This window comes from Carassius carassius, chromosome 45, assembly GCF_963082965.1.
Source record: "Carassius carassius chromosome 45, fCarCar2.1, whole genome shotgun sequence".
NCBI classification, from domain to species: domain Eukaryota; kingdom Metazoa; phylum Chordata; class Actinopteri; order Cypriniformes; family Cyprinidae; genus Carassius; species Carassius carassius.
The window spans coordinates 11,468,466-11,612,644 of record NC_081799.1 but is presented as its reverse complement, the minus strand read 5'-3'; the positions used below and the strand labels follow the sequence as shown (position 1 = coordinate 11,612,644).

The following is a 144,179-nucleotide window of genomic DNA, read 5'->3' as shown; positions in this document are numbered from 1 at the left end:
GGGGAGCAGTTGGGGGTTCGGTGCCTTGCTCAAGGGCACCTAAGTCGTGGTATTGGAGGTGGAGAGAGAACTGTACATGCACTCCCCCCACCCACAATTCCTGCCGGCCCGGGACTCGAACTCACAACCTTTCGATTGGGAGTCCGACTCTCTAACCATTAGGCCACGACTTCCCGACTTGAAATTATATTAATTTCAGGTTCAATGATGCAAGTTGTATTTGTAGGAAAATCATGGTAATCACGACACTTACAATAGTAATAAATGAAATTTGAAGTTTAAACACAGTAAACGGTACATTTACCATGTTTTTACCACAGTAACTGTAGTTTTACTATGGTATATTAATAATCAATACAATAAATCACCAAACCAGCTATGTTTGTATAAGTGACGCTAGAGGCGCTTGACCACGCTTCGGTTTTTGACGCCTTTGGAGTGAGAATGGGTTGGTTACTGGGTCTGTCCTTAATATATCACATTTTTCATGAGTGAAAGGCACTTATGGGAAATGTTTGATGGATGCTACTGCTAACAGGATTTCTTTACCTTAGCAGAGAATGTTCAGGAGAAAAATAATTAACAGCTTTCATCTGTCAAAAACGGAACATGAATCTCAGTGAGGAAGTCTTCTGATTTTGTTCAGTAGCTCAGCTATTTTCTTCCAGTGACAGGTTTTGAATTTAATATTTTGAACATTGAAAATACTTTTAGAGATCCTTTGGAATCTGAATATTTATAACTTGCTCTCTGAGGCAGTTTTATTGTGAGGTTTCCAATGATTCTAGAATCTTAAAAAGGTGCAAAAGTGGCCAGCAGCCATATCACCCTGGAGCCAAAGACAGGAAGCTAAGCAGGGCTGAGCCTGGTCAGTACCTGGATGGGAGACCTCCTGTTGCTGCTGGAAGAGGTGCTAGTGGGGCCAGCATGGGGTCCTCACCCTGTGGTCTATGTGGGTCCTAGCACCCCACTGTAGCGACAGGTACATTATACTGTCAACCGTCCTTCTGATGAGATGTTAAACCGAGGTCCTGACTCTCTGTGGTCAGTAAAAATCTCAGGATGTCTTTTGAAAAGAGTAGAGGTGTGAACTCGGCATCCTGGCCAAATTCGCCCATTGGCCTCTGACCATCATGGCCTCTTAACAATCCCCATATCTGCTGATTGGCTTCCTCACTTTGTCTCCTTTTCACCAATAAGCTGGTGTGTGGTGAGTGTTTCTGGCACACTATGACTGCCGTCACATCCTAAGTATTAAATTAACACTGCTCAGATCATATATGGTCCCACTCAACAAGAGTGTTAAAGTAACACTAAGCGGAGTTAAAGTTAATGAGATAATTAAGTGCTGTTTGAGCATTAGGGATGAACACCTGCTGTTGAATCACTGAAGAAACTTCCAGCAACAGCCTTAGATAAAATCAGCTCGGTCAAATAAAAGAAGACATTAAATCTCTCAAGATCTCAGCAGAGGATGATTGAACAACTACACAAACAGCATCACCAGCTTAATTTATAACTAAACAGTCTTAACTTTATTCCTAGCTTATCTCATACATAAGTTGTTAAAGAGAATTATGTATGACATATATTTTTTTATTTACCATTTTGGTGAAATAGTTTACTTTATTTGCCTCTTGACCCATGACTTTTTAAATGTTAGTTTTTCTCTAGCTGCAATTGTTTGTATGAAACACACTTGTTATGGCAAGAAACTTGTTAATGTTAAAATTATGTGCAGTCTGAGTTACTGATTAAGTTACTGAGCTAAACCTGTAAAACTTCTATAATTTTTGCATTATTGTAATCCTATGAAATGAGTATAAAAAGAACTGTGACAATGTGATAAATTTTATAAGCATGGTGCACAAACAGGGTTTCAATTCTGGAACTCGTAGACAATGGTGACAAAACAATATTCTCATAATTTTATATGATTTTTGAAAGTCACAAAACAAGTTCATAAAAAGTCACAACAAAAAGTAATCAAGCAAATAGGAAGAATAAAAGAAAATACTAAGACAATGCAGCTGCATAATTTATTTATGTCGCAATGCATCCTGGGAGCCATGAGTTTTGATCGGTGCACCCAAAATGCAATCCAACATGAATCAGTCTAATGGTCGTCATCATTGTTTAGATTTTTGATGTCTGTCTGAACAGTACAGATATTTAAAACTGGTGTGCTAAGTGTTTTTAAGTTTATTCATATCACTGCATTAAAACACAGCTGTGATCAATAGTAGAAAATAAGTTACACATCACCACTGATGACATCAGTGAATCAAACTATTATTTGATAATTTTGACTTTATCAATAATTGCCCAATATAACCTGCATTCAAAGAAAAACTAATGTTAAAGTAGTAAAGGGTCAAGAGCCCAACTACAGCAAACGGTTATTTCCACAAGGGTGACTTCAAACTTTATTATTTTCAATAAACATCAACATCTAAACCTCTGTTGATTCTCAGTAAGGACTTTTTTAGACACATGACAAAAAAAACTCAAACTGGTTAGAGTTTGGTGTGAAACTGGTAAAGCTGTTTGTGGAGTTGTTTAATCAGAGATATTGAGAGATTTAATGTATTTTATTTCAGTTGATTTAATCTAAGGCGGCGGTTGGAAGTCAGTTGTAGTTCTTTTCTCTTCAGCGATTGTTTGTTAACAGCAGGTGTTCATCACTAATGCTCAATCACCGCTTAATACATCAGGTAATTATCTAATTAACTTTAAATCTGCTTCAGTGTTACTTTAACAGTCTTGTGGATGGGACCATATGTTCTGAGTGGTGTTAATTGTGATCACAGGTTTAGAAACAACAGATACTTTGTATTACCTTGGATCTGTCAACACAGTGGTAAGTGCAGATTCCCTACAGAGTTATGCAGGATCAGAAGTTTATTTTTCAGTATTCTTATCTGTATTTGTAAAATTATTGTTTAATCTTTTGTATTAAAACTAAGTAGTTTTTACTGTGATACTTGAGTTTTGAATGCCGTATAAAGATGTAAATGCTTATGTTTCAAAATGTAATGTCTTATGAAAACTGCTTTTAAAAAAGGAAAAACTTATCAACTGTTTATTATATCATAGGCTGCCAGTTAAAAATTTTGAATTAAGGAAGCCTCTTGTGCTTAACAAGGCTGTGTTTACTTTATGCTTCCACCTGCTCATCCATCAAAACTTATTAATCATCGGAAATATTCAAGTTTTGAGATACAGGATTTTTGGCTTTCATGAGCTGTAAGCTCTAATAAAAATTAAAGTTTTTTTTTTTTTTTTATACATGTAATCTAGAATATTTCACTTTGAAATGTTACAAAAACCCCATCACCATATTCTAATTTTGAAACCCATAAGAAGTCATCAAAGAGACCCCTAATTAGCATGTTCTTGACAATCATCAAATTCTTCTGCCTGTTGTACTTTTTTATTTTTTTTTTATGTATATATAAAGGTTTAAGTATGTTGCATGAAATGGTAGTCATGCAGCCACAGCCTGCTCCGCTCTTTCGTGATTCTGGTCAGTGGGGGTCTGGTATCTGTGACTGTTGTGATGACGTGCCTGAATGTAAGTAAAGTTTGGTATAAAATGAAAAGAAGTGGAATTAAATTGTCACCATTTACTAACCCTCTGGAGCAGTGGTTCCCAACCATTTTCAACTCTTGGCCCACACAACCAGACACGTATGTTTGAAAAAAATGAACTGACCCCGCTATTGTTGGGTTAATAACTTAGTACTCAGAAGCTAGATTGTTAACTGTCTTTATTGAATGAACTGGTAATGAACCGAAAATAACTCTGGCTGGCACCGCTTTGCACAACTGCTGTTGTTCTGTAGCATATGCAGCAAAAATATAATAATAAATCAGTGAGCTCGAATAGTGGAAGCATAGTTTATTTTTTCTTATTTAATTCTATATATGAAGTGACATTTTTACATATGAACAATATTTCTTTTAACAGTAATTTGCGACCCACTAGGGGACCACTGCTCTGGAGTAAGATCTGTTGAGTAGGATTTCCTACTCCGTTCTGTTATCGCTCCGAACCATCTTAAAGTTAAAGAGACAATTACTGAATCCATTTAACCCCTGGCTGGGTTTTAACTTACACCCTATGCTTTGACTTACCAGCTCAACTTTTAACATCCAGACTACTATACTTCCAAAGCATTTAAGTGTTATGAAGCCATGTAAAACACATTTATTATGATTGTGTCCCTCTCTATGAACAGGCTGCTTGGCTTTTTGGTGTTTCTGCTGTTTCACGTGCATAAAAGCAAAGAAATACGGTGAATGTTTATGTCTCCCCCTGCTGGATTTCGGTGTTTTAGCCCCTCCCATAACCATGTCCATAAGGGTCTCAATGCGCCAGCGTTATGGCATTAAGGTAAGCATCAACCAAAAACAGAATTTACAGCACTCTTTAGGGGTGACTAGGGCTAGTTGCTATTTCTCAACGGTTTTGAGCCGAAAGTGAATTTACTCCTGTTTATTCCTTCAAGCACAGTGGTTTTCATGTCATATTCAAACTTGTGTGAACCGTTCAATTCACATACTTTTATTTTAACTGTAGCAATCTGTCAAATTTAACTACAAAATGGGTTTCATACTGCTATAAGCTGATGTATAATAGCCAATATATTTTGTTGATTTGCAGGGAGACATGTGTAATGACTGCTTAGTGGCCACATTCTGCAGAGCTTGTGTTTGGTGTCAGATGTCACGAGAGATGAAAGCACGAGATCTACAGGTCACTCTTGTTGGTGCCAGGAATTTGTAATGTGTTTTGAAGCAGTTATGCTGTTGTGTAAATAGTCCTGACACACTGGCTGATATTTAAACGGTCCTTTTTATAGCATTAAGATGCTTATGACAATTTTCAGTCAAATTCTTAATGGAATTTGTGGTAACACAAGGATGTTTAAGTTCTTCTACGGGTATGTTTATTGTTGTATCTTTAATGTCACTTCAGTTTTTAATGCGCATCACTAATCGCATGACCAGTGCGATCCGTTAAACTAGATGTGATGTTGTAGATTTATGATGAGTGAATATTCTCCACATAATTTGTAAAAACATCTAAAACGCTTCTGTTTTTGGCTTCAAGCATATTAAACCATTCAGAAATAAATACTAATTTCCAAAATGGCTTTGTGGAAAACTTCAGTCTTTATGAATTTCGCAATACTTCGCATTTGAATCTTGAGTAAGCGGTCGTCTTCTTCATCATGTATAATATTCCTTTTTTTTTTTTTTTTTTTAATTTAACCCAAATAAGGTCTCTGAGAATCTGACACCTTATAATTCTGGAAACTCCAGGTTGCAGTTCTGGAAAATTGTAGCGCTGGTCCCCTTATGCTTTTACACCTAATTATTCACATTATTTCTTAATACTTTTGCAGTTAATGTCTTATTTTCTCCACTTTTTTTTTTTTTTTTTTTTTTAAATCCGTAAATGAAAACATGCCAAATAATTCTGCACACTTCCAGCCCTCATGGACAATAATATATCACTCATAAAAAAGATTAAATACTAAATCAATGGTCGTTATTAAGATTGGTGAGGTTTGGAAATGGTAAATTGTGCTTTTGGGGGGGACTATCAACGTGCCTAATAATTATGCACGTGGTGTACTATTATGGTTAGGGTTTGGTTAGTTGCTTGTATGCCTAATTTTCTGTAAGTACATGCTACATATATATGCACAGTATATTTACAATACAAAATATACTTTGGGGACATTTGATTGTATTTAGAACTAGTTTGAAAGACCTACTTGTTCTGTGTTTAATGTTGGAATTGTATGAGGGGAAAAACACATTAGGATCCTTTGTTGGATTCCTAATTTTAATAGGAATTCCAATAGAACTTTCATACTAGGCGTGTTGTCTCTGTCAAACATTTCAACAAAGAAAGGACGAGGATTTTGTGACTCAAGGATATCCCCATCCTACTCTGGCTTATGTGAAGACTATTGTATGCTGTACTCAATCTTACAATTTAATCCTTGAACCAAACTAATAAGTCCATAGAAAAAGCTGTAACTCTGCTCTTCAATCACAGTATGTCTCGGAGATTACTGAAGGGGACACAGCTCATCCTGTGCATCTTGAAATCATGCTTTCAGAAAATATATAAAGTGAAACAACTAAAGATGCTGCGTCATATGAGTCAGAATGAAAAAGACCATAGGAAGAGGATCGAATCCAAACTGATTAGGAAGAAAGATGGGACTTATTAGTTGACACACCTTAGCAAATGTCCATGTGAACCTACATAACCTGCAAAATGCTTCAGATATTTCCTTTGATTCTGTGGCAACTGTTAAAACACAGAAAACAAAAGCCTCAAGTTGTGCAATGACTCCCATCATCATTTTAATAATTCTGCATGATGTCAAGATATGAGTTTCAGTATGTTACTGGGTCCTGTCCTTAATATATTGCATTTTTCATGAGTGAGAGGCACTAATGGGAAATGTTTAATGGATGCTACTGCTAACAGGATTTCTTTACCTCAGCAGGGAATGTTCAGAAGTCCTTCTAATAAAAGATCTAACACAGCTTTCATCTGACAAAAACTGTTAAAGATGTAGCTATCTAATAAAGATTTTGTTTCTGTTAAGGATGGCTATATTCTCCCAATTACTGCTTTTGAATTTAACAATCATTTGAAAATATTTTCAAACTTTCTGTATATATTTCTGGTTTGTTCTCCTGAACTTGTTTTTATTATGCGGATTTGAATGATTGCTTTCATATAAAAGCTGTCAGTGGGGATTGTGTTTTAATGTATTCAAATTAATTACTAATATGTTTCTAAGTACTAATATGAATGCTTTGGGTACTAATATGTACCTTTAAGGTAGTAATAATAAGGTAGGTAATAATATTCTTTTGAAAAGTTACCGCCCAAGTGACAGCTATGGCACCTTTAATCTGAGAGTGCAGGCATTCATGTCAACAGTTTCATGAATACCAAAATTTGCATACTATAAGCATGTCTGGATTACTCAAGCATGGAGGAATGCAATCTAGTTTTCTACCATGTTGTGTGCTTTTGTTTTAAAGTGTAATGCTTAAAAGATGCTGCCATGAACAGGTCTAACAGGTTAAGGAGGTTTCCTTAAGAGCCAATGTGATGTTCTTTTTTTTCATTTGGCGTGGTCTTGCACTCAGTAAAGGCAATTTTGTGATCACAGATTTAGAAACGGCAGGTACTTTGCATTACATTGGATCCGTCAAGACAGAGGTGAGTGAAGATTTCCTACACAGATATCAGGATCAGAAGATATTTTCATTATACTTACCTGTATGTTTAAGATTATTATTTAACCTTTTGGACTTCAATAGTTTTTACTGTGACACATGTGAGTTCTGTATGCCATATAAATCTGTAAACACTTTAAGCTGCATGCAATCTTTTATATGAAGAAATCATCTTATTAAAAATTATTAATTAATAATTATGATATTTATTACACATCATCATTTTTAATTTTTTCAATGTATATGCTTCCAGTCAAAACTTTGGAATAATTTTTGAAAGAAGTCTCTCATGCTCAACAAGGTTGCATTTATTTGATAAAAAAAATACAGTAAAAACAGTTTGGGGTAACATTTGGGAAACCTTTTTAAGCAGCATGGACACATTAAATTGACAGAACGTGACAAAGACATTTAAAATGTCACAAAATAGGTCTATTTCAAACCTTTTGAAATATATATCAATATTAAGCAGTAGTAGCCCATATATGCTAGTGCATGAATATAAGAAATCATTTGAATGTTTGTGATGCTGAAATCATATTCTCTGTTGTGTAGGTGTAAACATGTCGAAGTCAATGGTAGTCATGCAGCCCCAGCCTGTTATGGTCTCCAGAGATTCAGATCAGTGGGGGTCTGGTATCTGTGACTGTTGCAATGACGTTCCTGAATGTAAGTAAAGTTTGTATAAAATGAAAAATACAAGTGAGGAAGAAAAAAAAATTGACTCATCCTCATTCCATTCCAAACCTGTATGACTTATTTCTTCAGTGAAACTCAAAAGAAATTTTGAGTGGTATTTGCTACTCAGTGCTGTCATAGATCAGAACCAGAGACAGCTCCCCCTGAAGCGTCCTGCACTTCACCCCTGGATGATTTGAACTTATGACCTATGCTTTGACTTACCTGCTCAGTGCTCACATCTTTAACATCCAGACTACTGCAGCACTTAAGAGTGTAAATTTGTCATAAATCCCTGAAAAGCATTATATTAATATTATTATTACGTCCCTCTCTGTGAACAGGTTGCTTTGCTTACTGGTGTTTCTCGTGTTTCACATGCATAAAAGCAAAGAAATACGGTGAGTGCTTATGTCTCCCCCTGTTGGATGTCTGTGGCATCGTCCCACCCATAACCATGTCCATAAGGGTCTCTATGCGCCAGCGTTATGGCATTGAGGTAAGAATCATTAATTAAAAATATTATTTACTTTAGTAGTTGTCACATGTATGCTACTGTGTAACAAGAAAGAATGTGGAACAATAAAATAATAATAATAATATTAACAATAATTCACATTGCTATTTTAATTGTGGCAATGTCATACATGTTTTAAATGTGACTATGAGTAGGCTGATGTGTATAGCTAATATATTATTGTGTTGATTTGCAGGGAGACATGTGTAATGACTGCTTGGTGGCCACATTCTGCAGAGCTTGTGTTTGGTGTCAGATGTCACGAGAGATGAACGCACGAGATCTACAGGTCACTCTTGTTGGTGCCAGGAATTTGTAATGTGTTTTGAAGCAGTTATGCGGTTGGGTAAAAATCTGACATACTGAACGGCAGATATATATTATTAATATATCTCATTAACTGAATATATTTCAATGAACTGACTAATTGTTATATTGCATTTAAATTGTTATATGTTTATTGTAATAATGATGATTTCTGTAAATGCTTGGTGTAATTTGTGATGAAACGCAATGACATTTAAATTTGTTTGTTTGTTTGAACTGCTAAATGTAACGTCTATATTGTTGTGTATCTCTATTGTTATTACTCGGTTTCTAATCAGCATCATCAATATCATGACTAGTGTGATCAGTGAAATTAGTGTTTGCCATGTTAGTGTTTTTGTGACCGCAGTGAATGTTCTCAACATAATTGGTAAAAACATACCACTAAGCTAATGTCTTATAAAGCTAAATAAAACAACACAGAAATGAATATATTTCAGTATGTGACTATAACTTTTTTTGAGTTTTACTTTAAGCTTAAAGCAAGAAATGTGTATTGCTTCCCAGCATGTTTGCTTTTATATGACTGCCTTTATTTTAAGACTCAAAATCTTTTTTTGTGTGTTCTTACACAAATTATTGATCGTTTTCTTAGAAACTTTCCTGTTCCTGTCTCTGGAGGTGTGTTTGCACGTTGCATAGACACATATAGTAAAATTCCTGCAGTCTATATTTTCCTGTTTACTTGTAACTTTGTTGACTTTCTTTGAAATTGCTTCCTATGACTCTCATTACATTATTATTATTAGTAGTAGTGGATATAAATTTTATTATATATATATGTATGACAAATAAATCAGGACATAATTAGCAGGGTTTTTTTTATTTTTTTTTTACCTTTCATTATTAATATGATATTTCTAATAGGATATCTTTTGAGGTTTTTTTTGCAACTATAACACATGTTGGCTTCTATTGACTTCTATGGGAATCCGTCATTGAGATATCATCTATTCAGTTTTGACTAGTATGTATTTTTTAGATACTAGTACTCATTCATTAGATACTAATACTTATTAAATAGACACTAGTACTTATTCATTAGATACTAGTACTTATTATTAGATACTAGTACTTATCCATTGGGTACTAGTACTTATTTATTAGATACTAGTACTTATTTATTAAAAACTAGTTATCATTCATTAGATATTTATTGTTTTTACTGGAGGAAAAATAGGAAAATAACAGCTAATAAAATTGGTGTCTTACCTCCATCCTGCCAGCAGAGGTCACTCAAAGACCAACAAACACATTAGGCTACTATATTTATGAAATTACAATTAAAAAACTGACAAAAATACGTTTTCTATGTGCTTGTGTACAAATAATTGTTTATTTTCTATTTGGTTTTCTTAAAAAGTACATCCATCTCCTTGTTTCAGTTTACTGTTTAATCTCTCTCCTATATGTTACTTGCTCATTATATTCAACATACAATTACCATACTGGGCAGAAATGCAAATTTAAAAAGTACTAGGATCTATTAAGTCCAGGATATCTCTGGTCTAAAAAGTTACTATTCACTAAAAAATAAGTACTAGTTCTATTTTTTGTTAACAAGAAGAGTTTAATTAAATACTAGTCACTATTGGAATAAGTACTAGTATCTAATTAATAAGTACTAGTAACTTTACAAAAGACACTACTACCTAAAGAATAAACACTAGTACCTAATGAATAAGTACTAGAACTTAATGGAAAAGATACTAGAATCTAAAAAAAGTACTAGTAACATGAAAAAAGATACTAGTACGGCTTATAGATTAAATGTTACCTCGGCTTGCCATATGTTACACATAAAACACATATTTCGTTATAAACACAAGACATTATGATGTTAAAATTGTCACAGTTGTATTTAACCAAAAGAGTACTGAAGAAACATTTATTATAATGCCATTTTTGCACTTTATATTTTTAATTAAATCATCAGTTGATGCTAAATGCTGAGGCAAACCAATCAAACCTTAATCCCACGACTGTAAAGACTCTTTCATTGAACGATCGATGCTTACGTATACAAGTAGCATGAAATTTGATAGTAATACTATGGCTTATAGATTAAATGTTAAAATGGCTTTCCATAAACTGTAGGTCTGATGACTGTGTTTTTGTGAGGTGCCAGTATAAACAGTCAAACTGGAATCTGGTATCGTTTCATAAGAAGTAGCCAACTGTTTTCTTAACAAGAATAGTTCAAGTGTAAATCTTACTTTGAAATTCACTGTGAGAGGCGGGTAACAAATTGGTACATTTTTGTTCTCTTACGAGAGTTCTCTCGTACTGCGTCTTAGCTAAGATGCTACGGGAAAAGTCTCTTTTAACGATACACTGAAGCAAAAAATTATCCTTAATTTTGAATTATTGTAAAGCGCATTTGCAGCAGCACACAGCCATAGGCGAGACGGCTCGCTCGCTCATTGACTGCTCTGCGGCAACTGCATAAGCCTATCGAGCGCAGGCTGATGCAACATCAGACCAATGAGGGCGCTTCGCGCCCTCCATGCCACTTCCCGCCGAAACGGGTGTGGCCTAGCCCTATAAAGGGAGCTCGAAAAGGCGCCGCGGGGACCACGGCAGAGGATTACGGTGAGGCCGGAAGCCCCGAAGCCATCCTAGCACTCCTAGGAAAGCTCCGGTGTACGAGTCCATGGATTCTGTCTCAGTTCCATGGATTGTGACTGTCTCAGCGTCTTTTGCAATGCGCAAGCCTGTACAGTTGCCCGCTTGCCTGCACACAAAAACCGTTATCACGGCTACCCAGATATTTCCCGAAAAAGGTGTAATTTCTGGTGTCCCGGACACGGCCGATGGTGCTATAAATGTAGTGACGATGCCCACTGCTCAGTGCCCATCTCCACATATAAGCACAACCCTTCACACAGGGCTCGCGCCCATAAAAGAGACTCAGGTCGATCGCGCGCACTATATAGTAAACGTGCCCACTCCTCAGTGCCCACAAACACTATGTCACACACGTCATGTGGTTTCTGTAAAAACGAAACCCGTGCACGTTCGTTCTGCCCAGGCAGACAGCGATTCAAAAGCAGTAAATGTGCACGCTTACAGCCCACAATTACTCACAAACAGCACGAGTCCCACGGGACCCGCTCAGCCCTCCCTCACTCGGTTAAGCACCGTGGAGGGGTCGTGGAGGGGTCGAGGACGAGCGATCTGCCCGCTGTGATCAGCGCGCTCCCCGCCTCAAATGTCACAGGCTTAACGCCCATGTTGCAGCACATCAAAGCGTTGCCGTTGCCCAGCCAACAGAGCGCGCTTCACATCCAACCCTTAGCCATTCATGCAGACGCATGGTCAGCGCTTCCAGGGGTTTCGGATTGGGTGCTAGACATTATAAAGAGAGGCTACTCGCTACAGTTTTTTCGAAGCCCTCCGCGCTTTTTAGCACGCGTCGAAACTACGGTCAAAACAGAAGTAGCACACCTACTTCGAGCCGAAATATCAAAACTGTTGAGCAAAGGGGCTGTGGAGCCTGTATCTCAAGCTCAAAGCGAAGGGGGGCTGTACAGCAGATACTTTCTAGTGCCCAAGAAAGACGGAGGTTTCAGACCCATACTGGATCTAAGACAGCTGAACAAAGCATTGGCAAAACGCAGTTTCAAAATGCTTACAACCAGGAGACTCCTCGCGCATATTCGCAGAGGAGACTGGTTCATGTCGATAGATCTGAAGGACGCGTATTTTCAAATACAGATAGCGTCACGTCACAGGCGATATTTGAGATTCGCCTTCGAGGGCCAGACATACCAGTATACAGTCCTGCCGTTCGGCTTGTCTATGGCTCCTTGTACGTTTACGAAGTGCATGGACGCAGCGCTCGCTCCTCTCAGACTCAGAGGCATGCGAGTGCTGAACTATTTGGACGACTGGCTGATTCTGGCTCAATCACGATCAGAGCTCGTGGAACACAGGGCCATTTTACTTGGCCTCAGTGTCAACTGGACGAAGAGTTCGCTGAACCCCAGTCAGACGATACTGTTTTTGGGTATAGCTCTGGACTCACGCTCCATGACGGCGCAGCTGTCGCCACAGCGCGCGTTGGGCATTCAGCGCGCAGCGAGCTCTCTCTCCTTCTCGCTCAGAGAATTTCAGAAGATGCTAGGTCTCATGGCCTCAGCATCACCAGTTCTTCAGTTGGGCCTGCTCCGCATGCGCCCCTTGCAGTTCTGGCTGAAAGCGCGAGTACCGCGCAGAGCGTGGATATCCGGTCAGTTGTGTCTCAAGGTCAATCAGAGCTGTGTTACAGCCTTGAAACCCTGGACAGCGAACAACTGGTACCAATCAGGTGTAAGCCTGGGGACTTCCTCGAAAGTGAAAATGGTGTCGACGGACGCCTCCACTTCGGGATGGGGAGCGCTGCTCGGGGGCAGACCGTTCTTTGGCCTGTGGTCAGAACGGGAAAAGCTCCAACATATCAGCTGTCTGGAAATGCTGGCAGTAGAGAACGGGCTGACGCGCTTTTGTCCCCGAATCAAGGGCCACCACGTCTTAGTCCGTTCGGACAACATGTCTGTGGTGTCCTACATAAATCGCCAGGGCGGTCTCAGGTCCCGAAACCTGTACAGGTTGGCGGAAAGCCTCCTGGTTTGGGCTCAGCGCAACTTGCGCTCGCTGAGAGCAGTTCATGTGCCTGGGCTACAGAATCTGGGTCCAGACAGACTGTCCAGAAACAACATTCCCACGGGCGAATGGTCTCTACACCCACAGACAGTCCAGCTGCTGTGGGATAGATTTGGCATGGCGGAAGTGGACCTCTTCGCGTCCCACGAAAACGCTCACTGCCCCGCGTTCTTTTTCCAAGAACGAAAGCGCGCTGTCACAAAGCTGGCCGCGCTGCCCGCTCTATGCTTTTCCCCCCGTCTCCCTCCTTCCTCATGTGATAGAGCAGGTGAGGGAAACGAGATGCTCAGTACTGCTTGTAGCACCACTTTGGAAGAACCAACCATGGTTTCCAGATTTGATGCAGTTAGCAGACACTGCCCCGTGGCCAGTGCCGTTGAGGAGGGACCGCCTCTCGCAGGCCAGGGGCTCGATTTGGCACCCTCAACCGGAGTGGTGGTCCCTCCATGTGTGGGCGCTCAACGGTTACCCGCTGATCTCTCAGTGGGAGTGCTAAATACTATCACTCAGGCTAGAGCTCCGTCGACTCGACGGCTATATGCCTCGAAGTGGTCAGTATTCTCCAGCTGGTGCACAGCTCGGGGACGTTCACCCCTTAGTTGTGAGGTGACGGAGGTTCTCTCCTTCCTACAGGAGCTGTTGGATAAGGGCAGAGCCCCCTCCACGCTCAAAGTTTACGTGGCGGCTATCGCAGCGTTTTCTGAGACAACGCTCGGTCAGTCAATAGGAAGGAACGATTTGGTCATCCGCTTCCTTAGAGGAGCTAGGAGGCTGAATCCTCCCAGACCGCCGTCAGTCCCTGTATGGGACCTCTGGACGGTTTTGAAGGCCATGAAAGGTTCCCCTTTCGAGCCTATCCAAACGATTAGCCTCAAATATCTGTCATTCAAGACAGTGTTCTTGTTGGCTCTCGCTTCAGTGAAGCGTGTGGGCATCTGCACACGCTCTTGGTGAGCCCGACGTGCTTGGAGTTTGGGCCTAATGACTCAAGGGTCATACTCAAACCTAGGCACGGTTATGTGCCGAAATCCCTCAACACACCGTTTCAGGCTCAGGTTATTTCCCTGTCTGCCTTGTCGGTGTCAGAAGAGGATGGAGACTCGAGTCTTTGCCCCGTTAGGGTTTTAAGAACATATGTGTCTCGCTCTGCTGTCTTTAGACAGACTGAGCAGCTGTTTGTCTCGTTCAGTGGACGTTCCAAGGGAATGGCTGTTTCGAGACAGAGCCTATCCAGATGGATTGTTGACGCTATAGCGTTAGCTTACGCTTCCAGGGGCCTTCAGTGCCCACTGGGCGTCAGAGCACACTCCACAAGAGGCGTCGCCTCGTCGTGGGCGTGGTCTAGTGGGATCTCCTTTCAGGATATATGTATGGTGGCAGGATGGGCCTCGCCGTCTACATTTATCAGGTTCTATAACCTAGAGGTTCCCGCCCTGCAAGCAAAGCTGTTGTCGGTATAGTTGGATCAGGGTCCTGATTGGAACTCTGAGATCGCAAGCGCTATGCGCTGCCGACTGTTATATGGGCAGTATTGCGTAAGACCCACATGACCACATTGGTCAGGCCTTGCCTTGATTATGTGATGTCATATTGCCGCGTCTACGGACGCTGCTAGATATGGGATGGAGGGTCTCCCCCCTCCTGTTCTAGGACTCTCTGTGAGTCCCTCGGGTGATTGTGCACTGTAAATCCTGGGCGTCGCTTCCAGGTTTATTGGTGTGTGATCTCTGCACGCACGGCGCTTTACATTGGGTTCCCGTAGCGTCTTAGCTAAGACGCAGTACGAGAGAACTATCGTAAGAGAACGTACTTGGTTACTAACGTAACCTCGGTTCTCTCTAGAAGAGGGAACGAGTACTGCATTCTCTGCCGTGCATACGATTCACTCTGGTTCGCTCTGGCGATGAAATAAATCAGGTGAGTCAGCCTTTTCGAGCTCCCTTTATAGGGCTAGGCCACACCCGTTTCGGCGGGAAGTGGCATGGAGGCCCTCGTTAGTCTGATGTTGCATCAGCCTGCGCTCGATAGGCTTATGCAGTTGCCGCAGAGCAGCCAATGAGCGAGCGAGCCGTCTCGCCTATGGCTGTGTGCTGCTGCAAATGCGCTTTACAATAATTCAAAATTAAGGATAATTTTTGGCTTCAGTGTATCGTGAAAAGAGACTTTTTTCCGTAGCGTCTTAGCTAAGACGCAGTACTCGTTCCCTCTTTAGAGAGAACCCAGGTTACGTTAGTAACCGAGTACGTTTTGCTTCACACATTAACTGCAAAATAAGAGTGCAGGCAGTTTTAATTTAAAAATAAAAATAATTATAATAGCCTTGAAAAATATTGTTAGCTGATGCTAACTGGCTAGCTAACTAGCTACCTGATGCTAACTTGAGGTATTTTTTTAATATGAAGATCACATATTTTCATTCAACCAACTAGTTAGAATACAACTGATGGAAAAACAAAGGATCTGATGTTCAGAACAGAGTAAATACAGTAGTTGACCATTGCTCTCTGGGGGCTTTTTACCCCACATACTAGTTTTGAATTTTTTTTTGTTTTTGCTCCCTATCTTCATGCCTTACTATTCTCATGTCATATAACTGTTATTTTCTACAAAACAATAATCTTTAAAATACTTTGTTTCTTACTGCAGAAAATAAGACCACTTACTGTAAAACTGGTTTTCTCTCAGGTTCATCACCAGTCTAAGCTTGAATACCACTTGTCAACGTAGTATATAGTTACAACAAAAATGTATATTGATTTTATCTATTATTTTGGGGGGCATTTCCCCCCTCTCTGCCCACATAGATATCATGCACTTTTATTGTGAGTATTTCTCATTTTTATCAGCTCTACTTATCAGAATTCTCACCTTGTCAGCATTCATCTTCATTCACAACATCAACGAGCCAAATGGCTAAACTAATCTAGGTCACTTCATCTACTGCTGGCTAAACTGCAGCTATACATCCATGTTTCAATCTGCTGAATAGCCTACAACTCTTCTGATGTGATGCAGTCTATGACCCACACCATGTTTCTTCGTTTAGGCCAGAGGAGAACTGATCCTCTGACTGAGCCATTTTTCATGAGCTGAACTCAAAGATCTAAGACTTTTTTAATGTACACAAAAGGCCTATTTCTCTCAAATATTGTTCACAAATCTGTCTAAATCTGTGTTAGTGAGCACTTCTCCTTTGCCGAGATAATCCATCCACCTCAGAGATGAGGCATATCAAGATGCTAATTAGAAAGACAGCATGATTATTGCACAGGTGTGCCTTAGACTTGCCACAATAAAAGGCCACTCTAAAACGTGCAGTTTTATCACACAGGACAATGCCACAAATGTTGCAATTTTTTTTGTCAGCGTGCAATTGGCATGCTGACTGCAGGAATGTCCACCAGAGCTGTTGACCGTGAATTAAATGTTAATTTCGCTACCATAAGCCATCTCCAAAGACATTTTAGAGAATTTAGCAGGACATCCAACCGGCCTTACAACCGCAGACGTGTAACTACACCAGCCCAGGACCTCCACATCCAGCATCTTCACCTCCAAGATCGTCTGAGACCAGCCACCTGGACAGCTGCTGCAACAATTGGTTTGCATAACCAAATCATTACTGCACAAACTGTCAGAAACCGTCTCAGGGAATCTGCATGCTTGTCATCCTCATTGGGGTCCCGACCTGATTGCAGTTCGTCATCGTCACCGACTTGAGTGGGCAAATGCTCACATTCGATGGCGTTTGACACTTTGGAGAGGTGTTTTCTTCATGGATGAATCCCGGTTTTCACCGTACAGGGCAGACAGCAGACAGTGTGTATGGCATCGTGTGGGTGAGCGGTTTGCTGATGTCAACATTGTGGATCCAGTGGCCCGTGGTGGCAGTGGGGTTATGGTATGGGCAGTCGTATGTTATGGACAATGAACACAGGTGCATTTTATTGATGGCATTTTGAATGCACAGAGATACCATGATGAGATCCTGAGGCCCACTGTTGTATCATTCATCCAAGACCATCACCTCATGTTGCAGCCTGATTATGCACGGCCCCATGTTGTAAGGATCTGTACACAATTCCTGGAAACATCCCAGTTCTTTTATGGCCAGGATACTCACTAGACATGTTACCCATTGAGCATGTTTGGGATGCTCTGGATTGGCGTGTACTATACACAGAGCTCTGTGAACAGCCAGCCTCTTTTGCAATGACCTTTTGTGTCTTGCTCTCCTTGTGCAAGGTGTCAGTGGTCGTCTTTTGGACAACTGTCAAGTCAACAAGTCTTACCCATGGTTGTGTAGCCTAAAGAACTTGACTGAGAGACCATTTAAAGGCTTTGCAGGTGTTTTGAGTTAATTAACTGATTAGAGTGTGGCACCAGGTGTCTTCAATATCGAACCTTCAATATTCTAATTTTCTGAGATACTTAATTTGGGATTCTCCTTAGTTGTCAGTTATAATCATCAAAATTCAGTTATAATCATCAAAATTAAAAGAAATAACATTTGAAATATATCAGTCTGTGTGTAATGAATGGATATAATATACAAGTTTCGCTTTTTGAATGGAATTAGTGAAATAAAACAACTTTTTGATGATATTCTAATTATATTACCAGCACCTGTATATATAATTTTATTACATGTTGTGCTCTTTCTGTTGATATTACAGTTAAAGGCTTTTCATGTTATCTGGTATCTCACAAATCCATATGTCAGTTGACAAACTCAGCTGCCTCCAGTTTACATGTACATTTTTGTATGTTAATTAACATTTTATTCATTGATCTTGGATTGTTTTTATTTATTTATTTTTACTTTGTTTTATTTTGTTTCACATGGGGCCCTATCATTTAATATTATTTGTAATTGAAGTAAATGAAAGTAAATGTAGAACATAAGTTTGCTTTTACTTCCTTTTGACAAAAGGCTGGAGCAGTTGCACTAGAAGAGTAAGTAAGCCATTTATTATTGCTTCTCTCTTTTTTTCAGCAGTTAAACCAAATGTGTAAGTTACATTCTGTCTTTTTAAAATTTGACAAGGGTTGCAAAAACTGTGAGAAAGTTTTGTTTGTTTTTAGAAACTTCCTGATTTTTTTTTCAAAACATTCGAAAACATTTTTGAAATGTTTGCCTACTGCTCGGATGCTTAATGCTCTATTTGTAAATTAATTTGCAAACTTGAACACAAAATGATGTCATGCTGTTGCTATTATCGTATGCACTCTAAACATGAAATATGGGTGAAATACGATAACCATCACAACAAACAGTAAATCGTCTGTAAGTGTAATGAATATGAAAGAAGTTTTAGTTTAAGAACACAGACAACATAGTACATAAAATATGGAATAATTACAAACAAATTATTTTCAATTTTTTGATTGTAGGGTTACAATTAAAAAAAATAATAATTTATGCAGCATTTTTAATGCTGGAGTGTAAGATTCTTTGGAATAAAAATAATCAATTAAAGATTATTCTGGGTATTACAAAGAATAATGAATTACAATGAATTCATTTGGAAATTTGAAGATAAATAGATTACAGTTATATAATTTGTGGTTATTATCTTTGCAGTACATACACTGTCCTCACGAGCCTAACCTTTTTTTATGCAGCGTAGTCAGTTTGTAGGCATCATTGCAACTATACATCAGGCTAAGGGTATTATTATTATTTTGTATTGTTTTTTAACAATTAAAAATGTAAGTGCATAAAATATTTTGGTTAGCTAGTGGAAACCGTTTTGAACACATTGCAAGCAACTAAAGATTTCTGGATCTTAGTTGATTTACTTCAACTTCGTAAAACATGCTCCATCAACAGTATTTCCTGAAATGTTGTCCAACACTGAACTTCACAAACAAGGTCGTTAGAACAACAGTTTCATTCTAAACAATGTTGCAACGTGTGACTGCAATGCATGCATGCTTTTGAATTATAGCTAGAAATGAATTTGCCTGACTTTAGAATTTCATATATCGGATAACAAATCACCAGGATCAGTGAAACTTTAACATTTCTGTCATATTTGCGTATCAGTAAGATCAAATCATTATGGCGACTGTAGTTGTTCAGCAGCCTCTTGGCAAGGCTGGGACAGAAGCGTGGAATTCAGGAAGATGTGACTGTTGCGAGGACTTGAGTTCTTGTAAGTATATTTAAAGGCCTTTCCATATTTACAAAATTACATGCAAATAATATCACATTATGTGCATTTTTGGTCCTCAGGCTGCTATGCATACTGGTGCTTTCCTTGCTTTACCTGCACCACCACTGGAGAATTTGGGGAGAGCACCTGTCTGCCTCTGCTTGACATATTCGGCCCAGCTCTAATGGCTGCGTTTGAAATTGGAGTATGCGTTCCACCTGTGGGTCTGGCAATGAGGGTGGCAGTTCGCTACAAGTATCAAATCGGGGTGAGTTTTTATTTCTGTCCCTCTACCGATACAAGAAAGAGGGCCGCAAAACAATCATTTGTTTGTATGTGTTGCTACAGGGCAGTCTGTGTGAGGACATCATGGTGTCTTGCTGTTGTATCTGGTGTTCTTGGTGTCAGATGAGTAGAGAAATTAAAGAACGCAAAAAAAAGTCATCAAAGTAGTGCAAAGAAATCCCATGATGCAACCGGTTCCAATGGCAGTTAATCCACAAGCTGTCGTTATGCAGCACCCAACAGTGATTGGTGCCGCACCGGTAGGAGCTGGTCCTGCAGTCCAGATGGCACCAATTAAGACAGTTGATATGTAGAAGTTCACCACAGTTCTGCCACATGTATATAATATCATAAGGTATTCACTTTAGCATTTAATTGTAACTGAAGTGGTTGTATGGAGTATACAGACAAAATACATTACAATTAAAATGTGTTTATGTTTCCAGATCAAAATTTAATAACTTCATAGAACAGTTCATTTAGCATATTATGGTACGCTGGCAGACTTTGGCTTAAGAAATGTTTTATAATAAAATTATTTAGCCAAATAGAAGAGTTATGTTCAAGACGGAAGCTAATCTCTCTTTGTTCAGAGTTGACATACAATGCTCATTAAATGTTAATTAAAAATAATTTATTGTTATCAGATTATTATTATTGTTACGGTCCCTGGTCTAGGTCAGGGAAGTAACAAACAACACAACACTGCTTCTCAGTTAAGTCTTTTTATTAGACTTTTCTTGCTCTCTTGATTGTTTTCAGAATATTGCAATTCAGATTTGACAAAGTATCCTGAGTAAATTAGAAAAATCGAAGAGGAAAAGTATTATGTCCTTAGTAAGAAGGAATGAAAGGCTTTCTCAAATAAGAACTTATTTAATGAACAATAGGAATAGCAAATAGAACAGCATAGATAGCAGCTGATGCCATACCTCAGACTCTCCTGTTCTCAGTCTCACATATTACAAACCTCTACCGCCACCTACTGGCCAATATGCACAGAAGAACACAACATATTCCCCCATCACTTAAAGCAAACTGTCTACCCAGATTTTTAAGAGCAAAAGGAACACAATAACAAAGTTACAAAATTACCAAAGCATTCACTTGGTTATGTAACATAACTACTTATCTCAATCAGACTAAAGAACAAAATAAGTTTCACGATAATCACAAGAATGTAGTATTCATATTAAAATAAACAACAAGGTGACTTAATGAATTACTCATCCTTTATATTCTCGCAATGCAAGTGACTAAGTAACACAGTCTTCCAGCCAACGAGGAGGTCGTCTCACACGGGTAGAACCCCTTTGAAGAGCTTCAGCAGCTTGAGGAGCCTGAGGAGCTTGAGGCGCCGGAGGAGGAGGAGGACGAAACTGAAATGACAAGTCCACAGCATCCATATCGGTAGTCTCCGAAACAGGTGCAACAGAACGAGCCAGGTGAGAAGCATGCCAGTTCTTCCCGTCTGATAACAGGTAAGTACACGCACCCAGTTTACGCACAATTTGACGTGGGTTGGTAAATCTTGGATGCACTTTCGGAACGTGAGTTGGAATGCGCACACGCACCCAATCTCCCACTTTGAAATCAGGAGTGCGAGCCACACGTCTGGAGTCAGTGTATGCGTTGTTTCAAAGAAACTCGCTGAAGAAGCGCAGGAGCATCCTGACGTGTGGTGAGAGAAGGAAGAACATTAAGACGCGTTCGCATCCTTCTGCCATGAAGCAACTCAAACGGGGATAGTCCTGTGGCAGAATGCGGTGTAGCACGATACACTTGAAGAAATTCCGTGACTGTAGATTTCCACGGCTTCGTTCCCAGAACAGCAGACTGAATGCAGCCTTTCAGCACGCGATGAAAGCGTTCCACAGCTCCATTCGCGGAAGGGTGGTAGACAGAAGTATGTATGTGTTGAATGTTTCTCTCTTTTAGGAATGTAGCAAATTCCACTGACGTGAATTGGGTTCCATTATCAGACACGATAGAACATGGATTGCCGTATCTACTAAACACAGATGACAAGAAGGCGATAACATTTTGAGTAGTGATGGAAGCGGTGAAAGCGACTTCAGGCCACTTACTGTGATAATCAACCAATGTCAGCGCATAACGACAGTCCCACACAGCGGTTTCAAATGGACCCACCACATCTACAGCTACCTTGTCCCACGGTACAGACGGAAAAGGCACTGGCTGCAGCGGTGCAGCAGAAGTGTTGGCAGTTTTGTCAGAGGACAGACACATTTGACAGGTCTGTATGTGCTCTTTAACCAGACAATCTATGCCTGGCCACCAGTACAGTTCACGAAGACGTTGTTTTGTGCGCACAATTCCCTGGTGGCCTTCATGAGCTAACTTCACTATCGTGTGCCTTAGCGCAACAGGCACAACCAGACGTGATCCTCTGAACACATAATCGTGCTGCACACTCAATTCGTCACGTAGTTTGAAGTATGGACGTAGAATATTATCCACAGAAGTTGACGAGGAAGGCCAACCGCGAGCTATTTGTGTGCGTAATGCACTCAGTTCAGAGCACGTCGCGGAGGCAGAAGCAAACTCTGCTGGTGACAGAGCTGACATTACAGGAGACATAAACGCCACAAACTCAGGTTCAGCGTCCATGCAGTCTTCATCCGAAGCAGGCAAAGGCAGACGAGAAAGACAGTCGGCAGTGCAATTTTGAGCCCCAGGCCGGTAAATCACATCATAGTTAAAGCACAGTAACCGTGCTGCCCAGCGCGCAATGCGCATTCCGGCGCGATCAGTACCTTTGGATGAGAGGAGCACAGTTAATGCCTGGTGGTCCGTCCGCAGGAGGAATTTACGACCCCACAAGTAGGTTCGCCACTTTTCAACTGCCCAGACACACGCAAGTGCTTCCTTTTCAATGGTTGAGTACTTGCGTTCAGCAGGCGACAATGTCCGGGATGCAAAAGCGACGACGCGCTCAGTCTTATTCTCATGAACTTGAGCGAGAACAGCGCCCAGACCATAATCAGAGGCATCTGTAGATACCACCGTAGGCAAATTGGGGTCGAACAATGAAAGTGCAGGACTGTCAATGAGCAACTTTTTTACAGCATCAAAGCATTGCTGAGCTTCCTCCGACCAGACGAAATCTGAGCCCTGTCTGATGCATGCACGCAGAGGTTCAACTACCGTGGCAAAGTTGGGAATAAACTTATTGTACCATGATAGTAGCCCGATGAAAGAGCGGAGTTGAGGTGCATCTTTTGGAGCGGGTGCATGAAGAATGGCAGAAAGGTGATCCTCATCAGGTTGAATTCCTTGCGCATTCACCAGATGGCCCAGGAAGCGCAGACTGGTTTTGTTGAACTGACATTTCGATTGATTCAGCTTCAGTCCAGCATCCTGTAAGCGCTGAACAACGGCTTTGAGCGTGTGATCATGTTCAGTTTGCGTACGTCCCCAGAGAATGATATCATCAAGGTAATTGGCAACATTCGGAAGTCCCTGCAAAACTGTTACCAACATTCTCTGAAAAGCAGAAGGTGCTGAAGCAAGTCCGTACGGTACGCGACAAAATCTGAAAAGTCCTTCGTGAGTAATGAAGGCGGTCAGATCGCGGCTCTCCTCATGTAAGGGCAACTGAAAATAAGCACTCTCCAAATCGATAGTGGAAAATACAGTCGCTCCCCTTAACAAAGACAGAAGTTCCTCAATATGTGGTAGTGGGTAGCTATCCATAACTACAGCCTTGTTGGGTTCTCGCAGATCCACGCACATTCGAATGGCACCCGACTTTTTCTGTACTACTACTATCGGGGAGACCCACGGCGAAGCGTCCTCTCTCTCTATAATGTCAGACTCGAGAAGGCGATGAATTTCCTCACTGACTGCGGCTCTAACAGACAACGGTAAGCGGCGGAGTTTCTGGCGCACAGGAGCCACAGCTGGAGAAGTCTTTACTCTGTCCACAAAGCCTTTTGCACATCCCAAAGCAGCTGAAGGCGTCAACGCAGACAATCGCAGCACAGGTGTTGATGACTGCGCTGGCAAAATTGAATTGCCTTCAAAACGAAGATGTAAGCCATTAATAAGATCCATCCCAAGCAGAGCTGTGCCAGATTCCACCACAAAGAATGATGTGGAGCAGGTGATGTCATCCATAGAGACAGTGGCAGGTAAGCAGCCAAGCACAGGAATCGGAGCACGAGAATACGTCACCAGTTTCAATGAAGGAGGCAGCAGAGCATCTTTCTGGAAGTGTGTATCATACACAATTTTAGGCAATATAGAAACAGATGACCCAGAATCCACGGTAAGCTCGATAGGCACAGACGTAGTTGCGGTCGCAATGAGAGCAGTGCACCGAATTTTATCAGTTAGTGAGTCATGCATATAAAGGATCTGAACTTCACAAACACAAACTGAACTTCAGTCAATTTCACGCACTGAGCAAGCTGGTCCTGAACGACACACCCGCGAATAATGTCCCATCTTTTGACAGTTATTACACTGTGCCGATGCAGCAGGACAACTACGATCATTCGCGAGGTGTTTCTTAGATCCACAATGATAGCATTCACGAGAGGACGAAGCAGGTGCAGTAGTTGACGAAGGCTTTGAAGAACGCATTGTAGACGGTGGTTTTAAAGGTGGTCTACGACGGAAACGTCCAGCTGCAGGTGGAGGCTTTGCATGTATCACTTGCACAGGAACTGAACGAGTATTCGATAATAATTTGGCTTGTTCACCAGCAGCTTCTGTTTGGGTGGCTATAGTAATGGCTTTTTCCAGAGTCAATTCAGATTCTAAAAGCAGTCTCTCACGAATCCGATGACTGGACACATTCTCCACGAGCTGATCACGCAACATGTCGTCCAAAGTAGCTGCAAAGTCACAAGTAACTGCTAAATCCCGTAGAGCAGCTACGTACTGAATTATAGTTTCTCCTGGTGCCTGAACACGTTTCCTGAAAGCATGGCGCTCAGCCACTATGTTCCGTCGAGGGGTAAAATGCGCTTTTAAGGCCGCAATCGCATCTTCCATCGTATCACCTTGATTCGGCAAGGAATAGAATAATCTTTGTCCTTCAGTCCCCAGACAATGTAGCAGTAGTGCTCGTTTGCGCTCAACTGGCCATGCATCTCCAAAAGCACCAACAACAAGCAAATAATTCTGAAACATCCGTAGCCACGTGTCAAAAGGAATAGTTGGTTCACCAGGACATGGCAAAAATGGCGTGGAAAAAGTAGAAACAGCTGCCATCTCCAAAAAAAAGTACCTCGTCGCCAATTTATTATGTCCTTAGTAAGAAGGAATGAAAGGCTTTCTCAAATAAGAACTTATTTAATGAACAATAGGAATAGCAAATAGAACAGCATAGATAGCAGCTGATGCCATACCTCAGACTCTCCTGTTCTCAGTCTCACATATTACAAACCTCTACCGCCACCTACTGGCCAATATGCACAGAAGAACACAACAAAAAGGGAAAAAAATAGTTGAAGAGAAATCTTCAGGGGTGAGCTAATGCCAAAATAACAAACAAAAAGGAAACTAACTTTCCCACAAGAACTAACTTCACAAATAAAGAAAACAAAATATACAATAACATGCCCTATCTCCTTAACTATCCAATAAACAGGAGAAAAGTATAAGGCCGTTTGGCCTAAAGAAAAAAAAAACACTCACCCCCTAGAGCTTCTCGAATTCATTTCACTTTGACAGAGGTGATCACAAAGTCACTGAGGTTTCTAAGAGCATGTCACAAACAGTTACCAGTGGCTAACAGCACTCTGTTACCACTACACTGTTATGCTTTAGGCACCATCTTTTAATATAATTTGTCATTGAAGTACATTATGGTAAATTTTTAATTTGATAGAATTCAAAAAGAAGTGGAGAGATTCTATCACATCCATTCATGTAGACATTCATCAGACAAATAATTGTTCTTGTTTTTTTTTTTTGTTTTTTTTGTGCCTGATTAATCATACCTTGCTTTGTTTTCTTTGAAATCAAACAAGTATAAATACGCCCTCTTTTACTTTCGTATCACAGAAACAGGAGGCTAGAAAGAGTAAGCAAGCCATTTATTTACTTCTCTATTTTTTTTTTTCTTTTTTTTTTTTCAACAAATGTATATTTACACCCTGTCTATCTTTTTAAGATATGATGCAACATGTTAAAATAGGCAGAGAACAATTGTTTTTAAATTTGTAATGCTTTTTTTTATATAAATGCTTGTCTACTACATTTATTCCATTTGTGTATATTGGTAATCATATATATCATAAGGAGAATGAAATAAATTATTTTATTTTTGTTATTATAATTGTTAAATTATTTTGTTTTTAGAATGTACACAGAGTTGCAGGCTGCATTCTTTTCTTCTTTCTATTAAAATTAAAATACAAGTTCTTTTTATATATTTTTTTCAATTCCATATTCTTTTGAATTAAAAATTCTTCAAGGAAATTATCTTTGAATGAAAGGTTTAGTGATTAAATTGTGAATAATTGAGAAGTTACTAATAAGTACATTTTAAAATGAACTGTAACCATGTCAGTTTTTTGTTTTTTTAATTGTCAGTTTTGTACATACTTTTTGTTCTATATTCATGTACATTCATTGTCCTCAGCTGTAAATAAAAAAAGAAAAGAGGAACCGGTTTAGGCATTATTGGAAACGACATCAGAGTGAAGGTACATTAACTGGTTTTGACCTGAAAGTAAAAGCAAAGTATTCTAGTCTTTAAATAAATTGGTAAGCTAATGGAATAATGTTGCTAACAAAGATTTTTGGATTGAATTTGACATTTTTATTTTTACAGTAGAGACTGTGTTTGCTAAGGTTTGCTTTTTTACTATCACATAAGTATGCAGAGAGTTTGTATTTACACTAAGTGCAAATAATCCACCTTGTTGACAGAGACTATTTACAATAACCCTACCCATCAATGTGTCATGGGATAGACAACAAAAAAACAGAGGCCTATCAAATAACATCGGTATGGGCGTAGGCAGTTTTCAGGATTATGGCTTAATTGGTATCGATGTTCTCAGCAAGATCCAAGGAATCCATCTTATGATTTTTAATTTTTAACCTTCGGTGCTTGTTCCCTAATCACCTTCGAGAGCAAGGGGGCTCCCTGGTGTTTCAGGGGCCCTACCCAAAGACATTATAAAATGCTTAAAGTGCCTTATGCAATAAAACTGTGTTTTTAAGAAACAAACTCAGTAAACACTTTATTAATAAAGCATATCTACAGACAAGCAGATGAGTCCAGAATAAGGACGCAACGCTTTTAATTACATGTTAAGTGTTTTCCTCTCAGTAAAACATTTAATGTGGCTTAGTGCATTACAACAGTGTTTTTCAAAATACCAAACTCAATAAACATTAATAAATCATACGATGTACAGACAATGTTGATTTATTTATAATGTTTATATAGTTTGGTATTTTTAATAACACAGTTTTAATGCATTAAGCCATGTTAAGCAGTTTCCTTATGAGAGGATCCTGGTTTTCTCTGTTGATGGCAGTCACTGGGTGAACATGAAGGTACTGATTTAAATACACAGGGACACTGGTTATTATATAAATTTTGCATTATTTCAGCAAAGTTCACTATTTCTGGTGTTGAAGCCTGTTTTCACCTCAAAGAAGAACAAAAAGGTAATTTAAAGGAATAGTTCACCTAATTCACCCATTATTCACACTCAGGTCATCCAAGATAGATGAATTTAAAATTTTGAACTATTGCTTTAAAATAAATAGTTGCAATACTAAAAAATAAACTTACAATCAACTGCAAAATTTGTCACAACTGCGAGACGTAATGTCCCAACTAAAAAATGTAAGGTGAAAACTGGCTTTCATGTACCGGAGCTCCTCTGGAGATACATAAATAAAAAAGCAATCCAAAAAGCAGAAAAGCAATCCAGCTTAGTGTGATTAAAACCTAAGTGCCATGTATTACTGCCCCCTATGTGCTGGTGAAGAAGCTACACTCTCATGGACATGAGCTGAGTGTGATTCGCGCGACCATCATTAATATTTCTTAAAAAAGAAATACATAGACCTAGACCTGTTTGAGAACACAGTACAAAGGATTCTTGAGGCCCGCAGGAAGGGCTCAGTGATGGACGTGCTGGCCCAGATGTCAGAATTTATTGACATCATAAAGGTGGCTCACACTGCAAACTGTGCCATGGTCACCACCATGCTGGAGAACAAAGATGTGATGACACAAATAAAGACTGCAAACTATGACTTGATGCTCACTGACCCTGACTTTCGGAGAAGGCCACTTCTCCATCGCAACTTCTCCCATATCATACGTGCCTGTTCCCAGCTCAGGTCTGACGGCCCAGATGTGTTTGTACCTGTGATCTTCTACATTATGTGTTGAACTTCATTCTAGAGCGCTGGCTGGTGATTCCCATGTATTCTAGCTTGTTGCTCAAATACTTCCCTCCTGGCAACAATCATGCAACAATCAGCGGAGCTGTGGCTTGTCCGTGTAGACTTCGTGTTTGAGTTCCCACGTCCCTCCATGCCAAACCTCATCTACATTAGTGGCTTCCAGTGTCGTCCGGCCAAGCCTTTCCCTGCAGAGCTGGAGGAGTTCATGCAGAGCTCAATAGACCATGGGGTGGTCGTGATGTCTCTGGGAACTCTGATTGCAGGATTGCCCCGAGAAGTCATGGAGGCCATTGCCACAGCTTTCGCCCGCATGCCACAGAAGGTAATCTGGAGGTTTATTGGCGAGCGACCTTCATCATTAGGCAATAACACCCTACTGCTTAAATGGATACCTCAGAATGACTTCCTGGGCCATCCGAAGACCTCTGCTTTTGTGGCTCATGGGGGCACCAATGGTATACGAAGCCATCTATCATGGGGTTCCAGTGTTGGGACTCCCTTTGCTATTTGATCAGCTAGATAACATTGTACGTCTTCAGGCAAGAGGGCGGCATGGATGCTGGATGCAGCTACTTGCACCACAGAAGAGTTCCTTAGAGATCTCAGAGAACCCAACGTATAGTCAGAACAAGCAGAAGCTCTCCAGTTTACATTGAGACCAGCCTTTGCATCCTCTCGACGAAGCAGTGTACTGGATTGAGTTTGTCCTGCGCAATAAATGGGCACGCCATCTGCATGCTGAGGCTTACAACATGTCCATGTACTCCTACTGTCTAGATGTGGCTACATTGGTTCTCCTTATACTTCTGCTTACTCTGGGAGGTATCTACACAGTATGGATACTGTAAAGGAAGGCAGTGAGAGACTGAAAGAAACCATTAATGCTCTGAAAGACAGAAACAATATTCCTATTTTAAAATTAAGAGCAACCAAAAGAACTTAGTGAATAGGCAAAGAATCTTGCTGAAAAAATAGATTTTTTTTTTCTCTCTCAAATTTCACATTTTCTTTCAATTGTTTTTTCTTCTTCTTCAAAATCATACCCCAAGTGTTATGGTTAACTATTTTGTTTTTGGTAACTGAAATATTAGGCTAGATGAAAAGCTTAACTGAAATAAAAGTACTAAAGTTCATAAAACTAAAAAAAATAATTAAAGCTATTTAGAAATATTAAAAAAGTTAAGTGTGTAACAAAAAGACTAAAGCTTAAATTTAATTCATATTATTGAAAATATAAAATAAAAGCTAATTCAAAATATGAATAAATGCTAAAGTATATAAATAATATGAAAGCAACCCTGCCTTCCAATTCTTTATCAGGTGTTTTTCAGTTACTTTGATAGGACAGTTAAGAGGTGACAGGAAAGTAGTGAGAGAGAGAGAGAGAGAGAGAGAGAAAGAGAGAGAGGAGAACAGAAATGGGACATGACACAGGTTAGACACGAACCCAGGTCCTCATGAGCACAACTGACATGGTAATATTTCCTCTCTCTTACTTTTTTCTTTCTTTCCTTCTTTCTTTGCCTTTAATTCTCTCCCCCCATTTCTTGTGCTCTTGCAATTCCCTGCTAACTAGACTGTATGTTGGAGATTAGTGGCAGATCCCTTAGAATCCTTGAAGTAATCCCCCTTCTCGCACACAATGCATTTAAGGGCATTTGCAAAAAGAAAGAAAAGAAGTGAATCACCAAGGACAAACAGCTGCTGGTCAATATTCTGCCATGATGTAACTTTTTGCAAGATGTGAATAATTTGTATAATCTTTAGTCAGCCTGTTTAGTCAACTCAGTGCTGTGTTGAAAGCTTACAGGACATCTAATTATTTGTGGCTCCATCAATGAAACAATTTGATTGTAACTATTCGTTAATTAACAATGTTATGCATAACAAATGCTCAAAATAAAGCTCTTGTCAGAGTCCAACACAGCAGGTTTCATTTTAACACGCATTTATACGCCAGATCACCAGCAGATGGCGCAATGGATATGTTCAAATATTGCTTGGAATCATTCTTCAATCCAAAATCAGATTATAGCCTATATCCTTTTACATCACCCTGATGCTTTTTATAAACCATACATCATAATGCCATGGTTTCATTAAAGCAAAAATGATCTAAAAGTTAGATGATTACAAACCTGCCCAAAATGCTGCGCGGCACAGCATTTTCTCTTCACCAACCAGAAGAGGACATCCTTTTCTCCAGATATGAGACAGGAGATGGCTGGAAGCACATGCAGGGACAGAATGATAAAAAGAAGACAGGCAAGGATGAGAGAGGTCTAACTGATTGAGGGGACATTAGCCAGGGCTGTATTCGCTAATGTATGCTTCTAATGACTCGTTGTCTCATTATCAATCTTATTCTCGCTCATCTTTTCTTTCCTCACTCTCTCCCCTTCCTCTATCTCTCTATCTCCTCCCAATCGACCAGCAATGATGGGAATAGCAATTAGGACGCTAGGCTGCCAAATGGCTATTTTAATTAGCCTTTCTTAGCAAAAGAGAGAGAGAGAGAGAGGTGGGACGAGAGATCGAGTGAAAGAGAGAGAAAGAGACTAATGTTCTTCATAAATGCTACAGATTAGAAGGTCATTAGGCTTTTGCTTGAATTAATGATTAGGAATTCCTGCAGGTCATAGAAACTTATTACACAAGCCTACTTAACATTAATAGAACCATCCTATTTGTGTTAAACACAAAGAAATTAAAACTAAAAACCAATTACAAAGAAATGACATTGTCTTTCGTGCTCCCCCTGGTCACCCGTAACGGAGAAGCGGTGTAAAACTCTCTGGACATACTTTAGTCGCATGAGGACAAAAGTATCGCGGTTCGGTCGCTCATATAGTTTCATTTTACTCCATGGTCATGGTTTTTCCCCTCAGCTTTCAATATCTTCTGCTTTTTTCCACTATGTGTCCCGTCACCCTCAGTAAACCGCGTTGTTACTCCACAGCTTCCCGCTCATTGTGGTACGTCATTTTCTTCAAACGCACAATGCCACATTCTTGTGTGTTATTTGTTCATTTGTGGCTTGTTTCGGACACGGGCTCGTCTGGCAAAAATCTCTTCAGAGGCACTTTCCATCCCTAAAGAGATAGACTACTCATTCCAACCCTCTCTTAGACTTATCCCCCTGACACATAAAAACGGCAAAAACAAGCACACGCAAGGCCTCGTGCATAACGCATACACAGAACAAAAACATGTAGCCTACATCACATAGCAAAAATAATATACGAACAGTATACAACATAAAATCATGTTTAAAAAATTGTCTCTTGAAGCCATACCCGAAATTTAAGTCACTGATAATCTTCCCCTCCAGTGAGCTGTTAACGATGCAATGAATCAATGAGTCAGTGAGTTGAACTTGAACCGAATGAATTCGATTCATTAACAGATCATTCAGTCAGTGTTTGTGAAAGGAATCTGAAATGATTCAATGAAAAGATCAGACTCAAAAATGGTTCTAAACACTACCAGTACAAAGTCATGGGATTGCACACTTACAATATTTTTCTTATTATACTCAAGAACTGAAAACTCTAACAATATATGGATCATAAATTCAGCATATCTGTCACTAGCCTTCTTAGTTTAGAAGAAGAGAGAAGTATCCTCAACTGAACAGAGCTGGCCACAAATACCCTCTTAAAAATAAAAGTTCTTTATTGGGAACCTTTCCATTGCACGAAAGTTTCTTTATCGTAGTCCTTCAGTGTATGAGCGTTTGCTTACAATTTGTACGTTAAAAGAAGAATATCAAGTGTCTGTTGAGAGTGTGTTGACAGTCTGAGTAGTTGGGTGTTGATATATGAGCTGCAAAAAATCAATAAAGTGGCACTGAATAAATTTTTTGACAGTTACAGATTAAAAAAAAAAGAGGTGGGAATAAAAAACCCTACACTCTGACACAAATAACCATTTCATCATGCAAGGGTTCTTCAGCATAATATGGTTATAAACAGAACTAGTAAACAACCTCTAAAAAGCATATTTTTAGAATAATTGATTCATTTATGAATTTTAAAAAAAAGTATCTAATGAACTCTTAAGATGGATATCATTTATTTTTGTAAATAATGACATAAATTGTGGTTTGTTTTTCATGCAAAGTGAATTAAAAAGACTTACATATAGCATGTTGAGTATACAAATGGGATACTTTTATGATATTTTTGGTACTTTTGCATCCTTCTTGAATGCTCCAGTCCTGCATCCTGTTTGCATGAAAAAAAAGACATTTCCTTCCATCCACACATTTAGGCCTTCACAATTAATATATGTACTGTAGACAACCTTAACAATAATCATAATGTACAAACCCTCATATTTTAACATAAACATCACAACAATTCCTATGGCATTACATTGTGCTTGTATTTGTATAGTGTCCCTCACTTTTCTTTCTTTCGCTCTGTCTATTCCCTTCTCTTCTTTATCATGACATGCCCTGAGGTTATGATTGTTATGATTTATATCGGACTGTTTTGAGATCTCTCTCTTTCTCTGCCCTCTGTCTTCATCTCTCTTTAGCTTTCTCATTCCTCCTCTCTCCTTTCTAATCAGTTCTCCTTGCATCCCCCCAGGTCGATTTGGGGAGTAATAATGAAAGAGATTTAACCCTTTAATGTTCAACCGCTTTGACCCCGAACACCTTCCCTCCATCGTGTTTCTCACATACACACCCAATCACACACATAAATAAATACACACACATTTGACTGTGGCTCACAGCACTGATGACAGAAAATTTAGAAAATTGTTGACTTCACTAATGTGTGTCACGCTTGTGTGTTTTTCTCCCACACATGTCCCCTGCATACAGTCTTGATTTTCACCTGTTTTTATCCTTTGCTGTCTGTTTTTCTTTTTTTTCATCCGTCTGCGATTCCGTCTACCGGCCCATCTGTCTGTCAGATTCTCGTTCTGTGCATTTAAACCCCTGATGACGTCATTCATAAACAGGATATCTTCCCACCTAATTATGCGCTGTTAATTACAAATTTGGACTAATGTGCTTAATTAGACGAACAGCATTTGCTCTCAGATCTAGGACATCTTTTTTTGATTTAGAAAATTATCTCTTTAACAAACAATATGACTTAATTGCAGACATTTGCATAAACAAATGAGCTAATTAATTACAACCAAGCACTTCCTGATGAGTCGAAGGACAATGAGACTCCAAATGTTTTCCTCGGGGATACGGACGGAAGGAGGGAGAGAGGGAGGGAGCGAGAGAGAGAGAGTTTAAATGAAAGTTTATGAGCTTGTGAGCATGCTAATATGACTCTCTGAGCATGAGGAATTATGTATGTGTGAGAATTTGCTATAAATGTCCAGATAAATAAGTTTAAGTAGCTTACTTATCGGCTGTGGTGGTTTGGCTCTGGCAATATATCTCCGGATGGTATCGGTGTAACACTTAAAATCCCTTATTCCCTCTCTACATTCATCTCTCTCGTTTTCCCCTCTATTTCTTTTTCTGGAGGGTTTGTAGATAGAAGGGCCTCTCCCCTCCTTTTCTGTGTTGGAATTTAATATGCAACTTTTTATTGGAAAACAATCGTGCGTGCCTGCGTGAATCCTGACCGCAATATATCTGTTAGTGGAACTAATCCGATCAGGCCAGAGAGGGCTATTTATCACTGCAAATCCAGGGCATTTCAGCCCACATTTTATTATTTTAATATATTTCTCAGCTATTAAATCACCAAAATGATGAATTAGAACTGTCTGCCACGCTTTCAGCTGCATGACAGAAAATGATGCACTACCCAATTTGAGTGGTCATTTGGACTTTTTAAAGACAAAAAATGATACAGGAAAAAGTCCAATATTTTTGTGTTGTTACGTCTCTGCCGCCCCATCCCTCCGTCTCCCCCCTCTCGCTGGCTGTTTTTAATAAAACACTCTAAGTGAGCTTTATTGCTGTGTTAGAGAGGGCAGGATCACAACTATCTTTAATATACAGCCAATTACCAAACACACACAAACATACGCACTCACACACATACTTATGTGCACACAAAGACAGGTACAACGACACACAACTTTGTCTCTTAATCACAGCGGGCAAACATTAACAAATATTCAATCTGTATACACCCACACTTCAAACGGTTGAAGATGAAAATTTATGGTAGCTTGCCAGTTACCTGGGAGAAGTGAAAATATGAATGGAAACACATATTTTAACTTTCTTTAGATCTCATACAAGAACATTTACACTTATTCAGCTCTTCATTTACAATTTATCTTCCTTTCTTCTCTTCTCTTTTCTTTCCATTCCTTTTTTTTTTTTTTCTCTCAAATAATGGGTTTATGCTAAATATACCAACATGTACCTCATATGTCTGGACAAAAAATAAAAAAGTAATCTTAAAATATTAAAGTGTATATTAAAGTCATTTTATATCATCTTAAAGTATTAAAGTGTATTTTTACTGATATTGATTTATCATATAGTAAGAATTCTCTGCTGCCCAGCCTGCATTTATTTGATCCAAAATACAGCAAAAGCAGTAATGTTGTGAAATGTTTTTACTATTTAAAATAACTGCTTTCTATTGGAATTTTAAAAATGTAATTTAGTGATGTAGGCCTACTAAATGTCGTTATCCAAAAGACACTTAAAGGTGCCATATAATGCATTGATACAATATTTTAAATTGTTCTCTGATGTCCCCAGAGTATGTGAAGTTTTATCTCAAAATACCCCACAGATAATGTTTTATAGCTTGTTGAAATTGCCACTTTTAGGGTATGAGGCAATATACGCAGTTTTTGTGTTTGTCTCCTTTAAATAAAAAAGGGCTGATGCTCCCTCCTCCCTGATGGTGACCGTGTTACTGACCTCACATTGCTTTCAAATGCAATTTTTAACTACCACATTCCTATTTACGATCATTCTGGTAGCACGTGAAAGCAGCATCAGTGAAATAGGCAGAAACAATGGTAGTTTTAGCAACATTAGCCTTACAGAGAGCCAAGAAGCTCTTTTGGAAAACAAAATATGACACATGAGTCTGGATGTTTGCGATAGAAGCGTTGGCATTGATCCCTCCTTCAGAAGCAGTCTTTGCACAACTCCAGCGCTGAACTGAACCTCGTTTGTGAGGCAGTAGGTCATAAAATGTTAGCACAAATGTATAGGACTTTTCCGTTTTTTTCCAGGACATTTCCTTGGAAAATTAAATTGGTAACCACCATGTCCTCAGCGGTCTTTGGAGTCTCCTATGTTCGTTTGTGTATACCAACACATGACACTTTTAATGTCTCTTTGGTGCTGATATTGTACCTCCAGCAGCTACAGCAAGAAAACAGTAATGGCGGACCGCAGCTTCTCACTCATGGCTGTGTATATGCTAATAGGGCAGAGAGTGTTACAAATGGACGGGACTTTCCCTGAGTATGATGTCATAGTAATGAGAAATCTGGAACTGCTCGTGTGGAGAGACTGTTTATAATATATTGGCATTATAAAACAATGAGTGGGTGGATTTTTACCATTATAGGCTGGTTGTTTTCACACACTGCGGCCACAGAAATGTGTTCAAACACCTTATAAAAGTTTTTTTTTTGCATTCTATGGCATCTTTAAGATTCTGTCAGGCCCAGGCCCAGCTCCAGAATCAAATCACTGTGGCTGCTTCTTAAATTAGTGAGATTGCTCTAACCTTGAATGTGGCATGAAACAGAAGTAGTGATTGTCTTTTTTTAATCTATGTGACGTCTATCCGAGTTAAACAGCATCTGAAATGAGAGGCGGGACTTGATTTCATCCTTTGGGAAATGATTGGATCATTGGGCGTTGCTAACAAGATGAAAGTAGATCTGAATGCCAGTTTGCAGTTAGTTGTGGGGGGATTTCTCTCCATTGGATTCACCACCAACACCCTATAGCATAAAGAAATGTTCATGTGTGCACGTGAGAGAGAGAGAGAGAGAGAGACTGCCTGAATGACTGCGCCCATCCTCCATCAGGTTACATTAAGTCATTTTGCAGACGCGTTTATCCAAAGTGACTTACATTAATTAGTTTTGTGGTAATATCCTAATATCCTTTCAATTTTTTATGGTAGTGTACTCCCCCATTGTTTGTGTCAGCACTGGTCAATGCATTGATTTCTATAAAGTGAAGCATCAGCTTCAGCTTTTCCCCCTGTCATTTATCCCAGCGTTTACACCGCATGTCACTAGCTCTGCCCTTGTGCCACAGCTCGTGACCAGAAGAGAAGATGAGTCGCTTTGAGGGGGAGGGGAGGTCAAGGTTTTTGATCAAATATTATGAGGGCACATGAATAAAAAAAAATAATAATAAAAATAATAATAATGAAGTGCATGGATAAATTATTTATAATGAACAGAGTATTCCATTGAAAATAAGAATTTTCCATTTTGATTGCATGCCGACTTTAATATATATATATATATACAGTACAGACCAAAAGTTTGGAAACATTACTATTTTTAATGTTTTTGAAAGAAGTTTCTTCTGCTCATCAAGCCTGCATTTATTTGATCAAAAATACAGAAAAAACAGTTATATTGTGAAATATTATTACAACTTAAAATAATAGTTTTCTATTTGATTATACTTTTAAAAAAAAATTTATTCCTGTGATGCAAAGCTGAATTTTCAGCATCATTACTCCAGCCTTCATTGTCACATGTAACATCCAGTCTATCACATGATCGTTTAGAAATCATTCTAATATTCTGATTTATTATGAGTGTTGGAAACGGTTCTGCTGTCTAATATATTTGATGAATATAAGGTTAAAAAGAACTGCATTTATTCAAAATAAAAAAAAAATATTCTAATAATATATATTCTAATAATATTTTTTCTTTACTATCACTTTTTATCAATTTAACACATCCTTGCTGAATAAAAGTATTGATTTTTTTTTAAAAAGAAAGAAAAAAAAATTACTGACCCCAAATTACTGACCAGTAGTGTATATTGTTATTACAAAATATTTATATTTTAAAAACATAGCTTCTTCTTTTTTTTTTTTTTTACTTTTTATTCATCAAAGTATCCTAAAAAAGTATCACATGTTCTGAAAAAATATTAAGCAGCAGAACTGTTTCCAATTTTGATAATGAATCATCATATTAGAATGATTTCTAAAGGATCATGTGATAATGATCCTAAAAATTCAGCTTTGCATCACAGAAATAAATGATAATTTAAAGTATAATAAATTTAAAAACAATTATTTTAAATTGTAATAATACATCACAATATTAATTTTTTTTCAGTTTTTTTGATCAAATAAATGCAGGCTTGATGAGCAGAAGAAACTTCTTTCAAAAACATTTAAAATAGTAATGTTTCCAAGCTTTTGGTCTGTACTGTATATATATATATAAATAAAGGTTTTATGCCGTCCATTGATTTGTGCAAAGAGCACTCCATTTATAATCACTTAAAGCTGTCACTCATCTTTGTTCATCGTGATCTCACAAAGTTATGTTATAATCAGCGAAGTTCTCTACACTGCACAACTAATCTCTTACTTACATTGCATCAACACTTTGTTATAATGAGATGATTTGTGTCAAATACAACACCTGAACAAAAACTCGATTTATAACAGTGGATCTTTACTTAAAGGGGTCATCGGATGCTTAATTCACTTTTATATGTTGTTTGAACATAAATATGTGTTGGCAGTGTGTGTACACAATCTACCCTATAATGATAAAAATCCACCCAGTGGTTTTTATTTAATCCCTAAAAATAATATCCCCTTTTTCAAATCAGGCCTTTCTCAGTTTCTGGTCTGTGTGATGTCACACGGACAAAGGCCCCTCCCATGATTGTTGATTTGGCACAGCCGTCTTACCTTAGACCCACCCTGAGAGAGCTGTAACAGTTTGACCGACGTTGTTTTACTGTCAGAGCAGATGTAGAAAACAATGTCTCCATAGCGATTGAGGTGTTCTGTTGTTGGATGTAATAATGATCATAGCAGTCGTCATTTACACCGGACATCTGAGCCACTGAAGACGCAGTAGATTACGTTGAAGGAAATGCTCCCCTGATCTACCTAAATGTGTTTATGTTTGTGCGAATCATTCGTGACCCAGCTTCACTTACAGCAGAAGTATACTTTTTTTTTTTTCTGAATCTTTGCAATCGCTGTTCCTAACAACGTGCTATTTAGCAAATTTCACGGCTAAACTGTTTAATTTCTGCAGAGCTGATTTTTACAAGGTAAAATGGGTGTATTTTACACTACCATTATAACCAAAGTATGTTATAGACTTTAAGGCCCTAAAGAATAATATCAACTTGTGGAAAATGGGCATTCGATGACCCCTTTAAACGCCTGTGATTGGCTGTTGGGTTCAAGAAATCAACAGATATGTCTTTGATTGGCTACATTGCTCAACACTGCAAAAACACGTTGAAATAGAAACCGATCTCCAAAGCGCAAATGCACTGGATAGTTTGCCAAATCTGCAATGAAATGCTATTATTACAGCTTTAAATGAGGGTGTAACTGATTTCGTTTGAGCTCCCCTTAGAAATGGGCCTGGTCAGGCCTCAACAGATTGCAACCCAAAAATCCCGTAAAACTTTTTTACCCAATGAATCTTTTGCGAAGTGAATAAGCACGAACTGTACGCTCTGTTTTGACTTCAGGATGTACATATATTTTGCTTCACTACTGAGACCCATCACATCAGCACATTGCAGCTTCAAGCACTTAATCTGCCAAGTACACAATAATTACTAATTATCTATTAACTAATTACTCTGCATCCAGCATCTGAAGGCAATCAAAATTACATTAGGCATGCTGTATCTCCTGTCCACTCCCTGCCCCCGCCCCTTCCTTTGAATGCGGTAGTACCCTGCCGCTCCAGTAGAGGGCGTCAGTGCCGCAGGTGGGTGGTGGGGTACACACTGCTCTGGGACAGCTGGCTTAAGCCTTCAGACCCCATGAGTCCTCACACTAATCAGCTCACAGCAGCCAGAATCAATTAGCACCAGGAGGGGGGGGTGGGCAGACAGGGGGAGACCCACAGAGGACGACTGGCCCCACACCTGGTCTGTCTCTCTCTCTCTCATCTGACGCACTGCTCTTTTCCATTCAGTCATCCATCCATCCATCCATCCATCCATCCATCCATGCGGATCCTCTTCTAACAGAATTGTTTATTTCGCCTATCTTCCTGACCCTCTTTCTCTCTTGCTCTACCTTTTAAAGATGTGTGTTAATAACTTTTAAATAGTCTGGCAGCATAGGGCCGCAGGGCTGGTTACTCACCTTATTGCTCTCCTCTTCTCTCTCGTGCGTTCATAAAGTGGCTCTATCTCTCCCTCCTGTTCTCATTCACCTGTACACTCCTTCCCCCTGCCCACATCCATGTCCATTTCCCGCTCTCTCCGTGCAACAATAATAGAGAAAAGATGAAAAAAATTGTTTTGAAAAGCATTATGGGACTCGAGAATCTCCCCTCTCTATTTCAGCTAATCTATTCCTCAGTGCTGCTCAGAGAGTGTAAATGATATTTTAGCATGTTCATAAAATACCCTGATATATTCACAGCACCGCACGTATTCCACTTTATGGTTTGCGCTATCATCGTCTCTAACTCAAATAGAAACATTACATTGAAACAAATTATATCGCTGGAATAACACACATACAAGGCGGCAATAGAAATTTATTTTCCTCTCGCGCAAACTCTATACATCAAGCGAGGTACAGTATGATACAGTGTGTATTATAAAAGCACATGTATCATCTACAAGACTCCTGCACTCTTGTTTGAACACACGCGCGCGCGCAAGCAAAGTGCAGTCGGTCCGAAAAGTGCTTTACAAACACCAATATAATTATAAATCAATAAGGTCTGCGCTTCAGAGTCGACAGAGACGCTGACCAGCAGGTGTCAGTCTGCGTTCCAGCTACCGACCGCATGGAGCAGATGGACGGAGAGGGCAACTTTTCAACTCCGAACGGAGCGGACCGCGCAACCTCCGCCCCTCGAACAACGAAACGGGGAAAGTTTAAGGAGCTGAGGGAAGGAGAAAGGGATGAATCGAGGAGAGGGAGTTGAAGATAGCCTTCTCCTACTCTCACACTAATTGCGTTTTCCCTGAGCAGAATTGAGTTCCAGAGAAAGAGAGAAAGGCCAGAGGCTTTTCATAATTGTATCGACAGGAAAATGAATATGATGAATGGCGTTCATTCAGCGCGGCCAGGATTTATTGTCTTATCCTCCGGGCGTTAATCGCTCTGAAAAGTGGGGAGGAGGGAGAGAGAGAGACAGGAGGAGATGGAGAGGGAGCGAGAGAATAACTAAATTCCAACCCCCTGTCCTGACATTCCTCTCCCAAACTTATGTCAACTTGCAGAACCCCTTCATTACGAACTGTTCTGGCCACATGGAGACCCGCCCACAAGCTTTGATTGACACCTGAGGCTCTTCGTTCACCTGTGGGACATTTTGAATAGCCTGCATAGAAGGGGAACCATTCTGAATTTAATTAGCGCTCTTTCTTTCTTTCTTTCTTTCTTTCTTTTTTTTTTTTGAAATTCGCAATAATTCTGAATGAAGGATAAATTATGGATTTCAGACAAAAAAGACCACAGAATCGAAAAAAAAAACCTCTATGCAATTTTTCCGCACCTCACTGTTTCTCTATCTCTACCCAGTTTTTTTTTTTCACATTCGGTTCACACATGCGCGTACACACACACACACACACACCCCAACACACACATTCATACACGTCCCAGATAAATCTGGTTGTGGATGCTGTGAATCCAGATGAATGCTCAGCTCATAAAGTGTGTGTTTGAAAGCCATCCATCATGGAGATGTCAGAAAGAAAGAGCAGAAAGAACCTCTCTGAGTGTATGTGTTTGTGTGTGTATGTGTGTGTCCATTGCTTTGGATCATGAGTGCTACTGGTTTGCAAGAGCATTTAGTGGACATTGCTAAAACGAACTACAAAGTGTGCATCTTTAATTTGGTTGAAACATGTTGAAGCTATTAAGGTAGTAACAAGGAAATAATCACAGTTTTTCTTTTATTTCCTGAATTTAATACACTGGAGTTCACCATAAACGTAACATACATACATGGTCTAATAATCAAACCTGTATGCCTTTATTTTAAAAAGCATTTGTTTGTTGTCTAAGTCCTATATGGTCTTTGTTGTTTTCCATAAATCAAAAGCTGTTTTGGACCCATTGACTCATAGACAGTAAAGTAAAAACAGTTCCTCAAAACATCTTCTTTGGTGTTCCACAGAAGAAAAGAAAGTCATACCCTTTTGGAACAAGATGATGGTGAGTAAATTAATTTTCACTTCTGGAAGACCTATTGTACTCAGAACATGCTAGTAAATTTCCCAGATAATTTTCAAAGAAATGGCAAGTAACATAAATTAAGTGGAAAAAGTAAAGACTGAAATAGTATTAGTAAATATCCAATAATATTTAATTTACAACTTCAAAACTTCAGTATTTTTTAAAGCACACAAACTGAGTCAACAATACCTTTAGAGCATTTATTAGTGTATATAATGTTAATGCATTTTTTTAATTTTGCATTAACAATTTGTATCAGTTCAAATTCACAAACATATACGAAATTAACAATACAAACAATAATAAATTAACATTAGCCTAGATTAATAAATACTGCAAAACATGCTGGTCATTACTACAAGCCCATGGTACCAAATGCTAATGCTCTCTTACTGAACCTCACTGTAAAATGTTGCCATTGTTTTCCAGCGTCCATAACTAGCACCACTATCCCTTAAATCCCGCAAAAGCCTCATGTTGGATGTCAGCTCACACATACTCCAGACAGCAAACAACATTAATAGAAAATCCTATAAAAACCCTCAAACCAGTCGAAGAGTCCATAAACTGCGCTACAAGTTTATGTCACCCACTAATGTAACTTAAATCTGACAGTTAACTCTGTAAACAGACGAAAACAGCTTGGAGGGGAAAACAACTATTGCTACTAAAAGAAAATAGGACTAAAACTAAACCTTCAAAAAGTGACAAAACATGAAATGAACGGACTGGAAGTGAGTGGAGATGGATGAGACATAGGAGGAGACAGCAATGCCTCGGGCTATGCTGAAAGACGGTGTGTGTGTATGTATAAATGTGTGTAGGGCAGGTGGGACAGCAGGGAGACTGGTGGCTCAACAGCTTGCTCCACCCTGAGGGCCCAGCGTGCTGAGAGGAGCTGGGGCTGTAGCTGAGGCCTCTGCCAACCAGAGGGGCAGTAAGACTGGTGGCAGCTGGTCCGCGCTCCCTCCCCTCCCGCCGGCAGGCAGCAGGCAGGGTGAGAAGGTCAAAAGGCAGTCGTTAGGAAGACAAAGAGAGGCACAGCAACACACTGAATAATCGCCTTTTATTGAGTGCCTCTGACACGATTCACGGTGAGGCTGACACTGACGCCACACACGCACAAAACACACACACTCACAGGAGCATGTGCACACAGAAATAGGCACGCATGGAGGAAAAAAAACAAAAAAACACAACGTAGATGTAGTAAGGTTACAGTTAAGCAATATAAACAACCTGGAGGTGATTAAGGAGTAATAATTACCATCAAGTGTCCCAACAAAAGTTATTCTCCAGGCCAAAACAGTCAGACTTTCTCAAAAGTTCCTGCAGCTGCCTCCCTTAAACATGTACCCCTTACTCGTCTCCTCCGTCTCATCTGCCATTAAAGCGAAACAGAGCCACGCACTCAACCATCAGAGCAGCGGTTCTGCACTCCACATGCCACAGATCTGCTATCCCCTCCAGCACACACAGTGTCAGTCTACTTTCCATGTTTGACCGTCACATCTGCCTGTTTTGATGAAGACTTTACCTGCAAACCTGTTAGCAATGGATTGTGAATGGGGTCTGATTTGGTTATGTTTCATATAACATCCTGAAATCTTCCAAAGACTGCCATTAATGTTTATTTTATTGATCCAGACGAGAATATTATTTAAATGCAAAAAACAAATGTAAATATTGACATTTTATTAAATCATTAAAATACATGAATTTTTAATAGTAAAATAATGTTATATAATAATTATGATAATTGTAAAAATATATAAATTCCATTTCAATATTAAAATGATACTAAATTAAACATTTTATATTATTAAATATCTTATTCATATATGAAATCATATATAATATTGTTATTAAATGCAATGATAAATCAAAAATTAGTAACTAAATGTACATTATATATATATATATATATATATATATATACAGTACATACCAAAAGTTTGGACACACCTTCTCATTCAAAGAGTTTTCTTTATTTTCATGACTATGAAAATTGTAGAGTCACACTGAAGGCATCAAGGGCTATTTGACCAAGAAGGAGAGTGATGGGGTGCTGCGCCAGATGACCTGGCCTCCACAGTCACCGGACCCGAACCCAATCGAGATGGTTTAGGGGTGAGCTGGACCACAGACAGAAGGCAAAAGGGCCAACAAGTGCTAAGCATCTCTCGGGGAACTCCTTCAAGACTGTTGGAAGACCATTTCAGGTGACTACCTCTTGAAGCTCATCAAGAGAATGCCAAGAGTGTGCAAAGCAGTAATCAAAGCAAAAGGTGGCTACTTTGAAGAACCTAGAATATGACATATTTTCAGTTGTTTCACACTTTTTTGTTATGTATATAATTCCATATATAATTCCACATTTGTTAATTCATAGTTTTGATACCTTCAGTGTGAATCTATCAATAGTCATGAAAATAAAGAAAACTCTTTGAATGAGAAGGTGTGTCCAAACTTTTGGTCTGTACTGTATATATATATATATATATATATATATATATATATATATATATATATATATATATATATATATATATATATATATATATATATACATACTCACACACACACACACACACATAATTTTTTTTAAATGTCTATTATTATAAAATATATATTTGTTGTTCATACAAGTCAGTGGAGTCTGGTGTTGTTTTGGACCCTACTAACTTTCTTTTTATTTTATTGCTCTAGAATATTTTGTCATTTAAATCTAAAATAAATGCAAAAACACATATTTGTATTAAAATTATATCTAAATATTAGATACTATAAAATGTTAATATTAAATTGCAAAATAATTATATATTATATTGGTAATAACTATAAAATCAACAACAACAATATTTTGAAACAAATGCAACAAATGTTATCCTTTAGGATAAACAACTTATAAATATCGAAGCATAAAATCATATTATATTGTTATAAAATGTTAGTATATTTAATTTGATTAATGTGTAATAATAATAATAATAATAACATATTTTGCTATTTAATATAAAACAAAACTTGTTTTGTGGATTATTCTGGATTAGATGGGGGAACCCGCAGGCAGTTCTGTTTTGTGTTACTGATAAAGCTCATCAAGACAGACAGAATGTGGAAATAGTAAATGGCCATGGTGAAGCATTTAAGAGACCACAATCTTTGCATCACATCAAACAGGGTCCAGTCAAACACACATCCAGAGGAGCACTTCCGATTGCAGCTCATTTCTCCACAGCGTGGTGTGTTAAACTCTCTCCATCTCTTCACTCAATGGAGCGTAGCTCATCTGAACACTGAGCAATAATGAGGCACAGAGATGCACTTGTGTGTCTGTGTGAACCAAAGCGAGTGAGTGAGAGAGCTCTGAAAAAGGAGGGGGAGAGAGAGGCTATCCATTTCCTCCCTGGGGCAACTCCTCTTTGGCTCTTTGGTGCTGAAATGCTCCCAGTGAGCAGGTTACACTAAAGCCTGCTCTATTGTCTTAAACAGCTGTGCGTTGCACGCTCTCTCTCTCTCTATCTTGCTCTCTCTCTTGCTCATCTTTTTTTCAGGTTCCTCAATCAGGGGCAGTTTCTGAGATCTCTAAAAGCAAAAGCCTGTGGCAGTGCTCCCCCTTACCTAAACACACACAGAGATCTGCTTCTGTATACAGTGTCCCACGGTAGGGGGTCTTTCCTGATTCAGCTGCTTTCTGAAACTCCATATAGAGAATGCAGATAAATAGATTCATATTACCATACATTGCAGATTACTAATAAAAACAACAAGAAAAACGACAACAATAAGAAGCCTAGAAAGATGTAGAATAATAATTATAGCTGATTGTATGCTGAATTAGAATAATATGAAAAAGATGTTCTGTTCACTGGCATCTAAAACAAATGTCTGACTGTATTAATCTGTCTTGTATATTTCAACATACAGGCTGCTTAAATTATTCAGAAAAATATCTGTGTATTACAGTACAGTGGTCTTTTGTAAGATGATCTCAGTGTGGTAGACTGCTCATTTTGGAGGCTTATTTAATCATGTTGTGAAACTGTAGATCTATCAGTTGGATATTTGTGGGGACAAATACTGTAAATGTGTGTGAGAAATACGTAATCTGATAATACTGAAAAACTCTGATTTTAATCAATTAGGGAGACAGGAAAAGGAAGTGTTAGTACCAAAGTTACTTGTAATGTGTGTATGTGTGTGTGCGTGTGTGTGTGTGTGCTATATGTCTCAAATGTTTTATAATATTCCATATTGATCTTTGGCAAATTAAAGTGGTTTAGAAAGCTGCACTGTATGCCTAAACTATATGAATTAATGTCAGGTATAAACAGTGCTGTTGTTACAAATTAACACTGGTGGAAATACTGTAGTAATTGTAGAAATTTACAATTTTGTGAATTGTCCTATAATTTGTTGTGGTAATCAAATTTACTTGTTAATAACATAATAATCATTATGCCATCATAACCCATCACTTTCATTTCTACAGGATTAATTCAAATGGTAAACAAATAGAAAAAGGTTTTTCATTCTGAGCAGCACATACAATTGGAAACAACCATTGAAATGCATAAACAAATAATGTGTTTGCTGGTCACGAATAGCCTGTCCTAAAACTAGTGTCATCTTGATCAGTAGGTTTTCTATAGCCTATCCTCAACACAAGTTTACGTGTTTAAATGTCATAGAAATATAGTGAGCAGGGTTTAAAAAATAACAATAATAAAATAAAAACCTTTCTAATGTGTGTGTGTGTATGTTTTTTTTCCGGACACATATTACCTGCACCAAATAGGCCAGTGCAAAAATCCATTACGACTAAAATACTTTTTACTTTCTTACCACATTTTTTTAAATTATTTTTACGCAGAAATTTACACAATCTACTCTCAGTTCAAGACGGTTATGCACATGTATAGTGAATTCACTGCCCTACAGGAAAGAAAGAAAGAAAGAAAGAAAGAAAGAAAGAAAGAAAGAAAGAAAGAAAGAAAGAAAGAAAGAAAGAAAGAAAGAAAGAAAGAAAGAAAGAAAGAGGCGCAGATGACGCACCATGTAAACTAAATTAAAAGGAGTTCTATTACAGCCCAAGAATAATAAGCAAGAACAACAAGCAGAAAAAAACAAAAAACAAAGAAAAGCCATAAAGGACATTAGGCGCTGAGCTTTATATAACATTTGAGTGAATATTTCATGGGCAGAGAGATAGAGAGAGACTCTAAACTTTCATTAAGCAGGGTATTTCGCTGGGAGGGAATTTCAGCGCCTTTCACTTTTTCTTGGCTTTTATTGCAATAATACAGCATAGGGCCTATCTCTCTGGCTCCCAGCCCCTCCTCATTCAACCCATTTCCTTCTTTCAACCCGTCTCTCTCACTCTATGCTTTTTAAAATATAGTAATAAAAACATACTAGATCCTTTTTAAATGCACTATTACTTATCATGGTCTTTTCATATCGTAGCATCACAGGTGTTTTAAAGCCGCTATAAAAGTGCGTCATTTATTATTCAAAAGCAGCGTCGTCTTTTTGCATATTATCTGAGCGCTTTTATACTGCGGGCTGCCAGACTCCCATTTAAAATGTTCGGCAGAATTGATAACGGCAGACACGCGCAATAAAAACAGCGCCGGGGGCAGGGTGGCACGCGCGCACGCTCATATGCAGATCCCGGTAATTACTCCAACAATTCGCCAACCATTCCTTTATTTGCTCTTTGAGCGAGGGATTTCACGCCTTTAATTCACTTTTCATCAATCTATTGATTCCCGGCTGCTAAATTGTTTGCAAGGGTCAAAGATAAGAAGTGGGTCCGAGTCCTCCTCCAGCACTCTGCCAGGTGAGACCGTTTGTGTCCCTCATAGAATCGGGATGTTTATGAGTGCATTTAATACCCACCTCCCCCAAAACAGAAAATATTAAATTATGGTTTCATTCAGACCAGAACTTTTCATTGATGTAGGCCTACATTTTTTTTTCACCATTAAAGCGCTTTTGGAGCAACTTTTGAAACAAAATATAAGCCAATATTGTTATTGCAAAATTAGCTATAAGAAAAAGAAAAGTAAAATAACGAAGCCTATACTTCTTAAGACAGGCTATATTTTTTAGGCTTTATTTTTTTACATGCATGAACAGCGATTTATTTTATTACTGAATTAAGTTAACTTGAACACTGCGATGCATCCCATCTGTCTATCTGTCTATCTATCTATCTATCTATCTATCTATCTATCTATCTATCTAATGAGTGGAAAGCATGTTGCATGATAAAAGCAAACAGGCTCAGAGCGAAACAGTGACCATGGGTCAACGACGGGAATGACGTAGGCTAAGCGTCTTCAGCCACTGGACGAGGGCCGAGCTCCCGGGGGACCGAGGCTTTTTAGCGTCAGCACTAATGGTCTATTAAAATATCAACTACTTCAAAGTAAACGGATTTGCTCCACACCAGCTCCCTCCCCCTGAAGCTAATCAAACGCGGCGGCCAGGCCAAAAGAGCATAATCATTTTTACGTGGCAGATTACAAGGAACCACTTAGATCCGCTGTCAGAAGATCGGGTGTCTCAACACTCTCGATTAAATAAGCGCAAGGGAGTGCAGCTCTCCATGCGCCAACAGTGCAGGCTCTTTAGGCGCACAGCTGTGAAGCTGAAGGTTTCAGGATGCAACAACTAAAGAGCATCGAAGTCATTGAAATTATGCTGGGCCTATAAAGGACTCAATCATGTAACATTTTAGAAAATATTTACCAGAAACAAAATGATTTACGTTGGTTTAAGAACACTTTAAAAAGTTATAATGCCTGCATTATAACAGAATTAGTTACTTGTGAGTTTTGCTTATCAATGTCCAATGTTTAATGTAACCATTATTTTCGAATGATAGCCTACTCTATATCGGACAAAAATACACCGTCCCTAAATCGATTTAGAGAGACTTCAGTGAATACCTTCCAGTCTATTTTCCGTTTATTTGAATAGCCTTGTTTAATATTCGTAACATTAAGAAGATAAAAAGCGCCTCAATTAACATGGTTTGTAAAAAATAAAACAGAATTGTAATGCGTCTATCAAAAATAGGAATTATTATTAATATTATTATTATTATTATTATTATTATTATTACCCTTTATGTTGTATTTTTTCTTTATGCGATGTAGCCAAATGAGCAATACTTTCCAACTGGCCCGTGGACAAAATAAATAAAAAGGGTATTTAATTTGCTGTTTTTTTTTCTTTCTTTAATAAAGCCGGGAATGAGTCTAAAGTTGACTGACATATTAGAAAAAAAGGTTGAGGGCAGCTTTGGGGTCAAAAGCACTCCTTCAGTTGCTGGAGGCGATATATGATTTCGATTTTTTTTTCTTAAAGTGAGAATTGATCATAAATGTTTTTGCACAAATCAGAAAGATAATTACAATTTTAAAGTCATCCTATACATTCCTCATCTCATAAGCTAACTACAAACTACTTTTTTTCTACACAAAAGGTCCATATGGTAAATAATACAGTTGATGAGCATTTTATTTTCCACATGAGGCCACGGTAGAATCTCTGTTAAATACTCAAGTATTTAAAAAGCCAGTGATGACGTGCTGATGTCAGCATGTCCATAATAAAGAGATACTTGACCAATACAGAAATCGAGGACTAAACGATCTGCATTTTAAAGAATGATGTCATAAACGCGTTATGCTTTGTGACTTGTAACAAAATGAAAGCCAATAAGGAGAGGGAGATTGAGCACTGTCCAATCAGAGAAGAGAAGAGCCCAATGAGTTCCGCGCAGGGATCCAGTGGAGAGAGAGAGTGAGAGCCAGAAATCTGCCAAGTCCTCGTGCCAAAAACTTTTCACCCACAGACGAATGCGTCCAAACCATCCTAAGTCAAAAATTGAATCTCGAGGAGTAGGCTAATACATCACAAAGTAGCCATTACTAGGGATTCCCTCACTCACAGAGCTAGAGTTTTCCGTAGTAGACTACAATTCCAGGGCAGTCCGAAATTGTCTGTGGAATAAACTCGCTGGAAAGCTTCGGGTGGTGAGGATGGACCGAGCCCCAAGCTCTAGCCCAAGTGGCACCAGTCAAACATCACAACCTACCCAACATGAACCCATCAGCTTCGGCATTGACCAGATTCTCAGCGGCACCGATCAAGAGCCACAGCAGAACTCGAGCAGGAATAACTCCGAGAGCAGCAGCAGCGGCAGCGCGAGCGGAGGAAGTTACCATCTCGGCAGCCCAACGGGAGCGAGCGCAACGCCGTACACGACACTAACCGGCACTTTTCACGGCATCGCGGCTCCATATGAGGAGACAAGTCCATACGGTGTGAACTTGACCCTTGCACCCGGAGGAGTGATTAGGGTCCCGGCTCACAGGCCCCTGACCGCGGCCGTGCCTCCACCCATGGCCAGCGCGGTGCCCGGTCTTGGGAGCCTGAGTTTTCCCTGGATGGAGAGCAGCCAGCGCTTCGCCAAAGACAGGTTTGCAGGTAAACAAATAGTCTTATTCTTTCTAACTGGTCCTTTAATTTTTTTGACAAAATCCTCGTGGTTAAACTTATCAGAATCATGAAATGGTGAATCGTCTGAGAAAATAAAAATCCCTCAAGAACACAAACATAATTGCGAAAAGTCCAAACTCTCTGTGAATTATGCTTTAAAATATTTGTAATTTAAAATGTCGGTGGTTTGTGGATTTTTGACGGTAAAAGTCAAGCAGACTTCGTATGAAATGTAAAACATACAAATTTCTAAGACTGGTGTTTTTTTCTCCTTCTTGTTTTAAACATAATTATTTTAAATTCAGTTTTATTTTTTATTTTTTCTATAGCATAAAAACAACAACAATAAACAAACAAAACATTTCAGCTATTGTTGGTGAAACGCTATAATAACAGTATTTTAGCAATAACTTTAGGCCTAGTATATTATGTGATGCTTTAGTTAGCCTATTATTAAAGTTACCTACATTTAAATAATTAGACAATATTTTATTATAGCCTATATTCATATGAACGCACCACGGATTACTTAAATAGAGTAGCCGAGCCTATATATTTAAAAATGTCTTTGCGAGTTATCGCAATAGAAATGTATTCCTCAAAATAGCATAATGCACTTTTAATCATTTGCCATTTTAATTGTGCAAACTGTGATGTTGTTGCACGTGTGCTCGTGAAAGAACCACAAGGATGAATTGGTAGAGGTTTCAATACAATAAATATTAGACAGTGTGTCTGGGAAACTTGATCCTGCTGTTTCCATAAAGAGCCGGTAGATGAATGGCTGCTGCCGAAGAGCTCGTTTTAGTTTTATTTGACCTTGAAGAGCGTGAAACACCTGTGCCAGTTGTGGGCGAAATTAAATGAAAAGGCGATAGAAAGTCAACATCTCAAAATGTTCAGCTTAGGTCAACGTGTAGGTTAACAGCACGAATATATATATATATATATATATATATATATATTTTTTTTGCATGATTTTGTTTTCTATTTAAGCTTATTGGACAAGCGCAATTTTTAACACAATCTGAATAATAGTGCAATAACTAAAATCATCGCGTTTTGTATATTAACCAGATTTAATTTGATATGCAGGCTTATTATTATTATTATTATTATTTTGTTTTTCATATATGTATTGAAGATCTCCAAGCGGGCTACATAAATACAGAAATAAACGAGTATTGTTTTGTTTAGTGTAACCGCTCTTTTGCATATGAATATAAACGTACAATTCAGAGCTGTCACATAGATCACCAGCTTTCTTTATTCTGGGGTAAATGCGAACGCTGTGCCATTAGAGAGACATATCAATATTTCACCAGCTTTAATTATTGCCACCTATAGCTGCGGTAACAGGCACTCTCTACTGCTCTACTGTGTGTTTTGGGTAATAAATAAATGAACAATATAGGTAATTACTGTCATTAGGAGAACAGCTGTTGTTTGTATTTGATGCAACATTAATAGGATATGTTTTGTGTGATTTTATTGTATGTAACCTGAGTAACAGGCCTCTCAACAAATCCCAAGAGCATCAGCAATCCATCTGTTTATGAGGGTTTTTTAGTATTTATCAATCAATAATATAAAGTCTAACTTGACATCTAAAAGGTGTGCATGAAGGCATGGAGTAATTCATAATAATGAGGAACAGAGTTTTCCTTTGACTCAGCAAGAGTCAGAAACTTAGGCTGATTAATGCAGCACACAATTACTCAAACCTTTAAATGAAAGCTGGTTTAATGTACAAAAAGCATTTTACTTCTTAACAGTCCTTCATTTTCTTTGTCAATTATTATATGGGGGGGATAAAGCTTGATTGAAAAAATGTGCAATGCTTCCAGGTTTTTTTGTGTCTGTCTTTACAATATTTAAATGCATTTAAAAATAAACTCTGATACTGCAAAAGCAACATAAATATTTTACAATGTAGATATACGAATTAATATAGGTATTTTATATATACATAAAAAAATCACAATATTAACAAGAGTGATTTTAAATCTTGAATAGATTCCAATTTTGCCTGAAAAATTATTTAGTGTGACAGAAGGAGGTCAGTAAACTGTGTCAGACTCTTCTCTCACTGGCTTTTCCTTCCTTATTCATACTACAGCAGCCCTGACACCTTTCACTGTGGCTCGGCGTATTGGTCACCCATACCAGAACCGCACACCACCTAAGAGAAAGAAGCCCCGTACGTCTTTCTCCCGAGTGCAGATCTGTGAGCTGGAGAAGCGCTTCCACAGACAAAAATACCTGGCCAGCGCTGAACGAGCAGCTTTGGCTAAAACTCTGAAAATGACAGACGCCCAAGTCAAAACCTGGTTTCAAAACCGCAGGACCAAGTGGAGGTGAGACACAGAAAGAAAGGTTGATATATTCTAATGGAAAGTGTAGAAATGTTGAGAAAAATGGTGAAAAACTCCAGTGTGATCACATATGAGGAACAAAGGCACAAGAACGCTGCAATTTCACTATATTTCCAATTGCACATCTTTTTGACTAAACGTTTGTCTGGACACTGATAATGTCCAACAGCACACTGTGAAATAGACTGTTTTTATATAGATTTGTTTTAGCCAGAGTTGTAAACAGTCAACAGAAATGACTAGAATGATAGAACGATGTACTTGATAAAATTTCACGCTGGACATAAAATCATTAAACAGACTGAAATGCATATTTTGAAATGCATATATAATATATATATATATATATATACTAACCACATTGGTGCCTGTTATGACCTGAAATCACTTTTCAGATTTGACCTACTAACAGCCATAATACCAGTAAGAATTATTGGGAATTAATGGTGTTGTCAAGAAGAAATATAAATTATTAATTAAGGCAAACGACATACCACACTTTGGAGAAGAGGAGGAGCTGCTTGAAGATTACACAAATGTTTTGTCTAAATAGACTGGATATTTACCTCCATTAATCAACTACATCGCACAAATCAATTTACAAAATCTCACTTAAATGAATTATATCTAAATCCATATGTCGGTAAAATATTCACACGATTAGTGTTTTTTTTTCCCTCAAAGATCACCATATTTTCTTGCAGCTTTGCTGTAGTTCATGTCACCCTGTAATTCACTGTTTGCACTGGAAACTGAATAGCTGCAGTAAATGTGCACATGAGCAAGTCTGTGGCAAATGTAAAACTTCTACTCCTCTAATTTTCTCTATATCATCTCGTGTCAGGCGGCAGACGGCGGAAGAGAGGGAGGCAGAGCGTCAGCAGGCCAACCGGCTGATGATTCAACTCCAGCACGATGCCTTTCAGAAGTCTTTGACTGATTCAGTTCCATCAGACCCACTCTGCATCCACAACTCATCGCTGTTCGCCCTGCAGAACCTACAGCCTTGGGCGGGCGAGGAGAGCGGCAAGCTCGGGGGAGTGACTGCGCTCGTATGAACATACCAGAACTCAAGAAGTAAATTACATTCTCGATGGACTGGGATGTTGGTTGTCCTTATCTCCATCCTAAAAGACTATATCATTCCACAAAAAAGTGGGGAACTAATATTGGCCATCCAACAGTGAGCAAACCCATACAAATAAAACGGTTCTGTGTCGTATGAGCCTCTGCAGAATAAATGAAGCCTGTTTTCTGTAGTGTGTCTGTGCATACAGAGACTTTTATCCTCATCAGGGTCAGTTTCATTGACAAAATGACTTGTAGAATGGAACAGGCCATCTCAGCTGACCCTTTTACAGATCCTCTGATCTTCTCATCCATCCTTTCATTTGTCCTTCTGCCCCCCCCTGTGTAATTTCTCCACCACTCAGAGCTGTAGAATACAGGATTAATGCAGAAGAGGGAAGTAACGATCAATTACTTATTTATAATGTGAGTTGCACGACCTAAAATGCCCACAATCTGTCCATCTGTGAAAATAAAAGGACAGAAAGACGCACATATAGACAAACACTTTTCCCTTTTTGTCAGGCTGGGTATGCATATCTCGTCTTTTTGGGATTCAAAAGCTAACCAGCTACTTTTTAATTCTTTTATTTTTATTTTATGAAACTACATCCCGATTATTTGAGGAATCGCATGAAGCGTTCAAAAGAGAGTCGTATGACATTGTACAGGGTGGTTGCAATTGATTTTATCGGTTAGATTTATTCAGCAGTGACTCCAAATGCCGCTCAGAAACTCCTCAGAATCATGCTTTGATGGTTGAATGTTGTGTGTCTGTGGGAAAGAACAATTTCAGACGAAACAAGGGTTTGTTAGATGATGCAGGTGTGCTGTTGCATCCCAAACTCTGTATTATACTTTGTATTTGATAAATATGTAAATAGAAAACAAAAAGTAATAAACATTCTGTTTTGGCATTAACACAAAAGGTGTGCTTTGCTTAATTTGTTATTCCCCTAATGTTTTTTTTTTTCCAAATCCCTAAGCAGCACTCTTCTCTAGAGTAATGTGTTGCTTTCAGGGGTCGTACCACCGTTCTACACAACTTCATCGACAAATAAACACTGAGTCCTGGTAGTTGCTTGCAGTCGATTATGCCTGCCACAGCAAAGAAGCACTTATGTCTCAAGCAGATAAATGCGGGATCCTGTGGGACCATAAAAATGCCTTTATGCCCACTGCAACCAACTCCCTCCTCCCAAAGTGCTGACTCTCAGGAACTGACCTGTTTTAAAGGCCTGGGTGGGGGGTAAATGGAAGGGTGTCCATTATAAAGTGATTTAACAGACTCCTTACATTATGATGTTGTTGAAGCCTCCGCAGGGTGAACCTGTGGAGTCCCGCCACAGCTCTGTGTGGACAGATGGTTAGTAGTGACCTGTGCCAGGACCTCTTTGACTGGAGAGGGTGAGTTGATGTGTATGGTTCATCTGAGAAAGCCTTCGGTGATATAGACTCAATACTCAAGATAATTTACACAGGAAGTACTCCTGGCTCCTTTCCACATCTACAGCAATGACATCACTTCTACTGTTGCTCGACTACAAAGTGATTTGTAAAGCGTGGTGTTTTACCGCCCTCTGCTGGCTATCACGTGCAAGCGGTCATCTACAGCCACAAACTCGGAACGAAAAATGGAATATATTAAACGTCTAAACGAGTAAAATAAATGTAACATATAAATCTAGTAAAATAATCAAACTTGTTAAAAATGCTAAAAAGCTGTAGAATAGGTTTGGAAAATATAGCCTATGAATATTGGCAAACCCGTGACTATTTATATGACACTTTGTAAATGTGTGTGTTTGTATAATTTTTTTGGTAGAAGCAAGCAGAGCCGAGCAGAGATTAGGCAGTCCGTTACTGATTCCAAACTACATGACAAAAATTATAACGTTAGCCTAGTTATAACGTAATCAGTTACATTACACATTTTAGGTAATATAATCAGACTACTTTTTGATTACTTTTGACTTTTCACTTATCATATCGATTTAAATAGGGTAATATTATAGCCTACCATACCCTATAAAAAAAAAAGTAAGAAAACAAGAGTGCATTAAACATTACGTCAAGGTTTACCAAACTGGGCTTCGAGCTGCAGAGGGTTTGTATTGTATAATGAAAGGCTAATTAAATTATGAAAAATGTAAAATTAAAAGAAGTAATTTTTAAATTAGTAACATCAATCAAAATAAAACACTTAGACCTATAAAAAAATAGAAATAAGCTATCTTGTGTAGCCTATCTGTATGTCACGCGTTAACCAACATATCTGTGAACATGCAAAAAAAAAAAAAAAAAAACCGAGTATAGCAAGATGAAAAGGAGTAATTAAGAAGAATCAATATATATATATGTATATAGATAGTGTGTGAATATAAAATTAAGCAATCAATTAAAAAAACTGTAGTCTGACTATGAGTAGGCCTACTTTAATTACAAGTGATAATTTTTTTAATCTGATTACGTAATCCAAATTCCATGTAATCAGTTACTACCCAGCTCTACAAGCAACAACACTGAAATCAGCCCAAAAGTTTCTGAATGCTAAATGAAAGCAATTTTTTTCCCCTTTTTGTGCAAAAAGCAGGCAGGTTTATTTAAAACTGGTTCTGAGGTAACGTTTGAATTCACAAATCTATAAAAACAAACCGAGGGTAAGATACCATTTAAGTGTGTGTGTGTTAACAGTAAAGGAATAAGAAAACTTTCCTCTTCGTAAAATCTGCATTAATCACTTAAATTACGGTTTCAGCACAATTAAACGAAGACACGCATCACAGAACACTATTTAATACTATTCTCGTTCTCTCTCAAACAAAACATCTTTTCATTATTTTTCATGAAGGTAAATTAACACTAGGTGTTCAGACTAGTTAAGACACTGACAGTCAAGCAAAGGACAAAACTTGGGGAGACCCATCAAAACAGTCCTGAATTTTACAAGCCACATCAAATAGGTTAACACTTGTGAAATATAAACTTTATTTGCATTTAAACAGATTCAATGAAGTCCAAAAAGTGAACCACATCTGAATTGCAGTCCACAGATTATGAGTTCTGAGATTTAGCTGCACAGACTATGACATTAACAGTATACATTCTTGACATTGGATTTCTTACAGTTGACTAATCAATCCCAAACATACAGTACAGACCACCTTCTAGCAGGTAACAGGATACAGACAATAACAAAAAATAACATATACTGCTGAAATACTGGGATTCATCACTGATACCATTCTGAAACCCATTAATCATGCATTGCAAATCAGGTCAAGTTGTTCAAGATTTCAGTAAATTGACTTGGCAGGTGCATCTCTAATCAGAATGCCATAAACACATTTCCATGTTATTTTAAAGACACCATGGACGGGTAGTCAACAAATCTTTATATAAATTAGAGGGTTGAAATCTGCTCAGACTCTCATTTAAGCAACAAGGCTGCCAAATTAAGGCCACACTCCATGGACATGACAACACGACAGGGTGAGGAGAAGCCAGATTGCAAAGGATGAAAAAGGTCATGTTCTGAGTAAAGTCTTCTCAGGGAATGGCACGGATTTGACATAAAAACAGAAGAGTATGGGGACGAACTTAAAATTGCAGGTAACAAGAAAAAATAAAATCATGGTCCAAAAAAAAAAAAAAAAAAAAAAAAAGTGGGGGAGCGCCTAATAATTTAAGCAAAACAAAATATGGTTTAGCTCTTATTTTACACTCTGTCTCCACTTCCAGAGCTCCTCGATTACCTTGGGGGAAAAAACAAAACAGAAGTACAGGTAAGACCGTCATTCATGACTGTTCCTAATATGTTCCTTATGCAAGCATCTATATGTTTATTATAATTAATGCATACAACGACTAGAATACACCACTTTGACAATTAACATGTTTTAACTTTCATTTATTTTGAACATTTGGCAGCCAAAAAACCTGGGTGTCCAAATATCATTAAAACATTATTTCTTCGAAGAAAAACAATGAAACAGTTGTCTTATTTTGTATATAGATAAAAAAAAAAAGAAAAGAAAAGTGTACCAAGTCTAAATTTGCAGTGTTCGGAAAAAAAAAAAAAGTGTCTTAGATGTTCTTTTTTTCTAACTAATATAAAAAAAACAACATGACAAGAAAAATGCATATACCTTTGCGTCCGTGACTTTTAAGCCGTGCTTTACAAAGTTCTCAAACTTTGGCTGTAATTTTGGCAATGCTACACCCTGAAAAACAAACAAGAAAACATGAGTGCTATTTTCTAGTATGATTTTTTGCTTTTGAATAATATCATACAATAATCAAACTTTTCCCATTGTATCCTAAAGCACAGAAGGATGATAGTTTCTTACTACATGCAGAAATGTATTGTGACTTCATATGCAGAGAGGATCCAAAGGAAAACATACCTTTTCTACACTCGCCATAATTTTGGCTTTGATCTCGGGGACAGTGAGGACCTGTGGGGTCTGTGGCGTTTTGGGTGACTGTGCTTTCTTGACATCCTTTTTGTTCTTTTCAGGAGTCTTGTTCTGTTGTTTAGCAGGCGTATTGGACTTGGGTCCTTTTCCGTTCTGTGCAGGGGTCTGTGGTTTGGATGGTGCCTTCTTTTCCTGACAGAACAATTAGGAAAATAAGCATTTCTGACCACAGTTTCTCAACATTATACAAGATGTAGGACCTAAAACTAATTTCACCTTTACAGGAGACTCTTCTTCAGTTTCCTCCTCATCTTCATCGTCGTCATCATCGTCCTCCTCATCATCATCATCTCTGTAAGGTGAAATATTTTATTCATTTTTGAAATACTATTTCTCAAATACTAATTACCTATGACTTTACATAGATGGAAAAAGACAACACATACTCATCCTCATCATCGTCGTCCTCCTCTTCATCTAACTTCATTTTTTTCTATGAGAGAACGTTGGTTAAAAAAAAGAAATGAGCCACAAAATTGCATATACATAAAGGACCCTAATTAATTCCAGAACTTACTGAAGGCTTTTGAGTCACCGATGCTGGCCTCTTCTTAGCTGTTGTCAGTGTCTCTTCTTCCTCCTCCTCCTCCTCCTCCTCCTCTTCTTCATCAAAAGACTGGTCTCCTCCCATGACTGAAAGAAAAGTACCAATAAGAAACTTGCTGAAAATTCCCAATGCAGTTTTCCAAGTGTTTATCAGAGACAATCCCAAATAATGCTACACTTCCTCAAGTATTATGAGGTACTCACTGACGAGATGCTGTCCACTAATGTGAACTGGACCGGAACCAGAGCGTAGGCGGAACACAACAGGTGGAGTGATCTCAAACCCACCCAAACACACCTGCGATACGAACAAATCTTTAGTTAACAAGAACAATTCAAGGAGATCAACTCAAGTGTACCCTAAAGAACATGTGAAATGACATCGCTCAGTGGATGGACATTCTACTTACGCTGGGGAGAGTGGAAGGCCTGAGTGTGGCCAGAACTGCCTTGACCTTCTGACCCTCTGAATCCTGCCCTTCGATCTCCACAATGTTCAGCTCGTCTTTTGTTGTGGGATCAACGCAAGCCTGCAAAAATTAAATAAGAAAATGCCTTATATATGAGATTTAAATGTAAAAAAAAATTGGAAGACCATTTATAAAAGGCCACGTACCATTCGGACTGATAACTGATGATCATAATCATCATCATCCTCTGGATTAAAAGTGACTTCCTTGCCTTCCTTGAGCTCACAACCTATAAAAAAAAAAAAACAAGTTTATTTAAAAAGTACTTAAAAGGCATTAAGAGCCCTCCTGTGATGAAAAGTGTAACTCAATTCTGCAAACCGGTAACGTTATTCTCGAGCAATTCTCTCGTCAAAGCAATTAAAGGATCACTTCACCCATTTGCATTTAGCTTTGTATTGTTAGAAACCCAGTCATATATTATAATGATCATGGATTTTTCCTTTGTTTTTCCCTGAGATGGGAGAAATAAGGATTTAATTGTTTTACTTCTTGCTTATTATGATGTAAAAATCGTCAATTTGCGTCATAATAAGCAGGAAGTCAAAATTCATTGAAAAGTGTAGAGACTACAGACACTAGCTTATTATTATTCCAGGGGGTGGGACCCACTCACCCTACAGGCCTATTACAGATCAGTGGGTGGGACTAAACCTACAGAAACGACAGCGTCCGAGGAGCCCGGGCGTGCTCGAGCTGGTGCGGACTGGTGGTGCCTGTGCTCTCGTTGTGCGCCTACGGACACAGAAACCGTCTGCTGAAAGAATTTGAAAGATGCCAATTTCTCCTCGAAGAAATGTCTGAGGCAGACAAGGACACGGATGTTTGCGTTGTGAACCATCCTAGTTTCGCCCCGCATATGGACAGAGGCGTCCTGGAGACATATTTCAGAATTCCGAAGGTAAGCTGGAAACGCCAGCCGAAGCCTGCAGGGACAAATGGACGCCTAACTGTAAAATAAGTGTTTCAATTTTATTTATTATTCATTTCGTGAAATGTATACAATTTCTTCAAGCATTATTATCACGAAATGATTCCCGGTTAATAAGTTACGTAACGTCAACTGTAAACTGTTTGTGCAGTACCTTTTTTAATGCTCAAAAAGCTTACTGTGGCATTGTTTACTACTGTGGCACGTAAATACCATACATCGCTAACTGTGTCCTCAATGTCTTGTAGACAATATCGCCTAACAGCGGTGTTCTGGATTAGTGGGAGTGGCTTGTGGAGCTGTGCAAATGTGTTGCATTGTGGGAGTTGTGGTTTTCCATACAAATGAGCCCTAAAGTTACTTTCTGTAATAACTCTGTCAAAAAGGCACCAAATTCGAAAGTTTTAATAGATTTCGACTACATATATGACCCACTTTCAATGAAGATCAATGTTCCCTCGGGTGAAATGCTCCTTTAAGTGACTCTGGCACGTGCTTGGTTGAATAAATGAATCAAGAGAATCGCTCGGTGTGATTCAATCCGATTCGTCTGGATTTGTGAACCAATCCATTTAAATAATCTGGCTCCAAAGAACGATTCGTTCACGTTCATTTTTATAGCCTGCACTTTGATCTGCATCGTTTATGGAGAATCATATTTAAAAAAAAATACAAATAAAAAACGCATTCAATGCGGTTTCATGTGGAAGCAAGGATCTACACGTGGGCAAGGTTTGTGAGACGCTCTACATGTTCATATTTTAACTTACTGCTAAAGACCTGACAATGCCGACAAAATCTTTACACCAGAATTGCGTTTCCATTGTAATAATCGTGATTGGCGTTAGCATCATTTGCGCAAAATACCTGGGTGTGTCGGTTAGGAAAACGAAACTAAGAAGAAGAAGAAAAAAAACTGTACTTAAGTAGTATTCATTTGACCAAACACCTATAACGAAGAATATACTCTTAAATTGCATGCTATTCAAACACTTAATGCGTTGTCTCATCTAACACGTGCAGCACAGTGACGCCATTTTGGAGCGCCAGGACCAACGCACGTGTTCAGAGAGCGCGTGCAGGGAGGCACGAGCTGTGGAGGTTTCGTATAATTATATATATATATAGGCTAGAACAAACATAAAGGAGTTTCAGATTAATTGCTGACTACCATTATGTGTATAATGTAAGTTAGTGCTAACCGATTAGCTAGTGTGAATTCATGCTCTAACTTACACGTGTTGTTTAATGTCACTCCACATCGAGTAGCATCGATATTACAATATATTTGTACCAGTTAACTCATCAGCATGTGCTTCTAAGCAATTTAAGTCTGACAATATAACTTCGGGTAACGTAGTTGGGTGGCATTTACACTAACGTTACGCCATGCTCAGTTTGCGTAACTTACTAGTGCCACCTTTACGTACTATACGTGTGATCTAATAGACTATACAACAAGAACGGATCAAGATAATTATTTAACGCATTACATACCGTACAGGAAGGTTTGGGGACCCATTTGTTCGAGATCCATCTTTGTAGGCTGTGTGTGTCTGTAGACTGAACTGTGCCGTGCGCGTGCAGGAGGGACACACTAACCCACATTGAGTATATCACGCCTATTACTGGGACGGCCTTCCTGCCCAGCCAATGAATCCGCTCTCCAGACAAAGAATCACGGAGTTTGGGGCAGGATTGATATGTACAGTAGCCTACAAAGATTGTAAAAAAATCTTTGTCAAAAATCAAAGATTGTGTGTATATATTATGATATGATTATTTAATGTGATATTACCAAATAACAGATTGAAAACAAAATACTGGAGTTTAATGAGGAAGCATTTTTAAATAAATAAAGAGCTGATATATTTTCCCTCACTTACTATACATGATTACACACCAGTGAGTCAGGTTATTCTTTGCTGTCATGACAAATCCATTTTTTTTTCTTCTTCATAATCCACCAGTTGAGAAACACAGATCTATTCTGTTGTTTATATAGGTAGCAAAGCAAGCAGTGAAACATTTTAATAAAATGGTTACATAAATTATTAACATTGAGCATAATTAATTGGAGACGTTATAATAGTAATAATAATAATACACAATAAAGTGACGCCATTCATACTCTACTGGCACCTAGGTAAAAATAATAAAAGTAAAATAAGAAAACACAGCTGAATGCTATTCCACAATTATTTTTAATCGGTTTTAACTGAGATTTGAATTGCACAGAATACTTCATTTTCTCAGTTTGTATCTGACATTTCTTCATGTGGCACCATACTTACAATTATATACATAGCTTATATGTCCTACAACTGACCCTGACCCATAAATAATTATAGTTTTTCTTTATTTCATGTGGTTTATCTGGATTTTCCCCCCTTTTACAAACATTGTCTTGTCCTTCTTTAAACTACGCAGATGTATCTGGGGACAGAAGGGTATCCAGGGACTAGATTGTCATTTGTTGGGTTTGAATACAGTTGTGTTTTTTGTAGTTTCCTTAATACTCCTCACTTACTTCCATACTTAGACACACACACACACACACACACACACACACACACACTTCTGTCCCACCTTATTCACTATGATCTGTTGGGCAAAAACAGCTTAGTAAGTACTGAAACAGATAGACATACATTAAGTAGGCAGACTTGAAACATCAATTACTAACAAACAACACTGAGAACACAAGACAGAATCAACATCAAATTAAGAATCCTCTAAACCTCATGTCATTCATGAATAAATCATAAAATTAGATATTTTGAAGGCCAGCATTATTTTCAAGCAACTCATAGGGAACACATCTGCTGTTTTTTCTCATGCAAGTGCTTCTGGCAAAGAAAGCAAGCAAAGGAGGCTGTAGTTCCTCCTGGATGCACTTCCAGTACACCAAATGTAGAGTCCTGAGCTCTAGGTTCCAGCAAATGAAAAACAATTGCGAGTGGTTTTCTTTTTTTCGTAGGGAGGAAGGATGTTGATCAACACCACCCACTAGTCACAGTGCATTTCAAACATATGTAGTCTTCTGTGGCTGGAACACCAAAACCCAAAACACCAGCGAGAAACAACACTGAATATGTTACAAGGTTTGAATAGAGAGAGAGAAAAACAAAGCCCACAGACTCTCATTCCTCTCATGCCATCATATTCCCCGAGAACTCAGTTCAGTGAAATATAACAAATATATATTTAAATGTAAAATCCCTTTTGCATTCTGTTTCCCAGTCTCTGTTTGGTTCTTTTCTTCTTCTGGTGGAGCTTCTCTACATCACATTTTCAAAGAGCTGCATGGATCTCATCATGTTTTCATCCTGGTGAAAAAAAAGATAAACTTTTATATGTAATTCTTCAGTTTGACCACACAGAGGCAGTAGAGTCTTTTTGATCAACTTGATCTTGACTTTACTTTTTATGAAATACACCAGTATGTGGCTTTTTTCACATAAAAATAAATAAATAAATTCCTTTGGATTGTAATTATCACGTGTAAAATAACACTTATACCTGGCATATGTCACTGAAACAAACATTTAGGCTCCGTAAACGGTGAAAAGGCTCTGAGAGTAACTGTTTTTTGAGCCATTAATTACTTTACATGTTTAAGATTGCTGGCATGTCTTTAGGGGTTGGGGTTTGGAGAAAGTAGTGTACCAAATTCACCAAGGGCAGATGTAAATAACACATGTACGGTACAATTATATAAACATACCTCCTGACAGGCAATCACAAACTCCTCCAATGTTACAACTCCATCTTTGTTTTTGTCCATTTTCTGTAGACGAGAGAAAATTGATTTGAATTGCTCTGCCTTTTTTTTCCCCCTTTTTGCTGTAAAAAATCATGCATGGGGAATTTCTAGGGATAAGTATAACTATTCATGCACATTTTATCCCAAAATCAAAAGAAATGGATAAATCAATTAAGTTTTGAACAATGTAATGTAATTTGATGAGAATCACCACTGAACATTTTTTGTGTGTATATATATATATTAAGGATTTTTATTTTTTTATTTTTTACCACAAAGAAGGCATCCACATGCTGCTTTGGTACATCCCCCTTCAAAGCCGGATATGTGTACTTCCCCATCATGTCATAGATGGCCCTTACTATCTCTGTCATTTCCTGTGAGGTACATGAAGACTGAGTATATTATTGATTTAAGCTGATGTTAATAATGACTGCCTATTTACATATGCTATACCTCCTTATTGATAAATCCATCTCTGTTAATGTCATAGAGATAAAATGTCCATTCCAGTTTCTCTCTGACCGTTCCCCGCAGTAGAGTAGATAGTCCCATCACAAAGTCCTGAGAGAAAGACAGGAAAGACATTCTGTATGTAATGTCACTAAAATATAGAGTATATTTTCATACTGTGCCAGGAGTCAGCATTTTCTTCAAACCTCAAACTTTATGGATCCATTATTTCTGGTGTCAAACGCATTGAAGAGATAATGTGCATATGTACTGGCATCTGGTATAGCAGTGACAACAGATGAAAACATTAGACATTTAGCATAAGAAGCATGTAATATTTAAGAATTTCTCCTTTTTTAGTACCTCCATGTGGAAAAAACTGTGCATAAATGTGTTTAAATGTCTCCTCATTCACTACTCCACTTGGACACTCCTGAGGGAAGAAAAATACACATTATTAACATTATATTATAAACATATTATTGGCCCCCTTGTAGTAATTGGATTAGATAAAAAAAATACTAAATAAATATAATATAAAATAATACTTTTAGTAAAATATATTTGTAATATTATAATAATAAATGTTTTTTTTAAAATACATTTGTAATAATAATTCCATAAATCACCTGCAGTTATGTAACGTACATTCCTGAGAATGGTATATAAAAATAATAATAATTAAATATATATATATATATAACTTTGGGCTTAAACGCTGCCATATAATACACAGTGGTTATGGCAAAGCATTTCTAACCCAACAAATATGAGCCGCTGTGTGGGTTGCTGAGCCTGACTGTTTATGTGTGTCTAATAGAGCGTATGAATGCTGGGATTGAGAAATATGACTGGCTGACTGTAGCTTGAGGCTAGCGCACAGTGATTGGTGACACGCTTGATAATGCAAAGAGGAACAATAAGAGTTTACAGAGTTTTAAAGACAGATGAGACATGGGAAACAGATCCACAGGGACAGTATATGCAGATGAGATGTGATGATTCATAAGAAAAGACATTGAGGCATAAGGATATATTACATAAACACTATAAGCTTCTTATCAGATTCCAAGATGTGTCAAAAGACATTTGTGTAAAGTAAATGTGCAGATGTGGGAGCGATGAGAAGGATAAGATAAGAAATACCGGGCAACGTACATTTTTGAAGCCTCTGTAAAGGACTTGTAGCTCTTGCTTGGTGAAGTTTGTCTGCGCCTCAAGCTGCTCGAGACCCTCCGGCCGATGGCAGACCATTGTCATCTCTAATTCATCATCTACCTTATCTAGAGAGAAAACAAGCCACATGTCAGTTTCATGCTGATAAATGACCACTGCTTGCTCTTGCTTGCGGTTGCTCTTTCACAGCAGTAAATATCAACTTTCTCTCAGATGCTCCTCCTTAAATTTAAGTGAGGCAGATAAAACAGTTGTTGACATAGTAAGGCTAAGAGTTGGATGAGAAATGATTGCATTCACATGGAAATCTCAGGCTTCATCCTTGCAAATCTGAGCACAGTGTGCGGAAATATTTAAATGTATTTTGAATCTAAGACACTTTTAGGGTCACTTCATCCCAAAATGAAAATTCTGTCATTAATTGCTCATGCCGTTCCGAACCCGTATGACCTTTGTCCATCTTCAGAACACATACAGATACATTGATGTATTTTTTTAAGAAATGCAAGAGCTTTCTGACCCTGCATAGACAGCAACGCAACTGAAATGTTCCCAAGCCCAGAAACCTAGTAAGGACATCATTAAAGCAGTCCATGTGACATCAGTGGATCAACCATAATTTTACAAATGATAAAAAACGATTTTAATTTACTACGAGAATTATTTTTGTGCGCTAAGAAAACAAAAATAATGACTCGGGACTCTACATTTGGTGAATAACGATTCAACAATTTCTTGTGTCAGTCCTCGACGTGTGTCCACGAGAGTACTTCAATACGTGTGCACAAAAAGTTTTCCTGCAGCGTCGCAAAATTACGGCAAAATTTCGGCAAAATTTCCACTCACACGGACTATTTTAACAATGTCCTGCATGGGCCTCAAATGTGTCAGTATGCAGGGTCAGAAAGCTCATGGATTTCATTAAAAATATCTTATTTTATGTTCCAAAGATGAACAAAGGTTTTACGAGTTTGGAACGAGATGAGGGTGAATAATTAATGACACTTTTCATTTTGGGTATACTAACTCTTCTTTTTTGACCTTTTACGTGTTATGCTTTGGTCAAATTATGCGTAGTCATGAATTTGCTTTCCACTGCTACGCTGATAGTACACAATTGTATGTCCTGATAAAGCCTGGTAGCACAGATGCATCCTGTATCAGTACTAAAATTATTAATAGTCTCTCTTCTAGTCTGGTTGCCTTATCTAAAGTTTAAAAAGAGGATCGTAACCTAGGTGCCATGTTTTACCTTCAGTACTCAGGGCCCACATTTACCAAGACAGTGTAGAAAAAAGTTAAACATTTTGTCCAACGAATGAAATTTAGAATGTGTGTAAATACAAAACAATCCATATTTATAAAACGTGCACACGTGGTTCTTAAGTAATCATTGTTGATAAATCCCACACTCTTAGCACCATGCTCGTTCAAATTCATGGTTATTTACATTCAGAAACACCTCAAATGAACCATATATGGTGACAAGACCTCCCTTTATCACATGAATGTATATGTCGTCACCGAAGTCATGGCAAAGAAAGCGTTACAGATCAGTGCGCTCTTTGAAAACGTGTTCTCTGCACAGCTTATGGTTTGCCAAATCTTCCAGCAAATTGAGATCAGCCATGACCATAGAGCTACAGATACACAGGACACATGCGACAGCATGCAGATCTCACGTATTTGTAGATCTCACACTTTGTGTGAAACTGTTCTTACACACTCATTATTCGGACATAAATGAGGGCCCAGGTGACTAAAGTGGTGCAGTCTTGCTTTACACAACTGACGCAACTAACAAAGATTAAGTAATTTCTTTCTTTTGCTTGTTTAGAAAAGGGCATTCATGCCTTTATCTCTTCCAGATTTGACTACTATAAAGCACTTTATTGTAGTATCAGCAGACGAAACATTCAAAGACCTCAGCTGATACAAAACACTACTTGCAAGCTTTTGACACACATTAAGAGAAGTGACTACTGATCCTTGCTGCCCTTCACTGGTTACCTGAATTGATTTTAAGATTTAACTTGTTTTTAAAGCCTTGAAGGGTCAGGCTCCTGTCTATATTTGTGATTTGTTAACTCTCTCTGAGCCTGATCACTGCTTGAGATCCTCTGATAGGGCCCTACTAATGGATCTGAAATCTCGACTTGTCACTAAAGGTGACGTGCTTTTGCTGACCATGCTCCTCGGCTGTGGAAATCCCTGCCTGGGGATCTCAGAAAGGCTTTATTTTTTAAATTATTTTAAATTATTTAAATTATTATTTCATTTTTACAGTATAGATATCTTAAGTTTTGCATTTTTATTGTTCTGTATTATTATATGTTCTCATTGTAAAACACTTCGTAACTTTGTTTTAAAAGGTGCTGTATATATATATATATATATATATATATATATATATATATATATATATATATATATATATATATATATATATATATATAAATTTATCCCGAAAATCCTTTACCTATAGTGTTTCCAGACAAAAATGACCAGCTTTTAAAAAATTGCTTGTAAGTCTTTCATTATGCTATATTATCTATATTATAACTTGTTTTCTTTTAATTTACACATGTTTTGAATTATTGGATGCAGTCTTCATTGATTTGAATTTTTAAACCTTGCAATTTTTTGAGTGAAAAAAACAAAAAACAGGTCCATTGTCTGTTGTCAGTATACTTTTAATGTATGAAGCACAGCTCACACAAAAGTCTTACAGAAGCATCATGGAATTGTCGGTGGTGATTAGAAACACACAGTTTCCCTTTGCAACAACAGAAACTGTGCTTGGGGCAAACCCACAACTTACACCTCCACTTCAAAGACTTTCACTTTAGTAGGAAAGAAACTTGGATGACTCATGTGTTTGGACACACACACAGACATTGGCTCACACACACTTGTGCACTCGCCCCCTGCAGGCCATGCTTCTGCTGCTGCTGTGTCAGCTCCGGCAAAATGATTGGTGGGTAGAGAGGTAGATGGGGTGATGGGGAAATCAGTAGAACGAATGAAAATGGCCATGAATGGCTTGAGGGAAGACCTTCATCTTTCACAGAACACCGGAGAGGCATCTCCGTATAAATGCTCCAGCCCTTAATAAATCCTCTCTCTGGTTTTCAAACAAACACACTTTAACCTTCCATATATCTGTAAATTCACATAGATGTGCATATATAAAGTGATGGGAGGTTTTTAATATTTGAGATTTTAAAATACTTTCTCAGTTTGTTACATTGATTGTTAAGTGTGCAGGGGGAACTATAAGAAAGCCATTAGTGGGCTGATTTCCTTGAAGAGATTTAAACATTGTGCTGCTTGTGCCGTGTTACTTTTGGATAGAACTATAGTGTAATATGTGGCATGATTTGGGCTGCTAATGTCAAGGGTATGTGCTTGAATTCACACATGATTGGACCATGTTGTAGTTAAACCATAAGTTGGTGAAAAAAATGAAGTTCTGTATTTAATGGGGTTCCCAACTGTTTTGAATTGAACCGTCAATGACAATCTATTACATCAGTCTCCCCCCCCCCCTGTACTCAACATATGGCCACATCAGCTTAATGATTTATAGCACAGCCAGTAACACAACTCTCAGTCACTAATGAGTTTTATTCATTCTTTATTTCCTACTATTTCCTGAACACATAAACTCAACAACGCATTCACACAAGAAGATAAAGAATGATCTCATTAGCCATTTCAGACTTTGGACTATTTGGGAAACAAATGAACCGATTTCATCATGTTTAGCAGGTTTTACAAGCTAAAGACCTACTTAGAGCAGTATGAATGGCTGTCTTATGCTGGTTGTTAATTTGTGGCTTAGAAACCAATATGCTTTTCATCAGCGAAATTTCACCAGCAGTGAACACTCTGGCTTTGTGACAATATCAAAACAGGAATTTTGCTTGAGCATCCCGACCAGCAATTTTGGTGCGGGACGATCTATTTGACTGACCAATAACAGGAAGTGTTTATGACCTGTTTGGAAAACATTCCTTATTTATCTTTAATGCTGCTAATGCCACAGAAATGACACACTTCACTTTTAAAATCTCTGACTGAAGAGGATCATCTTTTCGTACCTGCTGGACAAAGTTTTATGTGGTTTCTTTTTCAAAGCACTTGACATTTTAAAATATATTAAAATACACAGCAGTTATTTTAATTAGTAATAATAGTTCACAAAATTACTGGTTTCATTGTATTTTTATTTTTATCAAATAAATGCAGCCTCAGTGAACATAACAAAATCTTACCAACTCTTTTAACCCTCTGGGCTTCTTCGCCCGAAAACGGGCGAAAACTTGAACGTTTTGAAATGTTTAATTTTTTTGCTTCATCGGATGGGGATGAAACTTGGTGACTTTTGTTGTATTACCTATATGAACACACAAAAAAATCAAGGAGATGATTCTGATATGTTAAAGGGTCGTAAAAAAAAAAAGTCACACTTAGCTTCCTCCCGCCCGAAAACGGGAGACATAGGAAATGAATGGGAAATACGAAAAAATAGGAAAACTCAGAGAAACTTTTGGTGGTACAAGCTACAGATCAGCAACTGTGCTGAAAAAAAGTGTACAGCAATGAAGGGGTGACACTCTAGAACATCAAGAGTGCAAATAAGATCCCCCCCCCCCCACACACACACCCACGCACACAAACACACACACACATACACAGATAAACTGGCAACTGCAACAGCAAATTTGTAGAATATTCCACATAAAATCAATAAATGAAAAAAAAAAAACTTACTCAAATGCACACACACACACACACACACACACACAGAGAGAGAGAGAGAGAGAGAGAGAGAGAGATAAAGAGAGAGACTGGTAAGACTGCAACAGCAAATTTTGAGAATATGCAAAAATAAATAAATAAAAAATACAAAAAGAGACTCTCGCTCAAATGCAACACACACACACACACACACACACACACACACACATTCACTCACACATACACACACACACACACATTGTGTTCCCTTTCTAACCAAATGCTATAGTTTGATTGTAATCATAATGCAAAACCTGATACTTATCTAAACATTTTTGTTAAGAAAATAAAGTAATCATCTTTTAGAATATCTAAATGTATATCTAAATAAAAAAAACGAATAAGATAGAGAAATCATGTCTAAAACAACAAAAGGAATCAAATAGCCTTTCTACATAGGATATATAGGAAGCTATAGACAGCCTACAGGCTGGTACAGGACATTACACAAAAGTGGCTATTTTTTAAAGCCACTAGATGAAGTTCTTCTCCTGGAATATTTTTTTTTTAGGCTGGCACTCTATTTTGATGTGAAATGCTGCATTTATTAAATTTTTTTTTTTTAAATAAATATAAAATAAAAAATGATATATTAATTCTAATGGAAAAAATAGCTCATAAAAATTATATAATTAATGCAAAGTATCATAAAAAAATCTAAAAATTCTAAATAATAATCAGAAAACATTATAGAACAAAAATATATTTGATTGGTTATCCTTGGAAAAAGTAAAGTACAATTTCAAGGCTTCGCCCATTTTCGGGCGGGAGGAAGCTAAGTGTGACCCATTTACGAAGAAGCCCAGAGGGTATGCTATGCTGGTGTTTGTGCTTACATGATGCTGGTTATTTGTGAGTTAAATTCATCATAGCTAATGCTGATCTTTCTATTTTTGGTCATTTTTGCAGCTTAATTGCCATTGATGACTATTTACTTTCCTTGTATTCAAAAGAGCAGCAAGAGCATTCTGATAAACAATCTTCTTTTGTGTTCCACAGATAAAGTTAAGTTATACAGGTTTGAAACGGCATGAAGGTGAGTAAATGATGACAGAAGTCTTTCAAAACACATTCGATCTCTTTGTAAAGACTGCAAATCATTTTAACCAGCTTGACAACATCAATTTGTATTGGGGAGTATAAATTTGAAGCTGAACTGAATTACAACAACAGAGCAAACAGCATCCATTAGCTGTTTCTTGAAGAACTCCCAGATATTGTCAGGTCTGTCTGATAACTGTGATGAGATTGTAATACATCTCACGGGAATGACTAGATGTGAAGCTTCTGCTTGTGAAAGAACTCAACAGGGCAAGCCCCTCATTTCATCACTCCCAATTATCACCTCTCTGCCTTTTAACACAAGCAAACAAACTGATGTGACAGGGAGAATGAAAAGGGAAGGTGAGAGAGAAATAAGTGGAACACACCTAAGAAAGATGTAGTGTAAGTTTATCAGAGGAAGAGGAGAGAGAGAATTAGACCATATTCACTGCTTCTCGTATTGTTTGAGTAATAACTATCAATAACTTATTGAAAGCATTTTCAAATTCTATTTTTAATATTTCCATATTCCTAACTTTGTTTGTCAGCACAATGAATTTACTATAACTATCAATAACTTGATTTTTAAAAATGTTATTTTTCATTTCTCTGTATTAATATCAAGAGTAGAATATCAATCAATAACATGTTGAAAGCAATATATATATATATATATATATATATATATATTTACTTTTTTTTCCATATCTCAATATTCATTATTTCATTTATTGTTTGCACAGTAAATTTCTAACCAATAAGGCAAGGCAAGGCGAGTTTATTTATAAAGCACATTTATACACAATGATAACTCAAAGTGCTTTACATAAAAGAAAGAGAAATAATCATGAAAAAAATCACAAAAATAAAACAAGGAATTTAAAAACTTGAATTTAAAATGATTTAAAAATTTACTTAAAAAGAATTTAAAAATAGAAAACGTTTTTACATAAAATACAGTGCAATGAGACCAAATTCATTCATTCATTCATTCATTCATTCATTCATTCATTCATTCATTCATTCATTCATTCATTCGTTCGTTCATTCTACCTGTACCCTTGTATCTTTTCTTGTTTTTATAAGGTTGTGTGTGCAAAATAATCATGCACAACAATAAATAACTTGGGAACTGAAATTGAAAAATGGGAAAGACATGCTGTAACAAAAAAAGATAGAGGGGCCTGACGATGTGTTTTTAGTATGGGAAAATGGAGAGATCAGTGGAGAATGGAGAAGCAAGACGTCAGCACATGAAAAAATTATTCGTTGGAGTGGAAGAGCAACAGAACACAGCATGGGACTGAAACCCTCTTTCCTTCCATCTATTTCTATCTCCCATCCTCTTTAAAGCTTAAAAAAGCGAAAAAGCCCTTGAAACAGTGGCAGTAGGAATACACTAAAATAAACTTTAAAGACACACTCTCCATTCAAGCAGCTATTAGTGCCATTAGAGTGCTTCCTCTAACACAGTGATGGTGGAAAGGTAAAAACAACAACAACACTACAAGCCTTCTAATCAATCTTTTCTTTATAGTTTTTAAAACCGAGATTGTCTCTGCGATTGATTATGTGTCTATTGAACTCTTTAGGAAAATCAATGTGGATTAAATTGGTTAGCTACAAGCAAATTGCAGTGCAATTTTTGTTTCTGTAAGAGTGTTGTATTTTATTAAAATTTCTAGTTATGTGTCAATTTAAAGTATTTTTAATAAGCCAATTATAAACAAGTCAGGTTAAATCAAGTTTACTGGCATTCATTCTCAGTACAAGTCAAGTAAGAAAATAATAAACTGCAGTTCATGGTGCTACATATAAGAAGACATTGCCATTAGAATCCTGCCCTTGAGTGTCAAGCTCAACAATATATATTTTTCTAACAGGTAATTAACCAAAGCAAGCTGCCCACATTCAGCTGCGGGGAGCACTAGACCACAGTGATTTGATAGATCTATGGGGAAGATGTCAGAGGAAAGCGACAAATAGCAAGCAAATAGTTAAACAGCAGGATGAATATTCATGAGCAGCTGCTGTAAGGCAGTACAAATCACTTGTTACTGCAGCTCTGAACTCCCCTCTCATTACGCCTGGGGTCACACCCCTGACATAGAGCTGAGGATTCAAGCAAAGGCCTCCAGACCAGTCTTGGATCACTGATCTTTGAATGGTGCAATGGTTTGTTTGGAGCCTAATGTCCCAAAGCAGTGGTCATACAATAAATTGTTTGGCTGGAGCAAAGGGGACAGAAGACCATCTGCCAGATGGCAGCAGTTTATTATACCATTTAATTTAGCATAGACCATTTTAAGAGATTGTAGAGGAATAATTCACCCCCAAAATTGCAATTCAGTTCATTCAAATAAGTTACTCTTCTATATGTTGTTCCAAACCACCAATGATTCAAATCACAAGTTAAGGGTGTTGTGCAGAATTTAAATCCATTAGTATGAATTTGAACTGAATTGATTACAGTAATTTGAATAGGAATAACAGGAATTGGAATTTACTCAATAATTATTCAAAGAAAATCAACACAGGTAATGCATTTCAGAGAAATGTGTTTAAATGTTATCGTAATGAAATATTTATTATTCTAGTGTTTTCTCTGTCTGTAAGGCATTTGAGGCTTTAAAAAAACGTGTCTTTTTTGTTAAAAATTATATTATATTTATACTTTAATTTATTGAAACAACCAAATGTATTTGTGTTTCATATATAGGTTCTTCCATAGATTTGCTATGCAGTTGACCTCTGGATAATTTAAGGATTGACTGAAAGAATAAATGACTGATGCAAATTATTACTAAAGTTTAATGATTAAACTTGTGATCCATGTAAACAGACCAAGAACAGTAGCAGTTCTGTTCAGAATCAATGTGTATAATGCGTCCCTTAATTGCTATCATGTCGATCATAACATCCCATCATCTGCTGTACAAAGCATTAGAAAGCTGTCTCCATGACAACTACACCATGGCGCATGTGAACAGGAAGAAGGTTGATATGTGAGCAGAGTGTTAAAACACCCGCTCACGTACAAAGATGCCACACACACACACTGTCCATGATGTTTATCTGTGAGGGACGAGGTTAAACCATCATTTGTAAACAGCAGACCGTGAGGTGTTGCCTATCAATTGAATATCTTCTCAACCTTGCATCCTTTCTGTCCTCTCTCAGCTCTTTAGTTTAACATTGTCTCTACATATATCTCATCTTTTTAAAGTGTCATCTGTCTTTGAACACAAACAGGACACTCTTCCGTTGCCTTAAGCACTCTATCAGTGACTAAGTTAGCCATTGTGTCATTGATTTAGTGCTGTTATTGGTACTTCAAAACCCCTTTTAGCACAGAATGCATCGAGTTGGATAATCTGCCATTAGTTAACATACCTCTAGATGGCTGTCTTTGTCTTGTCTGCATAGTCAGTGTGCCCACTACGGCTCCCATGTTGTCACCGCAAACACACGCGTGTTCAAACTAATAAGCGTTGAGTCTGCCAGTCTTGTCTTTCTTTGTTCAATCCCCTGCTCTTGTTTCCCTCTCCACTCTCATCTTACTCTTCAGTGAATGAAGACAAGCTGTAATTTTCTTGCTAAAAGCATATGGTTCCTTCCTTGATGCCCCTCCCACAAATTTCACTCCCTCTCTCCCTTTATTTCTCTTACTTTGCTCTAGCTCTGTTTCTGCTTGGTCTTGTTTGTTGTTCAGTGTCAGGAACTGTTGCTGTGCAGGTGGATCAGTCTGTTGGGAAGCAGTAGAAAGAGTGTGAGGATGAAATGCTCCTCTCTGTGGCATGCGCGCACACACACACACACACACACACACACACAAACACACACACACACACAAATAAACAGCCGACCTGTTTCTTATGGAACTGCAAATTTGCACACAGGCTGAATGTGGCAAGATGGATGATGACTTTCGTTCACACTCTGCTGCTCTTATATGCTCAAGCATTTGTTGTTTTGTCTTGGTGGGATGCTCCATTGACTTCTGTTGTTCTTATATGGTGTGATTTATGTTTTCTATACTCTAACCTACATCTAAACTTCACAGAATCCATTTTAAAGGGATACTTTATTCTTTTTAAGAAAGAAAAACTGAAAAAAAAAAATTATGTATGGAAAAAGACCCTAACCCTATAGAAAGAAAGAAAATTCTTGAATAAAATTTGGGTGAGCTGTCACAAAAATAATTACTGTCCTCTTATTCTTATTCTTTATTATTTTCCTCATAGGTACACTGTAAAATATCTTGTTCCATTTACAGTAAAATGACAGCTATGGTTGGCAGGGATTGACTATAAAATATAGTTACAATGTTTCATTACAGGATGGCAAATTGGTACAGGTATATTTACTGTATATGTATAATGTGTATAACATTAATAATGTAAGCTATAAAAAATCTTATGTTTTACTTTAGACAAATAATAAATAAATAACATAAAATGCAACTCAAAACATGCTAATTTATATTACAGATAAAATGTATATATATATATATATATATATATATATGTAATCATATGTGATGTTTCATAAAATACAATTTTTATTTTACTGCATTTGTGGAGACATTTATAGTCCCCATATTGTAGGCAAAACCTTATCCACATCCATCAAATGAATTGTGGTACGACTATGAGCATTTGGTTTCATCATCCACTGTTCATTTCCAGTTATGAGCCTTTTTGCGTGCATGCGTGTGTGTGCATTTGCAATTTAATGACTCGGATAAGAATGTTTCATGGATCAACTACCCTAATTTTCAGTGTATACAATTCACAAATATGTGTTTTTGATGTACTGAACATTTGTAATGCTCTGTAAAATGACCCAAATACTCTTGTTTGTTTCGGTATTCTCTCTCATTAGTGGGGAACAAAACCCACAAACTTTTCCGATTAAAGAGATGGAAACAGAGATAAAGAAAAACAGAAAGTAGAAGCAGAAAGAAAAACTACAGAGGCAACGAAATTGCCATTGGGGGTTGTCTGTGTTTTAAAACAGCAGGTCTGTAACCTTATTAATCATCTAAAAAAGATGAGACTTCAGACGGATGCGCTTTGGGCTGGGAGTGAGGAGAGAAGTTGAAGGTAATGAGTAATTACATAATATCAATCCGCACCGCTCCGTATTACGCAGATCCAGCAGGACTGACCTAAAAATCAGGCCAAGATATCCAGAGATATCCTCATTCTAGCAAATAGGCATCTGCTTTCCTTCACGACCACCCAGTCTGCAACAACACAACATCCTGAGGTTGTACCACCTGCCTCACACAGGATAAATTCGCTGGTATCAGCATTCAAATTTCAACACAACATATTTTTCGTCGATGTAAGACATTTGTAATGGTTTTCTAGCTTTGACACTCATCCTTGGAACAGAAACAATGAAATCCAGCAAACGACTGGCATGTGTGAAATCCAGGCAGGCAGGTGTAAGCCTCTTTTCTCACTCTGAAGTGTCTATGTTAGACTTTCCTTTGCAGACACCTCATTGAATCTGCTAATGCATTTGGGAGATGTTTACAGATGATCGGCTTACCCTTGGAAACATATTCAGTGGTGCGAATAATAGCCTAAAACCTTGTATCACTGAGAACCTATAATCATGGTAATATTGTTAATAGGTTTTTGTAATAGAAGTACAGTAAGAAATGGCATAACAGAATTTTACCAGCTGTGCTGTAAAAAAAGAAGAAAAAAAAGAAAACGGCAATATGTTTGGATTATGTATGTTTGAAGTAACTGATAATCCATCTCTCCTATTCTTGTGTGCAGAAAGCCATTTTTTCTGCATAGTTTTTCCTAACATCATAATATGTGGTGTTGTCATTTTATTTTTTAAGCTACTGATCACATTAAAATGATCAAAGATTTTTTGGTCATTGGTAAAAAAGAGAGAGAGAAAAAAAGTGAGATTACATGTTTATTGTTGCAGTTATCTAGTCTTGTGTGTCAAGTATTGGGCTCTCTGTTTGAAAGGTATCTTAAAGGGGACATGATGGTGCAGTTTTTAAATTCTTAAATTTTTAAAGTCTCAAATACAAAGAGATAAAAATGCCCTTCCTAAAACGTCTCATTTAAACACGCCCCCACATATCTACGTCACTGCGTTGGAAGATTTGCTTAACACCGCCCAAATGTTTACACGAAAGAAGGCGTAACGTTTATTCTCGCTGTAGTATTGTTGCCACCACTGCCATGCCTTGGAGACTCTGTGTGTTTCCAAATATGTAAAGGGCATAACATTTCCATCACGCGAAGTTAAACCTGCGAGTTCAATGTGTATAAAAACACAAACATATTGAAACACGTTACAGCTGCAATGCTTTATATAATAGGCCATTCCTACAAACTACAAAAACTAGAGTAACACTATTTAAAGTTGAAATTGAAATCTAGTTAACATTCTTGGAGTGTTTATCCCCAACACCTGAACCTGAAGCAATGCCCTTCAGAAATCCAGCAGAAGTTCCTGTCCCATAAGGGCTGAGTGCCAAAGCCGCCGAACAGTTTGCATTTCTAGTTAAAAACTCACAGGCAGCTCCTGTAACTCCTGGGGATTTTAGTGAAGACTTCAAACAAGCTTTCTGTCTTCCTGCCCAGAACTCATAATCCTCTAGGCTCCATAATCTTTCTTCAGGTCTTTGGTGTGTGTATATGAAATTTGGCTCTCTCTATTGCTCTTATGAGTGTGTAAAAACACATGCTCCCACATGTGAGTGCAGTGGTGTTGATGTTGTGTTGATTTGTTGCAGGATTGTTTTTGGCATATTCTGTTGTGCATTAAATCTGTGGAGAATTAGAAATGGTAAATTTGCATGGAGTGTATAGGTTAATTAACCTTCAAGGCATAAATAAGCACTAACACACCGCCTTCTCTTTTTCCTCTTTTTATGCATTTTCTTATCACAAATGCTCTGCTTTTCAAAACCTTCAAATCGCCTCAGCTTTGAGCATTACAGGAGGTAATAATTTTTGTCATTTTTTTGCAATGTAATACTTTCAAAACCCATAATGCCTTGTATGGAGCCCATGACAGGATATGCCAACACATTCGCACATGCACACGCTGCACAATCACTTTATCAAAACTAAATTAGGCTAATTAAAATTGCTGTTTGCTTGCCCTTTGAGATATAAATTCCGGCATTTGTGGAAGTGAATAAAAAATATTCTCTCTATGAACTATTTTTTCTTTATAACACAACCCCAAGAGGAGTTTTTCTAATTTAGCTAACTTCAAGTGGCATAGTTGCAATTTTGTTGTCCAAAAATGATATAGGTTAGAAACATACACGCAGATGTCGAGTTTAGTCTACATTAAGTAGAACAAGAGGGACACATGTATATATAAAAAAGTTATATATTCTAATCCTCTCGATCTTCTCATCTACTCATCTACCACTCCTTTCTCACAAATAACTTATTAATGAAAGTATTTGTAGCTGGTCAATGTGTTAATTGGACCCTACCTGTCCTGAAGGTGACCTGTTTGGTGTGCATAGAGAAGGTCCCCAATACTACACCCATCTTCAACACAGTTCTTCACTTTCCTCACTTTAGATTTTGGATTGAAAAAAGCAGTAGTCCCTGTTTTTGCACTAATCTTCTGATCTTTCAACAATCTTTTACTCTCAGGGTTGTTAGTTACTTAGCTCTCGCTCTCTCTGACTTTCCTCCGCGTTCTGTCTGTCTATCATGTGGACTCTGAAGGCTGCTCATCATTTCCTGAGCTTTTATTGGGGGCTGAAGGCTGCTCATCATTTCCTGAGCTTTTATTGGGGGCTGAGAGAGACATGGAAAGAGAGAGAGGGAGAGAGATGGTGAGTGATTCATTTAGGAATACTAGTGGAGAATGAGAGAGTGCTAAAACTGAGTAGTTAATAGATCTATCCTGCAGTGTAAGATCCTCTATCCTTGATTTATAAATTGTGCGCACGATTTGCTAATTCGTTCCCTCGATTTGCTAAATTGTGCGCACGATTTAGCAAAACGAGGGATCGCAATACTAATCGTGTGCACGTTTTAGTACAGTAAGGGGAACGAATTAGTAAATCGTGCGCACAATTTATTTATTTTTTCTTGCATGTCATGTGCGGGGCTCCATAAGAACAGACTTATGGTGGGTGATTAGAAAAAGAAACTATATCAGTCTTTTTCCAGCAAGTATGAAAAGATGATCCTTTTCAGTCAGAGATTTTAAAAGTGAATTTCTGTGGCACTACCATTATGAAAGAGAGTTGTGAAAATAAGGAATGTTTTCCAAACAGGTTTCCTAAACATTGTCTGCTATTGGTTTGCCAAACATATCGCCCCGCCCCCAAATTCATACCATTGGTTGAGCCAGTGCTGCTGTTGTCAGGCTGGTTGGGATGCTCAAACAAACTGCTTGTTATGAAAGTGTCACAATGTTCACACTTCATGGGGAAATCAGTCTACAGGGGATTTCTTTTTCATGACATTTCTAATATGTTAATATTGAGATGTTAATACTATATATGCTGAAATATAAGTAATCTGGTATAGGTGAGACTAGTATAGCTATTAAGACTATTAATGAATTGATCATGATTAGTTCCTGAAAAGGGAATAATATTGGATCTATGAATACTTTTATTTCTAAGGAGGATTTTAACAGTAGACTACTGTAATGATTGTTTTATAGTTGGAGTAAACGAATGTTTTAGTTATTTAGTTTTACTTTATTTGATTATGCATATATAATAACCATTATATTATATATATATAATGGTTATTATATATGCATAATCAAATAAAGTAACACATACCATACCATTCAAAATTGTAATTTAATGCTCACCAAGGCTGTATATTTAATTGAAATATATATATTGTGAAACTGTGAAACATTAACTATAATATTTGTTCCAGTCTCCAGTGTTATATGATCCAACAGAAATTATTCTAATATGCTGATTTGGTGCTCAAGAAACATTTATTTTTATTATCAATGTTAAAAACAGTTTAATATTTTTTTTGTGAAAACAGTGATACTTATTTAAAGGATTCTAGGATTAATTGAAAATAACAGCATTTATTATTTATTTATTGTGCAATTGCTAAATAAATATATTAATTACAAAAATGAAAAGTATTAATAAAAGTTAAAAACAAAGTCTTGATGCAAAACATTTGAAAATTAAAGTTGTTGAATTATCAATTATTATTTATTATTGCATTGATTGATGTCTGTCTACATACTGTATGTTGGCTTTGTGTTAAACATGTTATAATGTTAATTTTTTTTAATAGTGAATTTGAAGATATGAATTTGACTGAACCATTGGTTTTCTCGCTCAGATACATGGTTTTATGGGCTCTATCAGTGGTCAGTATTGCAGTGTGAGGATTAAGATAATCACTTTAACCAAAGCGCTCTCGCTCGATTTCTAGAACATGCTGGACTCTTATCTATCTGGGCCACTTAAACATTAACATCTTTTAGTGCAGCTCTCATATTGACTCATTCACACTCAGAGGGAAAAGACTAAAGATTCAATTACACCGGGCAATTAAAATACAAGTATTTGTGTTAAAAAAGAGAACTTTAAGAGCATCAAATCCTTGAGCTGGAAAAAAACACTGGATAAACTAAAAGCAGGGCTGAAGCATGTGTTCAAGAAGGGGGATGAAAAACTGAAAAAAAAAAAAAAACGGCTCAGAGGAGGATAGAAAAACTGGGGATGATGTGAGGACAACAAGGAATTGTGAGAATGAGGCTTCGCACCCTTGATCTTTTCACAAATCTCTCTTCTGTCATTCCTCTCTGAGTCCAGAGGAAAATGTGTGAGAGCCAGATAAAAGTGAATGAAAGTGAACAAAAAGGAAAAGACAAAGGAAATAATAAGAAAGATATAGATCGAGCTGCTTCTTTTGAGTAAACCCTTGTTCTGTCAAGAGCTGATCATTGAAACACGTCTCTGCAGTGTGCTTGCACATCAATCCATGTTCTTTCATCTGCCTTTCCCTTTCTTCTTCTTCTCCTCCTTAATCTTCTACCCAAGCATCCCTATTTGCATCCGCTCTGCTGCTGCCAGAGGAAACTGCTGCTGCAGTGAAGGATCCAGGAGCAGGAGAGGTTAAGACAGACGATTGATCTGTGTATTCTCAGTTCAATATGAGATACCGTTTTGCTAGGAAAGAGAAATCGCAATGGAGATCTCTTTATTATCTCAACTTTCTCCAAGACAACACTGAGATTAATTGCAAACATATTGAGACTTTTTCTTTCAAGTCAGCATGAAACTGTGTTAACAACCCATTTTATATCCGTAATGACAGCAGCCAAGAAGTAGTTGTCTCAGAGGCAGAGCCAGTTATTACATTTATATTAAATACTATGAACTTTTTAAATCTATGGCACTTTTGAATAAGTCAAAGCGAGAACAGTAACATGCAATAATTCACTCATAAATGTAAATTCTGTCATTAATTACTCACCATCATGTCATTCCAAATCCGTAAGACCTTCGTTCATCTTCGAATTAACTGCATAGACAGCAATGCAACTGAAACTTTCTCAGTGGTTCAACTGTAATTTTATGACACTATGAGGATACTTTTTGTGTGCAAAGAAAACTAAAATAACAAAATGTATTCCTGTAGCTTCAAAAGCTGGACCACTGATAACATGGACAATGTCCTTACTACATTTCTGGGCAGAGAATGTTTCATTTGCATTGTTGTCTATATGCAGGGTTAGAAAGCTCTTGGATTTCATTAACAATATCTTAATTAGTATTCCAGTGATGAATGAAAGTCTTATGGGTTTGGAATGACATGAGGGTGAGTAATTAATGACAGAATTTTTTTCATTTTTGGATGACCTATAATAAGATCAGTATCATGCAGATTTAATGTACAGCAGCAGTATGTGACCAAAAGTGTAAGTTTTATTGGTTGGCCAGTTCTTTGCATTGGAAAAGAGTTTAGAAGGCTTTGTTAAAAAACAAAACAATTGATGCCATGCAAATGTTCATGTTTTTGCAAGTCTATCTGAACAGGCAACAAAGTGAATGTAAAAATCGGACTGAATTTTCATGCAAACAGACCTTCAGTTAGAATTTGGGACATCACTGTCTTTTAGATCACGAGACACATTTATTCAGGTGTATCCAAACGTTTGACTGATATTGTTTATATGAAAGAGCGATGAAGTGATAAAATAACTTTTTGATAAAGATGGAAAACGGAAAAAGTAAAAAAAACACTTTTTTTGTAGTAAATATTAAATGGCCTTTTTAAGTATCACATTGTCTTTTTTTCAGTTCAATATGAAGTATTTCTTCTGAAAAAAAAAGACCTCAAATCAAGACCAATCAAATAATGTCCGCAAGAAGAAAACTCAACAACTGTCATAGTGTTGTGACTAAAAAATCTGAAATCTCAAGATGAACTTTCTTTTAAAATATTTTTATAATATAATGTTTTTCTCAGAAATCCAGTGCTATTCTCATTATTTTATAGCACTAGACACGTTATATAATTTTAGCTCTGGGTATCTATGTCCTACAGTCCACACTGTAACATTAACAAGAAGGAAAAGAGTTAAAGCACTGAACCAGCTTGATATTGTTAAACTGAAGTTATTTAGCTCATTATATGATGTTTTGAAAGCTAATGTATCAGTGGCTCGACAGCAGCAGCTGCAGCTCACAGTGTGTGAGTTACTGGGATAGTTCATCAGCCCGTGCCCCCTCATATAGCCTACCCACAGTTCACAGTCAGCTTCTGCTCCAGGCCTGCTGTTGACTGTATGTAAACACAGTCCCTCATGACCGAGTAAGGATTGCAGTATGATATGCAAGTGTGATACGATTACAAATGCTACAAAATACATGCCATGCTGTTAATGCCATGAAAAAATAAACTGGTAGAGTTGTGCAGTGTTTTTCAGGTTTCTTACTTGTAGTCAGTTTCTTTATTAATAGCTGTTACACATATTTTTGCCTTGTAGGCAATTTACTGAGCCTGTTGGCTGCAGATATATTTTTCTTTTGTCATGTATAATTTTGCCAGCCACCTTCAGAATGCTTACAGAGGCATTAAGTCATTTTGATACAGCCCATGTGATTTTGCTCAACTGCATTTATTTTGGATATTATACTGCCATCATGTGGTTGCTTATGTGCACTCTCCCTTTCCTTTGTGCCTGGTTTCTGCCCAGAGTCCAGATCTGCTCCTACTGTTTTTCCAAAAAAATCCAAGAATTGCACACACAAAATGCCTCACATCTCTTGCAAATGAAGCACTGCATTCAAACCATCGCAAAAACATCTCAAAAGCTACCATTTGCAAACAATTTTGCCATTATAATTCCTGTTAGATTTTTGCATGTTACATGAAGAATTGTGTTTTATGAAATTGAAAACTGAGTCAAAGGCCAATAATTAGTGCATGGTTTTGCAGATTTGGTGTGTGGTTCTGGTGTTTGAGTGTCAGGTTTCAGAAATTGTGTGACAAAAAAAAATCAGTAACTATTGGCTAAATGATCAATCATGGTGGTTTGAGGTAAGACAAAACCACTGGAAGGTGTAGGCCTATTCATGATCTAGGCTACGCAGTCATTTTTTAAATAAGAAAACTTGAAGATGTCTCTCTTGTTAGCCATTTTATGCAATATTTAGAGACTGAGGTTTGGATAACAGTGATGAGTCAGGGAGATGAATAGGAACACTAACAGATATTTTGACAAATTAATCTAAATGTGCCTTAAGTAATGTTTAAAATATACTTTCAACTAGTAGTTTGGATGCTAAATTATACAAAAGCAAAAGTTAAAATTTTATAAGTAATGTTAATAAGATGCATTTACAGCAAATTGAGTAGTATTTTAACAGGTGTGCAGTTTATTTATTTAACAGAAGGGGGCGACATTTTACACATAATCTGTGCAGCTGTGCCTGTATTGATATAATCTATAAACTGCTAATAAACTGTCATACTTTTCTAGTATTATCCAAGAGCTTCTTGACATTCACTGCATAATCATAGACCTGACTTAGTTGTAGATCTAACTGGCATCTATATGGTCTACAGTTTTAAACTATAAGAAATTCTTTGTAATTTATTAATTTTATTTATTTATTTATTTTGCTCATACTGTTAGAGAGTTTCAGCAGATGAGTTCATAACATAAACGTATACAATTAAAAAATAAATAAATAAATAAAATCACATGCATATGTAGGAAGAACATCACTATCAGAGCCTGCCTAAAAATACCATATGCCACATTTATCTCCATGGAAACCATCTGCACAGCCTTAACACTGAGGATTTATGTATTCAAACTCTCAAATAACCTTTGCTGAAAATAAATATGTGCCTATAATCAAACTGTTCTGATGCAGTATCTCTTCTTGTGCATGCCAGTTTGGTTTGGTCCAGCATGTTTTGTCTCCATGTACTTAAAAAACAAACTTTAAAGTTCATCAGACTAAGAATTATGCATCCCTACGGTCAGTGGCAAACCGAGTTAGAGGTCACATATCCACCTGGAGCGGTAAAGAGTTGCCTGATCCTCCCTCATGCATATTTCAGTGTTAAAACAAAGTAAAAAGGCCACTTCTAAAGGGCATTTACATCGACAATGATTTAAAGGAACAATGCTATAGAAGTCATTCGATTTTAATGAATCTTGGCAATAATGATAATAATGTCAGTCTGTTGGTTTGAAGTTACTAACATTGATTGTAAGATACTCATTGCAAATAAACTGCAAACTGGGGACCCACTTTTAGTGACAACACATTAAACAGGCCCTGTCCTGCCTGAAGTATTGCAAGAAAGCCTAGAAGCAACAGTACAATGACTTGCAGAGACTAAATCACTGTCAGCATGAATGGCACTTATTCTGCCATTCTGGTCTCATAACTAAATGATTCGTAATGTTTGTTTCAGGGGCTCGTTAAGTCTTCAGTGAGAAAATCTGAGCAGACAATGATCGCCTCAGTAAGAGCTATGCAACATCGACCCGACGAAGGCCTTGGTCAGCATACATATGACAAGAGAGAAGGAAATGATAGATGGATGGAGAAACAAACAGGGAAAGAGAGAGTGAATGGCAGAAGTGTCATGAAAACGGAGGAATGTAGGGCAAAGGAGGAGAGAGATGGAGGGGAAGAGTGCGAGAGATGGACAGGGATGCTGGGGATAAAAATAAACGGCAGGAGGGAAGTAGATTACGTAAAACAGGACGAGTGATTTAAAAATTAAAGGTGGAGATGTGCACTGTCAGCATAGATCTGCTGATAAAAGGACAGAGAGAGAGAGAGAGAGAGAGAGAGAGAGAGAGGGAAAGACAAAGAGGCAGAAGGAAAGAGATAACGTAAGAGACCCCTAAGTTAGAGTATCGTAGTAGATGTTTATGTTCACTCTGCAGGGAAGAGAAAGAACTGCACTAACTAGACAGAGTCTGTGTCTTCACTCAGTGTGTTTAACATCTGGCCTCTGCAGCAGTACATCTGGACAGGCAGCATTTTAACAGCTGTTTCTTGGTCTTTAGTCTGAGTGGATACTCTGTGAGAGTCTTATATGAACCTGTTCTTACTTTAGTGAAGAATGTGTGTCTTTTTTAACAAATTTAGTGAAAATGTCCCTGAAAGGGAGCCAAATTGTCCTTTTGAAGATGCCCTCATGGAAAAGTGGTCATAAATTATGAAAATGCTAATTATATAGTATCATTTAAAAAAAATAGTTTTTGAAAGCATAGTCACTTATGCTGCATTTATTTAATCGGAAATACAGTAGTACTGAGATATTATTATGAAATAAATGATTATTTTCTATTTTAATATATTTTTTTAAAATATTATTATCAATGTGGAAAATAATTGTGCTGTTTCATATTTTGTTGAAACCATGATTCTTTGATGAATAGAAAGTTTAAAAGAACCAAATTTACTTAGAAATATGAACATTTTATATTATGAATATTATATATAATATTTTAAATGCATCTTTGCTGAATTATCTAATAAATAATGACTCCAAACATTGTCATGTCTTGCAAAGTTTAAGCATATTGATTTACCATGCTTATTGTTTGCATATTTGTCACACTTAAAAGATTCAGATCATCATACAAATTTTATTAGTATACAAAGATATTGCAAGTAAATACAAAATGCAGTTTATAAATGATGATTTTATTTATTAAAGGAAAAAAAAGCTGTTCCAGTCCCTGCCCATTTTCACATATTTGATACATATTATAAAATAACTGATTAACCATATTATTTTAGAAAGCTGAGTTAAATTTCACTAGTCACATCCAGGCCTGGTTACAACCAGAGCTGTTGAATCAAGAAATCACTTAAATAAAACCTGGAACTGGATGACTCGACATTATTGATGGAACCATGGTTTCTGCACTCTTATCAGAAAATCCTGAAGGACAATGTCCGGCCGTCAGTTTGTGACCTCAAGCTCAAGCACACTTGGGTTATGCTGGATGTGTCCATAGCTAAATGTTTCTGTATGCGTGTGTGTGTGTGTGTGTTTGTGTGAAGAAAAAAAAGGACAGAAAGGACGGCCAAAGAACAGAGAGAAATGTCGTACAACAGAAAGAAAGCTGACTGCTATCTCTAGAGAGAGTTCAGTCCAGGTGTTTCTGAAACAAGTTCGTCCAACTGTGTGCCAATGTGCGTGTGTGACCCCTGCAGAGGGCCGAATGCCTCTGTGTCTGTTGGTCTGTGACCAAGCAGCCACTCCCTCCTCAAACTCACACAGACTCAAACACACCTCCGGGACGCAGCTGTCAGGTAAACTCTACGCTCATACACATGCACTACTGTTCCGTTCTCACATCTTCTGGTTCCAGCTTATCTTTCCATTAAAAAGTCAATTAAATGGCCTCTGTAAAAATCAGCCAAGGTAACCATGGTTGCACATGCATGAAAACCTCAGTTTGCTTGTGCAAAGCCTGTAGTCAGAAAGTCACCAGGTTTTGTTCAGTTAAGATGAAACATGCTGCAATGAACATTAAATGAATGTTTGAGCAAACTACATTATTGAAAGAGATGAGCTACATGAACTCTCTGACTTAATGCAGTTCTTCATTGTGAGACAGAATTTGCATAAACATATTTTTTTATAAATTAGAAATATATGCTAATTTAATACTGATATAGTAATAATAATATATTTTTTTTGCAGTAGTCAATAATACTGGTTTCAAACTTAAAAAAAAAATGTTCTGTAGAACAGCAAGTTATTTTTACAAGATGCTTAAGAAAGACCCCTGTAAATATGAATCCGCATTGCGATATTTCATATTTTACAGGATGAGTTTGAATGTGCCCATGTGTGTGAAAGTGCTGGCTATGGGGATGATTATCAGTAAATATTGACTTAATTCATTTAACTCAAAACTCAAAAAAAAAAGAGTTGTCATCAGTATTTACAGTGTAGATTTGGAATTTAGTACACAATTTGTATGCACTATTGTTTTCTTTCTTGGAGCTTGACTGACTGCTTCTGTACACTATCTTACACTGTATGAAAAAATAAAAAATAAAATAAAATCAGCTTTTCTTCAAAATCTCCTGTTAAGTGGATATATATATATATATATATATATATATATATATATATATATATATATATATATATATATATATATATATATGTATATATATATATATATATATATATGTATATATATATATATATATGTATGTATATATATATATATATATGTGTATATATATGTATATATATATATATATATATATGTATATATATGTATATATATATATATATATATGTATATATATGTATATATATATATATATATATGTATATATATATATGTATATATATATAATATATATGTATATATATATAATATATATACACATACATACACACATATATATATATATATATATATATATATATATACACATACATATATATAACCTGTTTCAGACTGCAGTGTATTTTCTGATTTTATTTACAATTCTGCTAATGGACTGAAGTGTAAATCTTACTCTTGTACACAAGAATACACAAGCAAGCACACATGACCTGAGTTCATTCTCCCACACACATACAAACACACACTAATTCAGGCATATTTTTTAAAGGTCATGAAAAGGCCATATATTTGAGTCTTTTCTTTCTTTCTCAGCTTCTTTCTCTCTTTTTTAATTACTTTTGCCTTCTTTAGATAAAAGGAAATATGTTAGAGGTTGGGTCCTGCTGGTATTGCCTACGTTATTGCCGCAAGTTATTATGAACCTCAGGCAGGCACACACACACACACTTATTATTATCAACAGCTCAGCAGGAACAGGAGGCCGAGGTGGAGGAGGAGGACGTGAACAGGCCTGAATAAATTCGAGATGTTGTGAATGTTTCACATCTAATGTTACATTTACATACGATGATGCTGAGAGAAACATTTGGCACCTCCACAGCTGCTGGAGCCAAACCGAAACAGAATCACTGAGAAAATGCTGGAGTCTGAAAAGAGACTGAAATTCAGCGAGTGACAGAGAAGGAGGTAAAAGAGAAGGAGAAAATGTGCGAAGGAGGGAAAGAGTGTGGGAGAGTTAAATTGCTTTGGCATTGTAGCTGTCAGACAGATGGTAACAAACTAGTGTCAACTAAAGAGTTTGACTGAAACTTTTCTGGAAACAAGTAAATAAAAAATATATCACATTAGATCACTGCATAATAAAGCACCCTGACTAATATTAGTTCCCATTATAATTTATTTGTCCAATTTGTGAAAAACTGTCAATTCAATTTCTAAACCTCTCAAACATTTTTAGTAGAAAAATGAAGTGTAAGTTTGTATATTTCAATGTGTGTAGCACCTTCCGCTCTGCATATCAGAGGGGATGATTATCATTCAGTACCATGTATTTTGCTCAGTTTCTCACTCAAAATTATTGTATCTTTTCAGAAGACTGGAGCATGTGAATTCTATTATGATACATTTATGGTGTTTTCTCTTCATTTTAGAGCTTGACAAATCCAGTCCCTTTCATTTTCATTATATTGAAAAGAGCTGTGCTTCTTCAAATATTCACCTTTTGTGTTTCACAGAAGAATGGATGTCATACAGGTTTAGAAACAACATGAGGGAGCCAATAATGCCAGAATGTTTTTATTTTGGGTGAACTATCCCTTTACAGTAATGAGACACTGAATAACTTGCTGAATAACGGAGTTACTCTCCGAAATCTCTTTCTCTTTTTGTGAGTGTGTTTAGTACATCTTGAGTAGTTTAGTACAGAGAGTTCTGTTTTGAGTCCTCAGGCAACTGGACTGTGAACATTGCATCAGTCATATAATTCATAAAAATTAAAGGTAGAAATAGGAGAGGTCGAGCTGTAGATGCAGTGAATTTTGTCTCTGGCCACATTCACACAACAGCACAATAACCACAATGTATACCTGAACTCAAACCTGTGGCCTTATGTGTGAACAGAACCATTCTGAACAACTGTCTGTCACGATTTATTGTAAGAGACACTCTGTGCGGCACATCCATGTCTAATGTTTGGTTTCAGTAACGTACAGAGCTGTGTCATCTGAAGGTTTAGATTCAGTCACATGTTGTCGTCTGTTAATTATAATTTGGAACTTTTGTTGTGTCAGATGTAGTAAGCCAAGTTGGACATACAGTGGCGGCCAGAATTATTAGAACACTAGTATTTTCACCAGCTATCGTTTGCTGTAGTGTGTCAGTAGGAAATGCAGTTTACATTTGGTTAGCTGGTGAAAATACTAGCGTTCTAATGAGTTTGGCCACTACTGTAGTCATTTTTTCATATTTACTTCAATTACTGTTGCTATGGTTACAGGTGATCGGATACGGGCTTGTCTTCAGTTGCATGTCTGAATATCTGAATCTAATCCCAGACACTGATAGTGTAAACATACTCTATAATCAAAAGTCCAAAGAGACCCCAAAATTGTCATCTTTCATTCAACCTCAAACCTGTATGACTTTTTGGCCATGTACACTCTTAACAGAGCCACGATGTTTTGTTTATTTTTGGAAGACTACATTGCAGAGTGCCTTTTTGAATGGTTGCCATGTCCACTTATTATAAGCTATTCTTATTAAGCATCTCTGGGCTTAGTGTTAGGGCTTGGTTATCTAGTTTATGGAGTTAATAAACTGGAAAGGTGCAGGTCACTATATTTTCATATGTTGCTTATATATACATATATTTCGTATCTAGCTCTCTACTTTTGTTCCATATACACTGCATAGAATTTCAGTAAATGAAGTTTACAGAAATGTGTGCCGAACTGAACAGGAGAAAATGTGAAATGACAACCAAATTTAGCTACACTGTGTCTATCGCCTTTTATGTGAAAGAGAAAAAAAATTCCCCCCACAGAAGACAAGTTTGGAACATGAGGGTGAGTAAATGGTGATTTTTCATTTTAGGAATGAAAACATAAAGTAGATAGGGTATATTCTATGTATAGGTAGTCATCCCTCTTTTTCTAATATTCAACCTGGTACAAAACTCCAAGTGTGTCTGCATCAGTATTAATTCCTCCAATCATAAGGGTTCACATCAGCTGTTTTATGGAAGTACTGTACACTCTCATGTGTGCTACAGTACTTCTGCAGATAACGGGAAATTCACAGCATGTCAAGGGAATTTGGCAGGATTGATCGACCCTGTACTCTTTTAAAATGTCAAATGCTCTTTCTCTTTCCCCCAGAGGCTCATTCTATTGGAGCTGTAAAACTGCAGTAACACCAGCATAGCCATGTTGTCACTCGTAATCACACACACATACGCACACACACATGCCCTGCACTTAAACAAAACACTTACACCCTGCCATGTGCTTGACTGACCTTGTCACTTGCACTCACGGTTGCTAATGGTAACAACAAAACAGCTTCTGATTGGGTGTTCATGGGCAATACTATTTCTTCCTGCAGTGTTCTTGATTTTTCCTCCAGTAGGAAGAAAGTTGTGCTGGAAGATGTGGATGCAGAATTTGCCAAATATGCAGCATGAATTTATGGATGAGTAAAATATAAGTGTGTAAAATAAGGCATTTTTTGGGGAAAGCAGAAGGGAAGGCTCAGAAATTCATGAAATTCAACATCAGATTATCTGCTCCTGCAGGGATGAAAGGTCATCATTAACCCATTAATGGTTGACTGAGGTAAAGTGCAGTCAGCTAGAATAACCATGATGGATGTATACTTACACTCTCTCACACTCTATCCACTGAGCTTTCATTACATATGACACAAATCCATTCTTAAACAAGGCTGTTCAGCCAGAGGGTTTTGAGCATCAGCCTTCTAAAATGATACAACATCACTTTTTTATTTTTTTTTGTTATTATTTGGGAAATATATATGTATAAAAGTAATTATGTATGATTTGTTTGCAACATTTTATCTCACATCTGAGGGGAAAAAAAGGTCAGAATTTAGAGATATAAACAGAAGTGTGAGATAAAAACAGCATACAGAGTTTATATTTCACAATTTAGATATTTTTTCTTACAAGTCTGATTTTACATTTCATAATTACAGTGTTTTGTTTTGTTTTGGCCACAGGAAAAAAAATTATTTTGACTTTTTTTTCTCTCAGATTATATTTCAGAATTCTGAACAAAGACTGAATTGTGATGAACAAAATCAGACTTGTGAGATAAAAAGTCGCAATTACCATTTTTACTTTTTTATTATTATTATTGTGTGGAATGGTATCTTTTTGTACAGTTCTATTTAAAATTCTATAAATATCCTGCACTGCTATTCCATTCCATTCTACTAAATATTATCTTCAAAATTCTATTCTATTTCATTCCATTCTTTTTCTAATTTGTTCTGCTAAATATTTGATCCTGCTAAAGATTCTATTCTATTGAAGATTCCATTCCATTCTTCTCTATAGAGAAGAACAGAACAGAATCGTATAGAAAAGTTATCCTACTCTATCATGCCAAACTTTAATTATATTGTTCTGTTCTTGTTATTCAGTGTGAATCTACAATTTTCTTAGTCATGAAAATAAAGAAAACTCTTTGAATGAGAAGGTGTGTCCAAACTTTTGGTCTGTACTGTATATATTATGATAAGTATTCTATTTGAATCCATTAAAGGTTCTTTTATTGTTTAAGTTTCCAAACTACTCTAATGTATAGATTCAATCTATTATTCTCTGTAGTGAAGAATAGATTTAATTTTATTAATGATTTGTTCAACTGTTGTTCTATGCTACTTTTTCAATATTCTATTGTATTCTGCAAAAGATTGTACTGTGTTGTATTGCATTGTATTCTGTTTCTACTCTAACTGAATCTTACGCAGTTCCTTCAGGGCGGAAGGGTTATCTACTATTTATCTGCTGCTTTATTTATTTTTATTCACACAACCTGATAACTCTAAGATAAGCTCAGCCTCAGAGAACATAATACAAAATATTTGAGTCAGAGCTTCCTTTTCCAGCTTTAGTGCTCTGTGGTCTGCTATAGTGGTCTACAGAGACTGGTTTAAATTCTATACTGTGACTCCAAATCCTCAATATTCTCTTTAAATTAACTTCCTACTCCCCTGTATATAGGATGAGTCTCTATCTGTGAGGAACATATAATGAAGGAGTGGAGAGATGAGCGGGGTTCATCATGCAGTGCGCGGTGAGGTTCCGGCTCTTTGCACAGTGACAGCAGATAAACAGCCACTGCTTGGTTCCAGCATCTCCACGGGCCCCGTCTGCATGGAGACGAACCATGCAGTGCTTTTCTGCTGACACTGCGGTACTCAAAAAAAAAAAAGGAGATAAGAGGGATGACAGAAAGAAATTAAGAATATTGCCAAACAAAGAACCCAGAATGCTCTTCAAAGAAAAAAAATGACAAAAGGAGGACTTTTCCATAGGAGTTGAAAGGTGGTGTAAATGTGTGCTGATGAAAGATTCCAGATGAAGCATGAAAGAGTGAGGTGCTGGAATTCCATCCTAATTTGTATCTTATTGTTGGGTGCTATGATACACAGCTTGAACTATCACAAGAGAAACAAGTCAAATAAGCAAACACAGTCAATGTGAATACAGGTAAATTTGGACACTATCCAAAATGTTGCATTTTTTTTAATATATGATGCCAAATGCCATCATGTTCCTAGAAATAATACTATTTTGAATAGCTAAATATCTCCTCTACACTATGCAAAGGAAAAATTAAGGAATATTAAGAAAAAAGACTTTGTCTTGAATATATTAAAATAAAATCTTTATATGGAATAAAATAGTATTGACATAAAATCTTTATATACATACCATAACAAAAATGTTATTAAGTATTAAATAAAAATACTAAATACTAATAAATATAAGCGTTATATTGAACATAATACTACGGTATTTTTATAGTACATATTGAAAATGATTTAATATAGTAAAAAAAACCATTAAGAAATACTGAAAACGTACTTTATCATAAACAGAATATTATAAACTTATACTGAATATATCATTACAACATGATTTTTATAGTAAACATTAAATAAAAAAATGTATTTAACAATTTTAATAACAAATACTTTGTGAAAAATATAATATTTAAAAAAACTTAATATTGAATATACTGTAACATAGTACAATATATTAAATTAAATATATTGAAAAAATATAAATTTATGATAAATGTAATATATATTTTTTTTAAATATGTTGAATACAATATTTAAAACCTTCAAATCTTTGAAAAGAGAGAGAGAGAAAAAAAACATAATAATTTATCCCGTATCACCATATTACCAGTACTCACCATTTTTTTTTTTTTTAACCCTTTTTTACTTTGAGTTTAATGTTAATGCAGGTGTCTTACCTTTGCTGAGGGTTCCAGAGACAAGCCTCTGAAGGGACTGAATGAGCTTTAGGACCCCCTGTCTGCAGCGGCTGGTACAGCCAGCCATGATGAGAGAGAATCCAAGGGGCACAGACAGCCCCAACAACAGCCCAAACACTGCTTTCACCAGCGGTGCTCACAGACGAGACGTACGTCCCATACGAGCCTCTCCGTGCCCTCCAGAATGCTTCTCACGCTGCCTCTCGCTTGTCCAGTCCCATAAGAGCTGCGCTTTTAACAATGGGTTCCAAGTTCAAGAATGAGATGAGCAGGATTCCCAGACAACACACACACCTTTCACCCCCTGTCCTCACACACACTCTCACACATGCACAAACACAAAAAAGATGCTCATAACGTGCCTGAACCTGTTTTCCTCTGCCTCCAACCGTATGAAGTGTAAAAGGAGAGATGCTGAAACAGACGACTGCTGCGAAAGTTAGATGGGGAAAAGTTAGTGAGCGCTGCAGGCTCAAAGCTCAGAGACCGACCTGATGAATTATTAAGCGGATGGCAAGAGCCCGCTGCTGCGCTACACAGACTAAGAATTGCTCGGAGGAAGTTGAGTGTCCATGGAGACAAAAGAGTGGCTTTCCTTTTCCTTGACGATGCTCCTCCTGGTTACGCCTCTTCCTCTGGTTGTATGTGTGTGTGTGTGTGTGTGTGTGTGTGCGAGTGGTGTGGTGTTGTGGCAATAAGTCTGTGGTCCGCTGCAGCATTTCCATCTGCTCTGTGCTACTGGACAGATCCCTGCAGCATAAAACAGAAGACTACTGCTCTCTCTCTCTCTCTCTCTCTCTCTCTCTCTCTCTCTCTCTCAGGAAGCAACTCTTGCACACCTATCTTACAACTCCCTTGTAGTAGCTGAGCAAAAATATATTAGAATCTTTTCTGTTGTACTCTGTTCTGTTTTGCTCTACTCTGTTTTCTCAAGTATTTGCTTCTTCTGCTACTTCTATGAACGTTTCTATTTATTGTATAACCCTCTGTTACAATCTACTCCATTATATTAACAAATATATTCAATTACAATCTGTTCTTCTGATATATTATTCTGCATTGCATTCAATTCTATTCTTCTGTTGCATTCTGCTAGATTCAATTATAATCTGTTCCATTAGTAAATTTAAAGATTATGTATTATATCTCTATTAACTCTATACTTATTCTCTCTATAATTATATTATATTTTTTAGTTCCTTTTATATATCATACTATTATGTTAAAGGTAATATTCCATTAATGATTTTATGCTCTATTTTGCTAGATGCTATTTTATTAAGGTTTCTATTCTGTTCTATTCTATTCTATTTTTATTTTCTGCTACATTCCATTATATTCTACTCTAATTTGTTAGAATATATTCTGTTAAAAACTCCATTCTGTTCTGTTCTTCTGTTCTATTCTGTCCTTCTAAAGTTATTATTCTATTCTATTTGCTACTCTTTTCTGTTAAAGATCTTCTTCTATGTTTTCTAGATTCTATTCTATTCTATTCTAATCTATTCTATTCTATTCTATTCTAAGCTATTTTCTATGAATGTGCAAGACTAACGATTACTCAGCACTTTCTCAACCAGAAGAACGACAGTGCAGAAACAAAAAAGTAAAACTGTTTGTCCTACATACCACCATGTTTATGGTTATTTTAATACATTAAATTGTATGAAAAAAAATAAAAATAAAAAAACCTGTGGGAGTTTCAAGCAGCATAACAAAAACTTTTGACGTAAATAGACCTATTTTAATGTAAATTTTACTTGTAATAGTGGTCAAAGACTCTCTCCCAAAAATATGAATGTGACAAATGTTACTAAACATATAGATTCTTAATGTTAGAATATCAATACTGTATTGTTAGGTACAATATTGCTTGTTTTTGAGATATCATTGTTCCCACCCCTAAATTCCTACATGCAACCCATTCCAACTTCTTGCGCTCATTTATCATTCTTGCCCTGGCTGAGGGGAACCCAAAATAGGCAGACAGACGAAGAGGAAAGTGAGAGAGAAAGAGGAAAGAGGTAATGAGAAGTGACAGCTGTGATAGATGGCAGGACGATGCTGGAGGAATGAGACAGATAAAGTTATAAGGAAAAATGAAGGAAAGATGCAATGCAAAGAGATATGCATTGATTTGAATGAGCCACTGTCTCTATCTTCTCCTGAGAAAAATACCCTCGTAATCTCACGTGTCCCCAATAGCGTATCAGAAGATGTCTCACAGTGTGCTCAGATGTGCCAAGATACCACAGTCTGCAGTCAAAGTGAGAGTTCTCAATATCACATTTTCTTAAGTCCAAACAAATTGCATTGACAGCCACATAATTTATACATTTATACTTTGTCACAATTAGAGATAGAGAGAGATAAAATTTACCTTTAGGCATGAAGCCACGTTTTTTTAAATGTCATTTTAAATATAGCGGTAACGTGATAATTGAATATTTGTTTCTTTGTTTGAATTATTTCTGCCAGTGGGAGGTTTGTAAAGGTTAGGTTTATCATGTCCTCAGAGCAGATGCTTCTTATTCTATTAGACATGCTCAGAAAAGCCCTTTTATGTCCTGCGTTGCATATTGAAATATTTTTGGACTGTGTGGGTGGAAGTGCAAAGTGGATAGAAAGCAAGCAAGACAGAGTGAGAGTTTTGTTTTTATTGATTAGGAGATTTACATAACCGAAGTAATAGAATCTCAACTGCGTTCAGTGTCTAGATTTCCTTTTATATTTCAGTTCTGCTTCTGCAAGATTCTGAATCTTTTATAAGCATAGATGAAAATAAAAACCTAAAACAATAAAAAAAAAATGTTTCTCACATAATTATGCAGAAATATGCACATATGCTGTGCAGTAAAATTGAACGCTCACAAATATTGTGGCAGACATCTGTAAAGCAACCTCGGGTTGCTTGTGTTTGTGCAGCTTATGTTGCAGAGAGCAGGAGGATTCACTCAAAGCAGGAGAATCAGCTCAGAACAGCTGCAGTGAGGTTCAATCTTACAAAGATGTGCTTCAGTTCTGCAGGTCTGACATCCCCAATTCTGATTGTCGATCACTTTGCAAGCTGCAGAGTCTTAAGAGTCAAAAATAATATATGCAGAAAAAAGCATATTGTGTATATGTAAATATATGAGTATGTGTTCTTGCATTAGTGTTTAATGCATGCTTATTTTATGCATATTATATTCTTTTCTCTTATATTTTAATACATATTAAATAGCCATACTGATATCTCGACAAGGACAATGAATAAGAATTTAATAAAATTGCATATCATAATAATATAAAGGCAAACAATATATAATGAAAACATCCATCAGTTTAAATATTATAATAAATACAAATATTGATTTATATTTATTGTTTGGTATAAACTGCTAAGTGTCATGTGTTTGCATTAAATAATAATAGTAACATAATATATGTAGAGAGAGAGAGAATGAAATACTTTTATACATCTATTTTTATATTTAGTTTTTTACTGCTCAATCTCATATGTTTACATGAAATAATAAATCTTATAAAATAATAAATAATAAACATTTTAAATAAAATTATACATAATGCTCAGACTGTATATATAAAAGTTTATGCATATATATATATATATATATATATATATATATATATATATATATATATATATATATATATATATATATATATATATATGTATATATATGTATAGTAGAAACTGGCTCAGAAAAGGAAACAAAAAAATCTGCTTCAGTTCATGCTCTGTTCCGAACACAGAGTTCCTTCAAGGACTGATGGTTTGCATACAGCTAATGATCCTCCAATTTGCCCATTAAAAATTCCACCCCATCCCATTCTATCCACAAAGTCTTAGCACCTCCCAAAAAATGTTCTTTGCCACACACCAACTCACACCAGAGACTCTGTTGCATTATATCACACTGTCCAAGCAAACCCATCTCAGGCTATTTTTACTGCTAAGCAGTTAATGAAGCTGCCACGGCTCAAACAAACACACATTGATACATGCACACACGCGTAGGGCAAGGAACTGCACTCGGCACTGTTGAATTAACCTTTAGACTCCACTTTAGCTTCTCAGCACCTGTTCATTCCCACTGCTCTGAAGAGCACAGTCTTCTAGACTGCCTACATTTGAAATTCTAATTAAAAAACTAAATCTATCTGAAAAAAACTCTTTAAAATACTTAGCAAGGCCATGCAAAATTCTACAGAATCATGATTTTGATTGAAACAGGCTAGCTGCCAAACACATATCAACTGTAACTGCAGTGAATTTGCTGTGCTCCAATTTAGATACAAGCAATAGATACAGCAAAACCGAAGAGATTACAGATACAAAAGTCAACTTGTCTATTTTATAATAATATATTTGAATGTTTACTTTCAGAAACAAAAACAGGGAAATAAAGCAACCTTCTAGTTCAAGAGTTTACACACTTTTTCATTAGCAATGCTGCTTTTGGTAACTGGATTTTGCAGCTTCCCATAATAGCCTAGCAACTGGCAGTTTGTCTTTCTGTCTATTTGTTTGGGTGACTGTAAATCAAACCTCAAGCTATTAAAATGATTTAAAAAAACTGTCTGACAAGGCTTTGTTAAGTCACACAGTTTTAAGCATCAATATATTGTGCAAGACAACGTTCTATTTTGTTTTAAAAATGTTCTAAATAATTAGTTAAATAGTTTTAATGGGAAAAATAGAATAAAAAGTATTAACATCTGAATACCAATGACTATTTACTTCAGTTAGTTTATGGGAGAGCGAACAAGAGAGAACGTTAATGATCTAGAGAGAGTTAATATGATAACTTGAGATAGTGGTATAACATAAGTGTAGTGTAATTTATGAAGAGAGATAATAATACATTACGATATAATGATATAAAGCAAGACAAATTTGCAATCACAAGCCAAAATGATAAAGCTCTATGACACCTAATGGATTGCAGCCCACCACCCATCCACTATCCTGCTACACCTGAAAATGCAGTCAATGTAAAGTAAGATACCACAGCTTCTATTTAGCACAGTGTTATATGGGATAATGGACAGAGCATGTGTGATTTAAGTGGGTCTGATAGGTGACACATAGCAGGTGCCAGACAGTTGTGGCACTACATCTCAGAAGCAAACTGGAAGAAGGTTTCAAACTGACAGGAAGATATGCACCTAGCAAAATCTCAACAGAGCAATAAATCCATATACTGTCTTATTTTAGCTTATTTTAGAACCATGGTCTTTTTAACCAGTTTAGACCATTAACATGCCTTTCAAATGATTTCATGTCACCACTTGTGTTCATTTTTTCGAGATGCCTGAATACTGTTAAATGAACAAACATGTTACGAGGATTATAAATAAAATTATAGAGTAAAAAAAAAGAAAGCAAATCTTCTTTTTAACAAATTTGGAGAAATGTAGCATTACATCACTTGCGAACCAATGGATCAGTGAATGGGTGCTGTCAGAATAAGAGTCCAAACAGCTGATAAAAACATTGCAATAATCCACATGACTGCAGTCCATCAGTTAATGTCTCGAGAGGTGAAAAGCTGTATGTTTGTAAAAAGCAAATCCATCAAGGCATTTTAATTTTTAAACTATTGTTTCTGGCCAGAATTCAAGTGCATAATCCATAATAATGCTTCCCCCAATAAAAATAGATAAATAAAAATATCCTGTTGTCCGCTCACACCCAAATCCACTGACGTACTTATTTAGGACTGGTGTTTGATTTGTGCATATTTCTCTCCTGATTGAGATGAGATTAATTTTTTGCTTGAGAAAGCATGGAGAGGAAACAAACTCTGAGGGTGATTACATTTGAATTTTAATGAACTATTCCTTTAGAATAGAATAATGGCAATGCAGCATGTATCTGTTTTTTCCTTGTGTGCTGGACAAAACAGTGTTAAACCTGATGTCACCTGAAGTAAAAATAGACACTATATCTTTTAGATCCTGACAGGCATGCATGCCCCTGAATGAAACCATGTGATGCTGCTCTCTTCCCCTGTCGCTCTCTCTTCCCCTGTCTCTCCTCCTCTTTTTCTCTCTACACTTTATAAACAGTTATAAGAAACACACAATCCACTGTGCAGGCTTTTTACATCACCCAGCTTTTGGAGCTCATCTTACATTAAGAGTAACAGACATGCTTGTTTCACTCATATTCACACGTGGGTAATTGTTTTCTTCATGTTCCCCCTGGGAAAGAAGAGAATGTGTGCTTTAATCACGCTGTTTTTCTTCACTGCTCTGATCATCCATGTCCAGGAGAAATTCCTCTGGGCTCTTTCTGTCATAATCTTGCTTTCTCTCTCGCTGTGGCGATTTTTTTTTTCCTGGTTGCTTGTCTCGTGTGATTTGCATTGTTCTGGTGTTTATTATTTTGGGGTTCTTTGGAGAGCTTATGCATGAAGGTCTGTTTGGTATTCCTGAATGATTATATAAAACCTTCAGTCTAGCATTTCTCACATTTGATCTAAAATCAGGCATGTGCTAAATAAGAATATTTACATTATACATTTTATAAAACGTAATTTTAATGTACCACGATCAGTGTTTTAAAATGTACTGAAAGCCTTTATGGAACTGACAGTTTGTGTTTCTTGAATATTGCAGTAGAAATGCTCCTTGAAACTCTCCAATGATTGGTCCTTTGCGTCATGTGACCCCTTACATCAGCACATTTTGGCTGCCCTTAACAGAAACTGTAAATCCATCAAAATTTCGCCCTTGTGAGCAAAAAAAGAGCACAGTTTTACGATCATTAATTATGGAAGACTAAAAGTAAGCAATGAAGATGCTGGCATAAGGAAATTCTACATGAAAATCAATGCTGTGAGGTTCAAGGGCAGGGAGATTCAAGAGAGAGAGATTTGTAAGTGTTTGGGTTAAAGTTACGTAGTGCGCAAACTAACACTCGAATGAACAACATAGTTATGTAACTGAAGGAGACAGACAGACCTTTTAGACCACAGTGTTTCATACCTCACGGGGCTGAGGACATTTTCAGTAACTCACTCTCTTTTTCTCTGTGTCACATGCGTCTTGTTGTAATATTTGGTTGTCACTGTCATAACTCATCTTCTGAAAAAGAAAAGTAATCCACACAGTACTGTTAGTGTCCATGAACAATGCAGACACATACACACACCAACAAAACCATGTCAAGGGTTCTTCTTGACTTGAGTCTGAAAGTGCAAGGGGAAAAACAGCCACAAAAATAATAAGATTCTTAAATCGTGTGTTTGCATATTTACTAGAAACATAAATAGAGAGTTATATCATATATTAATTTGTCCAAAAATGAAAAATCCAAACCACTGTTGTATCCTGGCTTCTCTTTTCAGTGTAATGAAATGAATGAGGCTTTTCTTGCATGTTTTACAAAAGAATAAAAGTCATATAGTTTTGGAATGAAATGAGTAAAATAAATTTCATTGTTTGGTGAACTTTCTTTTTTAAGTTGTAGGTAGCAAACAAAGCATACTTTTGTCTCAAACATTAGCAATGAATTGGTGGATCCAGTTTGCAAAACTGTTCTGAATGATTTGTGTACATATATGACTAATCTGAATTTCTCACAAATAATGGTTTATATTGATTACTTTTTTATAGTTCTTTTGGGTCTGTTTTGAATTTTAAAACCTCCAGTCCACATTCATTATATACAGTGCTTGATCTGTGCATATTTCTCTCCTGATTCAGATGAGACAACTTTTTCACCAGAGAATGCAATATTATGGAGAGGACAAATTAGTTGACTGAAAGCAACGATTTGTTAGGCTAAAAACCTCTTAATGATGGATTTGTTTATTACAACATTCAACTCCTGTATGCGTACATTACATTTGGATCACTGTGATGTTTCTATCAGCTGTTTGAATTCTCATTCTGATGGCACCCAATAACTGCAATCTATTAATGAGCAAGTCATGCAACGCCAAATTTCACCAAATCTGTTCTGATGAAGAAACAGACTCATCTACATCTTGGATGGCTTGAGGGTGAGTGCATTTTCATTTTCTGATGAACTATTCCTTCAAAGCCAAGAGTTACATTATGGTAACACTGCCAAGATGTGCCATGTTGGTGATCCAACATGGTTCATGATGGCCCTAGCATCTTTAGGCAACAGTTTTTTCGTTCAATGGTTGTGCCATCGAAAACATGAGATTGCATCTGTTTTGGGTCCGGTTTGAAGCTTACAAGCAACAGTCCACAAACATTGGACTGACACTGCGTTGAGCAAAATTTTCCTTTCTATCCCACAATAGACTCTTCACATTTATGGCAAATTTGCCTTCACTCCCACTGTTGTTGAATTAGAAACACTCATGCAGCAGTGTTAACTTGTTATCTGTAATGCCAAGTTAATACAAAACAAAATGTACTTTTATAACTCCACACTGCATTTAAAAAAAATGAAAATATAAAAATGTAGTAGATTTACCATGTTAATAACTGTGGAAATGTGACATCACAGTATATGAGAAAGGTGCATTGCGTTCATTATATGGAGGCCATCCTTGTGGAAGTCAGTTTTGATCATGTCCTATATCAGAGTTCCATTTTTTAATTGATCCTGGTAGCTGAGCTTCACACACCGCTCACAGTTCCCCCCTAACGTCATTACTCCCTAGAACCAAGAGCAGAAATAGTGTACCATCCTCAAGAAAACTTCATGCTGACTTCTCCTTCGATTTCTGTAACAACACTGCACACTAAATCAATGAAGCAGTCTCTCTCTGGGATGTGTTATAGTGCATACGTATGGAAAGATTTTAGATGAGGAGCTTAATTCAATATTTAATGAAAGACGGTCAGAAAGGGGGCATGGTTTTCATGCTTACTGTTGTGCCTATATTCTAATTTAGGTAAAACTACACGTTTTAGTCACACCTGCACTGATTGTGAAGTCCATGCTCTGTGTTTCTTTCTGTGTGTGGAGGGAGGTAATTGATGGTGTTTTGTGTTGAGCCAGGACTCAGTGCTGTCAGTAATAATCATTTATTTAGGGCTCTGTGCTTGCACACGAAGAAGTACTACTATACCAGTCCTCAGACAGATGCTCCTTCTCTGACACTCACAGTTGGGTGAATAAAGGCTAATGATGTTGATGAGTTGTTAATGAACTTAAACTGCAAAAGGTGACAGGAGATCAAAAAACTAATAACAGTCCAAATCTCACAAGGTACACCTTGTAGTAAAAGTTTGCTTGTACTTTGGTGTAATTGGATGAATGGTAATTATTAGATTTATGAATTCGGGTCTAATTACAGAAGAAAGAGTAGAGATTTTAACGTTTAAACTTATTTAATTTGACGGTGAGAGGAGCTAGAAACAAATAAGAGGTCACTGTATTTTAGAAGCTTCTGTTTATGTATTTGTTTATGTACATTATGTATTTATTTATTTAACTGAAATAAGTTTGAGGAAAGAGAGCTGATAATAACAAAAATGACATCCAGTTGCCTGTTTTTGAAAATGTTTCTAAATATGGTTGGCACCTTTATATTAAAATACTATTTTACAAACTGATTGGGATGTGTTTTGACTCACGTCTCAGTTTTGTAAGTCCACGAATCAGTGATTTCAGGATGAGTCTATACTGCCATCTGTTGGTTGTTAGAGCACTATTACAGCCCAAAGTAGTCTTACTGTATGCCACCAAACGAAACTAATTAGGGGACTTTGACAAAATTTGGATTGCTGGGGGAAAATAAAACAAACAAACAAACCAACAACAACAACTCAAAAACCTATTCCAACAAAAAATGATAAGGAGTAAACTAATTATTTACCGTAGCCTATAGTAAGTTAAGCATTTAAAAAAAAAACAGTAAGTTTATGCAGAAACAAAAGTGAAAATAATCAGGAGGGCGTGGTTCGTCCTGCCTATTTACAGTGACTCGCAAGGCTTTTCCTCATTTACCAGAAAAACCACGATGGACGAATATTATCCCATCACTGTAGAAGGAAACTGGCAGGCTACAAACGCTAAAAGTGTGAAAAATAAACTTCAGATTTACTTTCAGAGTAAGAGATCTCAGGGAGGAGACTGCATCGTACAATATAATGACGGGAGCGACTCTGCTACGATTCTGTTCAAATCATCTCGCAGTAAGTTATCAACATGTTTGCAAAATAACATTCATTTGGTTTATTATAATGTAATCGCATATTGAGATCTTGCCATGCGATTTTGTAAAAACTATTTAAAAGTCTCTATATGAAGAGCTTATTTGCAAATTTTATTTTATTATTATTATTATTATATATATATATATATTTTTTGGCGCGAGAGAGAAGTTGTGTGATGTATCTAAATCTGATAGTTTTTATTTCAGTCCGAGATAGCGTGCTCTCCCAGGAAGAACACGTTATTACTATTGGCAATCAGCAAATCAAGTTGAAAGTGTACAAACCCGGCACTGGACAAAAGGTGTGTATAGTTATAGTAAGACTTGCTACAAAATCTACAATTATAGCTCTATAATCCATGTAAATTGCGTCAAATTATTATGGTCTTTCATAAAAACTCGATTATTATTTTATGGTACATAAAAAAAAAAAAAAGGGAGAAAATCAGTCACTGGGGTGGCAACTTTTCAAAAGATACACCTTTGTACCAAAATGGTTCATATTAGAACCTCAGATGTACATATTAGTGCATAAAACATTCAAACGTATACCAACCTAATGGCAGCCTTTCTTCCGTGTTTTTTTTTTCTTGAGAGTTAAGAGAGTGAGAGAACTTACTCTACATGTATGGTAGCATTCCCCATATGCTCATAAATGCTTCACATTTATGTGGTTTCAGACAGAGCAGTCATGTGGTTATCAGGAATCAAGTAAGTAAAGCATGTGGACTTTGGTCTCTGGCTGCTTACATGCGTGCAATCTTTTATTGGTTGGGTTATTTTTATGGAAGTAAAATAATGACTTATGTCTTTGAAACAAAAAAGCATGCTGAATAGCACTATCTGAAAAAATAATGCATTGAATTAACAGTTCTTGCATTTTAATGCCTTGTATTTCCAGGGCTTGCATTGTTAGGTCCTGAAATGTAGTATAGTTGTTCGTTTAAGCTGTGAATATTTCAATTAAAAATATTTCACACACTTTTTCATAATAAAAAAATCAATAATTCATATTCACGTTCCAGAATTCACTTCCAAAATATTAAATCGGTTAAAAAATACGATGTATAATATTCAACAGGCAAATTTCGGTCCATTTTATTTCACTTTCCAAATTCGCTTCCACAAATTCAGTGGTTAAAATTCGGCAGATAATTCGCCCTTTCACATCCGGGAGCTGCAGGAATAGCAGTAGAGCACAGAGGCATGATCTCTATCTACTGTCAGTCGCTCACCAGCAGGTGGTGCAAGCGGCTGTTAAATAAGGCCAAAGCAACAGGTGGATTAAGTAATACAGTTACAAAAACTGATCTGCAGAAATTAAGCAAGCGCTAAGTAGAAGTTTTGATTATCGGGGCATTTGGAAAAGCTGATTGTGCGTATGTTTATTTCAACCTCTTTGCTGTTACCAAGTAAGCAGCATTCGAAGGAGATTATTATGGTGTTTTACCCAACGCTGAATTACAGAACTAACATTACATCTAAGGAAGACATATATTGCTTTCGGTTGTTTAGTTTGCCTAACTTTGTGTCATGGCTTGTGAGTCGCTGTGCTGTAATACTGGGGATCCCCTCACGTCACACCCCAGGATTCCCCAATGACGAGTAACGCTTCTCAGTCAAATAATACTGTGATATAAGACCTCAGATCTCAGAATACATTTTATTGATGATTATGCAAACTATATAGACAGTTAAGCAGATGTAAAATATGAACGAACGCTCAAGGTTTCACGCGGTTTCCCTCAGAAATCTGTTAAAAAAAAGAAAACACGTGGCTCAGCGCACTAACAGTGACAGCGATTTAAAGACAATCTTACTGATGATGCAAACTATATACAGACAGATGTGGATATGAACGCAAGTTACGGAACAAGAAAAAGTGCATGTTATATATATAAAATAATTTAATTTATTTAAAAAATAATTAATGAATGAATAAGGGGCAATTCACATATCGCGCCTAATAATGCGTGGAAAAGGCTATGTGCGCCGCTTTCTCCTTTTTTCCAAAGTGCTCGGGCAGAAGCGCTCCTGAGGCTAAGCAACAATGACGCTCTCTCTCCATGAAGACGCGGAAATTTCAGCAAAGGATAAATGGATTTGCAGCACAAAAAAATCGCTTTCAGTAGCTCTGCTACTAAATTTATTTCAAAATGGCAATCCATTCAAAGGAGATTATAATGGTGTTTTACCCAACACTGAATTACAGAACTAACATTACATCTAAGGAAGACACATATTGCTTTCGGTTGTTTAGTTTGCCTAACTTTGTGTCATGGCTTGTGAGTCGCTGTGCTTTAATACTGGGGATCCCCTCACGTCACACTCCAGGATTCCCCAATGACGAGTAACGCTTCTCAGTCAATTAATACTGTGATATAAGACCTCAGATCTCAGAATAGATTTTATTGAGGATTATGCAAACTATATACAGGCAAGCAAATGGGATCAAAAAGAATCCAATGCGCTGCATTTTCTTTATAATTGATTTCCATTACCACTGGTCTATAAAGTCGACAGTCACACAAAGATATCAAGACCATGATTAGTTTTAACAATATGCAACCAATTTATATTAACATAAAAAAATGAGTTAAAAACAATCTAGGTATATTCTGAAAATGTAAACTGAAGAAATTATTGACGTGCTACCGCACCCAAGGGACCGTCTGACAATTCCACTGACTGGGTTAAAAGGTCCGATGTGTTTTAATTAAAATTCTAAATAACACAGTCAAATTCTTAATCTTGTATTTCTCATAGTGATTTTCTACAGGTGAGATTTTGCCAATACCTCCCTTCATATATTTACAGTATACAATTATTTACATATTAAAGATCCCTGGAAAGGGTTTTCATGTTCCAACAGTTGTAGTACATTGCTAGATACAAGACTGACTAACTAGGGATGGGCGTTTTCCACAAATATCACATTCGACTATTTGAGCTCACAAAAAAAAGAATATTCGTTTATTTAAATTAAGTTTAATGAGTCAGACATTTTTCAGCAACATTTGTTTTCGTCATTTTGAACAAGCTTACACACAATAAGCTTGAACATTACACATCGTGTTTTGTAGCTGAAAACCTTTAACAATGCGTGCAAACAAATAAAAGTACAGATTAAAAGCAAAAAAATAATAATAAGTGAACAAAGAAAAAACGTAAAGCAGCCTGCAGCAATTAGGCTATTGTACACTTAACTTTTAAACTGTCAGCAAATCTTTTTTTCTTTTTTTCTATTCTTTCAAATGTTCTTGTTAAGAAATACGGGCATGTAAACATGATTGGGGGAAAGTCGGCTCCTTAGTCTGTTAACAATAAGGACGGCCGCGGAGAAAACGTGCTCTGACGGCACAGACGTTGACGGGACTCACAAATAACGCTGTGCTAAGCGAATAAGTTTTGTGAAACGCTTCGTGTTTTCGTTTACCACTGAATGGGATCCTCATCTGGTGGAATACATGGAATACATGGCTCCAGCAAGAACTGTACCCACTCGTCTCGGCTGGACTCTCTGTAATCATCGCTGAAGTACTGGCTCAGCCTTTTCCAGCCTTTTCCTACGAGTTGTTATTGCATCCTCTTTATCGTTTGTGACGGCGGCTGCATCCGCACCACTTGCATCAAGGAAAATGTTCTGATAATGTTCAAATACATTTTTTTTTCTTACTTCTCTCATGTTTTCATCGAGAAACCTGAGATGTTTGTGCCGAGGGTCTAGGGCAGACGCGAGAAGAGGAGTTTCCACTGTATTCTCCAAGTTAGCGGTGTTTATTCGTTGCATGAGAGATGCTGCAACAATGTTCTTGAATTCGGTCACTTTCTGTGATTCTCCACGGCATATTTGAAGTACTGTAGAAGACCGCAGTTCTTAGGGGGCGTTCACTTATCGCGTCTTTTGCATGCTCAAGTTCGTTATTTCCAATGTAGGCGCGCGGTATGCGCGCTCATAATGGAAGCGACGCGGTCGCGATGCGCACGCGGTGCGACGCGGCCCCGTTTTTTCCAGGCGCGTCCGAACAGCATCGAGTTAAAAACATCTCAACTTTCAGAATGCCGCAAGCGCACCGCGGGTCATGTGACAAGAACTAAACATTCAGCTTCATCCTTTCCCGTAACAACGTTGAAAGCTCAGCCAAGATGAAGGAACTGCTGAACATAGCTGCTTACTTGGTAACAGCAAAGAGGTTGAAATAAACATACGCACAATCAGCTTTTCCAAATGCCCCGATAATCAAAACTTCTACTTAGCGCTTGCTTAATTTCTGCAGATCAGTTTTTGTAACTGTATTACTTAATCCACCTGTTGCTTTGGCCTTATTTAACAGCCTCTTGCACCACCTGTTGGTTAGCGACTGACAGTAGATAGAGATCATGCCTCTGTGCTCTACTGCTATTCCTGCAGCTCCCGGATGTGAAAGGGCGAATTATCTGCCGAATTTTAACCACTGAATTTGTGGAAGCGAATTTGGAAAGTGAAATAAAACGGACCGAAATTTGCCTGTTGAATATTATACATCGTATTTTTAACCGATTTAATATTTTGGAAGTGAATTCTGGTACGTGAATATGAATTATTGATTTTTTAATTATGAAAAGGTGTGTGAAATATTTTTAATTGAAATATTCACATCTTAAATTAACAACTATATAAAATTTCAGGACCTAACAATGCAAGCCCTGGAAATTCAAGGCATTAAAATGCAAGAACTGTTAATTCAATGCATTATTTTTCAGTTAGTGCTATTCAGCATGCTTTTTTGTTTCAAAGACATAAGTCATTATTTTGCTTCCATATATTTTACTGTTATTTCTGATGTTCTGACTCACATTCCTTTTCAGTGGTGAGGACATGACTTTGTTAGTGAGCAAGTAATCCTGTATTATTTAATTGCTTGTAGAGAGACTTAACTGTTTCCATTTACATAAGAAAATTATTTGTTGTGATGCATCTGATGTTTGTGTTCAAGGTCGAGATGGCATCCTCTCCCAGACTAAAAATGATATTAACACTGCCAGTCATCAAATCGAGTCAAAAATGTGCAAACCCAGTGATGTGGAGAAACAAGCAGACAGGACTGGACAAAGAGTGAGTGGACTAAACACAAATATAGGACCAACAAATTGCATCAAGTTACTGCTATATATTAATATATGGCCTAACATTCATTATTCGAATATTGCTTTTACGGACGAGATATAGATGCATTTTAGAATTTCTGTAGGAAGATGGCTGGTAGTGTTTTTAACTCAAGTAATCACCAATGCTTTGCATTTATGTTGTTTCAGACGGAGCAGGCATGTGGATATCAGGAACCAAGTAAGTAAATCATCTGGAAGAATATGCACATGCCTTCTTGTTTATTGGTCAGGTTATCTGTCTTATCTTACTATTTATAATGATCTTATCTTACTAATTCTGATACAATTTACTCTTCAGTGTTAAAGGCGTCAGTTATGTACTTAACCATTAAAACAACTCAAGATCATTTTGCATGTACCTGGTAAGTTAACAGTAGGGGGATTTAAACGTGTCACTTTAAATTTTCTTGAAGATGTCCTGGAAACTGAGTTGGATGTGGAGAAACCTCAAGAGACAAGTGCTGTGGTCCTGGAGAACCTTCCCGATGGTTTTAATCAAGATGTTTTGACTCTTCTGGTGGAGAACATCAGCAGTCTTTCTGGAAATGATTTTAGCATGGAAGTAATACCAGAATTAAGAAAAGCAGTTGTGACCTTTAAAAATCCCAGTGGTAAGTTATTCTACTCTTATAAAAATATATTTACATTTGTTATTTACATAATAGCATTACAATTTTCACATAATAATAATAATAATAATAATAATAGTTGTTATTATTATTATAAAATTAATATTGTTATCTTATTACTTTTTTTGAAAGTGTCATGAAGAATTAAACATTTTAAATGTTTCTTGAGGTTAGTTGAATCCAGTACAGAGTGGGCGGAATAGAACCAGAGGGGTTACACCCATGTGAGGCAATATAGGGATAGGCCTGCTGAGACAGTCAGGTGTCATTAGTTCTGTTTTCACAGCAAAATCCAGTTTTTCAATAGTAATCCATGTGATCAGGAAAATGAGTCCCACTCAGGCTCTGCTTAAGCCTTCCCCCTTCTTATCTTATTATTAGTTAATTGTGCCAAATTGTTAAGGGGTTTTGCCTTGTGTAGGTATTGTGTCATACCCATGCTACCTTTCCAGTTGTGCGTCATAGTTTATTTTTATTTTTTTTTTGCCTCAAAGCCTTGACGGTTTTTTTCCCAAGTGATAGTTTTTTTTTTTTATTATTATTATTTTTAGCTTTAAATTAAATCCATATACTACTCTGCACCTGAGTCCTTACCTTGCCTCCAGGACACAGACTGTTTCAATAGGTACTGGAGCTTCAACAGCAGTGATGCTATGGTTTTACTAATTGTCTCTTTTGTTTAGGAGGCGGGACTTATTCCACCATGTTGCAGTTTCTCCCATTCATAATAATATGAGGGATCTATCTTAGTATATACAGTCTGAGTGTGTATTTTCACCTACAGGGATGATAGCATGAAGTATTGATGTCATTATGTGACGACATAAAAGTCCTGATTAACGTTTTTTTTAATTGATTCAATTAAACCATCTGCACAAAAGCACTGTTTTGAGAATAAGAATCAAGCTTCCCATCGCCGTTATTATATGACAGTTTTAATACTGTAGTGGTAGATACTGTTCCACACATTTGCTTCTGTCACTTGATAAAATGTATTTAGCACATTCTGTAATTCTTAAATTCTTACAGCTGCAATAAAGTTCCTTGAGGACAGCAGGACACATGAAAAGTTTAAGAAGAATAATCTGAGGGCCCGTGCACTGGAGAGAAGCACATGTGTGCGAGTGGAGGATCTTCCAGCTGAGGCCAACAACAACAAGATGCTACTGGAACTGTATTTTGAGAAATGGGGCGGTCCAGTAGAGGAAGTTATCATAATTCCAGCAGAACAAGCAGCCATGGTTATCTTTAAGGAGGAAGAAGGTAAATACACGTACAATTGCTGGTAGTCTTTGCTGTTACAGTTACATATTTAGTGATAACACTTCTTTACATCATTTTGTCAACATCATTTCATTAATTTATTCTTTTTCAGCCAAAGAGAGAGTTTTGATAAAAAAGAATAACATCTGTGATGTTCCAGTCAAGATATATCCCTACTTTAAATCACTGGATACAGTCTTGTATGGTGGCAAAAGACCCCAATTGAAGCTGCCTGAACCTGTTACAGTCAATGTACATCCTGCCATCAGGGAGTTTATCCTCAAGAAAGGGCAGATTTCCTCCATTAAAGACCAGATGAGCTCACACTTCTGCCAAATAAACATGGACAAACCTGAAGTTTTGCTCAGTCCTGATCCAGCCTTACTGAAACAGAAAGGAATTAGCAGAAGACACATTGATGGCTGGAGTAAGAATGCAATTGATGCCTTCAAGAAAATGATCTCAAACTACACAACATCTGAGTGGCCCGTGTCACACGCCTTGTGGTCAAAAGTAGAGAGTGATATTAAAAAAGTAGTGAAAGATCAGGTTTTAATAGACATGGATGCCTCTAAAGGTGTGCTGACACTGGCAGGAATGACCCATGAGATAACTGGACTGAAACCCATCATAGAGAAGTTTTTAGAGAGAGGAACAAATCAACTGGAGAGAGAGAAGAACAGTGTGACAGAGGACATGGAGATTTCTCCTGCCATGTACTCTCTGCTTGAACAAGATGGCATGAAAACTGTTTCTCAACATCTGCGCATTGACTACAACAAAAAGATGAACAGACTTATTTTATCAGGTCTTCATACAGAAACTCTTGCCTTCAAGAATTGGGTCCTTGAGAAGAAAATAAATATAAAACAGAAGCCATTAAAGATTAACCGTTCAATATTGGAATACTTGAGATCAGAGGACTGTGATGAAATGTCCAGAGATCTCTTCATATCTCATGGAATAACTGCTGTCTACACATTCGAAAATGAAGGTGTTGTTGTGATTGGGAGCACAGAAAGAGCACTTAAAGAGGCAGAGAAGAGGATAAATACAGTTCTTACAACCAAAGACCTCACAGTAGAAGATCAAGGTGTCCTTCAAATGCCAGAGTGGCATCATCTCAAAACGCAAATGCATGAAATGTTTAATACTTCCAAAAAAACATCTGTGTCTATACACATTTCACAGATAGACAAAGTAATAGTGACTGGATTCAGAGAACCAGTGATGGAAGTCAGTGAGAGATTAAGAAGTTTTATGGAGGAACACACTAGAATCGAAGAAACCGTTCGTGTCAAATCATATGCAGCATTTGAATTAATAAAAGACAGAAAATCACAAGACTGGCAGCATTTAATTAAGTTTGATAAGATGAAAGTGAATTTTGATTCAAAGAGACCCCGGATCAAACTGTCTGGAAAGCGTGCATTTGTCCAGCCAGCTTTGACCTTCTTTAAAAGGTTGGTGGATAGTCTCTGCACAGACACACTGATAATTAAAAAGGCAGGAGCAAAGAAGTACTTCATGGAGCAGGGTAAAATGATGCTCTCGATGCTTTTGAAGGAAAAAAGATTTGTGGTGGTTCTTCAGGAAGATGACATGCTGGAAGAGGAGGAAGATGAATTTACTGAAGGTAGTTTTGAAGATATTGGCTACGTCTCTTGTGAGGTTAAAATACCAGGTGGACTAACTGTTACTGTCAGGAAGGCAGACATTTGCAAGATCAGTGTTGATGCTGTGGTCAATGCTGCTAATGAAGATCTGAAGCACACTGGTGGTGTAGCTTTAGCACTTCTTCAAGCTGCTGGACCAAGTCTGCAGCAAATCTGTGACCAACACACAAAAGCAAATGGGCCTCTGAAGCCTGGAGATGCCTTCATCACTGACGCTGGTCGTCTTCCCTGTAAATACGTGGTGCATGCTGTTGGACCACGTTTTAGTGATTCAGACAGACGTACCACTGTGCAACGCCTGAGACGTGCTGTGAAGGAAAGTCTGAACCAGGTGTCGAGGAAAAACTGCTCCTCTATTGCAATACCAGTTATTAGCTCAGGGATATTTGGTTGTCCTCTTGATCTTTGCACTGAATCGATTGCTATGGAGGTGTATGACTACATTGATGATCATAACCGCAGAGGCTCCAATAACACATTAACTAAAATTCATTTGGTTGACAATAATGACAGAACTGTGAATGCCATGACTCAAGCTGTCAGAAAGGAGTTTGCTGCTTATAACCCTAAAATAACTTTCCCTCATCAAATCAAACCTCATGGGTATAGTAACAATGGACAAGGCTATCGTGGAAATGGTCGTGGTCATGGCCATGGAAACTATGGCCAAAGAAACCAAGAGTTTGAAGACCTAAAAGGTCATGGTAATAGAAACTTTGAAGGACAAGCACATTGGAGAGGAGAAACCTCAAGCTATGGTGGCAGATCAGATACCTCTGAAGGGTTAACTGTTCTTGAGAGAAAAACTACACGAGAGGGACTAAAAATCATTCTGTGCAAAGGGAAGATCCAGGATGCGAGTGTAAGTGAACTGTTAATTAAAAAATTCTGACAGATAGAACATACATAGCAACCATTTACTTCTTATGGGGTGGTCACACTGCACATTTCGTTCCATTGACTTTCATTCATACGCATGCAAATGCGTCAGACCGGAAACGCAAGCCCATGCAAAAAATTTCACATTTCGCTGCGTTCCAAAGTTTAAGTTTAAAGGAGAAGATCGATACGTCACTGCGTGACCTCTCTGTACAGAAATTCAAAAATGAAGGAAGCACTATATAACTTTAGCTGTAGTGCAGCATCCTATTTTATATAATACATATTTAAAAGATTATAAAAATAAAATAAAAAAAGAAGCTGCATGGTTCGCAGTGTCAGTTGAAACAGGAACAGGTGGTACATTTGAATGAGCACGTTTTATAATTTTTTATTTTTTAGGGTGTATATATTCATATAGAGAGAGATACAGAGAGTACAATATAATAAGACGCTTTCGACGCCTTCGTAAAAGACACAGTACAAGGACATATTAAACCATGTTGTGATAATTGAGGAGAGACCATTTTATCTTGCTCCCGCCCATATTAGAAATTTCACACGTTTAAAGTCTAGTGTGATCGCCCCTTTAAAGACTTTTATTTAATATTCATGTTTTCAATTAGGCTTTTAAAATAATTATTAAAAAATAAAACAAAAACCAAGCCAGTCGCTTTGATCAGTCACACTCTGTGCACCATATTCAAGTGTACCACATACTTGTTTACAGAACCCCCACCCTGTTAGCTACACCTTTGCTTAATATGTTGTGCTTCAAGTAAATTTAACAATTTTTCGTTATCTCCTTTGTTTCTTCTACAGGCTGATGTAATTGTAAACACTATATCGGAGGACTTGGATCTCAGTAAAGGTGCCGTCTCCAATGCACTTCTCCAGACTGCTGGTCATCAGCTCCAGTCAGAAATCAACAGAGCTTCTCACTCAAACAAAAAGAATTATGGTGAAATGCTCATCACAGATGGTTATAAACTGAAATGTCAAAAAGTCTTCCATGTAGTTTGCCCATTTTGGAAACAAGGCTCAGAACATAAGGTGAGAAAAACGATGTAGTTACCTGCTGTCACATTAGATCAGGGGTTTTAAACCTGTCCTAGAGGAGCCTCATCACTGCACATTTTGTATGTTTCTCTCATCAAACACACCTGGTTCCATTTATCAGATCATTTGTAGAGACTGCAAGACCTAAATTGGATGTGTCTGGTAAGAGGGGCATACAAAATGAAATGTGGCACTACAGGGCAGGTTTAAAGAATCCTGATTTAGATGGTGCTGTCTTCTATCTCCAACCCTGATCAAGGTGTTCAGGGTTATTTAAAAATTACTTGCAGATGTATTGAAGAAGGGTTGGAACTGAAGGGGTTGGGTTGGAGCAGTGGCTCTCCAGGAGCAGAAATGGTGATCTTGCTCTAAAGATTAAAATAGATATATTTATTTACATTTTAAAAGGTACTCACTCAGATCATTAGAAATTGCCTGAAAAATGCAGAAAGCTGGAGAATGGCTTCAGTCGTCTTCCCGGCTATTGGGACTGGGAATCTTGGCTTTCCTAAAGATCTGGTGGCCAGAATCATGCTGACAGAAGTCCAGGAATTTAACTCTACTAATCTTCGAGAGGTAACCGTGATTGTGCACCCTTCTGACAAGGAGAGTGTAGAGGTAAGTGTCAAAACTAGAATCAAGAACCATAAAATCACAGTCAAGTTTTCCCATCTCATACAGTGTGACCAAGTCAAGATGTGTGCTTTTATTGTTTAAACTATAACCATGTTTTCTTGTATATTTCTGTGCTTTATCTGTTAGTGCTTCACCAGTGTCTTTAGACATGGGATTCAGGGTCCCGTCACAAAAGAAGCACAGCGACATGTCAAGATTAAAAAAAACTTTTCTGGCAAGTCAGCTCAGACCTCTGGTAACACTTTGATCTGATGTCTATCACACTTATTTTTTTGAATATATTTTGCTAAAATATTTATTTTAATAACAAATATATCCAAATGTCATTGATATGATAGGATAGTGAGACAATTTTTTCCCACATACATCTTCATGTTTTTCTTTAGGGGTCGTTGGCAAAGTCTCCTCTCCCTCTCTTGGAGTACACATTATGCAGCTGGGTCAAGTGACTCTGGAGGTTTCTTCAGGAGACATAACTAAAGAAAAAACTGATGCCATTGTCAACTCCTCAAATCAGACATTTTCACTGAAAGCAGGTTAATTCAACTATACACACTGGCTTGTATCAATTACTCCTTTATAATTTATTTCATATTCAAAGAGAATTATAATATGACAGTTGATTTTGCTTTGTAATCCAGGAGTATCCAAGGCCATTTTAGATGCTGCTGGAGTACAAGTGGAACAAGAATGTTCACAGATTGGTTTGTGTTCTTTCAAATGTGCAATTTTCTTCTTGTTGATGTAAATTACCTTTTTTGGAGAGTTCTAATGAACTTAAGGTGCTACTGGTAAATATTCCCCCCTCCCCCTCCACAATAGTGCGATCATCAAATATACAGCAGACAGAGATTGTGACCTCAGCCGGGCAGCTTCCATGTGGAAACATCATCCATATTATTGGACGTAATAGTCCATCTGACATTAAGGATGCTGTTTTGTCTGTTTTGGAGTTATGTGAGTCACGCCAAATTACTTCTGTTGCCTTCCCAGCTCTTGGCACTGGTGAGAAACTTTGTGATCTTATTTTTTACATAATTGCAGTGAGTTTTATTTACTTATTGTATAATTAGTATTTAGTATAATTAGTATAATTTTTAAATGGACATATTTTGTGAATTTTCCTTATTCTTTTTCTTTTTGGTCTCTAACCCTTTAGGTCAGGGAGGTGCACAACCAGCTGATGTTGCAGATGCAATGGTTGATGCAGTTGTCGACTTTGTAAAGAAAAAGAAACCGGTGCATGTAAAGCTTGTGAAGTTTCTTATATTCCAGACGAATATGGTGGCAGACTTCCACCAAAGCATGATCAGAAGATCTGGTGAGAAAGTAGAGGAGGATAAAGGTTTTCTGACCAAAATTAAAGGTCAGTAATAAATTATAAAAATGCTAATCCAGTCCATTCTTTGTAAAAATACAGTAATGAATTCCTCTGTTTTTTTTTTTTTTTCCATCAAGACTTTTTCTTGGGGGAAAGTTCAGATTCTTCCACATACGAAGAGTTTGTAATTGTGGTTGAAAAAATTGAGCCAGCTGTGTTTCAGCTCTGTGGGGAGACACCAAAGGACCTGAGTGAAGCCAAGGAAATGATCAGCAATTTGATACTACAGGAGCATGTGAGCATCCCAATCCATGATCCAGCCATTGCTCATTTAACCAAAGAGGATGGAGAAACACTGAATGCCATGCAGAGGGAGCTCACAGTCAGTGTCCGGCTTGAGAAGAAAGGCCAAGACTCTGTCATCACACTGGAGGGTCTGACAAGAGACGTTCACACTGCAGACAATCGTATTCGAAACATGATCAGAAAGGTGGAAAGAAAGGAAAAACGAAGAAGTGAGGCATTTTTCATTAGCAGTATGGTTCAGTGGCAATATCAGGAAAATGGACGGAGCATCAAAAACTTTGATATGTTGACCAATTATGACCTGGAAGAGGCCTATCGGAAGAGACAGCCTACAGTGAAAATCAAAATTAACAATGATGAATATGAGGCTGATTTAGTTCGGAAAGAGGCCACAAAAAGAGGAATAAGTATTGAACTGAATAGAGTCGATCTGCAAGGTGAGATTATTTTATAATTTAAATCACATGGATCTTGTACAAGGATGATTTATTCACATTTTTATTTTTGTCAATAGCTGCAGCTGCAGCTCAAAGCCCTTTGCCTTCAGACTGGGAGGACATGAAAGGAAAACCAGTTGTTCTTGTAAAACTCACAGCAGGCTCAACAGAATTTGCAAAAGTAGAGAAAGAGTTCCGGAGAACCAATCTAACCAATAACATCATTGAAGTAATACTAGACTAATGATAAACCTCCTATTTATTCGTTTTGAAAGATTCTGGTTTTGCATTTTAGTACTATGGTGTAAATGTAAGTTTTTTTGTTTTGTTTTGCTTTTAGATTGAAAGAGTTCAAAATAGCACACTTTGGAAAAGCTACATGATCAAAAAAGAGGAACTGGAAGTTAAAAACAAGCATAAAAACAACGAAAAGCTTCTCTTTCATGGAACTGGCACTGATAAGACCGATCAGATCAACAATCACGGCTTCAATCGCAGCTTCGCTGGCATGCATGGTATCAGTCAAATTCAGTATAAACTTTTTCACTAGCATCTATTTGAATTTTAAATCAACTGACTATTGTTCTTGTTCTGTTTTTAGGAGCCATGTATGGGAATGGTACATATTTTGCTGTGGACCCAAGTTACTCAGCCCAAGGCTACTCTAAACCTGATGCCAAAGGACACAAACGCATGTACCTTGTCAGGGTTCTTGTTGGTGATTTCACTCAAGGAAAACAAGGCCTTCCTGTTCCTCCTGCGAAGAGCTCCAGTAGTGCTGATCTCTATAACAGTGTGACTGATAACATGACCAACCCAACCATGTTTGTGATCTTCAATGATGTACAGGCTTACCCAGAATACCTAATCACTTTCCAGTAATGATTATGAGATCTAAGTTTCTGTCAGCTACTGTTTTTGTTCCCGATTTACATTGATTTGGTGAAACTGAACATAATTTTAGTTAGGTTAGGTTAGCTTCTCTCTACTAACAGAGAGTTTGATACTTCAAAAACAGTGACAGCCCTTTGAATGGTGAGAAATGTATTACTTGTTGTAGTTTAATATCACAGTTCCCTTTTAATCTTTAAATACCTTGATCAGCAGTTGTTTGTTTTCATATATTGAAGTATTGCCTAACTGGGAAAAGTTTGTGTTCAGTTTATGCGGATTAAATGAGGGCATTGATATTAGACATACTATTACATAAAAATAAAAGGACTTAAGTACATTATTTTTATTTTATTATTATTTACTAGATCCTTTAAACACTGTAGAACAATTCTGATTTTCTTCGGCAGTTTTTTTATATTTCTGTGACATGCACTTAAAGTATAATATAAGTCAAGTCAAGTCACCTTTATTTATATAGCGCTTTAAACAAAAAAGATTGAGTCAAAGCAACTGAAGAACATTAATTAGGAAAACAGTGTGTCAATAATGCAAAATGGCAGTTAAAGTCAGTTCATCATTGAATTCAGTGGTGTCATCATCTCAGTTCAGTTTAAATAGTATCTGTGCAATCATTTGCAATCAATGATATCACTGTAAATGAAGTGTCCCCAACTAAGCAATCCAGAGGTGACAGCAACAAGGAACCAAAACTCCATCAGTGACAGAACGGAGAAAAACCTGGTTTCCGCTGTCTTTCAGGGCTGTAGAGGTCCTTTCTAGGTGCTGATCCACCATCTGGTCTGGATATGTACTGGATCCGGGTGACTGCAATGACCCTCTGATCTAGATACAGACTGGATCTTGTGCTATACGGTGACCTCGGAATAAGAGAGAAACAGATATTATTAGCGTAGATGCCATTCTTCTAACGATGTAGCAAGTAAATCAGGTGTTATGGGAAGTGTTCCCGGATCCGGTTTACTTAATTAAGCCAGCCTAAAGATCCTTTAATGGATTTGGATATTAGAAGCATAGTGTGTTATGTGTAAACCAGGTTAAAGAGATGGGTCTTTAATCTAGATTTAAACTGCAAGAGTGTGTCTGCCTCCCAAACAGTTAGGTAGGTTATTCCAGAGTTTAGGTGCCAAATAAGAAAAGGTATTATCAAATTGCCTGAGTAAAATAAACGATCAGTTTTAAATAAGGTTTAAATATAAAATAACAATGAATTACGTCACATGGCAAAATCCTAAGCACAAATGTGACCTTGGACCACAAACCAGTCAAAAGAGTCTTTAATATATATATATAATTTTTTTTTTTTTTGCTGACATACAACTATTTGAAAATCTGGAATCTGAGGTTGCAAAAAAAAATTAAATAAAACATTGAAAAAATAATCTAAATATTGAGAGAGTCGCCTTTAAAGTTTTCCAAATTAAGTTCTTAGCAATGCATATTACTAATCAAAAATTAAGTTTTGATACATTGACGGTAGGAAAGTATCTTCATGGAACATATTTTTGCCTTTTTCTACAAAAATACCTGTGCTACTTATGACACAAATAACAACGTCTCGAGTTCTTATCTTGGATGATAATTTCATGGACAAGCCGGTTTTATTTTCTCTGAAAGTGGACTCAAACGAAGAAACGAAAATGAAAGTAAAGGAGGGCGGGATCAAGTATAGAGAGTATTATAGGCGACTGACTTCCAAGTCATTTCCTCGTTGACCAGATAAATCACGATGGATGAATATCCTTATCCCATCATTGTAGAGGGAGACTGGGGGCCTGGACACGCCAAAAGTGTTAAAAATAAACTTCAGATTTACTTTCAGAGTAAGAAAAAATCTCAGGGAGGAGACTGCGTTGTGCAATATAATGACGGGAGCAACTCTACTACGATTCTGTTCAAATCATCTGACAGTAAGTGCTAAACACGACCATTTACGTTATCAAAATAACAAATATGTATTAGTAATGCAATCTGTCGAAATGTCAGATTCAAATACAAAGCGCGACAAAACCCATGTAGCCTAACGTTAGCTACTAGCCTCCATTGTCATCCATTTAAAGAAAAGTAAACAAATGAACAACACATCAAACTACAGGAAAAAAGTAAATCCAGTCTCGTTAAATAATTTATAAAACGATTTCTGCCACTCATTACCAAGCATTTACATAACATAACATAAGCTACTTTGGACACTAATAAGGCGTATTTATTTTGGGATAAGAAGTTCACTTTACCCTCTCTCATTGAATAACTCTCATGACTGTAAAACTGAACACTATCTTTGTCATCTTTAATCCGTGCTCTATTAAGTTAGATATTCCATAACACGGTAGCCTATCCTTATCGTGCAATTAGAGAAATGTGTGCTATCAACTGTACTCCAGTATAATCCTATTGCTTTTTAGATGATATGTCCCAGCGTCTAAGAACAACATTCATGTTCAGAGAATGAATTACAACAAATTTAAACAAATTTGGAATAGCAAATAATATTTTGCATCATGGAGTGAATTTATGAAAGAAAGAAAAAAAGTTTTTATTTGTTGGCTGATATACAGGTAGGAGGAAAAATTGCCCTGAATAAAATAGCATTTTAATAGCATTTTAACATTTTTCTGTAGGTGGTTGCTATTGGTTAGGCTACATTAATACATTATGAATGAGTGTTTCACCTGACATGGGTTCAGTTGAAACAAATGCAGTTCTTGTATTTATGAACTAACTGCGGAAACTATACACTATTTGTAAATTATTATTGGTCATAATTATATTTGTAGACTGTTGAAAGAAATATCACATGGAAAAAATACATATATGTGATATGGATTTGTTTTTTTATATCAATAGCTTAAAAAATAGTTTTAAGGAGTTTTGTGTGGTAGCATAAAAAGCAAAAAGTGTCAGAACTGTACACAGTTTACTCTTCTTGAAGAACTTTGAGCTTAAAGGCCTATGTCATATCAATGTTAATCATTTAAATTGTCACATTCACTAATATAATGTAGTTTTGTGTTACTTTCTATGTTTTGAAGCATTGTCATGTTTCTAACGAAACCTGATAATTTGTGTTCAAGCCCGAGATGGCGTGCTCTCAAAGTCAGAACACATCATTACCATTGACAATCAACAAATCAAGTTGAAAGTGTACAAACCCGGTGATGTAGAGGAACAGGCACACAGCACTGGACAAAGAGTGAGTAGATTTATTTCTAAATCCAGAATTAGGACATCAGAATATGAATCAAACCCTTCATATTCCTATAAACGATACTATAAACAGATATAGTCACTATGAGCAGAATGGTCTGTCATAAAAATAATAAATTCAGTTTCATGGTTGATGCATTTAAGAGTTTCTCAAACTAAATGGTTGTCATTTGTCTGTATTGTTAAAAAGGACTGGGGTAGAGAGAACAAACTACATCTGCTCGTTTAGTTCTCCATACACATAACTGTAAATGCTTTACGTTTGTGTGATTTCAGACAGAGCAGGCATGTGGATATCAGGAACCAAGTAAGTAAATCATATGAACTTTGGTCTCTGGCTTTTGTGTATTGCATATTATTTTACTGATATTATGAATGTACTTGTTAACACAATCATTTTCAATAATAAAAATATCAGTTGGGTACACTCTCAGAAAAAAAAGGTACCAAAGCTGTCACTTGCACAGTACCTTTTCAGAAGGTACAAATGTGCACCATTTAGGAACAGTATGTATCGTTAAGGTATTTATATGCCCTCTTTAAAGGTAAAAATTGATAGCTTGAATACACTGTAAGTCGCTTTCGATAAAAGCATCTGCTAAATGCATACATTTAATTTAATTTAATTTAAATATGGTACAAAGGTGACATTTATTAAAGAGAAGGTCATATGGTTTTTTAAAGTGTCCTAATATTGTGTTACAGTTCCCTACATCAGGTTTAAATGCATCTAAGGTCAGAAAACACTGCAATTTTCATTTGTCCATGATTTCGAAATGGTTTTCGTTTGATTAAGTTCTGAGCATAATGTCTGAAAACCCCTCCCTTCCATAAGTCTACAAACCTTTGATTGGTCAGCTGGGCAGCCTGCTGCAATTGGCACAAAGAGCAGCGCTTGAGCAAGTTAGTGAGCACTACCATCTGTTTTGCCAAATTCGCATGGTTTTTGATATCACCGGTTGTAGCGACCCCAATAACATCATATTTAGGCACTGGAATGCGAATTTACCAGGGGAACCCCGACTGAAAGTGTGTATTTTACATCCCAGTACACTGTTTTTTAAAGGGGGACCACGCTCAAAACACGATTATGCTAGTTTTAAGTAGCAATTGGGCGGTTTTGTTGTGACAACCTGGCAACCCTTGCATGCACCTTTTCATAAAACAAAGTTTAGCTGCAAAACTGTAAACACTTAACAAAACAATAATGGTGGAAACGTTAGCCAAGTGCTAATGTGACTGATGAAATAATACAGTTTGAAAACCAAAATATGTCTACTGTAATGTCTGAAGAACGACAGACAAAATATAATTTTTAAAACAATGCAGAACAGCTGTATCACATGCGCACCAGCCTAACTAACTCGTCTCTACCAGGGCTTTTACTCCCTGCATTAACCCTATAACTACATAAACAGCACTTTCATAATGATTCTAAAGTCTGTGTGCTGCGCTACATTCTATATTATTAAACTAAGTAATTAGAACAACGACAGTATACATTAAGTGAAAGTGACATGACATTCAGCCAAGTATGGTGACCCATACTCAGAATTCTTGCTCTGCATTTAACCCATTCAAAGTGCACACTAGTGTTGTCAAAAGACCCGGTACTTCGGTACCAAGTCGGTTTACTTTATTTAAGTACCGGTAGTACCGAGGTCCCGTTCAAACCCGGTTCAGCGCTATGATTTCCGCGAAGCAGAAAACGAGTACTGAATCTCAAAATCCAGTCATGAAAATGAAACTTACATTTTAATATGGACAGTCATGGAATTTGTCAAAGTTAGCATAAATTCAAATCTCCATATGGACCAGTATCTGTAAATGTTAAGCCGCAAAAGTTGTTTGAAATATGAATCCGTGTTCTGCGCGTCTCTGTGTGAATTAATGAATGACAGAGACGTGCGGGTTTGTTTACTACATAGACTGAAGCGCATGACGCTTGCATTAATTTCAGCATCTGTGCTTCAGAGTTCTCTCTCCATCAAGCGATCTGAACTTTTCAGTTCACCTCAATGGACGCACAGTGCACCTGTATTTGATGTTCTGTAAACTCTGTGAAGGCACACGACTCACCGTCGCTTTACTGATAGCGCTGTTTCTCACACATGCAAAGAGAGAGAGCGAGAGCCTTACCACGCTGAATCGACACGCTATATGTAAACTATTCTTTGTTGTCTTCTCCAGTCAAAATAATGGAGTTCATATAGAATTATTCATATTTATTTTCGAACAAGCAGAAGACATACCGGTTTCTCCGGTAGTGGGCGGAGCTAATGCGCAAATGGCAATTTCATTGGCTGGCGCTCATCTCTTACCGTCCCTGTTTTGATTTCAGCAAATCATTTTGACCGAACGCAGACAACGTGATTAATATTCATGAACCCAGCAGCTCATCAATTCATAGTGCATTGTATACACATTGGTATGATAGTAGATTTAGTAGTAGTATTGTCTTTTAATAATAATTAACATGATCTATTACTATTTTTCTACAGAAACCCTCAATGACCAAAAATATCTTAAGCATCACCACCAGTCTTAAGTTCAGTTAAAATGACAAATATGCATTCATTAGGCCTAAAAGTTAATTTTTACATAAAGGCATTGTGCTAGAAATATTACTATTATTTAGTAAAATGTATGTGATACTGCTACCGTTGAAAAAAATTATAAAACTTTATTTTTTAAAGAAATAAATCACAATATTTCTTACATCTTTAAATTTTAATAGCAAATCCCATTTATTTACCAAAAATAAAATGTTTTAATTTCATAAATTAAAAGACAAATTAAATTTGGGTGAAACTTGTTTACTGTTTTTCATAATTATATAACTTGTAGAAAAACTTTTAACACAGTTGTAAATAAGTATAAAGAATGGCATTGGTTTTATTTTTAGTGCTAAAAAGTTATTTTTATTTTTAATTAGCATATTTTTGTGTTTTGCTTTGGTACCGAAATTGGTACAGAGAACCGTGGATTTTCACTGGTATCGGTACCGAATACTGAAATTTTGGTACCGTGACAACACTAGTGCACACACACTCGGAGCTGTGGGCAGCCATTTATGCTGCGCCGTCCAGGGAGCAGTTGGGGGTTTGATGCCTTGCTCAAGGCCACCTAAGTCGTGTTATTGCCTGTCTGAGATTCGAACCCACAACCCTAGGGTTAGGAGTCAAACTCTCTAACCACTAGGCCTAGGCCATGACTTCCCCAATCGACATGTTCTAATCGCTGCAGCATAAATGGCTGCCCACTGCTCCGGGTGTGTGTTCACGGTGTGTGTGTGCACTTTGAATGGGTTAAATGCAGGGCCTGAAATTCTGAGTATGGGTCACCATACTTGGCTGTATGTCACTTCACTTATCACTTAATGTCGTGCTTTACCTGGAAACCTAAAGCTGCAGTAGGTATACATCACGTTAGCACAAAAAAAAAAAGAACTAGTTATTTTGAGCACTATATTGAAAATTTACACATAACCTTCTCTAAAGATTAGAGAAGCAGTCCTCGGTAAAATGATGAGTACAACAAAATGTTCGAATTGTATTGCTGTGGTATTGTGGAACACAGCATCTTCTCACCACAGAGAGTGTTCATATTTCGTGGGCAGGCGGGGATTATGCTAATGTGTTACCCAGTGACATGTACCGGTAACAGGCAGAAGATTTGAAAATTAAGGCAATTCCGAGTCTACTTTTTCTTTTGAGTGGCAATATCTTTATTTATCTTATGTTAACTTTGCAGATTATTTACATTGAAGGATAACTACCTCATAAACTACGAAAGAGGTATTTTTCGAAAACCCTTATGACCTGCTCTTTAAATGTGTGTAACTTTTATTTTGCCTTAAGATCAAAGTGCCTCTCAGGCTGATGTGAAGAAGCCTCAAGAGACAAGTGCTGTGGTCCTGGAGAACCTTTCAGAAGATGTTAAACAAGACGTTTTGACTCTTTTGGTGGAGAACATCAGTGGTCTTTCTGAAAATGACTTTAGCATGGAATTAATTCCAGGATTAAGAAAAGCAGTTGTGACCTTTAAAAACCCCAGTGGTAAGTTTTATATTTACTTGTACTTTTTATTATTATTTAGACATTTTATTTGGTTAAGTTTTGTTTTGGTCAAATATTAATTTAGCTTAATATTGATTACATAACACCTTAGTTTTACATGTTACAATTTAAAAGAGTTTTTGATGATATGACTCTTTTAATATGAGCTTTATTATTTTGCTGGTAAACAGTCTAAAAATCTGCACTTTTCTTATTATGACTTGATTAAATGTGCCTCGCACATTCTGTAAAATATAATTTCTTACAGCTGCAGAAAAGTTCCTTGAGGACAGCAGGACACATGAAAAGTTTAAGAAGAATAATCTGAGGGCCCGTGCACTGGAAAGAAGCACATGTGTGCGAGTGGAGGATCTTCCAGCTGAGGTCAACAACAACAAGATGCTGCTGGAACTATATTTTGAGAAATGGAGCGGTCCAGTAGAAGAAGTTATCACAATTCCAGCAGAACAAGCAGCCATTATTATTTTTAAGGAGGAAGAAGGTAAATATATGTGCAATAGCTGGTACTATTTGCTGTTAAAGATTTAGATTTAGTAAAAATTTTTACTGCGGTTTGTCAGTGTCGATGCAGTGATTCACTGAACCTCCAACTTTCCAGCCAAACAGAGAATTTTGAAGCAAGAGACTTACATCTGTGATGTTCCAGTCAAGATATATCCCTACTTTAAATCACTGGATACAGTCTTGTATGGTGGCAAAAGACCCCAATTGAAGCTGCCTGAACCCATTACAGTCAGTGTACATTCTGCCATCAGGGAGTTCATCCTCAAGAAAGGGCAGATTTCCTCCATTAAAGACCAGATGAGCTCACACTTCTGCCAAATAAACATGGACAAACCTGAAGTTTTACTCAGTCCTGATCCAGCATTACTGAAACAGAAACATGATGCCATTGATGACTGGAGTAAGAATGCAGTTGATGCCTTCAAGAAAATTATCTCAAACTACACAACATCTGAGTGGCCAGTGTCACACCCCCTTTTATTTAATGTGGAAATTAATATTAAGAAAGTAGTGAAAGATCAGGTTTTAATAGACTTGGATGCCTCTAAAGGTGTGCTGACACTGGCAGGAATGACCCATGAGATAACTGGACTGAAACCCATCATAGAGAAGTTTTTGGAGAGAGGAACAAATCAAATAGAGAGAGAGAAGAACAGTGTGACAGAGGACATGGAGATTTCTCCTGCCATGTACTCTCTGCTTGAACAAGATGGCATGAAAACTGTTTCTCAACATCTGCGCATTGACTACAAAAAAAAGATGAACAGACTTATTTTATCAGGGCTTCATACAGAAACTCTTGCCTTCAAAAATTGGGTCCTTGAGAAGAAAATAAATATGAAACAGAAGTCCTTACAGATTAACTATTCAGTCCTAGAATTTCTAAGATCAGTGGATTGTGATGAAATGTCCAGAGATCTCTTCATATCTCATGGAATAACTGCTGTCTACACAATTGAAAATAGAGGTGTCATTGTAATTGGAAGCACAGAAAGAGCACTTAAAGAGGCAGAGAAGAGGATAAATACAGTTCTTACAACCAAAATCCTTGTTGTAGAAGATCAGGGTATCCTTCAAATGCCGGAGTGGCTGGATCTCAAGAAACAACTGGAGAATTTGTTCAGTACTGTCAAAAAGATCTCTGTGTTGATAAACCTTTCCAAAAAGAGAGACAAAGTATTAGTGACTGGATTCAGAAAACCTGTAATGGAGGTCAGTGAGAACTTAGGACGTTTCATTGAGAAGCACACTAAAATCGTAGAAAAGGTTCGTGTCAAATCACATGCTGTGGTTGATTTCATTAAAGACAGAAAATCAGAAGACTGGCAGCATTTCATTAAGTCTAATGAGGTGAAAGTCAGTTTTGATTCAATGAGACCCTTGATCGAACTGTCTGGAGAGCGTGCATTTGTCCAACCAGCTGTGACTTTCTTTAAATGTTTAGCAGATGCTCTCTACACGGACACACTGATAATTAAAAAGGCAGGAGCAAAGAAGTACTTCTTGGAGCAGGGTAAAATGATGTTCTCAATGCTGTTGAAGGAAAAGAGATTTTTGGTTGTTCATCAGGAAGATGATATACTAGAAAAGGAGGAAGATGAATTTACTGAAGGTAGTTTTGAAGATATTTACCAGGTCTCTTGTGAGGTTCAAATACCATGTGGACTAACTGTTACTGTCAGGAAGGCAGACATTTGCAAGATCAGTGTTGATGCTGTAGTCAATGCTGCTAATGAAGATCTGAAGCACACTGGTGGTGTAGCTTTAGCACTTCTTCAAGCTGCTGGACCAAGTCTGCAGCAAATCTGTGACCAACACATAAAAGTAAATGGGCCTCTGAAGCCTGGAGATGCCTTCATCACTGACGCTGGTCGTCTTCCCTGTAAATACGTGGTGCACGCTGTTGGACCTCGTTTTAGTGATTCAGACAGACATACTACTGTGCAACGCCTGAGACGTGCTGTGAGGGAAAGTCTGAACCAGGCGTTAAGGAAAAACTGCTCCTCCATTGCAATCCCAGTTATTAGCTCAGGGATATTTGGTTGTCCTCTTGATCTTTGCACAGAATCAATCGCCAAGGAGGTGCGTGACTACATTGATGATCATAACCACAGAAGGTCCAGAAGCACATTAACTAAGATTCACTTTGTTGATAATAATGACAGTACTGTAAATGCCATGACTCAAGCTGTCAGAAAGGAATTTGCTGCTTATAACCTCAAAATAACTTTCCCTCATCAAACCAAACCTCCTGGGTATAATAACTATGGATCAGGCTATCGTGGTCGTGGTCGTGGTCGTGGTCGTGGCTGTGACCGTGGTCATGTCCATGGGAATGGCCGTGGTCGTGGAAACTATGGCCAAAGAAACCAAGAGTTTAAAGGTTCCAAAGGTCGTGGTAATAGAGTCTCTGAAGGACAAGCACACTGGAAAAGAGATACCTCAAACTCTGGTGGCAGACAAGATATATCTGAGGGGCTGAGTGTTCTGGACACCAAAACCGCACAGGATGGACTAAAAATCATTCTGAGCAAAGGGAACATCCAGGATGCACATGTAAGTATCATAGTTACTTTTTTTTTTTAAATCCATAAAATGAGAAGAAAAAAATATCTAAGAATAAAGTTTTAACTGCTAATGTGCTTTTTCTGTACCAGCATACATTCATATTGTTTGTGGTAATCATAGTATGTCCAATTCATTCAAAAGAAGTGTCTCCTGTTTCTTCTACAGGCTGATGTAATTGTAAACACTATATCGGAGGACTTGGACCTCAGAAAAGGTGCCGTCTCCAGAGCTCTCCTCCAGACTGCTGGTCATCATCTCCAGTCAGAAATCACACGAGCTGCTCACTCAAACACTTTGAATTATGGTGAAATGCTCATCACAAATGGTTATAATCTGAAATGTCAAAAAGTCTTCCATGTGGTTTGCCCGTTTTGGAAGCAAGGCTCAAAAGATGAGGTGAGAAAAAAATACAATACACAGGGCCATATTTACTAACAGCTTGCACAAGCGCAGACCGCCTTTTGGCGTTAAAATAGTACTGTCAGTATTTACTAAACACAGTGAAGAATTAGCACTTAAAAAGGCATGGGCACAGTTATTGTCGCACCTGATGGCGACGGCCGGCTCTGCCCACTTTAAGCTTTGTTTGTGTTTGTGCTCATCAAATTACTGGTATTTGTGCCATTGTTTAATGCCCCCAAAAAGCATGTCTTAAAAGTAGGAGGTAATTTGTGCTGCTCTTGGTAGATTGCACAGGTCATTATGGAAATTATCTGGCTGCATCTGTGTTCTTTAATGTGTGCATTGTCAGTAAATCACACGCAGAATTCCCCCCCCCCCATCTGTGCTTTTCTGGTGCTCTACTGCTAATTTGTCCAGTTTAGTACATCTGACCCAAAATTTTAATTTACAGTTGTCATTGACTGTGTTAATGCTGGCTCATTTTAAGATTAAAGGTGCAATATGTAATATTTACAAAAATCTTTTGACCGAACTGCAATATAATATACATAACTATGTTTTCAGAGGTGCACCTTACTTAATGAACTGTTAGATTTTTATTACCTTAGATTGAGCAATTTCTATCTACATACGTTGCGGGTCCCTTTACATGGAAGTCACCACCATGTTTGTACAGTAGCCCTAAACACAATTATGAACATGTACATTAATATTCACACTAACATTGATTTATTTAATAATTAAGCAAATATAATTCCTTGATTTACCTTTGTAAAGAAATATCATTACACTCTGCTGTCTTTACCGACGATCTAGCTTCTCTAAAGGGAGGGGTGAGCGGGGGACATTGGTTGCAATTTGCAATATCACCTCTAGATGCAAAATTTACACACTGCACCTTTAAATGATATGTCAAATGTGCCTCATATCATATGTAAGCACTACTTAATTATTTAGATGGTACTTTTTTTTTTAAAACACTTTCACAGATAATAGATTTATATACATATATATATATATATTTATTTGCATTTTAAAAGGTACTCACTCAGATCATTAGAAATTGCCTGAAAAAAGCAGAAAGCTGGAGAATGGCTTCAGTTGTCTTCCCGGCTATTGGGACTGGGAAACTTGGCTTTCCTAAAGATCTGGTGGCCAGAATCATTCTGACAGAAGTCCAGAAATTTAAGCCTACAAACGTCCGAAAGGTAACTGTGATTGTGCACCCTTCTGACCTGGAGAGTGTAGAGGTGAGTGTGAAAACTAGAATCAAGAACCATAAAAACACAAACAATATTTTTGGCTATAAACTATTCAAATAAACTTTCATAGTTGTGCATGTCAGTGTTGTCTATATTTCTGTGCTTTATCATTAGTGCTTCACCACTGTCTTTAGACATGGGATTCAGGGTCCCATCACAAAGGAAGTAGTACATCGACATGTCATGCCGAAAATAAATAATTCTGGCATGTCAGCTCAGACCTCTGGTAACACTTTCTTATCCGATGTTGATTTATGCTTATTTTTTTTAAATACAGTACATTTTGTTAAATATTTGTTCTAATAACAAATATATCCAAATGTCACAGGATATATTTAGGAGTGACACATAGTTTTTAGAGATTTTCTATACATCTTTATATTTTTCTTTAGAGCTTGTTGGCAGTGTCTCCTCTCCCTCTCTTGGAGTACACATTATGCAGCTGGGTCAAGTGACTCTGGAGGTTTCTTCAGGAGACATAACTAAAGAAAAAACTGATGCCATTGTCAACTCCTCAAATAAGACATTTTCACTGAAAGCAGGTTAATTCATCTTCACCCATATTATCTGACTTGTTTCAATGAATTTAAGTTTCATTTACAATGTGTTTCCTGTTCAAAGAGTCTTATAAATTAACAGTAAATTTCTCTTTGTAATCCAGGAGTATCCAAGGCCATTTTAGATGCTGCTGGAGTAAAAGTGGAACAAGAATGTTCACAGATTGGTTTGTGTTCCTTAAACTTACGGTTCATTCTTGTTGATGTACTTTACCTTTCTGAATACATAAATCTTTGACATATGCTTCAAATAAGAACTAAGGAGCTTAAGATCTTTTTGGTGAACATGTTTATCCAATAGTGGGATCATTAAACATGCAGCAGACAGAGATTGTGACCTCAGCCGGGCGGCTTCCATGTGGAAACATCATCCATGTTAATGGACGTAATAGTCCATCCGAAATTAAGGATGTTGTTTTGTCTGTTCTGAAGTTATGTGAGTCACGTCATATTACTTCTGTTGCCTTCCCAGCTCTTGGCACTGGTAAGAAACTTATATATGTATTTATTTATACTTAATTGCATTAAGAGTTTTGCTTATGTATTTACTGTACAATTAATTAATAAATCATTTTTACTAAGGCTTTTTTTGTATTCATTTATTTTTTTGAGTGGGGGTTAGGAATTATTCACTATTCAGTTCTTTTATGTATTTATTTGTTTACTCTAACCCTTTAGGTCAGGCTGGTGCAAAACCAGCTGATGTTGCAGATGCAATGGTTGATGCAGTTGTCTACTTTGTAAAGAAAAAGAAACCGGTGCATGTAAAGCTTGTGAAGTTTCTTATATTCCAGACGAACATGGTGACAGACTTTCACCAAAGCATGATCAGAAGATCTGGTGAGAAAATGGGGAAAGATAAAGGCCTGCTTAGCAAATATAAAGGTCAGTAATACATGCATACATACATCCCATCCATTCTTATTTTCGTTAAATGTAGTAATTTATCCCTCACTGTTTTTGTTGAAATGTTTTTCCCATTAAATGTTCACCCGGATAAAAAGACTTTTTCGGAGGGGAAAGAGCAGACTCTCCTGCAAATGAAGAGTTTGTGATGGTGGGAGAAGATATTGAGCCAGCTGTGTTTCAGCTGTGTGGGGAGACACCAAAGGACCTGAGTGAAGCCAGGGACATGATCAACAGCATGATATTGCGGGAGCATGTGACAATCCCTATCCGTGATCCAGCCATTGCTCATTTCACCAAAGAGGATGGAGAAACACTGAACGCCATGCAGAGGGAGCTCACAGTCAGTGTCCGGCTTGAGAAGAAAGGCCAAGACTCTGTCATCACACTGGAGGGTCTGACAAGAGACGTTCACACTGCAGACAATCGTATTCAAGACATGATCAGAAAGGTGGAAAGAAAGGAAAAACGAAGAAGTGAGGCTTTTATAATCAGGAATGTGGTTAAGTGGCAATATCAGGAAAATGGACGGAGCGTCAAAAACTTTGATATGTTGACCAATTATGACCTGGAAAAGGCCTTTCAGAAGAAACAGCCTTCAGTGAGAATCATGATCAATAATGAAGAATATGAGGCTGATTTAGTTCTCAAAGAGGCCACAAGAGGGAGATTGAGAATTCAGTTAAATAGAATAGAACTGGAAGGTCAGTGAGTTCATTTTATAATTAAGACATTGACTAGAGGCATCATGTAAAAAGTTGAGATACTCAAGTTTGAGACTTTCCTTTTCTTTTCTTTTTTGCAGCTCAAAGCTATTTTACATTATACTTGATATAATAAACTGAACGTTTGTTCTTCTCTTTAGGTTGAAAGAGTCCAGATCACTGCACTTTGGAGATACTACATGATCAAAAAGGTGTGACTGGAAGATAAAAACAACAAAAACAATGAAAAACATCTGATGCATTAAACTTGCCCTGATGACAGATCAGATCAACCATCACAACTTCGCTAGCATGAATAGTATCAGTCAAATTCAGTATAAACTGTTTGTAGGAGCCATGTACATATTTTGCTGTGCCACCAGAGGTGTACACACACACACACACACACACACACACACACACACACACACACACACACACAATAAGATGTTAAACCTCATGGTCCCTTATACCTAATCAGCAGTTGTTTGTTTACATATATTGAAGTATTTTCAAACAAGGAAAATAGTTTGTGCTGATCACATACAGGGATTATGTATCTGTGAATTAAAGAAGCACAATGATTAATATTAGACACCATTATGCAACAGTAAAATAACTTTACTGAATCATGATAGTAAATTCTCATTCTTTTCTACATTTTGTAAAGATCCTAAATTAATATTTTCTGTGTCTGTTTCAATATTTATTTGCAATTTTGTTCTTGACATTTACTATAAAATAGTCACCTTAATATTGAAATGTAAAATAAAATAAAAAATAATAAAATAAAAGATAAAGGTTAAGATTTTTTTAAATTAGTTTTAAGTGCAATGAACTATTGAGTTCTTGTCTTGGAGAAAAGTTTAATAGTTTTCCATTATAGTTTTTCTCACTCGCTTTGGTAAATTTCTAAGATCACAGCTGAAATTCTCAAAACTACTTGCTTAATCTTCTCACTTGTGCATATCATAGCAATTTCTAAATTTTTTGAACAAATTGACATTCATACAATTGATTATGTACAATTGTCTGCTGTGTGCTGCATAATCAATTGCTTATGTCATGTTGATCAAAATATACAATACTGGTTCTCTGTTGAACTTACCCCCAAAACTAGGCATTAATTCATTGCATAAGTCATTGAATGCAAATGGTTGACCTAGTTGTAATTATATGTGCATTTTTAATGTGTCCTGAAATGTTGAATTGCACAATTCAATCTTGATTCAATCTTAAAGCAAAAGGTGAATCGCATTGCAACAAAAATATATGATTATGTATGTCTTTGAGTTTCGATTAAAATGAAATGTTCTGTATTTTCAAAGTATGACATTATATATATATATATATAACAGTTTGTTATATTAAAGTTATATTCAACTTGATGAAAATATCTAAGGATGCTCTGAATGTAATGTGATGCATGTTTTGAAAGAAAACAAGTGAAATGAGACAGTCTGAAGAAAAAGAGTTGTATTAGTGTACAGAACAGCTTTGGACTGTACACTTGGACTGTTGGAGACAGATGGTTTTATTTCTATTTAATTGTAGTATCTGCAAACAGTTATTGACTGTTGTGAAGCTGAAAGCACTCAATGATTCAGAATCAGATTCAATAATAAATATATTTAAATTAAGCTGTGACTGATAATCCGGTAAATGACACACAAAAGATTACAATTTATTATACAAATGAGGCTGTATGCCTTTTTACTTTTGAGTTGAAAATAGTTTTCATTAAAAAAATAATAATAATTAATTCGTTCCGTTTATGTTGTGTTTTGAATTTAACAGTTTTAAAAAGTGTAAGTAAATAAGAAAGCATGCCCGAGTGAGAGCATTCATGTAGTCTGTTAACTCATACTGGGATGTTTGCTGAAATGATGTGGCACAGATTTACCCTCAGCCGCCACATAATCGTCCGTCCCTGTGTCAAAAACAGGCCACACTTTCAGTTACATTGTAAAGTGACGCAGAAACTATGGGGAGGGGGAGCGGGGTAGGAGGGTATGGTGAACTGCAGTATAAACACTGACTCGCAAGTAATTTCCTCACTGACCAGAAAGATCATAATGGATGAATATCCTTATCCGCTTATTGTAAAAGTAGATTGGGGGCCTGTCTGAAGACACTACAAGTGTGAAAAATAGACTTCAGATTTACTCAGGGAGAAAAAATCTCAAGGAGGAGACTGTGCAATGCAATATAATGACAGGAGCAAATCTGCTACGATTCTGTTAAATTAAACTCACATTAAGTGATAGATACAAAACAAGCGCAACGTTAACAAAATATTTTTTCGCACTATATGTAATCAAGCTGTTGAGACATAATTTCAGGCTATGTGAGACAAATTTATGCAAACACGAACCCTACGTCCAGATGTCGTATTTATTACTGTTATCGTAGTTACTAGGCCTACTTATTGGGCGCCGTTTGTAAAGCGGCTCACGCTGAAAATAACAGCAACATTTTGTCACATTTAGCTTCAAACAATGTTTAAAAAACTGGTATGAATTTTTGACGTCACTTTTTATCACATTTACAACAATATTTGTCAACTTAGAGATATTTTAAATAGTTAAATCTAAATATTAAATGTTACACCTAAATGTTAAATATTAAATCTAAATGTTAAATCTAAATGTTAAATCTAAATCTAAACGTTAAATTTAAATCTAAATGTTAAATCTAAATGTTGAATCTAAATGTTAAATCTAAACGTTAAATTTAAATCTAAATGTTAAATCTAAATCTTAATGTTAAATCTAAATGTTAAATCTAAATCTTAATGTTAAATCTAAATGTTAAATCTAAATCTAAATGTTAAATCTAAATGTCGAATCTAAATGTTTTGGGTGAAACTAAATATTTAACTAATATGCAAATTCAAAATGCCGACAACCGGAAGTGCCAAAATAAAAGCTCGAGGAGGTCAGTGTGTGTTTATAGCATCGTGTCAAATAAGAAACGAATAAAAACCATCTCATCCGAGGAAATTGACTCTTGGACATGGTTTATCGTGATAATAACAATAAACACGTTTGGAGAAACTGTATTTGAAGAGAAGGCTAGTGTCATTTTAATGAAAAGTGCGGGACTTATGATGACCTGTAGCCTTAATAGCCAGCCACGAGGGGTCTCACTTTGACTGAATGTTATGTCCTCACTCATCATGCTCATCATCACTCTGTCATCACTCTCTGTTATGTTCACATGCTTAACTAAACTAGCTAACGGGGTAGCCAGTAGAGATTTGCTACTAGCACCAAATGTACTTTATGTGTAGCACATTTGTTTCTATAAAACGTAAAACGCACACCGGTTAACGTAAGTGACGCAGTGGGATGAACTCATGAGTAAATGTGAGTTTAAGATTATGTGAAGATTTTCTGAGCTACAAAGCATGATAAATTATATAATTTAGCGTTACTGCTAACGGAGGCTACTTGTCACCCCTCAGGCCCACAAATGACACTGTAAATTGTTAAAATGGAAATCTGCCTCTGTCCTCAGTCAGACATCTCTCCTTGGCTAAACTTAACGTTACCTGCTGGCCTTTACTCACAAGATAAAACTGTTCTCTGCTTGGCTAGAGAGAGAGAAATGCTAATGAAGGACAGAGGCAGTCACAATGATAAAAACATTTAATTTAATGTGAATAAGGTGTAAGGGAAACAGGTCAATTTAGGTCAAAGGGAATCATTTAAGATTTTAAAGGGAATTTGAACAGAATCACTGTTTCACGGCTGATCACTGAGACGCCCTGCAATTCACTGAATGAGCCGTTTAACATCAAATCTGCGCTGGATATTAATATCCAAACTATAGTGAAAACACTATCAATTAGCACAGTAACAAGATCGGCAGTTTAAGACATTAACTTGTAAGAACAAAACACAAGATACTTCTCTTTTCAATATGAATAAGACTTTATTAGATAAATCTAAGACATATAAACTAATCTAACACATAAACGCACGCACTCATTCACACAAGTTGCCGGAAGATCGAAAGTTAGGGAAAGATGAGTTTAAGAGAATGGAAATGTGGAATCCCAAGTTTACAGCAATACGTTAAATTGCATAGACATGAACAACCATCAATCACTTAATTAACCATCGCATTGAGTTCCTCAATGAGGTTAAAATTATATTATATACACCAGTACAAATGTCTGAAGGTACATTGCCTGTGTAAAGTTGTCGTTGAAATGGGGTTCCCCCGATGTCGCTGATTGGCTGGAACTTCAGTAGTCGTTGAAGTGACGTCTTGGGAAGCCCGTGGTTGGGCGTTGGTTGAAGATGCAGAGTTGTGTGGCTGGTTGAAGTTGAACGGGCAGTCGAGGTCAGACGGCGTTACAAAACTTAACTCAGAACACGAAACTCTCAAACGGAAAAGAAAAGAAATAAAGTTTGATGAGACTAGGTGGTGTTTCTTCTCATCATGGCTAAGTAGCAGCAGGCGTGCAGGCTGAAGCACGCTGGAACCGCGCTCAAAGAACAGTGATGACAAACAGCATGGCTAAAAGCTAAAGCTAAGAAGCAAAGCTAAAAGCAGGCATGACTGATAGCAAAAGCAGAGCTAAAACTAATAGCAGACATGACTAATTGTCACAGTGTCTGGGTTGTGTCCCTGGGTTTCCACTAGATGTCCCCCTTTCTCACGGTGTCTGTCACCTTATCACTTCCTGTTCCCTTATTTGGTCACCTTCCTCCTTGTTAGTAATTGATTGTTCCCCACCTGTCTCCTGTTCCCTCATTATCCTTCTGTGTATTTATACCCGGTCTGTCTGAGTCTGTGTTACGGAGTCCTTGTTTAATGTTGATGTTAATTCATGTCCGTCGCCTTGCCTTGCCTTGCCTTGCCTTGCCTTGCCTTGCCTTGCCTTGCCTTGCCTTGCCTTGCCTTGCCTTGCCTTGCCTTGCCTTGCCTTGCCTTCTTGTTTAGTTTATGTTTGGATTGCTCTTCTGGTTTTCGACTCATGCCTGGACTGTTTATTCTCTGTGGATTAACCCCTAATAAATGACTTACCTGCACTTGGTTCTATCTTCTGGTTTCCTGTATCACCGATCGTGACAGAAGGACTCCGTCATTCTAGGAACCAGCGGTATGTCGTTTTTCCATTCCCCAGCCAAGATGGCGGAGCGACGAGCCAAGTATCTTCGGTTGATCGCCCTCCGCCAAGAGGGCAATGAAGTGGGGACCCTGGCTCAGGTGTTCTGGTCCCTGGCCGAGGGCATGGGTTACAACGATGCGGCCCTAAAGGACTATTTTAATGGCGGGCTGGATGATCCAGTGTCTCAGGAGGAGATGGCGCAGTTAGAGACACTGGAATTCTGGGAATTTGTGCGCTACCTGCAGCATCGGCTTTGGTGGGATGCCCCAGCCACTTCTGTCTCTTCCGGCGGGGTGGTCGTCAGCCCAGCACCACTGCCCAGGATGGCAACCAGCCAAGCGCCACAACCCAAGATGGCCGCCAGTCCAGCACCACTGCCCCAACTGGCTACCAGCCCAGCGCCACAGCACAAGATGGCCGCTAACCCAGCGCCAATGCCCAAATTGGCCAATGTTCCAGCGCCACAGCCCAAGATGGCCGTCAGCCTAGCGCCACAGCACAAGATGGCCGCTAACCCAGCGCCAATGCCCAAATTGGCCACCGGTCCAGCGCCACAGCACAAGATGGCCGTCTGTCCAGCGCCACAGCACAAGATGGCCGTCTGTCCAGTGCCACAGCACAAGATGGCCGCTAACCCAGCGCCAATGCCCAAATTGGCCACCGGTCCAGCGCCACAGCACAAGATGGCCGTCTGTCCAGCGCCACAGCACAAGATGGCCGTCTGTCCAGTGCCACAGCACAAGATGGCCGCTAACCCAGCGCCAATGCCCAAATTGGCCAACGTTCCAGCGCCACAGCCCAAGATGGCCGCCAGCCCAGCGCCAATGCCCAAATTGGCCACCGGTCCAGCGCCACAGTACAAGATGGCCGCCAGCCCAGCGCCAATGCCCCAATTGGCCACCGGTTCAGCGCCACAGCCCAAGATGGCCGTCAGCCTAGCGCCACAGCACAAGATGGCTGCTAACCCAGCGCCAATGCCCAAATTGGCCACCGGTCCAGCGCCACAGTACAAGATGGCCGCCAGTCCTGCGCCACAACCGCAGATGGCCGCCAGCCCAGCACCACAGTACGAGATGGCCACCTGTCCAGAGTCATGGCCCAAGATGGCTGCTTGCCCAGCGCCGCTGCACAGGATGAGAGTCACAGCTGACCCTCCAGAGTCGAGTCAGGTGCCGGTGAACTCCCCAGAGTCGAGTCAGGTGCCGGTGAACTCCCCAGAGTCGAGTCAGGTGCCGGTGAACTCCCCAGAGTCGAGTCAGGTGCCGGTGAACTCCCCAGAGTCGAGTCAGGTGCCGGTGAACTCCCCAGAGTCGAGTCAGGTGCCGGTGAACTCCCCAGAGTCGAGTCAGGTGCCGGTGAACTCCCCAGAGTCGAGTCAGGTGCCGGTGAACTCCCCAGAGTCGAGTCAGGTGCCGGGGGAACTCCCCAGAGTCGAGTCAGGTGCCGGGGGAACTCCCCAGAGTCGAGTCAGGTGCCGGGGGAACTCCCCAGAGTCGAGTCAGGTGCCGGGGGAACTCCCCAGAGTCGAGTCAGGTGCCGGGGGAACTCCCCAGAGTCGAGTCAGGTTCCGGTGAACTCCCCAGAGTCGAGTCAGGTTCCGGTGAACTCCCCAGAGTCGAGTCAGGTTCCGGTGAACTCCCCAGAGTCGAGTCAGGTTCCGGTGAACTCCCCAGAGTCGAGTCAGGTTCCGGTGAACTCCCCAGAGTCGAGTCAGGTTCCGGTGATCCTTCCAGAGTCAGGGCTGGTCACCGCGGATCCTCCAGAGTCAGGGCTGGTCACCGCGGATCCTCCAGAGTCAGGGCTGGTCACCGCGGATCCTCCAGAGTCAGGGCTGGTCACCGCGGATCCTCCAGAGTCAGGGCTGGTCACCGGTGATCTTCAGGGACTGAGTCAAGTCACCGGTGATCTTCAGGGACTGAGTCAAGTCACCGGTGATCTTCAGGGACTGAGTCAAGTCACCGGTGATCTTCATGGACTGAGTCAAGTCACCGGTGATCTTCATGGACTGAGTCAAGTCACCGGTGATCTTCATGGACTGAGTCAAGTCACCGGTGATCTTCATGGACTGAGTCAAGTCACCTCTGATCTTCATGAACAAAGGCAAGTCACCATTGATCTTCATGAGCAAAGACAAGTCACCAATGATCTTCATGAGCAAATACAAGTCAACAATGATCTTCATGTACAAATACAAGTCACCAATGATCTTCATGAGCAGTGTCAGGCCAGCACCAATCTTCTGGAGTCCAGTAATGACACCAGGGGATTACCAGAGTTTCGTCGTCCCGTTGGTCCAGCCGCACGAAGGTCTGCTCCACCTTGGGGGGCTCTGGTCCTGACTGCATGGCTGTGGTGGTCTTCTGCTCCGCCCTGGGGGCCTTCCACCCTGACCACACGGTTGTGGGGGTCTTCCGCTCCGCCCTGGGGGGCTTCCGCCCTGAACACACTGGGGTGGTGGCCTTCTGCTCCGCCCTGGGGGGCTTCATTCCTGACCTCACGGTTGTGGTGGTCTTCTGCTCCGCCCTGGGGGGCTTCCGTCCTGACCACAGGGGTGTGGTGGACTTCTGCTCCGCCCTGGGGGCCTTCCGCTCTGACCACAAGGATATGGTGGTCTTCTGCTCCGCCCTGGGGGACTCTGGCCTCGACCACAAGGACGTGGTGGTCTTCTGCTCCGCCCTGGGGGGCTTCATGTTGTTTTTTGCTTTTGTGTTAATTTCTGTCCCTGTTCCTTTCTGTTAGTCTGGTCCTCCGTCCCTCCCCCTGAACCTCCTCCGGTCCTCCTCCCTCCTGGTCTCTCTGTTTTGTGTCTACACTTCTGGTATCTGTTCCCCATGATTTTTTTTTTCTGGCCCTCCGTCCCTCCCCCTGAGCCTCCACCTGTCTGCCTCCCTCCTGGTCTCTGTTTTATGTCTGTCGTGGAGCGTCTGGGAGCCGCTCCGTAGAGGGGGGGTACTGTCACAGTGTCTGGGTTGTGTCCCTGGATTTCCACTAGATGTCCCCCTTTCTCACGGTGTCTGTCACCTTATCACTTCCTGTTCCCTTATTTGGTCACCTTCCTCCTTGTTAGTAATTGATTGTTCCCCACCTGTCTCCTGTTCCCTCATTATCCTTCTGTGTATTTATACCCGGTCTGTCTGAGTCTGTGTTACGGAGTCCTTGTTTAATGTTGATGTTAATTCATGTCCGTCATCTTGCCTTGCCTTGCCTTGTCTTCTTGTTTAGTTTATGTTTGGATTGCTCTTCTGGTTTTCGACTCATGCCTGGACTGTTTATTCTCTGTGGATTAACCCCTAATAAATGACTTACCTGCACTTGGTTCTATCTTCTGGTTTCCTGTATCACCGATCGTGACACTAATAGCAGGAGCAAAGCTAACAACTAAAAAGCACGATTTTATGGTGTCCTGAGTATTTAAACTGGCCTGTTGGCCACACCTCAAATGTTGTCTTGACCAATCAGATATTGTCTTGGCTCGGGTGCATAAATCATGTAATCTTACCAAGCATGTGGTCCGAATTTTTCCGCTCTTGCAGGGTCTAATTTTGGACATGATTCCTATAACAAGAATATGATACATTTGACAAATAACTGATGGTCAGGACTATTTCAAGCAAGCAGATTCGATTACATAGATACTAGACATGAATATGTATCCTTAAGCTATCCCATAGTTATAAAAAGACATACACAATAAGTGATTATAACATGATAGTCAAATGTGTGGGTTACATATAAATGAATATGGAGTGAAGCGATGGACTGATATTCATTTATAAGTCTTTTTGAGTTCATTTTGGTCCATATATATGTAGAAAAGACAGTTTCTTTGCCATTCTCTTGACAAAGATTTCTGTGGAGACCAGAGGTTCAAAGGCCCCTCCCCCTTAGGAATTTCAGTCTGGTTCTGCTAGGTGGGGGAAGTCAAAAGATCTTGTGTAGTACTCTCATGGGTTTACACGTGATGTCCGGCGTTGCCTATCAATTACGAACAACAAATTTGACAAATCTCTTCTCCGAATTGAAATTGTCAATAATTGTTCTAGTGGTGTTAATGTTGAAAGCTGTTCTGTGAAAGCGTTGGTTGGTTGGTTATCTTGCTTGGGACTAGTGGCACAGAATGTTTTATGACTTCCTGTTGCCTTACTGAGGAATTCGGCTCGTGTTTCAACCACAGCCCTAATCGAATCTTTAATTTGTCTGGTTCGAGTCATTTCTGCTACAAAGGTACCAGAGTCAGAGTGCATACTGTAAAAAAGCATAAAATGTATATCTCTTTGTTTCCTTTGCCAATCTCAACCCTTTTAAAAATTTAGCACGAGATGGCCTTATTTGGAAGATCTCCTTTACATCTGACTGGTCTGAAGCACAACTTAAAGAAGAAATGACCGCCATTTTCAGAAGATCGTTTGCATTGTCTATGGGCCAGTCCTTCCCATTTGAGTATTTGAGTACAGTCAAGGGATGCAAAAGACTAATGAAACCAAACATCTCAAGCAGTTTTCTGTGGGGTGGAAAAGAAGTTGCCTCGATTAGTTCAGCCTCTTGTCTCTATATAATGGCATTAATAAGCAAACCTGTACAGGTAAACAGTTTATATGACAGTACAGAGTTTCAGTTATGGGCAACATTCAATGTACGTATTAGAAGTAAAAATATTTATGTTGCTTATTTTGCTTCTTTACATAAATAACATATCCTTATTTTAGGTCAACTTAGTGTTAAATAGTTAACTACCTCTGGCTTGATTTTTTTCTCCTGGAGGAACCTGAGGAACTCTCCAATAGTGACTTTGAAAGTCCTGTGGGCTTGTGAAGGAGAGGTGGGTTTGAGAATTTGAAATGTTGTTTCGCAACAGGTTGTAGGCAGAGTCAACAGTTATTTTCTCACAGCTATGGGTTTATCATTCATTTATAACATTTTTTATCTGTTCTAATTCTGTTCATCCCAAAATTGTATTTGTGATTAAAAAAGTATTCCCTTGTCCTTGACAACTCAGTAATTACTGCTTTATTACCTGCAAAAGTTGAGTTCACACTTCAGGATTGTAGCCCTGATTTTCCACTTGCTGAGAGCAATCAACAAACTTTGACCAAATGTAATGTAATGTGTGATTTCTTGTAATGTGTGTGAGGGCTTGTGCTCAATCCGAACAATTGTATAAAAAGTATATCATTTTTATTTATTGTACTTTATAAAATGACCGATTGTTTCGCTAGATTAGCCCCTCATCCTCAGATCGTGCAGATCGAAGTTAAAGCACTTCAAAGACTTTTGTACGAAGTTATTTTTGATTCAAAATAACTGAACACCTGTGGCAGTGCGATTTGTAGCTGTAGAGAAAAGCCACATGTGTATCAGTAAATTTGAAGTTACAGAGATAAATGTTTTAAGAGTTGCAAACCTGTAGACTTTTTTTCTCTCCCACAAACACAACACAACAGTTACACCTTCTCAAATTCTTCATTGCAGGTGCACAAATCCTATTCTACAAATCACACATTTAGAAACTCATACGCTCACATTTTTGAAACAATTGCTCCAGTGAATGTGGTGCAAAACGCATTTACACACCCGCATCAAGAAATGTGAAGTCGTGGAGAAATGTTGAACATCCACAAATCAGTACGTGAATTCATCAAATGAGAGTTGCACACTTGTAGAATATTTTCTCAGAAATGTCTTGTATATTTTTCTAACACAAACACAAAGTACATAACTACCGCTGCTTGAATCTGCTGCGACGAATCTCAAACACAGTTTTTCGCTGTCAAGTGACAAGTTTCGCGCTCTCCCTTTTGCACTGAGATATTTGGTTCAAAAGTGATTTGTGCATCTGTAGAGGTAGTGGGCGGGACTGTTTAGAGATTACAGAATTTCAGCCAATCAGAAGAGCTACTTTGGCTCTATGCTGAGTAGGTGGAGGCTTGGGAACTGTAGCCGGTAGATATACGCATAGACATATAAATAACTAGACGCCTCATTGGCCGCTCTGAGCCGTTGCTGCGATACGTCAACGCGTCCGCCATGTTAGTGAGGGCAAGACTGCCTTAAAAATACATGGAAGTAAACGGGGAGCTGCGTTTTTTTCTGAATAAAAACACGATAACGTTCACATTTATCAACCGATTTCAGGTTTGTGATCTACGTGCAGTTAAAAAAAAACTTTGCCTCCAGTTATTTAGTTAGGTTTGGAAAATTATTCATTTTCGTAAGGAATTGTGAAAGCTCACATTTGTCTCACTTGTTGATTTCGTTGATTATTTTCGGTTTACAATTCTAATGTTAAT

General features: G+C 37.7%; 8 protein-coding genes, 1 long non-coding RNA gene and 1 pseudogene across 15 annotated transcripts; 7 read left to right on the top strand and 3 right to left on the bottom strand.

The window, feature by feature from the left end:
* Positions 1 to 2,752: 2,752 nt before the first annotated feature.
* Positions 2,753 to 5,155, top strand: LOC132127243 (cornifelin homolog B-like). The gene is made up of 4 exons (XM_059539021.1): positions 2,753 to 2,860; positions 3,461 to 3,574; positions 4,242 to 4,396; positions 4,667 to 5,155. Exons 1-4 carry the CDS (start codon positions 2,770 to 2,772, stop codon positions 4,787 to 4,789), a joined length of 483 nt encoding a protein of 160 aa, XP_059395004.1. The 5' UTR covers positions 2,753 to 2,769; the 3' UTR covers positions 4,790 to 5,155.
* Positions 5,156 to 7,197: 2,042 nt separating this feature from the next.
* Positions 7,198 to 8,818, top strand: LOC132127332 (cornifelin homolog B-like). Its single transcript, XM_059539137.1, has 4 exons — positions 7,198 to 7,261; positions 7,834 to 7,947; positions 8,301 to 8,455; positions 8,670 to 8,818. The coding sequence occupies exons 2-4, from the start codon at positions 7,842 to 7,844 to the stop codon at positions 8,790 to 8,792; spliced, it is 384 nt and encodes a 127-aa protein (XP_059395120.1). The 5' UTR covers positions 7,198 to 7,261; positions 7,834 to 7,841; the 3' UTR covers positions 8,793 to 8,818.
* A 10,690-nt stretch (positions 8,819 to 19,508) lies between these two features.
* Positions 19,509 to 20,055, top strand: LOC132126948 (cornifelin homolog B-like). The gene is made up of 3 exons (XM_059538577.1): positions 19,509 to 19,602; positions 19,683 to 19,870; positions 19,951 to 20,055. Exons 1-3 carry the CDS (start codon positions 19,509 to 19,511, stop codon positions 20,053 to 20,055), a joined length of 387 nt encoding a protein of 128 aa, XP_059394560.1.
* A 4,678-nt stretch (positions 20,056 to 24,733) lies between these two features.
* LOC132126947 (UDP-glucuronosyltransferase 2C1-like) lies at positions 24,734 to 29,141 on the top strand (annotated as a pseudogene).
* A 20,336-nt stretch (positions 29,142 to 49,477) lies between these two features.
* On the top strand, positions 49,478 to 54,533 carry tlx3b (T cell leukemia homeobox 3b). Its single transcript, XM_059539665.1, has 3 exons — positions 49,478 to 50,150; positions 52,282 to 52,519; positions 53,382 to 54,533. The coding sequence occupies exons 1-3, from the start codon at positions 49,703 to 49,705 to the stop codon at positions 53,593 to 53,595; spliced, it is 900 nt and encodes a 299-aa protein (XP_059395648.1). The 5' UTR covers positions 49,478 to 49,702; the 3' UTR covers positions 53,596 to 54,533.
* A 2,036-nt stretch (positions 54,534 to 56,569) lies between these two features.
* npm1a (nucleophosmin 1a) lies at positions 56,570 to 61,661 on the bottom strand. 2 transcript variants are annotated; one of them, XM_059540017.1, is made up of 10 exons: positions 61,528 to 61,661; positions 59,246 to 59,328; positions 59,040 to 59,159; positions 58,834 to 58,927; positions 58,601 to 58,716; positions 58,466 to 58,516; positions 58,300 to 58,359; positions 58,012 to 58,215; positions 57,754 to 57,828; positions 56,570 to 57,360 (listed from the first exon to the last, which is right to left on the bottom strand). In XM_059540017.1, the coding sequence occupies exons 1-10, from the start codon at positions 61,565 to 61,567 to the stop codon at positions 57,319 to 57,321; spliced, it is 885 nt and encodes a 294-aa protein (XP_059396000.1). In that variant the 5' UTR covers positions 61,568 to 61,661; the 3' UTR covers positions 56,570 to 57,318. The 2 variants fall into 2 exon arrangements, with proteins under 2 accessions (XP_059396000.1, XP_059396001.1); XM_059540018.1 differs by having other exon boundaries at positions 58,300 to 58,356.
* A 554-nt stretch (positions 61,662 to 62,215) lies between these two features.
* On the bottom strand, positions 62,216 to 94,902 carry LOC132127847 (Kv channel-interacting protein 1-like). 3 transcript variants are annotated; one of them, XM_059540019.1, is made up of 8 exons: positions 94,144 to 94,902; positions 65,408 to 65,532; positions 64,613 to 64,682; positions 64,456 to 64,526; positions 64,253 to 64,360; positions 64,069 to 64,173; positions 63,758 to 63,820; positions 62,216 to 63,359 (listed from the first exon to the last, which is right to left on the bottom strand). In XM_059540019.1, the coding sequence occupies exons 1-8, from the start codon at positions 94,229 to 94,231 to the stop codon at positions 63,312 to 63,314; spliced, it is 678 nt and encodes a 225-aa protein (XP_059396002.1). In that variant the 5' UTR covers positions 94,232 to 94,902; the 3' UTR covers positions 62,216 to 63,311. The 3 variants fall into 3 exon arrangements, with proteins under 3 accessions (XP_059396002.1, XP_059396004.1, XP_059396003.1); XM_059540021.1 differs by lacking the exon at positions 94,144 to 94,902 and adding an exon at positions 78,765 to 78,985; XM_059540020.1 differs by lacking the exon at positions 94,144 to 94,902 and adding an exon at positions 74,666 to 75,049.
* Positions 65,552 to 66,167, bottom strand: LOC132127849 (uncharacterized). Its single transcript, XR_009427607.1, has 3 exons — positions 66,133 to 66,167; positions 65,764 to 65,803; positions 65,552 to 65,733 (listed from the first exon to the last, which is right to left on the bottom strand). It is a non-coding gene; the product is annotated as an uncharacterized LOC132127849 (long non-coding RNA).
* Positions 94,903 to 109,273: 14,371 nt separating the features above from the next.
* LOC132127163 (protein mono-ADP-ribosyltransferase PARP14-like) lies at positions 109,274 to 118,887 on the top strand. Of its 2 annotated transcripts, XM_059538835.1 has the most exons (16): positions 109,274 to 109,410; positions 109,611 to 109,641; positions 109,877 to 110,074; positions 111,122 to 111,355; positions 111,468 to 113,893; positions 114,733 to 114,963; positions 115,378 to 115,587; positions 115,732 to 115,840; positions 115,992 to 116,141; positions 116,247 to 116,309; positions 116,428 to 116,610; positions 116,765 to 116,971; positions 117,064 to 117,669; positions 117,747 to 117,898; positions 118,010 to 118,184; positions 118,271 to 118,887. In XM_059538835.1, exons 1-16 carry the CDS (start codon positions 109,360 to 109,362, stop codon positions 118,549 to 118,551), a joined length of 5,307 nt encoding a protein of 1,768 aa, XP_059394818.1. In that variant the 5' UTR covers positions 109,274 to 109,359; the 3' UTR covers positions 118,552 to 118,887. The 2 variants fall into 2 exon arrangements, with proteins under 2 accessions (XP_059394818.1, XP_059394819.1); XM_059538836.1 differs by lacking the exons at positions 109,877 to 110,074; positions 111,122 to 111,355 and having other exon boundaries at positions 111,951 to 113,893.
* A 1,378-nt stretch (positions 118,888 to 120,265) lies between these two features.
* On the top strand, positions 120,266 to 133,485 carry LOC132127164 (protein mono-ADP-ribosyltransferase PARP14-like). Of its 3 annotated transcripts, none has more exons than XM_059538839.1 (14): positions 120,266 to 120,491; positions 121,656 to 121,774; positions 122,065 to 122,095; positions 125,649 to 125,846; positions 126,115 to 126,348; positions 126,466 to 128,927; positions 129,105 to 129,335; positions 130,382 to 130,591; positions 130,718 to 130,829; positions 130,996 to 131,145; positions 131,265 to 131,327; positions 131,462 to 131,644; positions 131,839 to 132,542; positions 132,932 to 133,485. In XM_059538839.1, exons 1-13 carry the CDS (start codon positions 120,311 to 120,313, stop codon positions 132,051 to 132,053), a joined length of 4,389 nt encoding a protein of 1,462 aa, XP_059394822.1. In that variant the 5' UTR covers positions 120,266 to 120,310; the 3' UTR covers positions 132,054 to 132,542; positions 132,932 to 133,485. The 3 variants fall into 3 exon arrangements, with proteins under 3 accessions (XP_059394822.1, XP_059394821.1, XP_059394823.1); XM_059538838.1 differs by having other exon boundaries at positions 131,839 to 132,770; XM_059538840.1 differs by having other exon boundaries at positions 126,115 to 126,358; positions 126,476 to 128,927; positions 131,839 to 132,770.
* The last annotated feature ends 10,694 nt before the right edge of the window (positions 133,486 to 144,179 follow it).

Coding starts and splice junctions, on each gene's coding strand:
- LOC132127243 (XM_059539021.1), top strand. CDS start 2,770: ATGGGACCATATGTTCTGAGTGGTGTTAATTGTGATCACAGGTTTAGA. Junction 3,575..4,241: donor TTGTGATGACGTGCCTGAAT/GTAAGTAAAGTT, acceptor CTCTATGAACAG/GCTGCTTGGCTTTTTGGTGT. Junction 4,397..4,666: donor GCCAGCGTTATGGCATTAAG/GTAAGCATCAAC, acceptor GTTGATTTGCAG/GGAGACATGTGTAATGACTG.
- LOC132127332 (XM_059539137.1), top strand. CDS start 7,842: ATGTCGAAGTCAATGGTAGTCATGCAGCCCCAGCCTGTTATGGTCTCC. Junction 7,948..8,300: donor TTGCAATGACGTTCCTGAAT/GTAAGTAAAGTT, acceptor CTCTGTGAACAG/GTTGCTTTGCTTACTGGTGT. Junction 8,456..8,669: donor GCCAGCGTTATGGCATTGAG/GTAAGAATCATT, acceptor GTTGATTTGCAG/GGAGACATGTGTAATGACTG.
- LOC132126948 (XM_059538577.1), top strand. CDS start 19,509: ATGGCGACTGTAGTTGTTCAGCAGCCTCTTGGCAAGGCTGGGACAGAA. Junction 19,603..19,682: donor TTGCGAGGACTTGAGTTCTT/GTAAGTATATTT, acceptor TTTGGTCCTCAG/GCTGCTATGCATACTGGTGC. Junction 19,871..19,950: donor GCTACAAGTATCAAATCGGG/GTGAGTTTTTAT, acceptor GTGTTGCTACAG/GGCAGTCTGTGTGAGGACAT.
- tlx3b (XM_059539665.1), top strand. CDS start 49,703: ATGGACCGAGCCCCAAGCTCTAGCCCAAGTGGCACCAGTCAAACATCA. Junction 50,151..52,281: donor CGCCAAAGACAGGTTTGCAG/GTAAACAAATAG, acceptor TTCATACTACAG/CAGCCCTGACACCTTTCACT. Junction 52,520..53,381: donor AACCGCAGGACCAAGTGGAG/GTGAGACACAGA, acceptor ATCTCGTGTCAG/GCGGCAGACGGCGGAAGAGA.
- npm1a (XM_059540017.1), bottom strand. CDS start 61,567: ATGGATCTCGAACAAATGGGTCCCCAAACCTTCCTGTACG. Junction 58,517..58,600: donor CGGTGACTCAAAAGCCTTCA/GTAAGTTCTGGA, acceptor GTTCTCTCATAG/AAAAAAATGAAGTTAGATGA. Junction 58,216..58,299: donor AAGAAGAGTCTCCTGTAAAG/GTGAAATTAGTT, acceptor TTGTTCTGTCAG/GAAAAGAAGGCACCATCCAA.
- LOC132127847 (XM_059540019.1), bottom strand. CDS start 94,231: ATGGCTGGCTGTACCAGCCGCTGCAGACAGGGGGTCCTAAAGCTCATT. Junction 63,821..64,068: donor ATGTGGATGCCTTCTTTGTG/GTAAAAAATAAA, acceptor TCTCGTCTACAG/AAAATGGACAAAAACAAAGA. Junction 63,360..63,757: donor TTGTGATTGCCTGTCAGGAG/GTATGTTTATAT, acceptor TTTTTTCACCAG/GATGAAAACATGATGAGATC.
- LOC132127163 (XM_059538835.1), top strand. CDS start 109,360: ATGTGCAAACCCAGTGATGTGGAGAAACAAGCAGACAGGACTGGACAA. Junction 110,075..111,121: donor GACCTTTAAAAATCCCAGTG/GTAAGTTATTCT, acceptor AAATTCTTACAG/CTGCAATAAAGTTCCTTGAG. Junction 116,310..116,427: donor ACAAGAATGTTCACAGATTG/GTTTGTGTTCTT, acceptor CCTCCACAATAG/TGCGATCATCAAATATACAG.
- LOC132127164 (XM_059538839.1), top strand. CDS start 120,311: ATGGATGAATATCCTTATCCCATCATTGTAGAGGGAGACTGGGGGCCT. Junction 129,336..130,381: donor AGCAAGGCTCAAAAGATGAG/GTGAGAAAAAAA, acceptor GCATTTTAAAAG/GTACTCACTCAGATCATTAG. Junction 131,146..131,264: donor GACATTTTCACTGAAAGCAG/GTTAATTCATCT, acceptor TTTGTAATCCAG/GAGTATCCAAGGCCATTTTA.